The following is a 121,896-nucleotide window of genomic DNA, read 5'->3' as shown; positions in this document are numbered from 1 at the left end:
ACGATGGATGTTGTCCCGGCGCGCTACTTTCGCGAGGTAGAGAGTTTGCAGCGCCAACTATTCTGGGATGGGAGGCCGCGTATCGCCCTTGCGAAGCTGACACTCCCGTGGTATGACGGGGGGGTCGCCCTCCCAGACATCAAACGGTACTACTGGGCCTCCCAGCTGGCCGCGATAAACCACGGCCTTTACGGGCCCGCTCTAAACCCGGCCTTTGAGATGGATAAACTATTACTGCCGGGTGGGGACTACAATCGGGCGCTTTATTCTCGATCGCTCGACGCGCGTCTGACGGGCCCTACGCGGGTCATGGTACGGGTGTGGCACGCGGCAAACTTGGCGATGGGGTGGAAGGATCGATTGACCCGGGCGACGCCACTGTATGCCTCTGAGCGGCTGGGCTCCCTGTGGACCTCGAAGGGCTTTGAGAAGTGGGACATGATAGGCATCAGCAGGGTGGGCGATCTCTGGACGAGGGGGGGATTCAAAACATTCGATGTGCTGCAGACGGAATTCCAGTTGCAGGACAGGGAGTACTTTCGATATCTACAGGTCCGTCACGCGCTGGTCTCCGTATTCCCGGATGTTGCCTCCATCCCGGAGTACTCCCCTCTGGAAGATAGAGTGCTAGATGGGCATGTGCCGGATGGCACGATTTCCTTGATTTACAAAAAGCTCATCAATGATCGCTCGGGACTGTTGACTAGCCTTCGTGAGGCGTGGGTCGCCGATGGATTGGAGCTGGACGACGAGGACTGGGTGTCTGCGGTGGCCTCCCCGAAAGAGGTGGCCATACCGGCCCGCCTTCGCTTCGTCCAGCTCAAGATACTCCATAGGGTCTATGTTACGGGGCCGGGTCTGATGCGTATGGGATATTCCGTGGATGGGTTGTGTAAGCGTGGGTGTGGTTCATTGGGGACCTTCGTCCATATTTTGTGGGAATGTCCGGAGGTGGCGCGATTCTGGCGTGGTGTGCATGCGGTGTTGCGGGCGGTCACACATGTGCCGCTGCTTCCTGAGGCGAGGAGGTGTCTGCTAAATGTGTGGGAGCCGACGGATTACTCAGTGCCGCAGACGTGGTGGGTGACTCTGGGCTATATGGTGGCAAAGCGTGACATAGCGCAACTGTGGGGTTCCCAGAGGTCGCCAACGATCTCGGCATGGAAGGACAACATGGATTGGTGTATGTTTCGGGAAAAAGTGGTGTATGTCGTGAGAGGTAAGCCTGGGAAATGGGTGAAAGTGTGGGGCCCCTGGAACTCCTACCGTGGCGGAATTTGTACCCCGCCGCTGACGCCTGAACTGGCACTGGCCCCGTCTCCCTAGTCTGCTTGTCTCCTTGGTTCTGGGTACGGAGTCCACTTTGTCTCCGCTCTGGCCTGTCCCCCCCCGCTTTTCCTGTGTACCGGTAGGGTCCTCCCCGGGGGAGCGCATACTGCTGCTTCGATTTCTTGCTGCCGCTTCGATTTCTTGCTGCCTTGTGGATTTGTTTGTTATTTCTTATATAAAAATGGAACCGCCATCTGGGGGGTCCGGACGGTGTGGCCGCCAATGTTTTTTCTTTCCAACTCCTGTGATCTCTTTCACGCTGCAGCGTGTGTTTCCCACTTGTATCCTATGCTCTTATCGTTTGCTAGCGGCCGGCCCGAAGGTTGTAGGCCCATTTTTGTAACTCTTTTGACTTCTGTAATAAAGGTTTCAAAAAAAAAAAAAAAATGATAGTGTAAAACAAGTCCTATAATACTTTGTGAACCACCCTCCCTTGGCTAGTAAACTAGTATTATAAACTAATAGAAGGTCTCTAGGTTTGAATGGGGAACCTCATACCTCAAAGATCAGCGTAGATGAATCACATCACTGGATCAGCTCTGCTCTCTGTGTCTGGAAAGGTTTTCTCCAAGTGTCTGAATCATGCACGCAAAATGCAATATTAAAGGCACCCCAGTTTCAGATATTTGCAGCTGTGTGCATGTTGTGTCTAGAGTGTGGACCGATCAACCTGAATTCAACAGCATACATTGTTTTATTTGCGACATATTTTTATTGACATTTTCAGATTTAATATACCGCACAACATACAAATCTTTCCAGTAATTATGGCATAACGTACAGTATGCGGTATCTCACACCATCTGTAGGTCCTGACGTAGATTCAACAGCATACATTGTTAGTTGAGCTTGACGGCTTCTGCACACAGTGTTCAGACTAAGGTCCCGGGGCACGTCTAGGGATGTGAACAACAGACCGTTCTTATGTGAAGAAAAAGCAAGCAAGCACTTTTACTTGTAATCACAGCTACCTATACTGTCGTGTACAAAAGCAGCAAAGTGGCAAGATGGCGTTTAACTTCTAAAGCGCTTATGCTAACATAGCAATGTGTGCACATAAAACCATGTCTCCACTACAGTTTAGCATTACACTGTTTCTTTTCATGATCAGAAACACTATTGAATGGTCACTGATGACAAATTTTGTTTTAATGAAAAACACAACTATCCCCAATCTTGTGGATAGGTCGATGCACTGTTATGGAACAATTCTATACTCAGGATAATATGATTCAGAACATGTTTACATTTGAGGTATAGCCCTTGATGAGTGTGTTTGGATGAATTCTCTAATGAATGTGCACATTGATGATTTACGCATATTGAAAGAAAGGTTGGGTGCACTATAGAAATTGCCCACTTGGGCTTTATTACTACATGATTTAGCGATGAATGTTGTTGTAATAATTGCTATGAAATTGCCCACTTGGGCATAATGTTGATTCAAAGATATTTCTGTTACGCAATTTGAAATACTGTCAAACACAGTAAGGCACCACAAAGTGATAACATATACATTTGAATGCATTTTTTTTTTAAAAGATACTAAAGTATATCTTCCAAACAAAAATATATTAAAAAAATTATACAACACAGGACAAAAAATTCAAACGGCAATATAAACAATAGTACATCAAAGTAGTCCCAGTTCAGACAATCAAGAGCAACAAGCATCATGTTTCTGAACCACTAATAAAGACTCCTTTTGCAACTGTTTGGGGGGGTATAGCTGTGCCTCCTTTTTGTTTTTAGGCTTTATGCACAGGGACTCTCAAACAAAGTTAATCAAAGTTCTTCTCCGGTTCCCTAAAAGCCAATCCATATTTTGGAGAAAAGACCTCACCAGTGGGTTTTAAATTGTTGACACGTTTCAAACCCTTAAACCATTAGTCTCTTCAGGACATCAAACTGAGGAACATTATTTCCTTGAAGCCTCTCACTAGGGTCTTGAAAATGAATTTCCACTTCCTTAACAGTAATTGAACTTATATTAAAAAAGCTATAGCCATAAATCTTTTCTTTTCCTTCCCGTAGTGCCAGTTCAAATCACTTTAAAACTGTGCTGGCACAAGCCTGGTTATGGTCACACCATATTGGGCACTAAAACTTAGTGATATCTGATGTTGAGGTATACCACAGCAGTTTCACCAAATTCTGTGAAAGTTCACTAAACTACATTGGTACATTGCAATGACATGGCGTTATGCAATTGTCTAATGACTGCCTTTACAAAAGTTAAAGCCGGCCATGTTGTTTTAATCACAATGTCACTGTCTTCAAGATTAGTGGCTTTGATCTAGGTAAGTATTAGATTGGTATTGTTTCCTACCTTTTAGCACTTAACTAAAGTGGTAACAGGTAGAGATTTTTTTAATTAGTTTCTATATATTAAAAAAATGTACAGGTACAGTTAGGAAGTACAATGGTACTTAAAAAAAAATAAAAAAGACATATGTAAAGAAATTGCCTTATTTCACATATGGGGTGTACTACAGTGTAGTTACAATTTTTTACATATATAATTCTTTACAAAGGGTCTATGCAGTACTGCAGTAATATCTACAAATAACCATGCTACTTAAGAAACTAAAGAAATGATTTAAAAAAAAAAAGGCACTTCCTAGGTATTCCCTAATTGTTTCAAAAATACATAGAAACATATAAATACATTTCCCTACCTATTACCACTTTAGCAAAGTGGTAATAGGAAGAGAACATGAATAAAACCAACTTCCCCATACTTAAGGCCCTAACCCAGAACACAGCTAAAGTGTAGTTTAATTTTATAAAAACAGACATTAGCCAATCATATACCGCTTTCTCATTGTCATTTACCACGGTATACCTCGAAGTGACTGCAGTATACCATGCCACAATATATCACCAAGGGACAAATTTATCGCAATACTTAAGTCTGATTTAACAAGCAATGTAAGGCCAAAACAAAATGCATTGCCCTGCGTTGCTTGTTAATCTGGAGAAATCTGGAGAAACTCAAGTCGCAGCCTTGCGCTGGTCTGCACACTATACTTTACATTCCTGCATATTTTCATGTACAATCTATTCAGCCATTTTTACACTATGTTAAAATAAACTCTACGGGATGACACGCCACTCTACTCCATTGTACTACACAATATTTCACTGTATACCACAACACTCTATGACAAGTCAGTCTACTCTACGACAGTCCACTCCAATCCACTCTCCCTATGCCACTCCACTGTACACTATTCCACTCTATGCCACTTCACTCAACTTCACACCACACCACTCTACTCTACACAACACCACTTTACCCCCTCCACTATATTCCAATCTACTCCACGCAACTCCACTCTAAGCGACTTCACTCTATCCTTCGATACGCTATTTCAGTGTATGGCACTCAAGTCTATGCCACACCACAATACGCTATTCAGCTCTACACCTCTCCACTATACACCAATCCACTCTTCTACACTCGACCTTACGCCACTCAACTATACACCACTCAACTCTATTGTATTCTACGGAATGCCACTGAACTCTACACCACCCCACTGTAGGCTATTACATTCTATGGTAATTCACCCTACGCATCACAACTCTTCTCCACTCTACTGAACTCCAGCCTATGACACTACCCTCTGCGACACTACACTCTACAACACTCTCCTCCAGTGTACTGTGCGACACTCAACGAAACCACACTCCACTCAATAACACTGGACTGTACCATTTGAAACACATTTTTATTAAAAAAAATAAAAAACACAGAAATTCATTGGGGAAAAAACAAAGGTTAAATCTTAGTTATAGTTTGGAATGTTGTTGTTGTTGTTATACACACCATACTTAAACTACACAAATATTATAAATTCTAAAGTATGGCCATAACTTTAATTTATAATTTACACACCACCTTAACATTGCTCTACATGTATTTATTCTTTGTATACAAACCAAACGTAAACTATACAAACATTAGAAATCCTGCACTTATACCTTACATTTATAATGTCCACAACACCTTCCAATTATTATAACTTGCACACCTTCAAACATAGTGATTTGAACTCCGTAGCCACACTACATCAACTATAAATCGCACTTTCTCCATGCACTGCTTGTACTTTTTCATATTACATCACTTATACCATATTAAATTATAGCATTTATAACTACACTTATGACTTAGCAAATCACATCAATTGTCACAAAACAGTGCATGTTAAAGTGGCAAACTGTAGTTAATGTAGTGTGGCTACGGCATTTAGTACACTGAGCCTGATTCACAAAGGTAAACGTACACTTTTGTGTAAGTTTACAACTATTTGCTATTCATAAGGACCTATCAAAACTACAACGGTACATGGCAATGACATGGCATTATGTGATTGGTTAATGACTGCCTGTACAAAAATTAAAGACAGCCATTTTGTTTTAATCACAATGTCACTGTCTTCTAGATTAGGGGCTTCAATCTAGGTAAGTATTAGGTTTATATGTTTTCCTACCTATTGGCACTTAACTGAAGTGGTAATAGGTAGGGAAAAATATTTATAAGTTTCTATATATTGAAAAAAAACTGTCCAGGTACCGCTGGGAAGTACTGTGGTACTTAAAAAAAAGAAATATATATATATATATATATATATATATATATATATATATATATATATATGTAAAGGAATTGACAAAATACACTATAATAAACTTATTTCACAAATGTGGTGTACTACAGTGTAGTTACATTTTGTTTACATATATAATTCTTTTAAAATATTCTGCGTAGTACTGCAGTAATATCTACAAATAACCATGCTACTTAAAAAAACTAAAAAAAAGGATTTTAAAAAAGGCACTTGCTAGGTACTAGTGCAGTACTCCCTAACTCTTTTAAAAAATATGTAGAAAAATATATATACAGTTCCCTAGCTATTACCAATTTAGCAAAGTGGTAATAGGTAGAGAACATGAATAAAACCCACTTCCCTATAATTAAGGCCCTACCACAGTTAAAGTGTAGTAAAAAGAATATGGCTGCCTTCTAATTTTGTAAAGGCAGACATTAGCCAATCACATATCGCCTTATCATCTTCATTTACCACGGTATACCTTGAAGTTACTGCAGTGTACATTGCCACAATATATCACCAAGGGACAGTATTGCAATACTTAAGTCTGATTTACTATTCAACTCAAGGCCACAATGAATCGCCCTACGTTTCTTGGTAAACCTGGAGAAACGCAAGCCGCTGCCTTGCGTTGGTCTGTACACCATATTATACATTCCTGCGTATTTGCATTGGTTCAGTGACTAAATATCGAGGGACAAAATATCGGCTATACAAAAAATCGACACTAAAATATCGAGGGACAGAATATCGACTCCCTATCTACAAACAGGTAAGTACTAAAATATCGATTCCAAAATATAGACTGTCAAAATATAGTTAGCCAAAATATCGAATTTTTTAAATGTATTAAAAATAATGTAAAATTAATTAAATATTAAAAACAATTAAATAAAACATACATAATATAATATAAAATAGCTTAAAATGTAAACATAATATAAGTAATTTAAAAAATGAGATTTTGTTGGATACTGAGAGCGTAAAAATTACTATTCCCACTCCAGTGAGTGCAACAGTAGGGAAAGCGTTGGATAGCGTAGAGGTAAAAATTACTATTCCCACTCCAGTGAGTGCAACAGTAGAGAAAACGTTGGATAGCGTAGGGGTAAAAATTACTATTCCAACTCCAAACAGTGCAACAGTAGGGAAAGCGTTGGATAGCGTAGAGGTAAAAATTACTATTCCCACTCCAGAGAGTGCAACAGTAGTGAAAGCGTTGGATAGCGGAAGGGTAACAATTACTATTCCCACTCCAGTGAGTGCAACAGTAGGGAAAGCGTTGGATACTGAGATCGTAAAAATTACTATTCCCACTCCAGTGAGTGCAACAGTAGGGAAAGTGTTGGATAGCGTAGGGATAAAAATTACTATTCCCACTCCAGTGAGTGCAACAGTAGGGAAAACGTTGGATAGCGTAGGGGTAAAAATTACTATTCCAACTCCAAACAGTACAACAGTAGGGAAAGCGTTGGATAGCGTAGAGGTAAAAATTACTATTCCAACTCCAAACAGTGCAACACTAGGGAAAGCGTTGGATAGCGCAGGGGTAAAAATTACTATTCCCACTCCAGTGAGTGCAACAGTAGGGAAAGCGTTGGATACTGAGATCGTAAAAATTACTATTCCCACTCCAGTGAGTGCAACAGTAGGGAAAGTGTTGGATAGCATAGGGATAAAAATTACTATTCCCACTCCAGTGAGTGCAACAGTAGGGAAAACGTTGGATAGCGTAGGGGTAAAAATTACTATTCCAACTCCAAACAGTGCAACAGTAGGGAAAGCGTTGGATAGCGTAGAGGTAAAAACTTACTATTCCCACTCCAGAGACTGCAACAGTAGGGAAAGCGTTGGATAGCGGGAGGGTAACAATTACTATTCCCACTCCAGAGAGTGCAACACTAGGGAAAGCATTGGATAGCGCAGGGGTAAAAATTACTATTCCCACTCCAGTGAGTGCAACAGTAGGGAAAGCGTTGGATAGTGGGAGGGTAACAATTACTATTCCCACTCCAGAGAGTGCAACAGTAGGGAAAGTGTTGGATAGCGGGAGGGTAACAATTACTATTCCCACTGCAGAGAGTGCAACAGTAGGGAAAGCGTTGGATAGCGTAGGGGTAAAAATTACTATTCCCACTCCAGTGAGTGCAACAGTAGGGAAAACGTTGGATAGCGTAGGGGTAAAAATTACTATTCCAACTCCAAACAGTGCAACAGTAGGGAAAGCGTTGGATAGCGTAGAGGTAAAAATTACTATTCCCACTCCAGAGAGTGCAAAAGTAGGGAAAGTAATGATTTAAATTAAATATAAGATGACATTAATTATGAATACTGATAAAAAGTTAATAAAAAATAATTACCAATTAATAACAATTAATTACCATTTAAAAATATTATTTATCAATTGATAAAAATGTATTACCAATTAATAATAATTAATTACCAATTACAAATTAATTATCAATTATCAATACACATAAATAAAAAAAATAATATTTACTTTATTACAATTAATTTACTTCCCACCCAATTCCCCTACAAACCCACAACCCACTCCCATTTATAAAAAACTACAATTCACATTATTATCAATTAATCAATTAATAAAAATATGTTTGCAAATAATAAAAATTATTTAGCAATGAATACAAATTATTTACCCATTAATACAAATTTATTACCAATTATTAATTAATTATCAATTAATTATCAATACACAAATAAAAAAATAATTATTTACTTTATTACAATTAATTTACTTCCCACCCAATTCCACTACAAACCCACAACCCGCTCCTATTAATAACAAATACAATTAACATAATTATCAATTAATCAATTAATATAAATTAATTACCAATTAATAAAAATACATTACCAATTAATAATTAATTATCAATTAATTAATTATCAAAACATATAAATATAATTAACATTTAATTAACCATAATTAAATTACTTCCCACCCTATTCCCCTATAAACCCACAACCCGCTACGGAATTAAATTACGCAATAATTAAATTACATAACATTCATTTGTTTAAATAAATTAAACATACATTACAACAATAATACATCATTTTAACACATATACTACCATACATAACACAAAAAAAAAATCGATATTATGGTAATCTATATTTTAAAATTCGATATTATGGTATTCGATATTTTTAAGGTCTATATTTTGGTAATCGATATTTTGTACCCCAATTTCGATATTCTGACCTATCTATATTTTGTAGAGTCGATATTCTGTCCACTCTATATTTTAACTTCGATATTCTGGGCAGTCGATATTTTGGAATCGATATTTTGGGTGTTTACCATTTGCATGTACATCCATTCAGCCATTTTCCCACTATGTGACTTTAAAATGGATTCTACGAGATGACACGCCACTCAACTCCATTGTACTACACAATACTTCACTGGACACCACAACACTCTATGACAAGTCAGTCCACTCTACGACAAGCAACTCCACTGTCGCCACTCTACTGTACACTATTCCACTCGATGCCATTCCACTTCACGCCACTCTACAGAACATTTATTTGCTATTCATAAGGACCTATTTTTTTTTGTGTGTAGACGCCGCACTCATAAAATACTACTTGTAAATACCTTTGTCAATAGCTAATAATCGCAAACTTACAAAAGTGTAAGTGTACCTTTGTGAATTAGGTGCGCGAGTTATGATAACTTGAAGGTGTTGCATACACTATAAATGTAAAGTATTAGTATGAGTTTAGAATTTCTAATGTTTGTGTAGTTTCAGTTTGGTTTGTATATAAAAAATACAAAATATGTTATACTGTTCAGGTAGTTCGTAAATTACAAATTGAAGATCTAACTTTACGATTAGATTTTCTAATGTTTGTGTAGTTTAAGTTTGGTTTGTATAGAAAGAATAAAGACAGTTTCCTAACTATAAAAAAAGGTTTACCCTTTATAATTTTCCTTGAAAATATAGTAGGTAGTTATAGTTAGGACCTCGTTTCTATTCAAAAAGCGTTTTTTCTTTTGCCAATATCTTTGGCGTCGTTTGAGGAATCTTCATGAAATTTTCAAAACTAATGGGGCGTTCTGGTCAGCTCCTGTCTTGAAAGTTTTAGGCTGATTTATGAAGCGGGGGCCGAAAACAAAGGGGGGTCCCAAAACGCGTTTTCCCCATGTTTATTTCTATAGGAAATTTTAGACACGGCTACAGCCCGAACTGCTGAACGAAATTACTCCAAATTTGGCAAAAAGGTAGCCCTTGGTTCAGAAAGCGACCTTTTTTTAAATGGTGTAAATCCATTCAGTAATTTCTGAGAAATGAAAAAAAGAAAAATTTCAATATCTGAGCACCGAGGAGGTGCGCGACTCCTCCCGGGCACGAGCTTCACTCTGATTGGCTGCCAACACTCTAAACCAGAATGTGTTGGCAGCCATCTTGTGACTCAGTAACCGAGTCACAAGAAAACAGAAAAAAAGGTTAAAAACAAGAAAAGGGGGCAGGGTAGAAACACCCTGATGCCCTAGGCCTGCCAGGGCCAAAGTAAAACATTTTTAAAAAAAATCAAAAAATCAAAAAAAAAAATCAGCAGAATTCACGCTGGGTGCGTGAATCCTGCCAAAAATAGAAATAAATGAAGCGTGGTCTCCCGCGCTTCATTTAAATGAGCCCCCGGGTAGGCCAGATCATGGGGGCAATGCCACAATTATATAGCGGGGGCCTGCAGGGGCCCCCGCAGCCCCGGGGACCACAACCTCCCCATGGCTTTTTCTATAGTGAATGCATGGGGGTCCCAACCCCCCTATGCTGCCCCGGGGACCGCCACCTCCCCGGGGCATTCTATATTTGTATGCAGGGGGCACACGGCTCCCCAACAGCCCCGGGGACCGCCATCTCCCTGGGGCTCTGTATATTCATTTTAATAAAAGATGTGTGTGGGGGCAAGAGCTCCCCCACATGCCCCGGGGACCACCACCTCATACTCTTTGACATGCGGGGGTCCATAGCGGACCGCCGGCCCCGGGACCACCACCTCCCCGGGGGCTATGTAAATTAAAGGAGGGGGGGTCGCTTGGAGCCCTTGTTGGCCCTGGGGACGCGCCCCCAGGCTCCTGCAATGTCCCAGGGTGCCCACCCCCGGGACATTGCTGTTTGCTATGGTAGGGTGGGAGCACGGCTCCCGCCCTGTCATAGCAAACCCTGCGTTGCTTCGTTGAAGCAAGAGCAGGATAACCTGCTATCGCTTCAACAAAGTAAAGCACAATTTCTTTTGAGCAAGGGGAGCTGCATGTCAGCAGCTCCCCTTGCTCGAAAGCAATGCCGGCTCCCGCAGGAGGCGGGAAGCTGGCGGGTCTGTGGGGGCATTGGGGCTCCCCCCATGGTCCCCAATGGTAAGGCCAGGCCCTAGGGAAAGCGGTCCCCCGGGCCAGAAGTGGCATGAGAGGGGGGCCACGTGGTCCTCCTCCCCAATAATTTAAATAATTAAAAAAAAAAACACAGAAAGGCCAGCCCCGGGGGAGGGGGTCCCCGTGGACATAATTGGCCTAAGGAGGGGTGCGGCCCCCCCTCCTAAAAAATACACAGGCTGGCCAGGCCCCGGCGCCAATAGTGACCCAGGGAAGGGGGGCCACGCAGCCCCGTACCATTAAAAAAATAAAAAAATAAAATGGCAACTTGCCGGAGGCCCCGCCCCTTTCCCTCATCACTCTGCAAACGCGCCCCTGGCGCGTTCTAAGTTGGGGGATTAATTCCCCTTGAATGCTGGGGGTCCCTGGGGGCCAACTTGTCCGCCAGGTACCTCCAGTAAGCGCCACAGAGCTGGATTGCAGAGAGGTGGACACAGGCTATGCCCCCTTTCTCTACCACTCTGCAAACGTTCCCCCTGGCGCGTTCTAAGTTGGGGGATTAAGTCCCCTTGAATACTGAGGGTCCTTGGGTGCCAACTAGCCCACCAGGTACCTCCAGTAAGCGCCACACAGCTGGATTGCAGAGATTGCCCCCCTTTTAAAAAAAAAAAAAACTCTGTTTATTTAACTTAGATAAACAGTGGTCATGCAGTACAGATCTGTAGCTCGTATATTACAATTGTATCCTTTCGTCACACGTATCAGTACATAACTTTCATCATGACTGGAATATTTACGGTACATGCAGTGCATTTTACACCCTACAGTGGTCCTCTGGGAACGAGACAATTGGCGGTTCACACAATCCCCCCCGGTACACATTCCACTTAGTCCAAATTGCCAACCATTTTTGGTGACATCCCCGTGCAATGTAGACAGTTTTCTCTCGAACCATACACCAGTCCATATCCTCTTTCCATTTCTTCAGTGTGTGTGCTGCAGCGGCCCCCCATAACTGCGCTATATTGCGCTTGGCAGTCATCTTCCCAAGTGTGGCCCATATCCTCCCCTTCACATTTAAATCTGTGGGCTCCCAAATGTTCAGCAGGCATCTCTTGGCCTCAGGCAGCAAAGGCACCCCCCAAACCGTATTCATAACTTTTTCCGCCAATAGTCTTGAATTAATGGGCACTCCCAGAGAACATGTAGGAACTCGCCCTTCATTCCACATATCCTCCTACATAACCCATCCACACTTTTACCCATGTGTATTAGTTGGGTCCCTGAGAGGTAGACTCTATGTAGAACACCTTTAGCTGTACTAGTTTCAGTTTTGCAGATATAGCCACTTTTTTGGGTGAAGAGAGTGCATCCTGGATTGCCCCCTTTTTATACCACTGTGCAAACACTCCAGAAACAAATTCAACACGTGTCGGCTACCACTTAGCCATGCTCACAATATTGAGCGCCATCTTTGAATCATATTTAGAGCACCTCGTTTTAGTTTGCAATAAAAAGTGAAAAAAATACTTTTTCAGTAAACAGAATGAATCAGCTTATTTTAAAAACCTAAAAGTAACCCAGTTAGTTTTTAAAACTGATAATATAATTACCGCAATTGTAGTGGTCATTCAAAACTAGAAAAAATTGTTAATTCATTAGTATGCACCAATTTCATTATGCTTCCATGCATCAACAGGATTACACTATGCATACTATTTAATCAACATACGTTTCTAATCAATTTAATCTTTCATTGGTAATTTTTATTCAATACAGAATTAGTATATAGTTCTTTGGTCTGAATATCCATTATGGAGTATTGCACCCCAAAGAGCTATGTATTCATTGGAGCATTATTAAAAGTCCAACTTCTTCTTATATCGCTCCATGAACTGAAAAACAATAAGCATTTGAAATGCTTGAATTCAAAAGACCATCAAGGTATCACAGTTATTCATAATTTCAGCAACAATGCAATGATTTATTGTAAATGAACATACATCTCAGCATCTGTATTCAGACCATTCGATTCCTGTGTATTGAAAACTAAAGTGTATCGGCTTTGCAATCTCTTCAAGGCTTTCGCCGTTTCTCCTTCTTTCTTAATGGTGGGAATGCTGTCTATACAACTGTAGTCACTTCTTCTTTAATGTACATTCTAGAAGTATCTTGCTACAGAATATGTGTTATCCTGGTGGTCTATAGCTTTCAGGTGTTGTAGTATTCTATCTATTCTGACATTAACAATTTAGCATGTAGACCACGTAATCATCTTTACAGCTATTGTGATCTTTTAAATGCTTGTTAGTACCCAATAGTTGGTTGTCAATGGCTTTGATGTTTTTACCATTTTGCATGCTTTACACCTCATGCATCTGAATAAACCATTATCTTTATTTAACCAGCTGTCACTTCTCTTTTGATGTCACTATATACTAACCTGTCACAGTTGAGGGACTTGAGTAAAGCAAAGACTATCATTGCCCCTAGCCAAACCTGCTAAGGGACATTTGAGACTTTTTTTTAATTGAATTTTTATTGTAATACAGAAAAACAGAACTCAAACCACCCGTCGGCTGGAGAAACAACTAAGGAAACATTACCAAACAGTGAATCAATAATCCAGTACATACAATAGAGGCACATCAGGGCAAAACAGGCAGAGATCCTCTATCAAAACTAGGTCATAGACGTCCCCTCGGGAGGAAGTCCATGGCTGGGGACCACCCTGAGTGCTCAAGCCCACATCCCCATCCCCCAAATAGGCCATGGCGCATCTGGTGTGTTGTGTCCAAGCCCAGAACAGCCATGGCAGTGCAGTGCATGAGAGAAATAAGCAGGGACGCAGTTCAGTCTGCACTCAACTCCGCTTTTGGCTGCGTCCACAGAAAAGTCTCCAAAGAAAGCCAAATGTCCCTTGGGTGACAGCACACAGGCATCAGTTCCCAGTAGATGTCCAATTGTTCCTGACAGTAGTCAGCATCCTTCAGCCACAGAGTAACTCCAGGCCCCCGTCCCAATGGATGCCTACCCTACGCTTGGCCAGCAGCAACAGTATAGCAGTGACTTTCCACATCCCAGGGGAGACATCCTTTTATTTTTATTAAAAAATAAAAAAAATTATAACTTTATTTACCATTTTAGTACATCGAAGAGATATAGTCATGAGTGGTACCTGTCATTGAATTACAATTGTGATAGATGACATGGAGCATCAAACGTCATAGCAATGACCAACATGAGTAGCGACTATCGATGCAAACATACCAGCAAGGCATGAAAGAAATACAGCCCTGAGGGCCCATCCCACCACATCGAGAGCAATCTCCCCCCCTGCAGCAGGACCACATGCTAGCCCAATTCCCAGCCACCTAGAATCAAGTAACAATAAAAAAACAAGAAAACTTCAGGGTGCGTTGAAGCAAAGGAAATCAATCAGTCGGAAAGAGTGAAGCTAATTACCCAACTCTTGTAGGGACAATGCCCTGTTCCAGTTGGGAGTCAGTGGCCTGTCTAGCTTTTTCCACATAGTTCCTATATGGACCCCAGATGTCCTTGGGGCGGGAAGAGCCAGGCAGTGTACTTGAATATATTTTGCTGTTGATGTTGCAATAGGCCAGACTGTTCAACCAGCCTTGTAGAGTTGACCGACGGCTCCAGTGAATAGCTAATCCCTCTTGGCTAGCAACAGGCTGAGAGATGCAAAACTCTGGATTCTTTTAGGAAAATTAACCACATACCCCAGTAGTGCCACTTCAGGTGTGGGGACGAGGGACAGCTCAGTCATGTTGCCCAGTGTACTATGCACCCCCTCCCAGTCTGACTGTAGTTTTGGGCAGGTCCAAGTGAGGTGTGCAAAATCAGCACGAGGGCCATCACATTTACGGCAAGTGTGGGGTCTGGAAGGGTCCAGTCTGTGGGTCTTGGCGGGGGTGATGTATATCCTGCATAGGAACTTAAAGTGTAGTAGTTTATGCCTGCTGTTGAGAGACAATTCCTTCGTTACCCCACAGCATTTAGCCCACTGGTCGTCAGTGATGGGGCGGCCTAAATCTTCCTCCCAAAGTTTGCGTATCTTGTCATTGACCAGGATCATCGCAGAGCATGTCTTATATAATTTAGATATGAGATGAACCCCACTCTCGTTTTCAATGATGAGCGAGAGCGGTGAGAACTAGTCCGGTTCAATCGGGAAACCAGGTAGAGTGGTATGAAGCGCCGAACGAATCCGGCTTAGAACAAAGCGTCGTAGGAAGTGGACATCCTCTGTTGATGAGAAGATGTGGCCATTCGGGTATAAATCACCCAGTTTAGAGATGTTGAATTTAGCCAAAGTGCGCTGCACCAGCTTTTCACTGGTGATTGGCAACCAACGGGCGTTGGAGACAGGGAGAGCTGGGGAATACAGTGTGGAGGCGCCGATGATGCGTCACAGCTTATCCCAGGCCCAGCTGGTGGTGGAGACGGTCTAAATATTGTTAGGGTCTCTGGGTATGCCCTTAGATAACACAGTGTGTAATTGCTCGGGAAGGACAAAATCAGCCTCTGGGCAGAGGAAGGGAATCCTGGCATCAGGGTGGAACCATGCAAAGGCATAGCTGCATTGGGCCACCAAATAGTACAAGTGGAAATCCGGAATGCCGAACCCTCCCCTCTCGTATGGTAGGGTGAGCACCTACCAGTGCTTGTGAGCCTGGTTGCTCCCCCAGACCAATCTGATAAGCTGAGACCGAATCGTTGAAAATAAACTGTTCGGGAGGGGTATGGGAATATTGTTTTCAAGATATAAAAATTTGGGGAGCACAACCATCTTAATGATTGCCACCCTGCCGGCAATAGACAATAGAAGCGGCAGCCATCTTTACACTTGTGCCTCGAGGGTGCTTATTACCCACCCGCAATTAAGGCGGAGGTTCTGAGCGGTCTTCAGATGGATGTGTATGCCCAAATACTTGACTGAGTCAGAACACCATTCGAGGGGGATTCACAGTCCCAAGAAGTCGTATTGCATGTTAAGGGAAAAATAACCAACTTACGCCAGTTGATTCCCAGGCCGGAGTGTTGAACGAATTTTATGATCTCGCTAATGAGAGGCTTGAAGTTCACCTGGGGCTCTCTGACATAAAGGATGGTATCGTCTGCATAGAGCGAGACCAGGAAGGGGACGGTGTGAAACTGTAGGACTCTCTGAAGATGCCTTTCCTGAAAATGTCGGATTAAGTGGGCCATAGCTAGGATGAACGATAAAGGGGACAGAGGACAACCCTGCCGGGTGTCGCGTGAGAGAGAGAAGGGAAGGGAGAGCCTGCCGTTCAGGCGAAGTTTCGTCGTGGGTCGGCAATATAATGGTGCAGTGGTGGCAATGAATCCTACAGGCATTCCCATACGGCGCATAACCAAAATGAAGAAAGGCCACTCTAACTAATCAAAATCCTTCTCGGTGTCCAGTAGGATTGCGGCGGCAGGGACCTCGGGGTTAATCCTGTGGAGGACCGAGAAAAGCATCCTGAGATTCAGCAAGGTTGATCTACGGGGGACAAAGCCAGACTGGGCCGGCGAGATGATAAATTCCAATAGTTGGGACAGGCGGTTGGTGATTTTCTTAGCTAAAATTTTATAAGCCAAATTCAGAAGAGACAGGGGCCTGCCTGTACGAACCACATAACAACAGGTCTTTACCCGGCTTAGGGAGTAGTATGACGATCGCTTCACAAGCACTTCAATAAGTTGTGGCTCCAAAAGGTCTTTATACGCCTTATAAAACTCCCCTGTAAAGCTGTCCAGCCCAGGGGCAGAAGAGCATCGAAGAGTATCGATGGCACCAAGGACATCGGCCTCAGAGATTGGCTCCGCTAAGAAGTCCTGCATGTGTTTTTCCAAGTAAACCAATGCAATTTCCTATTAATAAGCTTCCTGGACTGAAGGGTCACGCCCCACCCTGGAAGTGTAAAGAGATGTAAAAAAGTTAAGAAATTTGTCACTGATTTCCAGGGTGCCGGAGAGCATTTGGTCTGTGGAAGAATGGAGCTCAGTGATGTAGGCCCTGCTGTATGGGGGCCGAAGCATCTGAGCCAATATACGGTCTGATATTTGCCTAGCTAAAGTATCTCGTGAGCCGCAGTGTCCCTGTACTCGGTAAGAAGGGCCAAACATTTACCCGCTGTGTCTGTCAGGAGTGTGTGTTAAAGCGTTGTCCAGTTCTGTCAGGTCACGCTCTAAGCGTGAAAGCGTAGTACGGAGATCCCTGAGCACCCCAGAATGTTTGGCAATGCAAACACCTCTGATGAATGCCTTGAAGCCCTCCCAGAAAACTGCCCAAGTGCCGACTGAGCCCGTATTGATAGTGAGGTATTCTTCAATAGCTTTGCGCACTTCTGCATGGAAAAGGTCGTCATTGAGGGAGCGACTTGGGAAGCGCCATTGCCGTTCGAATCCTTCAGGTCGGGCAACCCTAAGGAGAAGCTTAACTGGGGAGTGGTCCGAGTATGTCCTCGGTAGAGTCACAGGGGAATGGACCCAGCTGGAGATGCCAGGGGAAATTAGCCAATAGTCAATTCTAGTCCAGGTGTTGTGCTGGCCAGCGTAATGCGTATAGTCGTTGTGTGATGGGTTGCGCCTGCGCCCAATATCTAAGAGAGAGAAATGCTCGCAGAGTTCAAGGAGAGCGTGGCGCGCACGTGGTTTAGTGCCAGGGGAGACAGCAGTACTGTCCAATGCGGGATTCAGGAGCAAGTTGAAATCCCACCCACTAAAAAGAGAATGGGATCTATCTTTGAAAGCTGCGTGTGTAAAGAATGAAAAAATTCAGGGGAGTCGTGTTCAGGGCATATATGGACACCAGAGCTGAGCTGTGACCCATTAGAGACCCCGGGCCAATCGGGTATCTACCTTCAGTGTCCGTTCCGACTGAGCGAGGGTGGAAGGTGACTCTCTTGTGAATGAGAATAGCTGTGCCCCTGGCATAATTACTGTAGTTGGCAAAGTACCTGTGCGCACCCCAGCTGGAAGCTAAATGAACAGTGTCTGACTTAGGTAAATGCGTTTCCTGCAGGAAGTCAATGTCCACGTTGTGTGAATAAGATAATGGGCAACATGCCGTCTTTTACGATTATCGTTGAGACCCCTGACGTTGCATGACATCAAGAACAGGCTGGAGGGACCCTCAACCTGAGACATCTGCTAGTAGTTGCATAGGTGACAGATGCAAGCTCCAACAGTTGAATGAGAACCTTGACAGTGTACCAAACAGAAGAAAACCACAAATGGAAATACAATAGGAATTATCCCCCCCACCACTCCTCACCCACCCTTACTACCAGAAAAGCAAGCCAACCCCATTACAGGCAACAATGCTTTAAGTAACAATTGACTTCACAGTGGAACGAGAAAACCTTGAAACGGTACATCCGTGTAACCAAAAACAAACCCAAGGTGTACACCATGGGGGTGGCAACGCCACAGCAGACAACCAACTATTTGCAACATTTCGATATGGTGAATGACATTAGCCCAAGTTAGTCCTGCTATAAGAAGGAGACGGAGCATTTGTATCAGCCAGTCCCGGAACCAGAGAAAAGTTCCATGCTTGCATCGGAGCCACTGTGTGGAGGGGAGGGCCCTCCACCCACTGTGCCAGTCTGAGTGTTGGTCTGCTTGTATGAACGGCAAAATTCCTGCACTTTGGCGGGATTATCAAAGATGCAAGGTGTACCATTAACATCAATTCTCAGTCTGGCGGGGTATAGCATGCCATATTTCAGACCCAAGTTCCTGAGGGTGGCCTTGACCCCATTGTATTTGCGCTGGGCCTCCTGCACAATGATGGTAAAGTCCAGGTAGAGGGATACTTTGGAGCCCTGCCAAGTCGTGTCTCCGCGTTCTCTGGCAAGGCGCAGTGCAATATCGCGGTCCCAAAAGTTCATGATGCAGGCGGTAATAGGTCGTGGAGTGCAATCCGGGTTAGGTCGGGCCCCAAGGTGCGGTGAGCGCGTTCCACTACGAATCCGAGAGTAAAGGAGTCTTTCCCAAATATGTCTGTCAGCAGTGTCTTAACAAAGAGGTCGAGGCGGACCTGTGGCGGTGGACTCTGGAACTTCCAGGATACGGATGTTATTGCGCCGACTGCGTGCTTCGAGATCTTCGTTCTTGATCGCCACATCCTTGAGGATGCGCTCAACTCGCTCCAACCTCTTAAGGGACTGTGTGGTACCATCCTCTATGTCTGAGAAGCGCGCCTCAGCCACATCTAGGCGCCTGTCGTGCACCTGGATTTTAGCACCCAGGTTCGCAAGATTCTTGTCCAGGGCATCAAACCGACCATCCAGTGCCCTGAAGCCCGCTCTCATCTCCTGCAAGAGGGAAGAGGATGGGACGGAGGAATCTTCGACACGGTCCGCACCCTGCCCACCCTCTACCATGCTGGTGCTGTCTTCTGGGATCCTTTCCACAAGTTTTTCAAAAGGGAGTGTCTTCTGCTTAGGATCTTTGCGGCCCATGCCGCAACGCAACTTAGCAGAGGCAACTGCAGTGGAACGGTCCCTGCGGGTGGGTACGAAGAGAGGACTGGACAAGCCCAAGAGCCAGCGATTGAAAGAGAGGGCAAAGCAACGCGCCGGACCCTGGATATCGGTGGAGTAGAAGAAAATTACCACTGGTCAGCTCAGCGCCAGACCCTCCAGGCGAACCAGGACTCCAGCATGTGAGTTTGGATGGTCAGGTGCTCAGTATCGCCCAGGTTTGAGGCCCAGCACAGGAGGGGGATGGAATCCCTGTGAAAGCTCATGATGGACCAGTGGCATACAGGACAAGGGGCGCAATCCGGAGTTGCCAGGGAATCAGCGTGCCAGAAAGGGAACCCAGGCGTGAGACAGTGACCGGGTCCCGGTCAGGGCGTGCAGTGAAGATGGAACCCCTATGGAGAGCTGTGGGGCGCAGGCGGCGAGCGACACACGGGGAGCTTATGCTGGAGCGTGGGTCACAGAACCAGGGAGACTGCACAGCCACAGGGCCATGGGACAATGTCAGAATGTGTACAGGAGGCGTGGAACATGTGTACCGGAATGGCACTCCACAGGCCCAACAGGTGATTGGTCCTAGGGACTGGCACCACCATGAAAGGAAGCAAACAGGGCCAGAACGGAAGGAGAGTGGCACACTCGCAAAGGCAGTGGCTTCAGGAGGGGGCATGCAGTGTAAAGCTCTTGATGTCTGGGCAAGCCCCGAGGCAAGGCAGTGCACAAGTCCCGTGGCGCACAGACCCCAGACCGGGCCCACACCACAGCAGCTGGAGGCAATCCCCAAGAGGTGAGCGCTTCAAGGAAGCCGTGTGGTAGCAAGAAAGAGATGCGCTCAGGGATGGACTAGAACAGTACATAAGGGGCCCAGAAGTGACCAAGGGCCGACAATGTGCTCCTCAGGAGAGCCTGATGCCTGGTCTGGGTGCCACCTCAGCGTGGGTGCGCCCGGGCCGCACCTTCTTCGATCGCCTCTTCGCCGTGATTACTTGCAGGAGTGCAGAGTCCGACACAGGACAGAGCGGAGTCCCCGCCACAGGCCGCTGGCCCAATGTCGTCCACCGAGAGAGCCCCCAGAGCTGCAGAGCGGAGCACCAAAGGGACACAGGTCCCAGGAGGCCGAAAGTAGAATCCAGCCAGGTAATGGAGGACCCTCATCCATGGGCCCCGTGTCAGGAAAGCAGATGCAGCCATATAGAATGCAGGGACAACCAGGCACAGGGAACAACGGAGCCACAACCACCACTTCCCCACTGCCGCACCTGCAAGCGGCCGAGCGGATGCCTCCCAGGCTTGCGGGCCCTGTCCCCGTGAGGCCTTAGGGAGAATGCAGGCGCAAGTTAGGGTGCTGGGGCCCAGGCAACGCGACCGTGCCCCGGCAAGAGGAGAGGGATGGCGGAGGGTGTCTGGAGGGACCCATGCCCAGAGTACTCACTGCTGGTGATGATGTCCACCCCTGCTCCCCAGCCAGCCCGGACCTCGGTGTGTCAGCAAACAGGCTACGCAGCAGACCGAAGAGTCCGAGGCCTCTCGTTGCTCTGCCCCAATCCGCCACTCAATGGTTTGACAGCAACGGGAGCTCCATTCCCCAGGATGGCAGGCTCAACAGGTGCTCCATGTGATCCGTATTCAGCACATGTCGAGCAGGAGCCGGTTACAGCAATGTTTATGGGTATATAAGCTCTGAGCTGGGGAAGGCTGACGGAACTTCAGTGCCGCGCGGCCATCTTGGTCGGCAGCCTGGCCTCGCCAGGGGAGAAATCCTTCACAAAGCCGAGCAGGGCAACCAGTGGCCTCCTTTCAGGGGCAACAAAGAACATTTGAAAGCTCCAAATCCTTTGCTGCAATAGAAAAAGAAAACCAGAGTGCTTATGTTGAAATAGGAACAGCATTGTTAAGGCAGAATCTGGTAGTAAAGGATGGTGGGATGTCAGGGAAAATGTAAGATTGTGCTTTGAGTCAATTGTTGTTTTGTTCACCATTAGAAATGCCGGCAAGACTCATCTTGATAAGGTGTAATTTCAAGTATCCTGTAAAGATCCACAGACTTGTCATCTCCAGGAGTAAGTACCTGCCAAGACTTTTACCTGTCTCTCATGTCCCTTTCATCCCAACCTCTTTTCCAATAGAAATGAATCAGCATGTACAGTCATGTGTTGAGGGTTGGTTTCAGAGGGGGAGGATGGACTCTTCGCTTCCACAGACCCCTGGCTTTTCAAGTGAATGGAATCTTGTTAGAAAGTCAAACCCACAAAAACATGTCTGCCCGAGCGAAGATGGAGCAGGGAGACCAGTTTGATCCACTAGATTTGGCTCAAGCTTTACCTAGCACCTCACCAGGCCCAACTATGGAAGGCTTGGCTTGACCTCTAGCTGCTGTACAGCCTAAGTTACAGGTCATGAAACAAGAAAATCAGGTGTTAAGATCTGTGTTAGTAAAATACAAACCAAGAATAGATCCCTGGAAGAAGAATTCAGGAGTGATTCCTAAGACATAGATTCTGTTTTTGCAGCCGGAAAAACTCACTCTCCTTTCTAATGGAGGATCTCCTGACAAGACCATTGGTAAGCCCCCAGTAAATCTGACTGTAGTAACTCCTAGTCCATTAGCTATAGCTCCTCCATAATGTTTCAAAGGTGATAGTTCCAAGTACAGTATTTTCATGAATCAGTACCATCTGCAGTTTCTCTGTAGACCAGCTGCCTTGCCAGAGGATGCCGCTTAGGTAGCGTTTGTAATTTCATACCTTGTGGGTAACGCAGCCACTTGGGCTGTTCTGCTAATTGAAGAGGATGATCCTGTTCTTTACAACTTTCCAGCATTCAAGGAAAGAATGTGTTTTCTGTTTGCTAAACACATATTCATGCAAGCAAGTGACAATGATTTGCTTAACCTAAAACAAGAGAATAGAGATTTACTGATGTATATTACTAACTTAGTGTCTGAAACACATTGGCCAGAAGATAAAAGAACCTCTTTTTTCTATTCAGGTCGTCGCAACAACTTGTAGGACAGTCTGCTTAAATTAGTTGATTCTCTTGAAAAGTGTTCAGATTTCATAGATCTAGTTGTTAAACTGGATCATCATTTGGGAGAAAGGAGAGAAAACCAAGGGAGATATTCAAAAGTTTTTGTGGACAGAGGTGATAGAAAGGAGCAAGGTAACGGGAATGGTGTGGATGGAATTGAACTGATGCAAATAGGGCCAGTCAGTGGGCCCCTTTCCAAAGAGGAAAAAAAAAAAGACGTATGTTAAATTTATGTCTCCAGTAGCAGGGTCAGCCATTTCGGTTGAGACTGCACCGTGAAATCAAAGGTCCCAAATAAATTTGTAGCACTCACAGAACCCCATGAATCCTTGATGGAAAACTAAGATGCTTGCGGTGTGAAGAGATCAACTCCTTGAGTTAGCCATCATGTGAGATCTCCCAATATCTAGCAAATATAGTGATGAAGATTTCTAAGCACTTTACCATAGCTGTGACTTTACTAATTTCCACTCATTTGAGAAAGGTAATGCCTATCCTATTGGATTCCGGAGCCACATGTAATTGTTAAGCTATCACTCTAGCCAAAATGTTGGGTGGTTCTTTTATTCAAAAGGAACAACCTGAACTAGTACAAGCAGTAGGCTCAAATTATTCTCTCTGCTCATAACCTTCAATTCAGGGAATTTCAGGATTTGTGATATTGTGCACTCAGAAAGTATATGGTTTGATTTAATGAGTACTCCCATTTTCAGGGCCATTTTAAGAGTACCGTGGCTTCAACAATATAATCCGAGGATCGATTGGTCGTCCAGAGCTATAACCTTAGATTCTAGTTTTCGTCTACAGCCTTGTTATCTTGAAGCCTCTGAGTGGCTAACCCCATTGACTTGTGCTGTTAGTCACACCCAAGTTGAAGAAAGTATCTCTAGTCATTATTGTGAATTCACAGATGTCTTTGACAAGATCAAGGTGAAATCTTTTCTGCCACATTGCAGTTTCGCTGGTAGAATTTACTTCGTCCCAGGTGTGGAATTACCCAGCAGTCAAGTGTATGCCCTCACAAAACCTGAAACTAAATACTTAAAGGGATATCTGGATGAATTACTGTCCTATGGGCTCATTCATCATTCAACATCCCAAGTCTCAACTCCACTCTTTTTTGTACCAAAAAACAGTGTAGAACTATGTCCCTGCATTGACTACCAAGCCATGACTAAGGTTATAATTTAGAATAAATAATGGTGTAACAACCTAGGTAAGGTATTTGCCAGTCGCGAATCGCGGGAGAACATGAGGGTGCGATAGGAGACATGGGTTCAGGTGTCGCAACTGGGAAATTATTGTCTTACTTACGTGCAATTGGATGAAAATGGTGCCACAAATTACTAAGGTGGCATGCATCGGAATGAATTCTTTGTGAAGTTTTTCTGATAAGAGACTTATTCATCATAAACTCACAAATAAGTCCTGATGAAGTTCAGTGTAACTGAACAAAGCACGTTTGCTGCAATCTTGGCTGTGTTTTAAAGAAAAGAAAATATAACATTCTCAATAAAGAAAATAACCAGCATACAAAAGGAATTTTGGACTTTTTGGGTGGGTGCATCTTGTAGTTGATGTTTATGTATTTCTGCTTAGCAGTGGTGTCAAGCAACATCTGAAACCTTGGATGTAGTGCACTAATATGTAATTGAAAGGAACTGCGTGGGAGATGCATCCTTTGCCACTCGACCCATGCTCCCAAATTGGGGGAAAAGCTCAACAATTTAAACTAATTTGCATTTGTGTGAAGCCTATCATCTGATTCAAGTGCACAAAGGGGATGAATGGAAGACAGTTTTCTGGACCAAGTACGGTCTTTTCGAATAGTCTGTACTGCCATTTGGCCTATGCAATACCCCCACAGCATTCCAATTCTTCATTAATGAAGTATTGTGTGATTTCTTAGATATATTTGTCATGGTGTTTATCGAAGATATCTTGATTTATTCACAGACAGGCAGAACCTACAACCGACATCAAGGATGTCTTACAAAGGCTACGCATAAACCATCTTTTTACCAAATTGGGAAAGTGCACCTTTCACACAACCCACATGGACTTCTTGGAATTTATCATAAACCCAGATGGGATTCAGATGGATCCAAAGAAAATCAAAGCCATTTTAAGCTGGCCAAAACCCACAACAGTAAAGGAAATAAGTCATTCTTAGGGTTTGCCCACTTCTACCGGCTCTTCAGAATTAATTTATCCAATTTAGTCAGTCCAATTACCAAACTGTTGAGAAAGGGAACTCCCTTCATTTGGTCCCCGGAGGCAGACCTTGCATTTGCCCAACTAAAAGAAAAGGTTACAGCAGTACCAGTGTTAAGGCATGCAGACACAAACCAACCCTACTTCGTTCATGCATCTCAAATAGCAGTGGGTGGAGTGCTCTCTCAAAGGGATGAAAAGACAGGTATATGCATCCCATGGCCTTCATTTCCAAAACATTAATTCCTGCTGAGCAGAATTGCATGATTGCTGAGCGTGTAATCCTGGCAATGAAATGAGCCTTTCAAGAATGGAGGCATTATTTACTTGGAGCCCGTCACACCATCACCATATACTCTGACCAGAAGAATCTCCACTTCTTTAGATCAGCTAAAGCCACTCACACCACGGCAAATGCGATGGATTTTATTTCCTTGTTACCTATTGACCTGAGACAAAACAGGTGAAGCCTGAAACTCTTTGCTGCTTACTCAAAGCCTCCACTACCAGTTTATATCAAAAGTAAAGTACCTACCATACTCCCTTGTGGCAGAATCATTGGGGAATGCGCAGTGCAGAACTGCGAGTCAGTGGTCTTCTTAGATGATCTAAAGGCAGCCTTAGGAAAGGTAGATCCCCTAGGTTGGCTAAGAAGTCTACCCCCCTCAAAAAAGCACAGTACCTATATCATGGCAATCTCTTACTAATTTTAAATGATAGGGAATGCACACACTCTTTAGTCATAGTTCATCATGTTTTCCACACCATTCGATCAACGTTGCGTGCTCACAGGTTTATCGTGCCTTGCCCAGATGGAACCCGGATACTACATCACAATATTTTGAGGCGACACATGGTGTGGAAAAACATGATGAACTATGACTAAAGAGTGTGGGCATTCCCTATTATTTAAAATTGTTTTCAGAATAGTGCCCTAATTCGGGTTTGCACCCAATATCAAAGATGTACTTTATGATGAACCCTAAAAAAAGTGCTAGCTCCACACGTACAGCGGAAGACCTGGTTCAACCAACAATGTTGTAATGATGTGGCGTCTAAATGTATAGTAACATGTATTGGAAGGCATTAGTGGAACAAGTTCTAATTTTGTAACGTGCTTATAAGTGCGTTGTTGTACTCTTAGCATTTATTTTTAGTAATGGGCTGACACTGGATTTTTGCCCGGAGTGTCGCCCCAAAATATTGTGATGTAATCTCTTACTAATACCAACCCTAGAACTGCAAGCCAAAGTATTCGATTGGTGTTGTTCCACCCCACTTATTGGACATCCAGTAGAAAGTAAAACAAAAAAAACCTGTCAATGGTGTTTTTACTGAGAGTGTATGTCAAAAGACGTGCAGACCTTTGTGCAAATTTGCCCCCACCTGTACATGAGAAAAGCTTTGCGAACCTCGGCCGCTATTCTTTTGCAGCCTCTCACCATACCTCTAACCGTATGGCAATCCATCAGCTTGGATTTGGTGAATGAAAGTTAGATTTGCCAGCCAACTTCCCCATGTTCCCAGTGTTTCACACATGCCTCCTCAAACCCTTCAAATGTTCTACTCGTCCTGAGCCTCTTCCACCCGCAATAGTGATTGGGGGTCATATTGAGTTTGAGGTTAACCGTACTGTAGACTCGAAAAAACAACATGCTAAATTATTTTACCTTATCGATTGGACTGGTTACTCCCCCAATTACAGATCTTGGGAGCCCGCAAAAAAACCATTCATGTAACCTGCCTGGTACATCACTTTCATGCTGTACACCCTGACAAACCTGCCCAGTGGGGTGGCCTTTGGGGGAGAACTGTTACGCCCCACTATCCATCCCGAGTTTGTGGTGCAGTATATGGGGCATGGGTGGCAGGACACAGGGAGGAAAATGATTATATTGATTCCCTGGACCTTCCATCTGCTCCCAGCACTCCTCAGCAGGATTGTGACATATTGTTTGACCCACCCCAGGATTCCCTGCTGCTCCCAACTGAGTTTGTTCATAAAGTTTAGTTCCTTTGACAAACACAGAGTAGCCCTGTGATTCCCCAAGGCCTTATTCCTCTCCTGTTCTGGACCAATCTAGCCACAGCCTAGCAAGATTGACGGATCTTGCAGGATTTGGCAGCCATCTTGGAGGTGGTGATATAAATACTGCGCCTGAGAGGACTTGCTTCACTTCAATATTTTTCTGGGTGAAGTCTAGCAATCCTAGTGCTCCCGCTTACCTTGTTAGAAAGATCCTGAAGCTGCATCCTGCACACTCTGCTCTCTTGTCTCCAGGGACATCATCTGTCCTGCTTTCAACAGACCACACCTGCAAAGAAAGAACTAAGAAAAAAAATGAGAAAAAGGACTAAAAGATCAGCGGGAAGCAACAGGTCAGTGCACTTAACCATCAGCAATAGACTTACAACATTTGACCTATGAACTTGTATCTCCAATAGGCTGACTCTAGAAAATAAGACTGATTGTTGTTCTGCAACTTGAGTAAAGCAAAGGCTATCTTCACCCTAAAATAAAAACCCTGAAGGACACTTGGGACAAATAACATTTGAAATAACCTAATCCTATGCTGATATAGGAAAACAAAACCAAGTGACTATGTTGAAAATAGGAGCTGGTTTGTAATACAGGGTGAGCATTGTTAAGTCAGAGTCTGGTGGCAAAAGACAGTGGGTAGTTGCGGGAGAAAGCTTTCAAATTGTGTTTTAAATCAATTGTTGTTTTGTTCACCATTAGAAAAGCTGACAAGATACATCTTAAGCAGGTGTATTGTTTGAAATTACTGAATAGAACTGCAGACTGATCATCTCCAGGAGAAGGTATTGTATTGTATTGTATGGCATATTTGTATAGCGCATACTGTCACCCGAAGGGTATCCTGGCGCTTTAGACAATTATACCAACACCACACATGGCAGTCAGGTGAAATTAAGCAGACCTAGGGAAGAGAAACGTTTTTAATTCTTTCTTAAAAGAGGGAAACTCCCCAGAGCTTCTCAACAAGGTACCTGGCAAGACTCTCACCTGTTTCTCATGCTCATCCCATTGCCTTTGCCAGAGAAATCAATCACCAGTATCTGTGCAATCACATGTTGAGGGTTGGTTTCGGAGGGGGAGGGTGCACTCTCTTTGCTTCAACAGACCCCTGGCTTTTCAGGTGAGTGAAATCTTGTCAAATTGCTTATGGATATAAATTCTTTTGCTGGTATCCTGGGGCCTTTCCATATAATAAGCAGGTTGTCTATATATATCAACCGTAAAATAACATGGTCCGTCCACCATTCCATATCAATGCTATGGTACACCTGTTCCTCACACCAGCCCATATGCAAATTTGCATAGCTAGGGGTGAAACATGTGCCATAGCAGTGCCCCTTTTTCTAAACCAATCAATATTGAATATGAAAATATTCTTGTTCAGACAGACTTGCATCATTTCTCGAGTAATGTCTTTATGCTCTAAGCCCATCGTAATGTTCTATACTTGTATATAGGAAAGACACATCTAACGCTATCAGTAGGAAATATTCCTCCCAGCTGATGTCAAAGATGCGTCTAAGAAAGCCTGATGTGTCTTGTAAATATGAAGGTAGGTTCTTTACATGTGATCTCACAAAACTGTCAATGTACTTATATGTGTCTTCTGGTAGGTTTCCTAAAAGTTCCTATCGCTGAAATTATTGGTCTACCTAGGAGGTTTGTGATTTTTTAATGTACCTTAGGAATGAGGTAAAAGTCCTGAGCCTTAGAATTCATCTGTGCTCAATAATTAATTGTCTTGCCCGCCCTAACATTTCTATGATAATTTTGTATATATTTATTTATGCGTAGCGACTTTTTCATACATGCTTCATCTGATAACTCACTGTATGCTTAATATAAATATGTATCTTTGGGTCATTATCGGACTTTTTTTGTAATTTTTCTTTTCAGCCAAACTTTAATGGTTCTATGATACCACTCATTCTTGTTTCACGTTTACACTTACTATTAGACTTTTAAAACTCACTTTTTAAAGTTTATCTGTTATTCATTCCAAACACACATCTTTTGCATTAAGTACCATTTTTGGCACAAATTTAGATTGAGGTTTGAAGGAACTTTCTGAATCCTGACTGACTTCCAGATCTAATGCTTCAATTATTTGCTGTTCATCGTAAGTGTCCGTAGTCAGTTCCAGATTTGTTTCAAAGTTAAATAAGGTGCCTAATATGCTGATTTCACAGCCTGTATGAGTGGAAGAGTGATGTCTATTGATTTTCTGATACTTTCTGGTCTCAAAATATTTTTGTAATTTTAATTTGTGTATATATTTTTATACTTGTATTCTTGTCTGACAATAATTGAAACATGTTTCAGGACAATATGATAATCCTAAGGACAGCATCTGTAATTCAGCTACTGTCAATTGATCATTAGTCAAATTGATTACCATTTTTCTGCTGTTTTTTCCATTATTCATTCTTGCAATACTGTGTCTATTTTGCCACATAGTCCTCCTGTTATCTCTTTCATACCCCTTCCACCCCCTCCTGTTGTGCCTTTTCGTCCTTTGTATTTTTTGTTGGTCCTCTCCTCCGCCCCTGTTGGGCACTTCTTCCCATTCCTAAAAAAACTAAATTCCTTACCATTATTTGCTGCTGCCTTTGGTGAGGGGCTCACACTCTCGTTTTCCTTCTCTGAGCTTACATCAGAATTTATGTTAATTGTGGTATCTTGTTTCGCCCTCTTGTAGTCCGTTAGGCATTGCCTTCTTAAGGTATCAAGCTGTTTAGCAAAGGTGTAGATTTTACTACGTTTGTAGTCTCTTTTGTCTCTTTAAAATGTTTTACTTTTTTTATTTGATGGTTTCCTCCAATTTATTGAGTCTTACTTTCATTCACATTTAAAATTTTGCTGTGAAGTCATGATTGCTATGTTTTTCCATTTGTCGATTCAAATCCTTAATTTGTTTTAATAATTCCTCTCTGTCACTGTTCACATACTTTACTAATAACACCATCAGCCTAATTGATGCTTGAGCGTTACAAACTGCCCGTTCTCTTACATCTGGGGGTTTGGATTCTCATAGCTTGGCACAATGATTATTCGTACTCTCCTCAGGACCCTGTTTAATTCAATATAGTGTTTTAAAGATGAACTTTCCCACCATTTTGAGAACTCGTTCTGGGACTCTAACTTAGAGAGCAGCCTTAATGAGAACCTGAGGACTCCATTGCCTGGTGCAGTTTATCTTTTTAGGGTTGGGTCTCCTCCCTGAGCTACAGTAGGGGCCAGTGTTTTTTACAGGGGAGGGATCGACAGCTCCCCCGCGAGCATAGATTGGCCCTGGAGGTCCCTAGCTGACTGTTGTCATTTCCTGCCTACATTCTCGTGGGCAGGAAACACAACTTTTCTTCCGCCCACACAGGAACAGTGAAAAGTGCTGCTCCCATCCAGGTCGGAGCAAAGTTAAGGAGCTAAATTCTGCCAGCACCACAGTGGGTGCCGGCTGGGGAGCTGGTGGGGGCCACAAGGCTATTGGGGCTCTCACCGCAACCCCCAACAGTTTTCCCTCATGTGAGTGCCCCAGGTGGGGCTGTGGGGGCCTTGGGGCTCCCCCGGCAGCTTCCAACATTTTTTTAATGCCGGTGCCACTGCTAGGCACCGTGGCACCCACTTGTCAAAAAACAAAAGGGAAAAAAGAATAATAAATGAGCAGTCCGGCCCTGCGCCGCACCCCACGCCACTCATGGCCGAAGGCCATATATAGCGTGGAGTTGGGTGCCCATGTGTGGTTGGGACATGCCTTGCGTCCAACCCCAGACCGTGAACAGAGAAGGACAACTTATTAAACTTTTTAAAAAACATGAAAATTCACTGAAAAAAAAGGTTAAAATGGCGTTATGGTTAGGAATTGTAATAATATCTTACTTTACATGTTTAAAAAACTTAGACATTCACTGAAAAAAACAAAAGTTAAAGAGACTTTATAGTTAGGTGAAAAAGTCAGTTAAAACATACCATTTTAAACTAACAGAACCACATACGCCCAGATTGACCCTCTTACATATTACAGACGACATTGGGGGAAATGTGTACAAATGACACCTATTGCTACTGGGTCTTACACTTGCAAAGCGTGACATTGCGAATAAATGGAAAGTCTCCTCCCCGCCCTCTTTAGGGGTCTGGAAAAAGGGCTTCGATTTCTGCATGGGGCTAGAGATACCTGTTTGTGCTGCTCTGGGCTGACCTCTGAAGCATCCCAAGATATGGAAGAGATGGGCAGATTACCGGGGGATCTATTTAGAGCCCATTCCTGATTCACCAACAGAATGACTCGAGCATAGTTGATATGTGGAGATATATAGATGGTCGTGATGTAGATCTTTCGGTTTTAGATGGACCCTCTACGCTCTATATCTATTGTAGATTGATGGCACTTTTGTTATTTGTTATTATGATTAACCGTTATGCACAGGATTCTTTAATCTGTAACCTGATATCAGCATTTGTGGTATGTACTTAACGCTGTTTTTGTGCAATGCCCTGTCAGGCGTCTTTTGGCTGTTAACAATAACATTTTGTTGGGAAAAAAAAAATGATGTGATTAGGAGTGCATGGTGTGTGCCTTTGCAACCATTCTAGCAAATCCAGTTTATTAGGCAGCTTTCCTAAAACCAGTGATATGTTCAGCTATTGTAGTGGAATGATATCAATTTACAAGTAAGGAGACAGATCGAATTCAGGCAATTACAGAATGACCGCATTTACGTACTCAAATGGGAACATTTTCCCAAGACACATTCTAAAACACCTTGAAGATTGTATGGTAAAATAAACTAGTCCCTAGGAATCGTATTTGCTTTAGGAAGAATAATTCAACTATTTATAGCCATTTATTACTTCATACCATTCCAGAAAAAGTTTGCTTTCAGAGGAAGCATCAGCTGTATGTCGCCTATCCTTGTCTAATTACTTCCTTCAACCTCAAGGCCAGGAATATCCAATGGGAAAATACGCAGAGAAGTAGATTTCCTGAAGCTCTGTTACTATTAATAACTCAGTTATGCAAAGACTCTTTGAATACCTGGATAAGGGCCAAGGTAGGTATCAATGGGCCATTATCTTTCAAAATAAAGACTTAAAGTGGCCCGAATCAAGCATATATCCTATCTATGTTTCTCAATACTATCTGTGCCCTTTTGATATTGAAATAAGCAAGGGTTTTCCCTTTAAATTTTATCTAAAAGAGATTCAAAGTTTTTTTTTCTTGTAGGATACTGTCCTTGACCATTCCCCTATAGGCCTTCAGCGATTATTAGATGCGTTTAAACTATTCTGCCATCAAAACAACCTAAAAATCAACAAAACCATTACAAAAGGGATGTATTTTTTAGATAGAGACCCTGCCTAAAATTCAATTGGTGAATAGAAGGTTTCTATTTAGAGGTTGTTTCTAATTATTATAATTCTGAAGTATTTTTCTGTATAACAGTCAGTTTGTCACCAATCTAGATTTGAATATAACTTGTGCTAGAATTGTTTCAGGTGCTCTGTACAAGATTGACTCTGCAATGGGACATACATCATGGAATTGCTGAAGGAAGATTGTAATGTATAAAAGTCTCAGGCTTATTGCTCTATGGGATTGACTTACTGTTGTAGAGGGAGGAAAAAATGCATAGAACTGAAATATCTGTATTGAATCAAATGCTAAACTTGAGTCGAGGTACCTCTGGATCCACTTTTCACCTGGAATTTGAATCAATTAACATACCAAATACATACCAGGCAGGAGTTATATTATACTGGCATATACTCACATTAGCAAAGGAAGGATTGAGTCACTTCTAAAGAGTCATTTGGAATAGTAACTGCTAGGGGTGGATGTTTAAATGTAAAAGCAGTATTCACTTATATTGAATTGACAGAGCAGATTTATTCCTTTCTTTGAGCCATACGGTTTTGAAGGTGATATGAAGGCAATTCAAGGGTACTTTACTGCGAGTGTTTTTATCGACTTGTTGAACATGCACGCTAGAAGGTGGATGCTGAAACAAACGTGGCTTAGACAAAAATGTTGTTAAAAGATAGGACTTATCATAATAACCAAGGGTTGCAAACTGTGATTCCGTTTTTTTTTACTTTTAACTTTATCATAAAATATTTTGACTTAACATTTTCAGAATGCTGCAGGTCAGAATAGTAAAAATAGTTATGCATATGTGACGAGTTGTGAAAATATTGCAGTACGTTATAAATTTGGGTTCAGTAGGTTCCATGATTTTCCCTCTCCATTTGCTGTGCATGCATTGCCAGAGATCTAGGGACTTCCTAAGCCCCTGGGAGAGGGCCATTGACTCCCACCAGCTTATCGCTCCAGTCCATCCTTCCTCACTGCCTGGTATGTTGGAATAGGGCGGTGGTTAGTATCATCAAACTATTCCAACATGGCAGCAGTTTGATTGGTCGGTAGCAGGGATTCTGTCACCCAATTGTCAGAATCTCCACACCATTCTTTTTTTTTAATAGCTTCATTTTGTTTATTGTCATGTCAAACAGCAAATTAGGGCACAAACACGCAACCAAAACAGTTATAGAACATCAGAGGAGGCAGGAGTACACAGACATCTGTTTACACAGATCAAGCACCTAGCAACAAGGTGTAGCATCAAGGAGGATAGAGTACATTAATACATTAGTTGACATTAGGGTACACAACTGAATTAGAATCAAATTGAAGGATCCACCTCATCCATAGGGAAGTGTAGATCATAGTAGTTTAGCCAGCTCCCCCAAACCTTAAAAAATGTGCGTGGGCACCTCCTATTCCTATAGGTGAACTTCTCAGCTGCCATGTGTAGGCCCATCCCCTTCTTCCATACTCCTATGGTCAGTACTTCTTGTGCACCCCAAGCCCCAGGTTACATAAGAGGAGTTTCACCCAGGGGACATCCCCATTGCCTGGGACCCCTAGTAGAATGTATTTGGGCTCAGGAGGGATGTTTTCTCCCAACACGTGACTGAGTTCCCTCACCACCCATGACCAATAATCCTTAATAGCTGGCCTGACCCATATCATTTTTTTAAATACATTTCTTTATTAGTTTGTTCCTCCAAATCTGCAGACCATATACAGAAACAATCATACATCTCATCCACCTCTGCCGAGGCAGTGAACATTTCGATAATAATACATGCCAGAAAGTAGACCTAGGCTCGCATCTGTGGAGGTTTTCCAATCTAACGTAGTTCGCTTCGTTTTTATGTGTTTCATCATAACTTAACTGTAATTAAACTCCCCCCACCTCCCTTCCGACCCCCCAAGCTCCCCTCCCAATACCCCCCTCGCCCCCTGCCAGGTCTGTATAACTTGAGGTCTGTGCATCTTAGTATTCATGCTGGGTCTCCTTGTGTCTCCCCCCTTTGGCCTGGGGCCGTACCCCCTATGGAAGTCGTCTCCTCCGTGGACTCCTGTGTGGATTGTGGGGCCTGTCCCGCTATCTCTTGGATCCTCACTCCCCACGCCATTAGTACCCCAGGCAGTTTGTTATCCCTCCTGGTGTTACGCATGTGCCCCTACTCTGCCAGAGCTCGCTCCCTCAAATCTGTTCTCCATTTCGCCAGTAGTGGCCCTTGCTGGGTTAACCAATGGATCGCAATACGCCGCCTAGCTATAACAAGTCCCAGAACCAGGAACCGCCTACTTGTCTGACGTTTAGGATCTCGTGCAATCAAGCCCAGGAGACAGGAGCGCGGGTCCATGGCAATTGTCCACCCTGTTATCCTGATCAGTGTAGGAGAGTAGGGTCTGCTTTCTATGTTCACCCCCACTTTTTGCTTTTGCTTTACTGGTTTTCGACTTAAATGTGGCTGTGGGCCTGCCAATCAGACCCACAGCCCTGCTGTTCTCTCTCTAAATTAATACTATGTACTTTAGGTGCATAACCCATTTGGATAGGATCACCTTATTGGCCCCTGTACAGTGTACCCTAGGTACCCAGGGCATAGGTGTACCCTAGGCCTACCAGGGGCTGCAGCATGTATTATGCCACCCCTGGCCTGGCCTTCCATTTTGACACAACTGGCTGATCACTCAGCTGGGGCAAGGTCGTGTAATCACCCCTTGCTTAGGTGTAGTATTCCTATACCTAACTTACATATAGACACATGTGTACCTATCAGTCACTCCTATGGCAGGCCTTAACAATCCTGGAGGCAGAGTGCTTGGTAACATGTGAGATGGTGCTCTAGCATGAGCTGAGCCTGTCTGCAGCTTTCGGAACCAAGTCCTTATAGCTGTTCTATGATATAGCCTACCATATACTCTTAAAGTGCCTTATAATCCTAGACGGTTATGGTAACTATGGTTCTGCTTTATCGAAACATGTCGTGTAAGGTGTCTAACTCTGTGGAATAGTACCCCCATGCCATTTCTGGACATGAGGATATTATTCCCCCCTTCTAGAGGGAAAGACATGTTAAAGTCATACTTCACTGTTAGCCTCGGACCAAAGCCTCAGCATCACAAAATGGATGCTGCTGCCACGACACAAGTCTGACCTCCTGCAGCTGGGAGTGATCCCAGCCAGGGAGGCCTGGACAATAGGTTTCCTGCTTGGGGAGGTGCTAGCACCTCCCCAGACAGCCTTTAGTGTATTGGGGCAGGGTGGGCTGAAAGGAATGAGACATGCCTGGGGCACACAAGGTGTTCCTTGCATAGTCCAGTTCAAACCGGCGCTGGGGCACTCCAGCCCCAGCTCTGGCGCGAAACTGGACAAAGGGAAGTGGGTGTAACCACCCCCTCCCAGGTCCCACCCATAAGGCGTGACCTAGCAGGTATCCCAGCCCCCCAGATAAGTATAAGAGTGGGAGTTGGGCCTCAAGACTTTAGATTATCCTGAACCTGCAAACTTGAACAGAAACTCTGGACCTTTGACATTCGATGAAAGAAGAAGACTGAAGAATCTCCCTTGTGGCCAAGGAGTGGCTACCCTGTGCAAACAGGCACCATCAAGAGACTACCCTTTGCTTTGCCCACGTTCTACGAGGAACCGACTGTAGAGCCCGACCAGAGCCTTGACTTCCAGACTTCTCCGACCCTGATCCACATCCACAGCAGAGCTGAGATCCATGGAGGCGACGAGCGACGTGGGACCGGCTACCTGGGAAAAGTGGCTAGTAACTTCAAGCGCAGCTTCTGAGGCACCCTCGAAGTTGTGCACCAGGGATTGAGAAGCCCCAACCCCAAGCATCATCTGCACCGAAGATCAGCCCCCCACACTCCACGAGTCCTGCGTGGGGCCCTTCTGCATTTTCCTGCTTGCCGCGTCTGTCCGGTTGCTTGCCCGCTGGCTAGTGGCCTTTGTGACGACGCACCCTGAAATCTTCTGCGCTGGTTTGGCTCCTCCAGACTGGCTCCCGCTTCTCTGCAAAGAAGAAGCACCCCAGACCTTCCTGGTCTGCACCAGAAGCAAGTCCTCCGTTCTTCGTGGGTTCCGCTTGCCAAGGCTTGGTGAGTCCTAGTCCAACTTCGACGCCGCCGACAGCAAGAGCCTTCATGGGACAGCTCGCCTCCTGGTCCTGGTTGTCCTCGACGCTTCCTGGTCCTCCTGGCTGCAGCGACAAGCTTCACCTTCACCTGCAATCTTCACGACATCGCCTGGTTCCTTCCTGGTTCCACGTGGTCACTGGCTAGTGACCTTGACTCTGTCCCTTCTGCTTGCAGGTCTCCTCTCTTCTTGATCCCAGCCTTGGGATCCACCGGACACTCTTCACTGACTGCCTGTCAGCATCTTTCTTCAGGCATCCATAGGAGTCGACGACGAAAACCGACGCAACTTCACCCCTATGCACCCGCAGCCTGTGGGCTAGGTAACTTGGGTACTCCGGTGCTCATCAGGATAGTGACTATCCTAGTGTCTAATTTTCCAGTCTCGACTTCCTAGCTACTCCGGAAGTGTCCTAAATCTATCATTTTCTAAACTGTACTATTGCTAGTGACTTTTACGCATTACGCGTGAGTGTTTCCACTCTGCACACGAATCCCGTGGGCCTCCCACTTCCTAACTAACGCTAGTGTAGTGTAGCCCCAGCGATTCCCTAGGCCTAGGCCTATTCTATTTCCGTGACAGTGGTCCTTATACCACTTACTTAGTATATGGTTTGCGTGGCCCCTAGGGCCTAACTGTATTACTTACCTGTGTGACTTAATGTATGCTTAAATAAGACTGTGTTGTACTTACCTCTAATCTCATAAAGAGTGCTGAGGGTTTGACTAGAATAAATACACTTTATTTTATATATATATCTGTTGTGGTGTCCTTTCATTTGGTATTCAAGGGATTATATATGGTATCACAGCTGGCTTCACATGCCATTCAGAGTTTAGCCTAAGACTGCTCTTGTCCATGCTACCACTAGGATAGCTGGTCTATAAGGTTGACTTTACAACCAATCACCATAAGGGTATTTGGACTGATATAAGGTGTACACTAGAACTAGTGACATCATACATCAGGCCAACTTCTCTGTAACGCCCTGAACGTCTCAGGATCGTTTAACAGACACGATAATGAGAACGCAACCACTTGTGAAGGTTTAGTTATTTTAATGAAGGCAAAAATAATACAAGGAATAAACAAAGGTTATAGTCACTGGAATCCTCCAGGCTAAGTACGTTACCAGCCCACAGCACGGATGGTCCTAACCGTCCTCTGCATATACGCCGATCCGGGCGTATGCCAACAGAGGGCAGAAATGAAATGGCCGACAATGCCAATCGGTAGGCTGTGAGGGGCACGAAGAGTGTTGGGGAGAATCGAGGAGTCAGGGAAACACCCAGCCGGGGTCTCTACCTGAAGGGAGCAGCCGCTCAACCTCTTCCTCAGACTGCACCGGGACGCGGAGTCACCTCCTGGTGATGCGTCACCGATACCCCAATCACAAGCAAAGAAGACTGAACCGAGAGCAGCCGCTCGATCGATCCTGTGGACTTCCGAGTCTGTAACGCGGCAAACACCTCCTGGTGTGCGTTACAGCTGGCAGTCCCTGTATCTCTGGTCGGGCTGGGAGTTACGACTCCAACCAGCAAAAGCGCCACTGCGCTTTGACTCAGCCGAGTCAAAAAGCGAAGCTCAATGGTTATCCGGTAGAGCTTCCGGGTCCTTCACAGGTGACGATGGGGCAAGACACGGCCCAGGGAGTAACGACTCGACCTACCTCCGTTCTTGCCTTACTGGAGCACCACTCCGGAACACTGCTCTTCACTAAGCAGGTACGTCGGTGTAAACACAATATCCGACAGCGTTGTACCTCCCGGTTCCTCCCTTTATAGGGCGTGTTTTCCTTGAGTTATGTAACAGCTCTCCTGTTTACATAAGGGCGTGTTTTCCTTGAGTTATGTAACAGCTCTCCTGTTTACATAAGGGCGTGTTTTCCTTGAGTTATGTAACAGCTCTCCTGTTTACATAAGGGCGTGTTTTCCTTGAGTTATGTAACAGCTCTCCTGTTTACATAAGGGCGTGTTTTCCTCCCCTCGCATGACAGGAATTCTTGACATTCTCACAATCAGGTCCTATAGTACCATCCAGTACGTCTGGATTGATGGACAGGTCCACACCATATGCGGAAAATCCACCTGAGCGTGGCGACATCTAGGGCAGTGTGGATCTCTGGAACCATCAATGGCCTGAAGCCGCCTGGGTGAGAGGTAGGTCATATGTATTATGTTATGCTTGATTTGTTTGAAGCGATTGCATACCAACACCTTCCACACACTCTCGTGGATTTTTTCCCAGTCCCGCGGTGTGATCTCCTGCGGACCCACCCGTTGCCATTTCTCCTCTATTTCTAAGGGTCTAATCTTTTTACCTTCCCTCAGCGCCCTATACAGGTGAGTAACAAACTTCCGCCCCCCAGCCATGGTGATCATGGTGACCAGGGTATGGGTGTGCCCCGGAGCCTCAGGAAACGAGGGCCATAATTGCCGCGCCGTCGCCGCTATTTTAGCATATTGCAGAAACTGTCCGGATCCCAGCTCAAAGGTAGCCACCGCCTCCTGATAAGTAATGAATTTGTTGTCTGGATAGAGGTCAGACAGCATAAGGCAGCCCCCATCTTTCCATTTATCAGTTGACATGACCTGGTCAATTTGAGCGAAGGGCGGCATGAGCCAGAAATCCGCCTCTGGGGCAAACGGCCGTTCCCGGATTAGTCTTTGTACCACTCGGTTCCATATTGCAGCTAACAGCCGTACCAATGGAGGAATGTGTTCCCGCTGCCCCCCCGCCCGCCAGAGAAGTGCTCCTAACTGTCGGTCTCCATATGTGTCTGCCAGCAAGGACCTCTCCCAGGAGGGATCTGTGTCCAACCAGGCTATAGCATGTTGTAGTTGTGATGCAAAGTAATAAAGTTCCAAATCTGGAATCTCTAAACCCCCTTTGCCCCACCTATGCTTCATGACCTCTAGGCTAATCCGGCATCGCTTCCCATTCCATAACAGTAAGACAAGCAGTGCATCCAATTCCCTAAATACCCGATGTGGGAGTTCAAAGAAGGAACCCTGCATTGTGTAGAGACATCGAGGCAGGACCACCATCTTTATCAAGGCGATCACCCCATCAGGGAGAGTTTAAGCGTGTTCCAGAAGGCAACACTACCCCGAAGACCCCGGAGTATCCTCCCAATGTTGTGTTGGTAAAAGGTAGCCTCATTCCTACAGATCCACACCCCCAAATATCGCAGTGTGTCCTCCACCCATGGAAATTCCATCTCCGGGAGCTGGGTTCCATCCCATTCGCTCTCTGATCCAATCGCGTATAGCTTTGATTTCGCTTTGTTGATGTAAAGCCCGGAGGCGTCATCAAATTGGGTCAGTGTAGCAATCAGTGTCGACAATGACTGGGTCAGCCGATTCGGGTATACCAAAGCATCGTCGGCGTACAGCAATACGGTATGCTCCGTACCCCCCACCCATATGCCCTGTCCCTGGAGTACCCAGCGGAGATGGCAAGCCAATGGCTCCATTGCCAGGGTGAACAGCAAGGGGGAGAGCGGGCATCCCTGCCGCGCCCCCCTCGCTATGGGTATTGCGTCCGACACGTATCGTCCCGTGCGAACCCTCGCCACCAGTCGGGCATAGAGCAGTTTTACCAAATTTACAAATCCCTCCCCCAGTCCCATTTTTAGAAGTACTTGCCATAGATAGTCCCAGCGGATCGAGTCAAACGCTTGTTCGATATCTAGGAACACTAAGGTGCTCTGTTGGGCCCATCCCTCCAATGATTGCATAACGTGTGCGAGGCGGCGGATGTTCCGCAACGTGTTCCTGCCTGGTATAAAACTGGACTGGTCATCGTGTACCAGTCGCCAAAGATATGGGAGGAGCCTACTTGCTAGCACTTGGCTGATGATTTTAAGGTCCACTTTCAGCATTGAAATTGGTCGATAAGAACTGGGGAGCAGGGGATCCTTCCCCGGTTTGGGAATCATCACTGTCAATGCTTCCTGCATGGAGTCTGGGAGCATGCCGCATTCGCTGGCTTCCGACGTGATTTCTAGGAGTTTAGGGATCAGGACCCCCCCATATTCTTTGTAGAGTTCAGCTGCTATGCCATCCGTCCCGGGGGACTTTGCGGTCTTCAGGTGGGCGATTGCCGCCTGTATTTCCTCTCTGCTAAAAGGGGCACCTAAGGCCTCCTGACTCTCAGGGTCTATGAAAGGCAGTTCCACCTCGACTAGGTCGGCCTCCACAACCTCAGGGGCCGTGGGGGACTGGGGCTCGGAGTATATTCTATGTAAATGGGTCAGAAATGCTTTATTGATCTCATGTTGAGTATATACCATATGGCCGTGTTCGTTTTTAAGTGTCAGGATCGGGTGGGGCTGAGTCTCCACCCGAATCAGGTACGCTAGTAGCCGTCCCGCCTTATCCCCCTCTGTATACCAGCGGCGCCTGCTCATATTTTTGTTAAATTTGCCTAGCGAATCCCAGATGTCCTCTATCTTCCGTCGCAATTCTGCCCATTTAGCCGGTCACTCCCTGTTCGTGGGAAGCTCTTTCTCTAGTGCTGTCAAGCACTCCTCATGCTGGCGTAGGTCCCGCTCCAGCACTTTCTTAACCCCCACCTCCGTGGACATACAGACCCCCCGTATCACCACCTTCATCGCGTCCCATTCGATCGCCCTGGTGCTGGCAGTGCCCCAGTTCACCTCAAAATAGGCATCCAGCCTGTTCGTTATGGCGTCCTTGTAGGTCGGGTCCACAAAGGCTTCGATGTTGAGCCTCCATAGCAGTACCTTAGATCTCAGCCGGCCTAGAGAATATGTTATTAATAGCAGGGAGTGATCGGACAGATAGCGTGCTAGATATTGTGTCTCCGTTATCTGATGCGCCGCCGTCTTTTGAATAAAGAAATAGTCTAGTCTACTATAGGTGTTGGCAGCAAGTGTGTGGCACGAGTACACTCGACGATCAGGGTTGCGGGGTCGCCATATATCTAATAAGCAATAGTTTTAAAGCATCTGGCCCATAGCTTCTCTTACTTTAGGTTTGGCGTCCAGCTTTGGGGGGTGTCTATCTAACTCCCCATCAAGGGCACAATTAAAATCTCCTGCAACAATCAATTCCGTATCCGGATCTAGCTGCCCCAAAACTCGACTCCAAAACTCACCATCGTCACTATTCGGGGCATAAATATTTACCAAGCATATACTGCGCCCATCCAGCGTCCCCTCCACCGTCACAAACCTCCCATCAGGATCTTGTCTAGTATGTATGACCTTAAAGGGAACTCCTGGTGCCACCGAAATAAGCGCTCCCCTCGCAAACCCTGAGTAGGATGTAGCGAAAAATCGACCCCTCCATCAGCATTGGACGTATTTAAGACAGTCTCCCCATAGGCGCGTTTCCTGGAGTAGGGCTATACTTATCCCATACCGCCTAAGGTATGTTGCCACCCGAATCCGTTTGACCATATTATTGAGCCCCCGGACATTCCACGTTATGAATTTATACTTCTGCGTGTCACTTGGCATGAGTCAGCAGCTGTGGGTGCAGCGGCACCCGACTTTCGTGTGGGGGACCCCCCATAGTGGTATAGCGTGACCCTTCATGATGCGATCTTCTCCAACCTCTAATGATGCAACAAAGACCAGACCCAGCAGTAGCCCAAATAAAACAACATTGTGAAACCCCAGCTCCCCCCACCCGCAGGCGGTAGTACTTCATTCTCACAACCCAACCCTGGTCTGAGGACTCAGAACCCCACCCCAAAGCTCCACCCACCCTCAAAATCACCCTCCCCAACTTGAAATAACGACTATAAATGAACTTACTTTCCCAAGCCAGGCAACCCCCCCCCCCTGAACTCAGAGATTCAGCCGACTGACTGGCACCACGCGACCCCGTCCGACTGGTGATCTAGCCAGGCCGCCTCAGCACTCTACAGCTGGCGAGTCAAAAGAGTATATGGGCGAAGTAGTGCAACCTCCTCAAAAACTTTTCCAGCCCCCCCTTTAATGTCTCTGGGCTCGACACCCTCTCATAAGAGCCCCTCATTAGAGTCAAGTGTCCCTCGGGTCAGAGCAGAGACTCACAGTTTCTACGACCCAGAACCCCAAGGTCTCAGTGCAGAGTCCGCCGCTCATGTGTCTCTTGAGCCCCCATCAACCGGGCTGGTGGCACCCCCCAGCTCAGATTGCGTTTCCTGTACCAGACATAGTGGAGAGAACTGATTAAGCATTGAGATCGCCTCCAGTTCTGTAAGTAGAGTGCCATCCGGTCCCACCATGATGCATCCTCCGTCCACCAAATCCCATACCCAGGGTCGTTGCTCCTCATTGCGACATTGCTGGTTCCATTGCCGACTACTCCTCCTTCTCTGTTCCTGCCAGCCCTGGTTTGGCCAAGCCCAGCAAGTCCATCCAGTCTGTTGCCTTGGGTGGGTTACTAAAGAAGTGTACCTTGTCGCCATATTGTACACGGAGCTTGGCCGGGAACCTTAAGCTGTATTTAATATTGAGGTTTCGCAGCCGGCGTTTTACACCCAAGAAGTAATTCCGTAGATCCTGTACTTTTTTCGTATAGTCTGGGTAGATATGGATGTCATGGTTTTCAAATCTGGGCGGACCATTGGTGCGAATAAATTGCAGGATCGCGTCCCGGTCCCCGAAATTGAACAATCGGGCGATCATGGCTCTGGGCGGGGATCCTGGTTTTGGCGGCGGCCCAAGGGATCTATGAGCCCTCTCCACCGCAAACATTTCGGAGAGCCTGAGGTTTGGGAATGTTGTGCCAATCCAACCTTCCAGGAATAGTTCCGCCGCCGGCCCCTCCACCTCTTCTGGAAATCCCAAAAAACAGAGGTTGTTCCTCCTTGACCGCTCTTCTGTGCCGTCTGCCCTGTCCTCCAGCCGGGCTGTATGGTCCTGGAGGGCTGTTACCGTCTCCCGCAGCTGACGGACCTCAGTCTGCAATGCGTTCAGGTCTCCTTCAGTGGTGGTAACCCTGTCTGCCACCTTCCTGAGATCCAGGCGCAAATGGTTGATGTCCATGGCCATCCCATCCATTTTGGTTTCCAGCGCCACCCGGGAGTCACGTATAGCTTCCAGAATATCGGCTTTGTCACGGGCAGCCGAACCCTGGTGGGTCCCCTGCTCTGGGTCTGTTCTAAGGCGGTCAGCAGAAGTCGGGCCTGGGACCGTGTACTGCATAATTTTATTTGTTTGGGTGCCTCTAAGGGGTCTATCTTTCCCCATGTCCAGCGCAAATGTCATAAGGCGCTTACTGGTGACCCCTCTGTCAGGAAAACAATGGTGCCGGAACCGGTCCAGAGGATATCCTCCAGGCGTTCTGCTCTACTCCCAGACCGGAGCCACGGGCCTCTGTATCATTGGTATTGTGCAGGCTACCCCTTCCGGTGGCCGGGGCAGCTATTTGGCACCATCCATCAATGCCACTCGTTTCTGCCTCTGGACACCTCCCCAGGTCCGCGGCCAGCCCGGCCCTCCGCTGATTCATGGAGTGAGTGCCCCAAGCCCACTCGCACGCCGCACGGTCCCACTGCCACCAGACCAGGGAAGTCTTTGCTTTATGGGGGGTATCCACACCTCACCAATGGGAGCCCAGTCCCAAGCCACAGTTTATTTAATCCTCCGCGCGGGCCCCACGTCGGCCCCTGCATCACAACTGAGTTCTTCCAGCCAGAGGGAAAGTAGGCCGATAGCGCCAGACTCACCACACCGGGCTCGCGTAGGTCTCGCTCCCTGCCGCCGGGGTCCCGCCGGCCGGTCCGTCCGCAGCAGTCTCTCCCCCTTCACCCCCTCCTGGGGCCTTCTCGGCAGTTCAGTAAGGGTGGAGGGTCTCACCGAGTTCCAAGGGCTCATCTACAGCCCGCCAGTAAGCCCGGGGCAACTTGCGGCAATCCCCACCTCTCAGAGCAAAGCGGGGGGCGCCAACTTAGGGTGCAGGATTCTGACGGGTCTTTGGCGGCCCGTATCCAAGCTCTCCAGTCACGGGCTGAGTTCCCTCTTCACTACCGGGGGGCCTCCGCTGCTAGTCTGTGCTTCGGAGGTCACAAAAACACCAGGATTGTGCAGGATTTCAATCGTTGGGGCAGGAACAGCGCAGATATGCGTCTAGCCGGCCATGTTGTCAGGCCACATCCCCCTGGGCAGACCCATATCATATGGATGAATGTACCCCTCTCTCCCTTACAGCGCAGACATTCCGGGACGCTACCCTCCCCATATGGTGTAAGTGGTCCTGATCATAGTAAACTAGGTGCAGTATTTTTAGCTTTGTCTGGACATTTTGGCCACCTCTCTCGGGTGCATCAGGGCCGCCTCCCAGTCTACATCTTCCAGCTTCCCCACGTCTCCCTCCCACTTGGCTCTCAGCTTAAACAGCACGTTTGGCATATTGTTATTAAGTGTCTTGTAAGTGAGGGAGATAGCCTTCAATTCTAGCTCTTCTAATAACAGTCTGCCCCAGTCCCTCCGGTTCCCAAGTGTGCCACAGCTGTGCATATTTTAAGTATTGGTTCTGGTTCATTTACTATTCCCTCTGTACGGATTAGAAAGACCACCCTCTTCCAGGAGATCTATCTTGGCGATTTCTGCAGGCCCAATGCCCCAAAACCCCTGAGTTTTCCCAGTTCGCATATATGCTCCTACCCAGACTGGTGTTACCAGAGTTATCTTTCCTGCCTAACCTATGTACTTAGTGGCTTTCTTCAAGGCTTCCAATGCAATCTGTGGCAGTAACTGTAGAGTGCCCTTCCCTCTGTATTGGTAATGCAAATACAACAAGCTGGCGAACTGTGCTCTCTCCAGCATTTAAGTGTATGGTTCTGTGGTGCAAACGACCAGTCATTTAGCCACTATGTGTGCCGCCCAGTTGTAGTCTCTAACCATGATATGGGTTATGCTGAAGTGTTGTGAGAACTATCCTAGGGTGTCCCTTACTCCACAGTACAGTTCTCAGGTCGCCCTCCAGTTTGGCAAATGTTACCTCTGGGGTTGGAGTGTGATCATTTTGAAGATGGCCGCCCTCCCAAGCAGGGTAAGGGGTAGTGCAGGCCATGTCTCCACCTCTTCTTGATATTTCACTACTACCCGTCCCAAATTCCTTGACAGATATGTCTCCCTGTGGGGAGTGACATAAATGCCCAAGTATTGGAAACCGTCGGTCTCTACATGGAGCGTTCAAGATAGGATGGTTAGATCCAACGGGCCATATGGGTGACAAAGTACCAACTTGCCCCTGTTGATGTGGTGGCCAGAATGAAACCTGTACATCTCAAACATCTGGAGGGTAGCCAGGATCTTAGTTGCTGGGTTCGTAACATAAAGCAGTATATCGTCTGCATAAAGCAAGTCTTTTTCTTCTTCCTCAACAGTGTCGTAGACTTGGAGTCTCTGGATGTCAGGACAGACCCAGATCATGGCAACCAAGGCCTCAATAGTGCGGGCAAAAAGCAAAAGAGACAGGGAGCTCAACTGTTAGGTGCCCAGTCCAATTGGGAATGCTGGTGAGAAGAAAACACCATCCACCCACACTGCCGCAGTGTGGGCCTGATAGAGTAGCTTAATCCACTGTCTATATTTAATACCAAATCCAAACTTTCTCAGCATCTGATGAAGTAAGGGCCAATGAATTGCATCAAATGTCTTTTCGGCATATAACAATAGAAAGACATGCAGTTCCCCTTTGTGGCTTGCCTCCGACATCTGGTTGTGTAAGCGACAGAGGTTGAGTCTGGTGGACCTGCCTGGTATGAAGCCAGATTGTTCTCTGTGTATAAGCTGGACTATCACTGTTAAGAGCCTGGTAGCCAGAATCATGGCTAGCACCTTTGGTTCAATGTTTAGTAAGGAGATAGGGCAGTAGGAGCTACAGCTGGTCTCCTGTTTGCCCTTCTTCTGGACCATGGCCTTATTAGCACATTGTACGTCTGGAGGAAGTTCACCCTTGTCTCTGGCCTCTTTGAAAACTTCAAGCAGATATGGACCCATCACCCCTGAATATAACTTAAAGAATTCAGCCGGGAATCTTCCCTGGTTTCAGTTACATGATTAATGACTGATTTCCTCCTGTAGCGTCAGTTGGCCTTTGGTGGGCACCACTGGTATGGCTCCCATGTCCAGGTAGTCCACTATGTGCTTCTTCTCTACCAACAGGTGAGCCCTATAGAACGAGGCATAGAACTGTGCCAAGGCTTCTGCACTTGCCTTGTGTGTCAAGTGGGGAGCCCTGGTCTTGTCATTGATGCACCACATCCAGCGTGTCCCCGTCTCCCTTCTGCTCAACCAGGCAAGCCACCTTGTCTCCGTCATCATAGAGGCGATGTTGCATGGCCAACTTCTGCTTTTTAACCTCCCGCTGTGCCAGATCTCGGTATTCCTTCTTGAGCACCTCTAGTTTGCAGAGGATTTGCAGATCTGTCCTGGCCCCAGGGGTCTCCTCGAGGTATTTGAGCTGACGCTCAATCTCCTCTATTTCCACTGACGCTTTATGCTTTTTACATGCCAATATATTCTGGGCCCTATCTCTTAAAACTGTCTTATAGGCTTCCCAGAGTAGTACTGCCGATTCTGCTGTCCCCTTGTTTTCCTTAAAGTAAAGTTCTGAATCGGTCTATATCTCCCAGACAATTTCTGCGTCCCTCAGGTCCCATGAGATAAGTTTCCAGCCCACACCAGAGGAGAGCACCTCTCACCCACCGTGATCTAGAGAGGTGAGTGGGCCGATAGTCCTCTTGTCAAGTAGTTTGCCCTGTTCATCCCGGCCACCTCACCTGCAGGCGTGAATATGTAGTCAATCCTAGAGAAGACCTGCTGTGTCCCGGAGAAATAGTAATAGCCTGCGTCCCTCAGGTGATGTCACCGCTGGTCAGAAAGACATAGTGAGCCAGCAAATCATTTTTTTTTTTTTGAAAATATCTTTATTGAGCATCAGACAAAAGCAATCACATTTACATCCGGTATCCACTTGGGCGTCATACTGGACTCCTCCCTATCGATGACCAGACAAGTCAACGCCATCTCCTCAGCTTGCTTCCACAACCTCCGCATGCTACGAAAGATCTTCCGATGGATCCCAACCGAGACCAGGAAGACGGTCACCCACGCTCTCGTCACCAGCAGACTAGACTACGGAAACACCCTCTACGCCGGTACTACGGCCAAGCTTCAGAAAAGACTTCAGCGTATTCAGAACGCCTCCGCCCGACTCATCCTGGACGTCCCCCGACGCAGCCACATCTCGTGCCACCTGAGAGACCTGCACTGGCTCCCGGTCAACAAGAGGATCACGTTCAGACTCCTCACCCACGCACACAAGTCCCTCCACGACCTAGGCCCAGGGTACCTCAACAGGCGCCTCACCTTCTACACGCCCACCCGCCGGCTACGTTCCGCTAACCTCGCCCTCGCCGTCGTCCCTCGCATCCAGAGAGCCACCGCTGGAGGAAGGTCATTATCCTACCTGGCAGCTAAGACTTGGAACTCCCTACCCGTCCACCTGCGGATGACCCAGGACCACCTGGCCTTCAGGAAACAGCTCAAGACCTGGCTGTTCGAGCAGTAGCAGACCCCCTTCCCCAAGCGCCTTGAGACCCTTACGGGTGAGTAGTGCGCGATATAAGTTCCATGATTGATTGATTGATTGATATCCATGTGTCATCTGTGCATTTTACGGTAAACAAAAACCAAAAGGTCTACAATCTGATATCCAAGTGACAAAGATCCACCACCTCATCAGTGCGCCACTGCATTTCCAACATTGTCAATGAGTGTAAGCAAACGAGACAAGTAGCCCGCACCCTGAGTGGTTTGTCCTGCACCTACAGAGAGCAGAACAGTACAATACTCAATATAGCCCTACCCCACAACCACCCCCCTCCCCCCAACCTAAAACGAACTAAAAACATTAGTGCCGTTTCACGGGTGAAGCACCCCCTCCGATGTAGTAGCGGCAGGTGTCCACCCAGCTCTGTTGCCCCCAACCGGGGGGGGGGTCTGTACCGAGGGGGAGGAGGAAGGGGAAGGGAGGGGGGGAGGGGGAGGGAAGGGGGAGAGGCAGGGGCGGGGGGGGAAGAGACTGAGGGGGCGGGCAAAGGTCACATAAAGGGAAGGCAGAAGAGGGGACAGGGAGGCTAACCCCCCCGAAGGGGGGGGGGGGGGAAGGAAAGGCCAGTTCACGGAGGGAGCCAGGAGGGAACCCCACACCCAGGAGGTTGACGAGCTCTCTAATATTGGGCGTGGCGCACCGCTGCAACACCTACCCTGCTCCGCCAGCGCCATGCGACCCCCTGCGTTCACGCGTCCACCCCACTTACTCGCATAGCATTTTGTGACATTGTGGGATCTAGGGCTTCTATTGCCTTAAATTGTTCCATCAGTTGAGCCCAGTCCAGTGCTATTGGTCGTTTCCTCAGGCCCCGGTATTCCTCCTGGTATAATGCCTCCCGTTCCGCCCCTGCCCACCTGCCCACCTCCTCGCGCGTGAGCCAGCAAATCATACCAAGAGCATGTCTCGCAGGTGTCCATAGCCACCCCTGAGCGGTCCAAATCACCTCCCTTTGACATGTTAGTGGTGTTGGCCTCCAGGAGAATGGCTGTCACCTTTTCAAATACAGGTGCTTGGAGTTAGGGGGATGCATATATGCTGATTGGGGTAATTGAAGTCCTCCCCCATAGTCCCTGCACCTCCCGTTCTGGTCTACCCTTGACACCAGTAACGGGTGGTCCTTTTTTTAACATATCCACCCCTTCGATCCAAAGGTGAACCCTGCAATCCCTACCTAGGAAGTGGCATTGGACCCCCCATCAGATTCGTCTCTTGGAGAAAGACTGTGTCAGATGTTAGACGCCGTATGTGCCACATGACCAGATCCCGTTTCACCTTGCTACCCTGCCCGTTGACATTCCAAGACAATCTTGAGGTCTACCTTGTGTCATAAGGTACTAATATGGCAGTGTCCAAGTTACCACCTGCCCGTGTTGTAGATGTAGTGTGTCTATGTATCCCTCTCTCCAAAAAAACAGAATTAACCATCTAAACACCCATGTGGGAGCCATTCACTCCAGCGAGTGTAAGAGCTCATGTCAATAGGACAACTACTCATTAGCAAGGCAAGAGCAGTCTGTAGCTCTACCTCTACACCCCATAACACCCAACTGTTACTCCAATAACTCTGGAGTAAGACTTTGAAAGAAACCCCCTCTCCCCTTCCCAATAAAGAAAATTAATATGGGCGCTTGCAGTCAGGGGGTGCATATACGCTGACAAGGGTAACTGAAGTCCTCCCCCATAGCCCCTGGACTCCTACATACCTCCCGTTCTGGTCTACCCATGTACGCAACATCTGGAACCGGGTGTTCTTTTTTATCAACATAGCCACCCCCCGATCCGGAGGTGAACCATGCATGCGCTAATGTAGTATATTCCCCCCTACCTAGGAACTGGCATTGGATCCCAAACAGATGCGTCTCTTGAAGAAAGACTATGTCAGGTTTTAGACGCCGTATGTGCCAGGTGACCGGAACCTGTTTCACCTTCCTACCCAGCCCATTGACATTCCAGGACAATCTGGAGGTCTACCCTGTGGCATAAGGTACTAAAATGGCAGTGCCCAACTTACCACCCTCCCGTGTTGTAGATGTAGAGTGAACGTGTATGCCTCCCTTCTCAAAAAACAGAATGTAACCATCTAAACACCCATGTGGGAACCATTCACTCCCACCCTCCTCATCTCCCACTGCCTCCAGCGAGTGTAAGAGCTTATGTCAATAGGACAACTAGTCCTTAGCAAGGCAAGAGCGGTCTGTAGCCCTCCCCCAACATTCCAGAACACCCAGCTGTTGCTCCGTATATGGAGTAAGACTTAGAAAGAATCCCCCTCTCCCTCTCCCCAATAAAGATATTAATACAGGTGCTTGCAGTTGGGGAGTGCATACACGCTGATTAGGGTAATTGAAGTCCACCCCCATAGTCCCTGGACTCCTACATAACTCCTGTTCTGGTCTACCCATATACACAACACCTGGAAAGGTGGTTCTTTTTTATCAATATAGCCCCCACCTCGATCCGGAGGTGACCCCTGCATGCGCTATTGTAGTGTATGCCCCCTTACCTAGGAAGTGGCATTGGATCCCCAACAGATGCATATCTTGGAGAAAGACTATGTTAGGTTTTAAACGCCGTATGTGCCTCGTGACCAGACCCAATTTCATCTTCTTACCCAGCCCATTGACATTCCAGGACAATATATTTATTAATGAGTTTTAAATAGTACAAACTTGACCGGAAGGTATCAGAGCACTTAACAGAGTAAGCATCACAACAATGACATGAGGTACATGGAGAGTAGATATGAATTTAAAGGTAAAAAGAGTAAACGGTATACAGTGGCATATGTAAATAAAATAGCAGCTAATACCGGAGTTACATAAAATATAGATAAAGATACTTTGCAACATTATATAAAAGAAGAATGCGATAGACAGTAGGGCATGTAAATGCAAAAGTTAGGAGGTAGTTATGGTAGGGAGTTGCCTTGGTGAGGAGAGTAGATGTACAGTTTTGCCCCGAGGTAGTTCACGAACACAGCATCTTATCGCTTGCGTACATGACAACTTAGCACTTTACAAAATAGGCACAACAGTAAAAACATGAGGTTCATAGAGAGTACATAAAAATATATAATGATGGTAAAAAAGAGTAGCTGAAATACTGTGGGATAAGTAAAGAAAATAGCAGCAAGTACCCGAGTTACATAAAGTGTAAATAAAAATACATAGCGACAGTAAATCAAAGAGGGATCTGAAAGAGAGTGTACACAAAAGTTCTAAGGTAGTTGTAAAAGGGAGAAGCAAGAGTGGGGACAGAAGATGCACAGTTTTGACTGAGGTATTGGTGCATAGATTTATATGGGAGGTGTAGTATAACATAGGTCCAAGGCTCAGGCATGTTACGGTGCGACAAGAGGCAGCAAAGAAATGGAGGGCGGGGTCTAAACAGGGAAAAGGGGCATGGTCCAGTCTTCAGTGAGAGAGGAATTTGATGGAAAGAAAGATTTTTACTTCTTGCTGAAGAAGGATGGGGATGGGCTGCATCTGGTCTCAGTAGGAGAGAGTTCCAAATATTTGGGGCCATTCCAGAGAAGGATCGGTTATCGGTTTTCTTTTTCTTTAACTTTTGTGGCTTGAGAAGTAAGGAGCTCATACTTCTAGATGATCTGTTACCACCAGAAGGGATCAGTTTCTGGGACAGGTAGGAAGGGGTGTTTTGGTGCAGCACTTTATGAGTCATGTAAGCAATTTTAAAATGTATCCTGGCCTCGAGTGGTAGCCAATTCAAAGCTCGAAGATCAGGGGTGATATGATCACTTTTTTAAGGTCCCATATGAGCCTGGCTGCTGCATTAGATGCAGCCTTCAGAGGAGCAAGTGAGGTCTTTGGGAGGCCTACAAGGGTAGCGCTGCTGTAGTCTAGTTTCGAAAGCACAAGTGCATGAGTTGCAGTTGCAAGTTCAGCCGCGGGGAGGAAGGTTTTAGTTTCTTCAGGATATGCATCTGATGGTTAGCTCCTCTAGTGATGGCACTGATGTGTTTTTCCTTGGAGAGGTCTTTGTCTAAAGTAATACCTAGAGCTTTGGCGCAGTAGATGGTGTGTGGGGTGCAATTTAAGGCAGCGAGAAGAGGAAGCCAGTCTTTGATGTTAGAGGTGTTGATGCGTGGAACGATCAGTAAGAATTCAGTTTTGAGGGCATTGAGTTTGAGGTAATTGCAAGTCAGCCATTGCGTGTTAATGTTAGGGTGTTTTTGAGGGTGTGGATGTCCTCGAGGGAGGATATCATTATGTAGAGTTGGGTGTCATTAGGATACATATGGTAGGCGATGTGGTGGCATTTGAGGATATTGGTTAGGGGCTCCATGTTAGAGGTTGAACAGTGTCAGGGAAAGGATAGAGCGAGCCTTGGTGTATGCCCAGCATGAGTGGAACTTGCTCGGACAGAGTGTGATTAATTAGGAAGCACTGCAACCTGTTTTATAGAGAAGAGGAGAGCCATTTTAGTACAGTGCTAGAGAGGCCCATCCTGTGTTCTAGAAGGTCGAACAGGGTAGCATGGTTGATGGTATCAAAGGCTGCTGACAGACCCAGAAGGATCAAGAGGCACAATTAATTCTGTTCTAGTGAGCGTAGGGCATCGACAATGTGAACCATGGCGGTTTGGGTGCTGTGACCTGAATGGTAGCCAGATTGGCAGATGTCTAGTAGTTGGAATTGTTCAATGTGATTGAGGAGCTGTATGTGCACACATTTTTCTAGGAGTTGGGCTAGTGTAGGGATGTTGGAGATGGGGCGGTAGTTGTTAGATTGGACTGATCGGTGTTTGGGTTTTTTAAGGGTAGGGGTAACCTGACTAATTTTAAGGCAGTCAGGTAGGAATCCTTGAGTGAGAGAGGCATTGATTATCTTTGTCCACAGAGGGAGTAGGAAGTGAATTAAGGAGTTTGGAGAGTAGGGGATCAATGAAGTGGTTAGAATATTTCCGGGAGGTCAAAAGATTAAGAGTGCCAATCTTATTGAGGATTAAGAAGCTATACCAGGTGGCGTCATTTTTAGAGATGAGGGGGCTAAGGGCGAGCACCATGATCCATTGTGGAGGTGTCTAGGAGGGATTGGGGCGGAAGGAGACAGAGCGGTCTGGATGTCGTTAGTGATTAACGTTTTCTCAGCGAAAAAGGAGGCAACGTTTTCACAGTTAGGGGGTGCTTTGTTGTTTGCAGAAGCAGGATCGCTTTTACAGGTAGATTGGTTTCTGATGATTTCAAAGAGTTTCTTAGATCTATTAGTAGAAGTGTCAAGTTGATTTTGAAAGAAAGCTGCTTTTGAGTTTCTAATGTGCCTATTGTAGGCGCTGCATTTTTGACATAGGCATTTGAGATTGACCAAGGAGGGTGTGTGTCTCCATGCTCTTGCAGGAAGTCTAAGTACTCGCTGTTCTTTGTTAAGATCACTGTTGAACCAGGGTTGGATCATTTGGACGGGATCTTTTTTAGTTGTTTTGGGCCTATGGTGTTCATGATATTTGGCATGTAATTGAAATAAAGATCAATGAGGTCTTGGACATCGGTCATGGTGGAAGGCGGGAGCAAGGTTTCATAACTAACAGTAGGTATAGACAGTGAGTTAATGTTACGGTGATGCAGATCCAGTGTTAGGCTTTCTTTGGTTGGTCCTTGAAGGGGGTTGCTTTTATATTTAGGGAGAAGGTGACGCAGAGGTGATCAGACCAATCGCAAGGGAGAATAGAGTCAACTTGTAAGGTGTTCTCATTAGCAATGATTAGGTCAGGGGTGGCTTCTTTCTAAAGGGTCGGACCGTTGCAGGCTTGGATGAGGTCAGTTCAGGAGCGAGTCATTGGTATTGTTCTAATGGATGCTGAAGTAACCAAGGAAGATCTGGTTTGAATGATCGTCAATGTTAGAGGAGATAATCTTTATGACCTATTCAATGAAAGAGCGATTACCCCTGGGTGGGTGACTGAACATGTAGAGGGAGCACTTTGAGTTGCTGGTGGTGGAGATGTCGATTTTAAGGTACTCACAAGAGGGTGTAGATGATGTGTGAGATTGTTTCACAGAGATAGAGGCTCTGTAAATACATGCTAGGCCACCCGAACATCCTGGGTGGTTGAAACTGATGAGGCCATACCTGGGGGAACAAAATGTCTATGGCGGGAGCAGAGTAATAGTTTAACCAGGATTCCGTGTACACAAGGATGTCAAGGTCCTTGTTGAGGATAAGAGCAGCTATATCAGCCGCATGTTTCACAGCTGAGCGGTAGTTTAGTAATGTAAATTTCAGGGGTGTGTTTGAGGTGGCCGAATTAGAGGGCGTGTGAGAGATGGGAACTGGGGTAAGGTTCAATTAATTAATAGACCTAGTTTTGAGGGGGGATGCCCTAGAAGAGTGAGAAGATAGTCTCAATTTTTGTGGCAGGTTGTGAAAGATCTGCAGGGGAAAGGTTATAGGAGTCTGGAAGGTCTAGTATATCTTGGTCTGATAGCTGACTGACTAGCCTATTGGGTCGGGAGGAGTGAGTATGGATGGATGAGGTCTACAGGAAACGTGAGTGCTCCCAGTTTAGGCAGGGACACGCTTAGAGTATTGGTTGGAGATAGTGGTGATGTTGTCAGATAGGTGTTGTGTTCAGTGGGGGTGAGCCTCTTGTGTACGAGGTTGGAGGTAATACAAAATAGTTTGAGAATGTTTGCTCGGACCAGATGCAGTTCGGAATTTATAATGTCAAGCATTAGGTCATAGGACAGGTTACTAAGAGGTTCCAATAAGACGTAGAAAAAGCCCTCCTCTCTGCCTCCCTAATAAAGAATAAGAAAGACTCCAAGTAAGTATGTAGGTGGGTAGGAGTTTGTGGGCCTCTGCTCTGGCTCGCCTTTCCATCGCCTCCCCCAGTGCCTCATGACGCAGTCGCCAGTCCCACCACCATTTTATTAGGGTACATACAGTTGTCTTAAGAGTGGTCCCATCTAGTCCCAGCCGAGCTTCTCGTCTCACTTTGCCGGCGTACTTCAGCTTCTCAGATCGTGTAGTCCTCCGAGGGACACCTTGCCCTTGTCCAGGGAGGTCGGCCAATGAGAGCCCCTATACAGTAACTATTTACAGTTCACTAGCTTGAGGGTTGCTTGTCCTAAACATCAGGCATGTCTTCCATCACGTCTGAGCCACATTCAGCTGATGTTGCGGGGATGACCACCTCTATCAGGGCTTTGGCTTCCTCTTGTTCCAGCCTCCAACTCTCCACGTCCAGAGTGTCAGACACCAACCTTCTGCGTCTGTCCCTTTCCTGTCCTGCCCTCCTGTTTCGGCACCCTCTCTGCATCCAGGCCAGGGCCACTCTGAGGCAGGGTTACGTCTCTCTTTGCGAACTTCCACCCAGTCCCTCACATCTTCTTGCCTTGTAAAGAAATAAGACTGCCCTTCATGCATAACCTTTAGTTTTGGTGGGCATACAACATGTACTTAATTCCCATGGTTTTCAATTTCTGCTTGACTCCGCCCCACCCCCCCACAAACATTTAGTTTTGGTGGGCATTCAACATGTACTTAATTCCCATGGTTTTCAATTTCTGCTTGACTCCGCCCCACCCCCCCCACAAACATTTAGTTTTGGTGGGCATTCAACATGTACTTAATTCCCATGGTTTTCAATTTCTGCTTGACTCCCCTCCCCCACAAACATTTGTCTCTGTTGCTGTACTCGCTGTGAGTAGTCTGGAAATATTCAAATCTCCTGGTTGTCAAAAGCTGGGTCCCCTTGCCCTCTAACCATCTTGAGGATGGCGACCCTGTACCTCTAGTGAAGGATCTTTGCTATTAAGGTCTGTGGTGGTCCCCCATTGGAGGGGCAGTGGTGTAAGAGACCTATGTGCCCTGTCACCACAAAGACCGGTGACAGGGCAGGCTCTGGGATCCTTTCTCTAAGCCATCCCTCCAGGAATAATTCAGGTGTGGTACACTCCATGTTCTCGGGGGACCCCACAAAGCGTAAATTACATCTCCTGGATCTGCCTTCCGTATTTTCAGTGTGCATTTCCAGCCTCTGTGTCTGTGCCCTGAGGGTAGCCACCATGGCTTTATGGGCTGAAATTTCTTCATGCTGTTGGTTGACCTGTTGCTCCATCTCTGCGGATCGTTCTGCGACTTTAAGTAGATCAGTTCTCAGCAGGTTTACATCGAGGGAGGCTGAGTCAAACTTTGCCTGCTTTTGGGTTTCTAATGTGCCTATTGTAGGCGCTGCATTTTTGACATAGGCATTTGAGATTGACCAAGGAGGGTGTATGTCTCCATGCTCTTGCAGGAAGTCTAAGTACTCGCTGTTCTTTGTTAAGATCACTGTTGAACCAGGGTTGGATCATTTGGACGGGATCTTTTTTAGTTGTTTTGGGCCTATGGTGTTCATGATATTTGGCATGTAATTGAAATAAAGATCAATGAGGTCTTGGACATTGGACATGGTGGAAGGCGGGAGCAAGTTTTCATAACTAACAGTAGGTATAGACAGTGAGTTAATGTTACGGTGATGCAGATCCAGGGTTAGGCTTTCTTTGGTTGTTCCTTGAAGGTGGTTGCTTTTATATTTAGGGAGAAGGTGACGCAGAGTTGGTCAGACCAATCGCAAGGGAGAATAGAGTCAACTTGTAAGGTGTTCTCATTAGCAATGATTAGGTCAGGGGTGGCTTCTTTCTAAAGGGTCGGACCGTTGCAGGCTTGGATGAGGTCCTGGAGGAAGGATTTGAAAAAGTTCAGGAGCGAGTCATTGGTATTGTTCTAATGGATGCTGAAGTAACCAAGGAAGATCTGGTTTGAATGATCGTCAATGTTAGAGGAGATAGTCTCCATGACCTATTCAATGAAAGAGCGATTACCCCTGGGTGGGTGACTGAACATGTAGAGGGAGCACTTTGAGTTGCTGGTGGTGGAGATGTCGATTTTAAGGTACTCACAAGAGGGTGTAGATGATGTGTGAGGTTGTTTCACAGAGATAGAGGCTCTGTAAATACATGCTAGGCCACCCGAACATCCTGGGTGGTTGAAACTGATGAGGCCATACCTGGGGGAACAAAATGTCTATGGCGGGAGCAGAGTAATAGTTTAACCAGGATTCCGTGTACACAAGGATGTCAAGGTCCTTGTCGAGGATAAGAGCAGCTATATCAGCCGCATGTTTCGCAGCTGAGCGGTAGTTTAGTAATGTAAATTTCAGGGGTGTGTTTGAGGTGGCCGAATTAGAGGGCGTGTGAGAGATGGGAACTGGGGTAAGGTTCAATTAATTAATAGACCTAGTGTTGAGGGGGGATGACCTAGAAGAGTGAGAAGATAGTCTCAATTTTTGTGGCAGGTTGTGAAAGATCTGCAGGGGAAAGGTTATAGGAGTCCGGAAGGTCTAGTATATCTTGGTCTGATAGCTGACTGACTAGCCTATTGGGTCGGGAGGAGTGAGTATGGATGGATGAGGTCTACAGGAAGGCTGAGTGCTCCCAGTTTAGGCAGGGACACGCTTAGAGTATTGGTTGGAGATAGTGGTGATGTTGTCAGTTAGGTGTTGTGTTCAGTGGGGTGAGCCTCTTGTGTACGAGGTTGGAGGTAATACAAAATAGTTTGAGAATGTTTGCTCGGACCAGATGCAGTTCGGAATTTATAATGTCAGGCATTAGGTCATAGGACAGGTTACTAAGAGGTTCCAATAAGACTTAGAAAAGGCCCTCCTCTCTGCCTCCCTAATAAAGAATAAGAAAGACTCCAAGTAAGTATGTAGGTGGGTAGGAGTTTGTGGGCCTCTGCTCTGGCTCGCCTTTCCATCGCCTCCCCCAGTGCCTCATGACGCAGTCGCCAGTCCCACCACCATTTTATTAGGGTACATACAGTTGTCTTAAGAGTGGTCCCATCTAGTCCCAGCCGAGCTTCTCGTCTCACTTTGCCGGCGTACTTCAGCTTCTCAGATCGTGTAGTCCTCCGAGGGACACCTTGCCCTTGTCCAGGGAGGTCGGCCAATGAGAGCCCCTATACAGTAACTATTTACAGTTCACTAGCTTGAGGGTTGCTTGTCCTAAACATCAGGCATGTCTTCCATCACGTCTGAGCCACATTCAGCTGATGTTGCGGGGATGACCACCTCTATCAGGGCTCTGGCTTCCTCTTGTTCCAGCCTCCAACTCTCCACGTCCAGAGTGTCAGACACCAACCTTCTGCGTCTGTCCCTTTCCTGTCCTGCCATCCAGTTTCGGCACCCTCTCTGCATCCAGGCCAGGGCCACTCTGAGGCAGGGTTACGACTCTCTTTGCGAACTTCCACCCAGTCCCTCACATCTTCTTGCCTTGTAAAGAAATAAGACTGCCCTTCATGCACAACCTTTAGTTTTGGTGGGCATACAACATGTACTTAATTCCCATGGTTTTCAATTTCTGCTTGACTCCGCCCCACCCCCCCACAAACATTTAGTTTTGGTTGGCATACAACATGTACTTAATTCCCATGGTTTTCAATTTCTGCTTGACTCCCCTCCCCCCACAAACATTTGTCTCTGTTGCTGTACTCGCTGTGAGTAGTCTGGAAATATTCAAATCTCCTGGTTGCCAAAAGCTGGGTCCCCTTGCCCTCTAACCATCTTGAGGAAGGCGACCCTGTACCTCTAGTGAAGGATCTTTGCTATTAAGGTCTGTGGTGGTCCCCATGGGAGGGGCAGTGGTGTAAGATACCTATGTGCCCTGTCACCACAAAGACCGGTGACCGGTCAGGCTCTGGGATCCTTTCTCTAAGCCATCCCTCCAGGAATAATTCAGGTGTGGTACACTCCATGTTCTCGGGGGACCCCACAAAGCGTAAATTACATCTCCTGGATCTGCCTTCCGTATTTTCAGTGTGCATTTCCAGCCTCTGTGTCTGTGCCCAGAGGGTAGAAACCATGGCTTTAAGGGCTGAAATTTCCTCCTGCTGTTGGTTGACCTGTTGCTCCATCTCTGCGGATCGTTCTGCGACTTTAAGTAGATCAGTTCTCAGCAGGTTTACATCGAGGGAGGCTGAGTCAAACTTTGCCTGTACGTTTGCGCTGGGGGCCTCGATCGCTGCTAGGATTTGTGCCCCGGTAGGGCCTACGGCCCCTGGAGGACACCTCCAGCATCAAATCTGTGTGCTGCCTTCTTCCTCCCCCTGCCGGGTTGTCCCCACCGGCGTGTGTTCATTGGGATACCCAAGAGTCCGTGCAGCTGAGGCCGTTCCCCTCAGGGGTTTGAGTGTCTTGCTGTCAATCTGTGCAGCCCAGTTCTGTGGTGCTCTCCCCACGGGTCCTCCGCATCTCCACTCATCAGTGCCAGGTGCTGCCCCTCACCAGTATATTTTATTCAGTTTCCAGGCTGAGGGGGAGGGTAGGAAGAAAGGGCTCAGACACCCCAGGTGCAGCCAGCTCCTCTAGTCCATACAAGCATACCATCCAATGTGTGCTACCAGGGGCGGGGGAAGGATTGCAACATCACAGGTGCAGTCTACCAACTGAAGTCTCTCGAGAGTGCAGCCCAGGGCACCCTTTTCTGAGCTGTACTCGCTGTGCCTTCCCCATTTCCGTACTTGTCACTTCTTGAGAGCTGAAGACCTCCTTTCGGGCCAGTTTGGCCCTGTAGGGACACGCCTGTCCCCGTGTGATCCCCAGTGCTTAATTTGAGCCGGAGCTTTCCGGTGCTGAGCACCAGCACTTCATTGGTTTCCGGTGCCCAGCACCGGCACCTAATTGTCAACACCACACTTAGGGCAGTCTGCCACAAGGTGGAGCTGCTCATGTTATTAAGAGATGAGCAGTATAACAGTTGTTTAGGAAAACAATATACATTACAAAATTACTAATACCTGCCTCCCCAGCCATTCCTTTAGCTTTTGGGACCTGGAATAATCTGAACTGTCGCATTTACATGCGAGAGAGATGGTTAGTAGTTTTTAGGTCTTGCCTAGCGATGCAGCACGACTGTGCTGCCATCGCTTTGCGAGGCATGCAGTATACACTGTAGTGTGGAAGCTTCGTGGAAGCTCCGCCCACTCTCTGCCCATTGGCTTTTGTCTTAAATGCTGCCTTGCGATTGGTTTGAGGCTTGTTAGTCCCTCCTCAGTCATCATTTGTATCCTTCCACTGCTACTGGCCCCTTTACTCCTAACACTATTTTCTTCCCTGTCTCCACCCACCTCCTCCCCAACACCTCCCCCAGTCTGTGACTTCTCGCCCCCCGCCCTCCCACTCCCGTTCGTGTCGTTTTGTGTCTGCAATGCAATAGGACTCGTGTAAATCACGACCTGCTTTGTTTACGTTTAGCGCACCGTGCGCGCTTTCACTTTCTAAGCAGCCAGACAATCGAGCCGGTGCTGTTTGTGCCTTCAATGCAATAGGACACGTGTAAATCACGACGCACTTTGTTTTCGTTTAGCGCGCCGTGCCACTGGTCCAACTCCCTGTTTCTGTCGCAAGCCGTGGGGAGGCTGATCAGTTATCGTCGATAAAGAAGAAGTCGGGAGGGCAGCCCATTGTTTAGCACCTTTGCCACCGAGCCCCGCCATTGCATTCAAAGAACGCCCCTGCTGAGAGACCGGAGGCAAAAGAGTCAACCTCCGAACAATCAGCCAGTGCCGCCGGTCCGCTGAGGCAGCCGTGACCCAAAACGCCTACTCCGAAAATCCTCACATGTTTAGTAACTTGAGGACTGGCTGCGGGAGAGGTTAGAGCGGTGGATTCACTTGGACGCAATCTTCCCCCGCATAGTATGCCTCAGAGTAAAGTTGATTGATTGATTGAAACATAGACTAGGAATAGGATGGAATTGAGAAATATGAAAGATAAAATACCAGTAACAACATCCATTGGTGCGCAACGAATTGGCTTTTCAATAGCACATCAGCAGTATTTTTGCTTACTGTTATCTTTAATATGCTTATGATGCTATGTCTGTGCCCTCGGATCTCTCCATATCACCAATAATTTTTACTTCTGGAACCCCAATTTTGTGAATCAACAACATCTGAAATGTTTTTTCATACGCAGGGATGTCTCCCTGCCTACAGAACACGTTGGCTTCCTTGCAAGGGCAAGGTGTTTGAAAACAGCACGTGGCCAGATGATTGTAGAGGGCCCCCTTACAGTCCATGGGGGGGGAGGGGTGGAGGCTAAGATTTTGTTGCCCCACTGACGCATTGGTGTAACTTGGAACAGCATGCATGCTGTGTTCATCGCACATTATTCCTCTGCCGTGTAACCCAACACAGAATTGACGGCAGAAGATGTATGTGCATATTTGAGTTAGCACTTATAGACCTCCAAGTGCGATATTTAGCGGTATAAGCTCACAATTACCGCGTCACTCATAACAAGCTGCTTAGATTTCAGAATGCTTGGGGTGCTGTACTGTACAGAGCTACCAGTGCAAGTTTTAATTCTGAAGTTTGTAGAATGGGTTCCATGACCCCACTGTGCAAAATGTACGTTTACAAGTTAGAACATTATATGCAAACAAAAGGAGTGTATATGTCATATTTCACATTCATCAATCAATTATTGAACATTATTACAACTGAATCCATTCACGGGTCACTGATTACCAAATTCCTTCTAATGTTGGAAACTTTATTCATCAAGTTCATCAGTTTCATCACTGTATTATATTCTTTACAAATTTTCATCAATTCTTTACAGTCATCAATTCTTAACAGCCACAGCCTACGCGTTTCGTCCTAGAAAAGTACTTCATCAGGGCTGTAAAAAAGACAAAATAAATGCACTCCTGGAAATCAGTGACCCGTGGATTGATTCAGTTGTAATAATGTTCAATAATTGATTGATGAATGTGAAATATGACATATACGTTCCTTTTGTTTGCATATATTTTCAATTTACCGTGGTCTTAGAGCGGTAGACTACTAAGAGTTGAGCGTAGGAACTGGTTTGACAGGGTCAGAATTATTGAACTGGTGCACACAGAGCTTCATAACCTTTGCCGCTGTGGGTAGATGATTATTATTTAGGTTAGAACATGATTTAAACTGCGCAATTTCTCGTATGGCTTGGAGTTCAAGCCGCTCATGCATATAGATGACTTAAATCTATACAAACAGAAAACTCTGGAGGTGTTAAAGCCAGACCTAATGTCATTGCCAGTGCTTGTTCAACCTTGACATTCCAGCGAAGGTTAGCCCAATCTCAAACCATAACAAGTTTCGCAGATCATATTTGTTTCGCAGATCATATTTCAAGTTCGGCTCATGTCTTTCTCGAGTACAGAACACGCTTCTGTTTCAGTCTAGCTATTGCTCATGATCAGTTTCAGTTTCATACCACACTGTTCTTTACCTCCACATTCCTCTGCTGCTCCACGTCCCTGACAAAGCAACAGAAGCATTTGCAAAGCTAGCTGGTCCGACTTATGCTGCCAGCCTTATGACTTTGTCAATGCATTAGCTTTGTCAATGCATATTGGTTTTTGTAAAACTTTATTGTTTGGGACTAACAGTTACCTTAACCTCTTTCCATGGTGCCCCACTGAGAACAAATGCTCTTTTCATCCGGTTATAGCAGTTGTGTAAGGTTAAATGTGAAGAGTTAATATAACACCCAGGATAATGTGCTGCATGGTTAAATACTTTTAAGATCCTAAAGGCGAGACCGTTGCATTGCAAATGCTTGTATGGGCAGCGATGACTGGGGCGATGGGTGGTGCAAGCTGCAGTGTTCTCCTGGTCAGAGCCCTGGCACTTAATATTTTGCATATTTTAGGGAGGGTGGGGCTGCAGATTACTGGGACATGCTGCATGCCATCCTCGTTCCCGAAGTCTCACTGGGCCCCTAATCGCTCGCCGTACGAGCCTGCCTGGGACTTCCAGTGGTGGTGCTACTTCACTCGCTGTGTTCTATGACATCCGCTGCCGTCAGTCAGCTCGTCGTCCATGGAGCTGGCCAGAAGGAATCTGGCTATACCGCCGTCCTCCAGCAAACGGTCCGACGAGTCATGGCGCTGGCCATCCTTGCGTCCCGGGGCGGGCAGACACGTATCCAAAACACAGGCCTCTGACGGTTCACAGGCCCCGCGTGGGGACGCCCTGTTGTACACAGCCATCTCAGCATTCAATTTCACTTTAAAGAGCCTCAATGCCTTCCCTAGATTAGTGGTTTCAGAGGTCACGTCCTTCGTGGGGCAGAAGCAGCGCTTTAAATGGACCGGTACTCACCGGTACTGAGTACCGGCACTTCTTAGATTTTTCACTCAGAGTACCGGCACTTCTCTACTGCAGAGGAGAGTACTGTTACTCATGAAAAGGTAGGCCCATTGGCTCTGCTGGTGAGCAGGGATGGAATGTGTCTCTGGCAGCCATGGTGCCGCTTCTGCAGCCCCGATCTGAGCCCCAGCTGAGCTATTCAGCAGGGCTCATTTGAATAATGTTCGGGTGCTCACCATCACGCTGTGCTTGACAGAGCAGGGTCCATTCAGGCCCTGTGCTGTCAATCACATTCACACTATTCTGTGCATTTGTGCAAACACAGGAATCATGGCAGTCCCCTGGCAGTGGCAATCAGGCTACAGCCAGTCCGGCCCTGGTGGCCATTAAAAAAGCCATGGTAGGTGAAGATGGCTTTTATCATACCTTAGTCTTTTGTGTGTCTGCTATGTTTGTGTGTTTGCCTGCATTTGTATGCCTGTTTTTGTAAGAAAAAAAGTGAGAGAAAGAGAATCAAGACACTCTCATGAAGTATTTTAAAGAAAAGGGGTGGCAGTTTGTACATGTCTGCTCGGCAACAAAGATTCATAAATAACGTAAAAGGGAGGGTTGATGGGTGGGTGAGTGAGTGGATGGATGAGTGTGCAAGGGTGGATGTTTAGATGGTTGGATGGATGGATGATAGATAAGTGAAAGCATCAATGGATGGGTGAAAGAGGGTGGATGATTGGATTAAAGGGCGGATGAAAGGTGGATAAGTGAAAGATTGGATGGATGAATGAAAGGTAAGGAGGGTGGATGAAAGGGTGGATGATGGATGAGTGAAAGGAGGGGTTGAGTGAAAGGGTGGATGGAATAAAGGAGTGAAAGGGTTGATAGATGGATGAGCGAAATGATTGATGGATGAGGGAAAGGGTTGATAAAGAGATGGATGAGTGAAAGGATGAATGGATAGGTTTGGAGATGGATGGATGGATAGGTTTGGATATGAAGGGTGGATAGACGGAATGGTGAAAAACTGAATGATTGATGAAAGACTGAATAGACGATAGAATGTAAATTTTAAATTTGGGACATCAGCAGGTAAATGGTAGGATGAAAGGATGAATGGATAGATCAATGGAAAAGACAAGAGATATCGTCTGGGGTGGGTCATGATGAGTTGCTTCATTTGCTTGGTGCCATAAGAGCTTTGGTTCGATGTGGGGGTATTTTCAGTTTCTTCCTACTCACGTGCTCAAAAATATATAGAATTGTGCCAAACAGCAATTAACAGTATGACATTAAGAAGGTGCAACTATTGAAAAAAAGGAAATGTTAACATATTATCGCATTTCTCTCATTTTGTGTAATGAGTTAACCTGCTTTGCTTATATAAACACATTTCTCATGTGTTTTGGTGTGTGCTGCAACTAATATAGAAGTTGTTAAGTATCATCACGTCTTGCCCTTAGCCCTACCCCCTCACTACACCTCAAGCTCGTTTTAATGAGAACCTGCACTTATTTTTCCCCATTTAAAGCACTGGGCAGAAGAATATGAAAGGATTTTTCAGCAGGCCAGGAGCTATTCTCTAAAGCTGCTGGGCGGCCATCTTGCCAGCCACGCCCCCCTGCCACACCATTCTTGTGACTGTCAGGCAGTGGCAGATGCCGGAACCCCTTGATGAAGGGAGGTATTAGTAGAGGATCAAATTGGGACCCTCGTGTCAGAGCGTCTCCTAAGGTTTACGTCCATAGAGCCAGGATTCAAATCACATGAATGAAGTGGAAAAGAGGCAGAAAGCTGAAGGGTCAAAATGGCCACAGATGGAATGTTAAAGTGGCTTAATTGATCCACTGCAGATGCATGTGCCCTTTGGCATGATACAGAGAAAATTAGCCTGATTCAGAGTAGAAATGTGCCATCGCAATCTAAGCATTGATGCAGAATGGTACTGCCAAAGGGCAGCAGGAACAAAGTGCATTCCGTTCAAATAATGTGCACAAACTAGAGCCCTGGTATTGCTTTCCCCGCCAAGCGGCTCTGGGCGCGGTCTGCCTCACAGAACTCATTGTTCCTTTTCATCATTACAATGGCAGGATTGTTTGGGTGATTACAGAACAGTAGTAGTCATGACTGTTTATGGAGTCGGTTTAGTGGAAATCAAGCAATAAACACAGTGTAATTCGCTTCACATTTTGTACACTGACAAAGAAAAGTGTGTAGTACTTCATGTATTAATTAAGATGATATTTATGGCAAAACGTGTTTCAATATGGCAAAATCATGTTACCACTATATTACTTAAATTATAAATATGTGTAATGTAATTAAGTTATGTTAACGTTATATCAATAGTGATAAGACACAAATAGTAAAATTACGTGTTCTGTCCCCAACCCCTCCCGGCCACCCGCATCAAATCCTGGATCCTGTAATCTGCTCGTACCTTGACCCTGCATGCGCCTTACTCTTCTGTGCACAGCAGCTCATGTTTGAAGTAAAATGCGCTCCACAGCTCCTTGGAGCTAGGTTTGTGTTATAAGTAGCATCCCAAATAAAATAAGTGATTTAAATATATTTGGCTTTAATTAAAATACAAGACAACATTGATTCCCACAATAAATAAATACCAAATTAGTTTACTTAAGTTTGTATCTCGCATGCACGTCTTGCTAAATAATAAGACCTGCTGAGGCACCATTTTATTCTCTGTTGCGCGTCACTAAAAATAATAAGATCTTGACACCTGATGAAACATCGATACTCAACAAAGGTCTTGGTTTTGTGACCACCACTCATGGAGATGACTTTGAAGTACGATGTGATCTGGCGAAATTTTTCCGCAAAATAAGGCTACACTATTTCTTTAAGAATAAAGAGACGACCCAAGTTACATCGAGTGAACTCAACACCGGCCTGAAAAACAAATCCACCTTTAATCCACCTTTACATGAGGTACCACCACAGGTGTTATCCTTTGAACAAGCGGTAACCGAGGAAATCACCACCTTATGTAAGAACAAAACAAGATCAGATCACTTCTGTAATCTACCAAAGAAAGAACGCTTGGCCTTGAAAGCCCTTATGGAAGACCGAACCATCGTAATTAAGCCAGCCGACAAAGGCGGAGCAGTGGTCATCCAAGATATTGAAATATATCGCCAAGAATGCCTCAGACAACTGTCGGATCGAAGATTTTACAAACCTCTTCAACAAGATCCCACCAAGAGGATTCAGAAAATTATCACTGAAGTAGTAGATGAAGCATCATCTAATGGATGGATCACTTCACAGGAAGCATCATTTCTTAATACCCCTCATCCTGTGATGCCTTATTTTTACACTCTTCCCAAAGTCCATAAAGTCCAACGGCCCCCACCAGGGAGACCCATTATATCAGGACAAGGCTCACTACTAGAACCTCTATCGACTTTTGTTGATCACTTCTTGAGACCTCTAGTCAAAGAGATGCCTACTTACCTGCAGGACACGAAAGATATTCTACGTCTTTTGCCTACAGTTGATTTTGATCCCGATAGAGACATTCTAGTATCATTTGATGTGGAATCATTATATACCTCCATTCCTCAGGATGAGACCCTGGATACCATCTTTTCCATCCTGAACAATACACACCTGGATACCATCACTCCCGTTCATTTCATCATGACCCTTGCACATCTGGCTATGAAAGAAAAAATTTCAAATTTGAAGACACCATATACCTGCAGGTCTCCGGGACCAGCATGGGGAGTATTTTTGCTCCAAGTTTAGCCAATCTCTATGTGCATTCATCCGAACAAACACATGTGCTCAATGATGACAACCCCTTCAGTGACTCGATCCGACTATGGAAGCGCTATATTGACGACATCCTGGTAATCTGGCGCGGTGATTTGTCATCAGTGTCACCTTTCTTAGATTGGTTGAACACCAGAAACAACTTCTTGAGGTTCACAGTGGAAGCTCACAAAGAGAGATTAGCCTTTTTAGATCTCTCCATTTTCAGTACTACAACCGGCCTTGAAAGTGAACTGTACAAGAAACCAATGTCCCGTAACTCTCTCCTGAGATATGATAGTCAACATCCTAAATCATTGAGAGATAATCTTCCTTATGGACAGTTTTTGCGTGTAAGACGCAACTGTTCCACATCTGACAAATACCAGGTACATGCAAAGAATCTCACTGAACAACTTATTGTTAAACAATATCCGAGATCTCTGATCAAGAAAGCGTTCAAACGCGCTTCCAATAACAACAGAGAAGCATTGATTGAGCCACCTATTGCTAAACCACCACTTGAGCGGCTCACCTTTGTCCACACATTCAGCACTCTTACCAATGGAATTCAGAAGAGTGTGAGAAAGCATTGGCGCCTTTTGAACTCATGCAAAGAGAAAATACCACTGCCTTTGTTCTCTCTCAAACGAGGAAGCAACCTTAGAGACAAATTGGTTCATACACGACCCCGCGAAGTAAGACCACGTCCCATTGGCACTTTATGGGACCTTCCTGCAGTACAGGGACACCACCCATGTGGGACGTGTTCAATATGCCCGCAAACTAGCCATTCTACAACACTAGACATAGGCACGAACAAACCATGGGAACAAAGATCTTTTACCAACTGCAACAGTGAGAATCTAATCTATATGATTGAATGCCCCTGCAAACTCCGGTATATAGGGATGACCACTCGGAAAGTCAGACTGCGAATGCTAGAACACAAAAGCACCTTTCGCTGTAACAAGACTAATACGAGACTGACACGTCACTTCTATGAGGTGAAGCACCAAGCCAACGATTTTTGGTGGACAGTCCTAGAGAAACCCTTTATCCCATCACATGTAAGTGACACATCTCGCTTCTTGTTTTTAAAAGAACAACGCTGGGTGTTCAAAATTGGTACTTTTCAAACAGGATTGAACGATGATATTCCGTGGATCTCATTATAACTCTCCACTGATCTAGGTTCATCCAGAGATAGTGATTAAAGATTGGGACTATCTACCTCTTACAAGAAAACGTACATATACATTCACGGCTCTGCTATACTCCTGGGCGAAATCTGATCACAGTCATCTGTGTAATCCCATGGAATGGTGATTAATATTAACCTTATCTAGATCGACGACTTGAATTATTCGCTTGATCTAATCTATCTATCATATGACAGTATGTTTACGGCACACTGATCGATAAAGTTTCATCACCCGTATGTATCAAAATACGGAACTACACCTTCCTTACACGCTGACGTCTTTCAGTAGTCATTCTCAAAGTCCCGCGTAACCTTGGGCTTTCCATGACCCTATCGGAACTACACCTTCCTGACACGCTGACATCATCCTGTAGTTATTATTCTCGAAGTCCCGCGTGACCTCGGGCTTTCCATGGCCCTATCAGAGGCCATAACAAATCAAACACAGTAACCCATTGGCCCCGCGTTAACGAATCAGATCGTCGCTTAACCAAGGCGCATGTTTTTTAACACAGCTCACCTGTGCTGCCGGTTACCTCCCAAACGGCTCAGACTCCGCATCGAGGTACCGACGGAGAGGTAAGCGGTTTACAGTTCAAAACTTTGAAACTCCTAAACTTTGTAACTTTGTAACAGATGCGGCGTAATTGAGCACTGCGTGTTCCACCGGTGTTAGATCATTTGCGCGTCTGCAGAGTTTATCATCTTAGGTGTTGTCTTGTTTTCTTGAGTGAAGTCACTTCAGCGTTCAAAGCTGAGCATACAATGGACATTCAGACGAATGTCTCTAGTTGTAGATCTTGAACCATCGTACCTCATGGTTCATTGCACTCATTTTTTCCCCACATCTTATTCAATTTTGTAGGGCGGGGCCTCCTTCTAACCTGAGTCATTACCGGGTGAGGTGAGGCTCACTTCTCGTGCTGATCAGGTAAGCACTTGAGAATAAGGCACAGCGTTCTAAGCGAGAAACTGTCCGATGGTTTCACTCACTTTGTTGCTTTGTGATTCTCTTTTCGTATTTCCACAGATGTTCATATACACACTGACAGTACGAAGAAGTTATACACCATAATAAGGTTGTATTTTTAACATTATCTCACAATTTATAATTTTCTCACTCACTTTTGCTGCAGTAGCGATAATAAAATGAAGGTCCTGACGAAAGCCATTTGACCCTCCAGGCAAGCAGGCTGAAACATGTCGACCCTATTGTCAAACAGCCTATTTGTTAGAAGCTGTTTCTGCACCATTTTTAGATAAGGATTGGCAGGAATATTTCTCAATAAACTTTCCTTTTTTCCTCCTTATCCTTTTTTAACATTTCACCTTACTGCACTGCACCACTTATATATCATTTTTGGTATATATCTCATATTTTGCCCCTACTAGCGGCTTGTCTGTCCTTCTCTCCTTCCCCCTCCATGGGCCTCAAAAATGTGCTCCGGTTATTAACTAACCACGAATGAAACTCCAAGATGGAGTGAATCACAGTGGTGGGAAGGTGCGGATATCCAGATGATGATATTCACCAATCACTGGTTTTTGATGGAAATCCTAATGAATCCTATAGCACTCTGAGGCTTCCTTTTCAAACTCTTCGCTTATTCTTACCTTCTTAGCGACTGTGCCTTTGTTTTCAGACTGACAGATTCCTTGTTGTATTGGTAAATTGCATGGGGGATTGAGTCTGTCTTGGTCTTTAAATTTTCCCTCGGACCCTCCCCCTTTTGTTGTTATTATTACAGTGCAGCTGATGGCTGCGGGTCCTGTTTTAACCCATACTTGATGGTCTGTTGAACTGACAGTTCACCACCATACAAGTACTTGCACTGTTTGTTCTGCTGGTGACTTCCTCTTCTTAATAAGACATATACCTCACTCTCTGCACGATGGCAGAATTCAGTGGTTTAGCCTATGATGACTCTACTCTCCAGTCTATATTGGATAGTACACCCAGTATATTAGACACTACATTCACCTTACCCGGCACCAATATTGATGATTGGAGCAAGATAATTACATTAAAGAAATCACACACACGCACAACAATACACGGTGCGATAATGGCTGAATACTTACGAGGCAACTGTGCCCCTACAGGCCTAATAGTTACCAACGCACCTCGCTTATTTTTGCAAGATAAAAGATTTCTAAAAGATTGGTCCCTTATAGCGTGGCGCTGTACGCGTGATTGGCTCATTTTGATCATTAGCACATCTAAACGCATTGCAGACACCATCCTTCTAGAGATACAGGCCTTAGAAGCCCAAATCAAAGTTACCGTCACTGCTACAATTTTCAAAAAGAACCAGGATGAAGCCAATAAAAGCAATAAAGATTTGAAAGACGCTATACTAGTCTCCAAAATAGAAAAATTCAAAAAAGACCTTGCTAAATTCAAACACGAGGTGATATATCCCTACACCAGCGACTCCTACGTAGCACCCGAGTTCAACAACAAAGGGCGCAGATATGGGTCCAATTACTCAGGGAGCAGTTCGGATGATGACAACTATGAAAATGAGAATGGGGGTCCACAACCCAACAGACCACAACACAGGGGTCGAGGGAATAGAAGGAACTGGAGAGGACAATATACTCCTAATTTCCAACAATGGTGGCCTCCGACACCGTGGGGATATCCCCCACCACCCCAGGCCTGCCAGCCTTTCCAACCAAACCAATTTTCAGTACACCAGCAGGACCCCAATTTCCAGCCTTTTTTAGGGTCTGGCCGAGGGAGGACCAGGGCAAAAAGAAGAGGACAGCAATCACAGGTACATTGGAACCTGCCTCCATCAATGCCCCAGCAAATGAACACACGCAGCCAAACCAAGAGAGGACAACCACAACCAGGAACGAGTACCGAGACGATCTAGTACTGAACCTGAGTAATAAGATCTTGACACCTGATGAAACATCGATACTCAACAAAGGTCTTGGTTTTGTGACCACCACTCATGGAGATGACTTTGAAGTACGATGTGATCTGGCGAAATTTTTCCGCAAAATAAGGCTACACTATTTCTTTAAGAATAAAGAGACGACCCAAGTTACATCGAGTGAACTCAACACCGGCCTGAAAAACAAATCCACCTTTAATCCACCTTTACATGAGGTACCACCACAGGTGTTATCCTTTGAACAAGCGGTAACCGAGGAAATCACCACCTTATGTAAGAACAAAACAAGATCAGATCACTTCTGTAATCTACCAAAGAAAGAACGCTTGGCCTTGAAAGCCCTTATGGAAGACCGAACCATCGTAATTAAGCCAGCCGACAAAGGCGGAGCAGTGGTCATCCAAGATATTGAAATTATATCGCCAAGAATGCCTCAGACAACTGTCGGATCGAAGATTTTACAAACCTCTTCAACAAGATCCCACCAAGAGGATTCAGAAAATTATCACTGAAGTAGTAGATGAAGCATCATCTAATGGATGGATCACTTCACAGGAAGCATCATTTCTTAATACCCCTCATCCTGTGATGCCTTATTTTTACACTCTTCCCAAAGTCCATAAAGTCCAACGGCCCCCACCAGGGAGACCCATTATATCAGGACAAGGCTCACTACTAGAACCTCTATCGACTTTTGTTGATCACTTCTTGAGACCTCTAGTCAAAGAGATGCCTACTTACCTGCAGGACACGAAAGATATTCTACGTCTTTTGCCTACAGTTGATTTTGATCCCGATATAGACATTCTAGTATCATTTGATGTGGAATCATTATATACCTCCATTCCTCAGGATGAGACCCTGGATACCATCTTTTCCATCCTGAACAATACACACCTGGATACCATCACTCCCGTTCATTTCATCATGACCCTTGCACATCTGGCTATGAAAGAAAAAAATTTCAAATTTGAAGACACCATATACCTGCAGGTCTCCGGGACCAGCATGGGGAGTATTTTTGCTCCAAGTTTAGCCAATCTCTATGTGCATTCATTCGAACAAACACATGTGCTCAATGATGACAACCCCTTCAGTGACTCGATCCGACTATGGAAGCGCTATATTGACGACATCCTGGTAATCTGGCGCGGTGATTTGTCATCAGTGTCACCTTTCTTAGATTGGTTGAACACCAGAAACAACTTCTTGAGGTTCACAGTGGAAGCTCACAAAGAGAGATTAGCCTTTTTAGATCTCTCCATTTTCAGTACTACAACCGGCCTTGAAAGTGAACTGTACAAGAAACCAATGTCCCGTAACTCTCTCCTGAGATATGATAGTCAACATCCTAAATCATTGAGAGATAATCTTCCTTATGGACAGTTTTTGCGTGTAAGACGCAACTGTTCCACATCTGACAAATACCAGGTACATGCAAAGAATCTCACTGAACAACTTATTGTTAAACAATATCCGAGATCTCTGATCAAGAAAGCGTTCAAACGCGCTTCCAATAACAACAGAGAAGCATTGATTGAGCCACCTATTGCTAAACCACCACTTGAGCGGCTCACCTTTGTCCACACATTCAGCACTCTTACCAATGGAATTCAGAAGAGTGAGAAAGCATTGGCGCCTTTTGAACTCATGCAAAGAGAAAATACCACTGCCTTTGTTCTCTCTCAAACGAGGAAGCAACCTTAGAGACAAATTGGTTCATACACGACCCCGCGAAGTAAGACCACGTCCCATTGGCACTTTATGGGACCTTCCTGCAGTACAGGGACACCACCCATGTGGGACGTGTTCAATATGCCCGCAAACTAGCCATTCTACAACACTAGACATAGGCACGAACAAACCATGGGAACAAAGATCTTTTACCAACTGCAACAGTGAGAATCTAATCTATATGATTGAATGCCCCTGCAAACTCCGGTATATAGGGATGACCACTCGGAAAGTCAGACTGCGAATGCTAGAACACAAAAGCACCTTTCGCTGTAACAAGACTAATACGAGACTGACACGTCACTTCTATGAGGTGAAGCACCAAGCCAACGATTTTTGGTGGACAGTCCCAGAGAAACCCTTTATCCCATCACATGTAAGTGACACATCTCGCTTCTTGTTTTTAAAAGAACAACGCTGGGTGTTCAAAATTGGTACTTTTCAAACAGGATTGAACGATGATATTCCGTGGATCTCATTATAACTCTCCACTGATCTAGGTTCATCCAGAGATAGTGATTAAAGATTGGGACTATCTACCTCTTACAAGAAAACGTACATATACATTCACGGCTCTGCTATACTCATGGGCGAAATCTGATCACAGTCATCTGTGTAATCCCATGGAATGGTGATTAATATTAACCTTATCTAGATCGACGACTTGAATTATTCGCTTGATCTAATCTATCTATCATATGACAGTATGTTTACGGCACACTGATCGATAAAGTTTCATCACCCGTATGTATCAAAATACGGAACTACACCTTCCTTACACGCTGACGTCTTTCAGTAGTCATTCTCAAAGTCCCGCGTAACCTTGGGCTTTCCATGACCCTATCGGAACTACACCTTCCTGACACGCTGACATCATCCTGTAGTTATTATTCTCGAAGTCCCGCGTGACCTCGGGCTTTCCATGGCCCTATCAGAGGCCATAACAAATCAAACACAGTAACCCATTGGCCCCGCGTTAACGAATCAGATCGTCGCTTAACCAAGGCGCATGTTTTTTAACACAGCTCACCTGTGCTGCCGGTTACCTCCCAAACGGCTCAGACTCCGCATCGAGGTACCGACGGAGAGGTAAGCGGTTTACAGTTCAAAACTTTGAAACTCCTAAACTTTGTAACTTTGTAACAGATGCGGCGTAATTGAGCACTGCGTGTTCCACCGGTGTTAGATCATTTGCGCGTCTGCAGAGTTTATCATCTTAGGTGTTGTCTTGTTTTCTTGAGTGAAGTCACTTCAGCGTTCAAAGCTGAGCATACAATGGACATTCAGACGAATGTCTCTAGTTGTAGATCTTGAACCATCGTACCTCATGGTTCATTGCACTCATTTTTTCCCCACATCTTATTCAATTTTGTAGGGCGGGGCCTCCTTCTAACCTGAGTCATTACCGGGTGAGGTGAGGCTCACTTCTCGTGCTGATCAGGTAAGCACTTGAGAATAAGGCACAGCGTTCTAAGCGAGAAACTGTCCGATGGTTTCACTCACTTTGTTGCTTTGTGATTCTCTTTTCGTATTTCCACAGATGTTCATATACACACTGACAGTACGAAGAAGTTATACACCATAATAAGGTTGTATTTTTAACATTATCTCACAATTTATAATTTTCTCACTCACTTTTGCTGCAGTAGCGATAATAAAATGAAGGTCCTGACGAAAGCCATTTGACCCTCCAGGCAAGCAGGCTGAAACATGTCGACCCTATTGTCAAACAGCCTATTTGTTAGAAGCTGTTTCTGCACCATTTTTAGATAAGGATTGGCAGGAATATTTCTCAATAAACTTTCCTTTTTTCCTCCTTATCCTTTTTTAACATTTCACCTTACTGCACTGCACCACTTATATATCATTTTTGGTATATATCTCATATTTTGCCCCTACTAGCGGCTTGTCTGTCCTTCTCTCCTTCCCCCTCCATGGGCCTCAAAAATGTGCTCCGGTTATTAACTAACCACGAATGAAACTCCAAGATGGAGTGAATCACAGTGGTGGGAAGGTGCGGATATCCAGATGATGATATTCACCAATCACTGGTTTTTGATGGAAATCCTAATGAATCCTATAGCACTCTGAGGCTTCCTTTTCAAACTCTTCGCTTATTCTTACCTTCTTAGCGACTGTGCCTTTGTTTTCAGACTGACAGATTCCTTGTTGTATTGGTAAATTGCATGGGGGATTGAGTCTGTCTTGGTCTTTAAATTTTCCCTCGGACCCTCCCCCTTTTGTTGTTATTATTACAGTGCAGCTGATGGCTGCGGGTCCTGTTTTAACCCATACTTGATGGTCTGTTGAACTGACAGTTCACCACCATACAAGTACTTGCACTGTTTGTTCTGCTGGTGACTTCCTCTTCTTAATAAGACATATACCTCACTCTCTGCACGATGGCAGAATTCAGTGGTTTAGCCTATGATGACTCTACTCTCCAGTCTATATTGGATAGTACACCCAGTATATTAGACACTACATTCACCTTACCCGGCACCAATATTGATGATTGGAGCAAGATAATTACATTAAAGAAATCACACACACGCACAACAATACACGGTGCGATAATGGCTGAATACTTACGAGGCAACTGTGCCCCTACAGGCCTAATAGTTACCAACGCACCTCGCTTATTTTTGCAAGATAAAAGATTTCTAAAAGATTGGTCCCTTATAGCGTGGCGCTGTACGCGTGATTGGCTCATTTTGATCATTAGCACATCTAAACGCATTGCAGACACCATCCTTCTAGAGATACAGGCCTTAGAAGCCCAAATCAAAGTTACCGTCACTGCTACAATTTTCAAAAAGAACCAGGATGAAGCCAATAAAAGCAATAAAGATTTGAAAGACGCTATACTAGTCTCCAAAATAGAAAAATTCAAAAAAGACCTTGCTAAATTCAAACACGAGGTGATATATCCCTACACCAGCGACTCCTACGTAGCACCCGAGTTCAACAACAAAGGGCGCAGATATGGGTCCAATTACTCAGGGAGCAGTTCGGATGATGACAACTATGAAAATGAGAATGGGGGTCCACAACCCAACAGACCACAACACAGGGGTCGAGGGAATAGAAGGAACTGGAGAGGACAATATACTCCTAATTTCCAACAATGGTGGCCTCCGACACCGTGGGGATATCCCCCACCACCCCAGGCCTGCCAGCCTTTCCAACCAAACCAATTTTCAGTACACCAGCAGGACCCCAATTTCCAGCCTTTTTTAGGGTCTGGCCGAGGGAGGACCAGGGCAAAAAGAAGAGGACAGCAATCACAGGTACATTGGAACCTGCCTCCATCAATGCCCCAGCAAATGAACACACGCAGCCAAACCAAGAGAGGACAACCACAACCAGGAACGAGTACCGAGACGATCTAGTACTGAACCTGAGTAATAAGATCTTGACACCTGATGAAACATCGATACTCAACAAAGGTCTTGGTTTTGTGACCACCACTCATGGAGATGACTTTGAAGTACGATGTGATCTGGCGAAATTTTTCCGCAAAATAAGGCTACACTATTTCTTTAAGAATAAAGAGACGACCCAAGTTACATCGAGTGAACTCAACACCGGCCTGAAAAACAAATCCACCTTTAATCCACCTTTACATGAGGTACCACCACAGGTGTTATCCTTTGAACAAGCGGTAACCGAGGAAATCACCACCTTATGTAAGAACAAAACAAGATCAGATCACTTCTGTAATCTACCAAAGAAAGAACGCTTGGCCTTGAAAGCCCTTATGGAAGACCGAACCATCGTAATTAAGCCAGCCGACAAAGGCGGAGCAGTGGTCATCCAAGATATTGAAATTATATCGCCAAGAATGCCTCAGACAACTGTCGGATCGAAGATTTTACAAACCTCTTCAACAAGATCCCACCAAGAGGATTCAGAAAATTATCACTGAAGTAGTAGATGAAGCATCATCTAATGGATGGATCACTTCACAGGAAGCATCATTTCTTAATACCCCTCATCCTGTGATGCCTTATTTTTACACTCTTCCCAAAGTCCATAAAGTCCAACGGCCCCCACCAGGGAGACCCATTATATCAGGACAAGGCTCACTACTAGAACCTCTATCGACTTTTGTTGATCACTTCTTGAGACCTCTAGTCAAAGAGATGCCTACTTACCTGCAGGACACGAAAGATATTCTACGTCTTTTGCCTACAGTTGATTTTGATCCCGATATAGACATTCTAGTATCATTTGATGTGGAATCATTATATACCTCCATTCCTCAGGATGAGACCCTGGATACCATCTTTTCCATCCTGAACAATACACACCTGGATACCATCACTCCCGTTCATTTCATCATGACCCTTGCACATCTGGCTATGAAAGAAAAAAATTTCAAATTTGAAGACACCATATACCTGCAGGTCTCCGGGACCAGCATGGGGAGTATTTTTGCTCCAAGTTTAGCCAATCTCTATGTGCATTCATTCGAACAAACACATGTGCTCAATGATGACAACCCCTTCAGTGACTCGATCCGACTATGGAAGCGCTATATTGACGACATCCTGGTAATCTGGCGCGGTGATTTGTCATCAGTGTCACCTTTCTTAGATTGGTTGAACACCAGAAACAACTTCTTGAGGTTCACAGTGGAAGCTCACAAAGAGAGATTAGCCTTTTTAGATCTCTCCATTTTCAGTACTACAACCGGCCTTGAAAGTGAACTGTACAAGAAACCAATGTCCCGTAACTCTCTCCTGAGATATGATAGTCAACATCCTAAATCATTGAGAGATAATCTTCCTTATGGACAGTTTTTGCGTGTAAGACGCAACTGTTCCACATCTGACAAATACCAGGTACATGCAAAGAATCTCACTGAACAACTTATTGTTAAACAATATCCGAGATCTCTGATCAAGAAAGCGTTCAAACGCGCTTCCAATAACAACAGAGAAGCATTGATTGAGCCACCTATTGCTAAACCACCACTTGAGCGGCTCACCTTTGTCCACACATTCAGCACTCTTACCAATGGAATTCAGAAGAGTGTGAGAAAGCATTGGCGCCTTTTGAACTCATGCAAAGAGAAAATACCACTGCCTTTGTTCTCTCTCAAACGAGGAAGCAACCTTAGAGACAAATTGGTTCATACACGACCCCGCGAAGTAAGACCACGTCCCATTGGCACTTTATGGGACCTTCCTGCAGTACAGGGACACCACCCATGTGGGACGTGTTCAATATGCCCGCAAACTAGCCATTCTACAACACTAGACATAGGCACGAACAAACCATGGGAACAAAGATCTTTTACCAACTGCAACAGTGAGAATCTAATCTATATGATTGAATGCCCCTGCAAACTCCGGTATATAGGGATGACCACTCGGAAAGTCAGACTGCGAATGCTAGAACACAAAAGCACCTTTCGCTGTAACAAGACTAATACGAGACTGACACGTCACTTCTATGAGGTGAAGCACCAAGCCAACGATTTTTGGTGGACAGTCCCAGAGAAACCCTTTATCCCATCACATGTAAGTGACACATCTCGCTTCTTGTTTTTAAAAGAACAACGCTGGGTGTTCAAAATTGGTACTTTTCAAACAGGATTGAACGATGATATTCCGTGGATCTCATTATAACTCTCCACTGATCTAGGTTCATCCAGAGATAGTGATTAAAGATTGGGACTATCTACCTCTTACAAGAAAACGTACATATACATTCACGGCTCTGCTATACTCATGGGCGAAATCTGATCACAGTCATCTGTGTAATCCCATGGAATGGTGATTAATATTAACCTTATCTAGATCGACGACTTGAATTATTCGCTTGATCTAATCTATCTATCATATGACAGTATGTTTACGGCACACTGATCGATAAAGTTTCATCACCCGTATGTATCAAAATACGGAACTACACCTTCCTTACACGCTGACGTCTTTCAGTAGTCATTCTCAAAGTCCCGCGTAACCTTGGGCTTTCCATGACCCTATCGGAACTACACCTTCCTGACACGCTGACATCATCCTGTAGTTATTATTCTCGAAGTCCCGCGTGACCTCGGGCTTTCCATGGCCCTATCAGAGGCCATAACAAATCAAACACAGTAACCCATTGGCCCCGCGTTAACGAATCAGATCGTCGCTTAACCAAGGCGCATGTTTTTTAACACAGCTCACCTGTGCTGCCGGTTACCTCCCAAACGGCTCAGACTCCGCATCGAGGTACCGACGGAGAGGTAAGCGGTTTACAGTTCAAAACTTTGAAACTCCTAAACTTTGTAACTTTGTAACAGATGCGGCGTAATTGAGCACTGCGTGTTCCACCGGTGTTAGATCATTTGCGCGTCTGCAGAGTTTATCATCTTAGGTGTTGTCTTGTTTTCTTGAGTGAAGTCACTTCAGCGTTCAAAGCTGAGCATACAATGGACATTCAGACGAATGTCTCTAGTTGTAGATCTTGAACCATCGTACCTCATGGTTCATTGCACTCATTTTTTTCCCACATCTTATTCAATTTTGTAGGGCGGGGCCTCCTTCTAACCTGAGTCATTACCGGGTGAGGTGAGGCTCACTTCTCGTGCTGATCAGGTAAGCACTTGAGAATAAGGCACAGCGTTCTAAGCGAGAAACTGTCCGATGGTTTCACTCACTTTGTTGCTTTGTGATTCTCTTTTCGTATTTCCACAGATGTTCATATACACACTGACAGTACGAAGAAGTTATACACCATAATAAGGTTGTATTTTTAACATTATCTCACAATTTATAATTTTCTCACTCACTTTTGCTGCAGTAGCGATAATAAAATGAAGGTCCTGACGAAAGCCATTTGACCCTCCAGGCAAGCAGGCTGAAACATGTCGACCCTATTGTCAAACAGCCTATTTGTTAGAAGCTGTTTCTGCACCATTTTTAGATAAGGATTGGCAGGAATATTTCTCAATAAACTTTCCTTTTTTCCTCCTTATCCTTTTTTAACATTTCACCTTACTGCACTGCACCACTTATATATCATTTTTGGTATATATCTCATATTTTGCCCCTACTAGCGGCTTGTCTGTCCTTCTCTCCTTCCCCCTCCATGGGCCTCAAAAATGTGCTCCGGTTATTAACTAACCACGAATGAAACTCCAAGATGGAGTGAATCACAGTGGTGGGAAGGTGCGGATATCCAGATGATGATATTCACCAATCACTGGTTTTTGATGGAAATCCTAATGAATCCTATAGCACTCTGAGGCTTCCTTTTCAAACTCTTCGCTTATTCTTACCTTCTTAGCGACTGTGCCTTTGTTTTCAGACTGACAGATTCCTTGTTGTATTGGTAAATTGCATGGGGGATTGAGTCTGTCTTGGTCTTTAAATTTTCCCTCGGACCCTCCCCCTTTTGTTGTTATTATGACATAATTTATCACCATGTTTATACAATGTATTGTGCATAGCCTTGGCCGTATGCAGTGGGGGTTGGCTGCTAGGCGCAAGCGGGCAGGCCCTGAACCCACATCCATGTGACCAACCCCACTGTGGGGACTAATCTGTGCCCATGCCCTTCAGTCACTTCCCATGCCCCACATCATATGCCTGCACATATTTTTAATTTGAGCCTGCAGAATTACAGCGCACCTGCGCTTACTACCAGTTTCCTGCTGCACAGGCCTGGGAGTACAACTACCCTCAACCCGCTTGGCAGTTATTCTGGAAAATTCAATGTGCGGATGCTCACAGAAGCTATGAAGTTGTGAGGGTGAGATTGTATGTTCCCAAGCACTTCACTTTATCTTTTACATTTAACATTGTTCATTGCTACCAGTTGAACTACTGTTTCTCTGCTTCACTGGATTAATCTTCTGTGTTATGCACACCGTTTTAGTGCAGGTTTTTGCTAGATTTATAACGATTTATTAATGATATCTATTTACCCCTTTTCCTCCAAGAGTATTTTGGGTTGATGGAATTATGTTTTTGAGAATCGCTTGTTGCAGCACTGGGCCAGCTTTAATTTTCCCTACCTTGGATTTGCAACAATAGCTCCAGGCATCTGTTAATGACATACAATCCACCCAAATTTCTTCAAAGCGAAGGAGAGTCTCCCATAACATGAAGAAGACAGAAAGAGCAATTCACAATTGTAGGAGGTAAAAGCCTTTTGAAAAACGGTTAAAAAAAACTCTGTTACGCTTGGCTTGAAGCCATAGTAAGAATGGAAAAAACATTTAAACCTAGTGCGAGTATGGCATTCGAAAAATGCAATTTCTAAATTCGTTCTGAAAGAGCGAGTGAGTTGGATGAATTTTTTACCGCTCCTAAGCCATTGCGCATGGCATGTACATTTGGGACAATGGCAGTTGAAATAATAATGAATCAGCCAACAGTGAATGTTCAGAGAAAAAACACAAACACAGGAACAGTAGTGGCTGTCGAAGGAAAATCTAGTCTCATGCCTACTTGATGCCTGAACAAGTTAATAAAAACAAAAAACAATAGTCTGTGAGTCACAGAGGTTCGTGACAAGAGGTCCCTCTACACCAGGAGAGTATAAATGTTAACAAACTCATAGGTTTTTCATACACAGGCACCTGTGGAGCTCACAAGGCCAACACTCATATTGCAGAACCGTGCAGGTGCTGTTGAGATCTGTGGACAGAGCACGCTCTACCTTCAAAATGATGCAAAAATGTAAAACTTTTAGGCACTGAGAAAGCTATTCTTGCTGACTATTTCTAAGCATAAAAGTGAGACATAGTACCTTAGAATTGGTACAACTTGCTACTACAGTTGGGAAAGGCAAATCAAATGATGTTGGTGACCCGAGTGGTGCAAAGGCGCATTTGGAAATGTACGATCCCTCCCTTGAGCACAATCTTATGCAAACCTTAAAACAAACCAGTGGACATACGCCTACCTACTTAATGGGTCATTTCATCATCATCATCAAGACATTTTAATGATTCTTATTCAGAAGCTCTATCAACACCATCATAGCTTGTGGGCAAGATAAGGGCAATTGAAGAATAAGCTTTATTGTTGGTGAGGCGGTGAATGATACACCTACAGACTTTTATTATTGTTTATAATAAAATATATATGATGAAAAAATATAATACTATCCCATTACCTTCATGCCCAAACCACCAAATCTATTCTTCAACCAGGACCAAATGCTCCACCCCTCCAGATTAATTCCATGATTAATTTTGCGAAGTTCCTTAACACTATTACAAATATAGTTGTTCTGGTCATGTGTACTCAATGAGATGTTTGGTATGTAAGAACTGTGGCACACCATCGTCATCACAGAAACTCTATTCGATTTGGCAGACAAATCATAAAAGCACACACTTAACAATTAATTCAGTAAGAACATAAAGCACAATAAAAAAACACGTGATTTCATTAAAACATCACTAAATCAATAAGAACAATACTTCCTGCAAACAGGTCAATTAAAAGCAGCGTTGATGGCCCAGAATAAGTCTGTTCCAACGTTCATTTCTCATCATTTCTCTCATAAATACAAGTGCATCAATTAACACCCTGCAGAATAGGTAAAGTGCATGTGCAAATTAAAAATTCTCCTTTCTACCTTTTTCGTTTTAAAACAGAGAATAATAACTACATATGCTATGTTTTGATGAGCTCATTTATCCAGATAGCTTTTGTATTTTAAGCGCCCCTCTTATAAAATTTAAAACAGGAGCAAAGATATCAATGGAGTCGAGCGAAGGTAAATATCTACAACTCTTCCTATAAGTACAGGGATGGCGAGGCCTCAATGTCAGAAGCAAACATTTGCATCTCAAAGTTTTATAAAGTGCACAAAACAGAACAAAATGCAGAGTAGATTGTTTTGCCACATTGTCACAAGGACAAGGCAAGAGATTATCAGACCACCCACCTTCGTTAGGAAAAGCTACCAGGGAATGCACCGAACCCATGCGAAACCTTGTTAGATAAAAATGTATAGTGCAATTCCCCCCCCCCCCCCCCCCAAAAAAGGATATTTAAAGTTGCAGCTGATGGTGTAGGAACTAGCATTGCCCATATTTAGAAAACGTTGCTGACTCAGTAGCTGCTGATGGTATGCACTCGCCCTTGAAAAATATGTGGACCTGATTAGAGGTTTTACTTGAGAAGGCATTTTAAGAGAATCATCCAAAAACTCTGTTAAACTCAATTCACTGAAAACACGTTTCCGGTAGCCAAACCATGGAATCCTCAGCATTGGACGTGGAAAGACAGCCCAGAATAATAGATCTTGAAAAGTCTAACTCCGGTGAAAGCCAGATTTTGGACCATAGCAACAAAGAGGCAAGATCGATGCGATCCTCAATGTACCCCAAGCCCAGTTCCGAGTGACAAAAAGACGTTGAAGCACTCTTGGGAACCATCAAGAGCTTTGTAATAAATGTGTTGTCCACTGTTTGAAGCTTTCTGCAGTTGCTGTAGCCCCACACTCCAGCCCCATAGGTAGTGATTGAGAGGCATTTTGCTTTTGTAAAGTGTGGTCATTTCTTTAGCAAGCATCTAGCCCAATTTAGCTGCAAAACGGAAGAGTGCCTCCCTTGCTCTGATCGTCTGCTGTGCTCTTAAAGTCAACAGAGGATCCCAACATAGCTGTGCTATGAAAAGGATCCCTAGATAAGAGAAATGTTGTACACTGGCGACCAGATTGCCCTGCATAAGAAAATATTTTGACTTTGTTAGCTTGGGGCCACACACCACGACATAAGAGTTTTTGTGTTTCACTTTTAAATCAAGGGATAACATAAAATCTACAAAGGCATATAAAGCTCTCTGGAGGCTCATAGCTGTCCTTGCACGAAGGACAGCATTGTCTGTGTAAAGTAAAGTTGTCACAAAAGTTTTACAGACCTTCGAGCAATCCAGTTCCTTTTTCAGTAAATATGCCTCTATGCTATTTGTGTAAACAAGAAATAACAAGCATTGACATAGCCAATAGGTCTCGCTTTTGGGACCTTGTAAGTATTTAGTTATGCAGCACAATATCCTTAGTGCAACCACATCAACTGTTGCGTGGCTAAACACTTATAAGGTCCCAAAGGCGAGACCTATTGGCTATGCCAATGCTTGGTGTGGTTGTGTGTGTGTGTGGTTGTGGTTGTGTGTGTGTGGTTGTGTGTGTGTGTGGTTGTGTGTGTGGTTGTGTGTGTGTGTGGTTGTGTGTGTGTGTGGTTGTGTGTGTGTGTGGTTGTGTGTGTGTGTGGTTGTGTGTGGTTGTGTGTGTGCTTATGTGTGTGGTTGTGTGTGTGGTTGTGTGTGCGCGCATGTGGTTGTGTGTGCAGGTGTGGTTGTGTGTGTGTGTGGGGGGGGGGTGGTTGTGTGGTTGTGTGTGTGGTTGTGTGTGTGTGGTTGTGTGTGGTTGTGTGTGTGGGGGGGTTGTGTGTGTGTGGGGGGTTGTGTGTGTGTGGGGGGTTGTGTGGTTGTGTGTGTGTGTGTGGTTGTGTGTGGCTGTGTGTGTGGTTGTGTGTGGCTGTGTGTGTGTGGTTGTGTGTGTGTGGCTGTGTGTGTGTGGTTGTGTGTGTGTGGTTGTGTGTGTGTGGTTGTGTGTGTGGTTGTGTGTGGCTGTGTGTGTGTGGTTGTGTGTGTGTGTGGTGGTGTGTGGTTGTGTGTGGTTGTGTGTGTGTGGTTGTGGTTGGGTGTGGTTGTGGTTGTGTGTGTGTTGTTGTGTGTGTGTGCGGTTGTGGTTGTGTGTGTGTGGTTGTGTGTGTGTGGTTGTGTGTGTGGTTGTGCGTGCATGTGTGGTTGTGTGTGGGGTAGTGTGTGGGGCTGTGTGTGTGGTTGTGTGTGTGTGATTGGTTGTGTGTGTGACAGTAATACTAAAAGCATCTCAAAATAAAGAACACAAACATCGAGTTTGTGGAAAGCGAAAGCACGTTGTAAGTCAAACGGGCGCAGCAAAGCATTAACACAACAACAAAACAAACAAGAACACTTAGCGAAGACTGAGTGCTGATAATGGATACACACAGCCCATCATCTTAAGAGTTTGATTGCAGCCAATGTGCACTCAAACCTGTCCCCTCCTGGTGAGTTGCACCCCATATTTCATGAGTTGTAACTGCTGCACCCACCATAGCGCTTTGAGATCTAAAGCGCTACATAGGTCTAATCGATTAACCAGTCGCCAACATGCTGTGCTTTTAAAGAGAATGTGCCAAAAGTTTCCAGCTTCCTCCTCATGTCCTCATGAAAGCGCCAACGAAAGGGCTCCCTGAATGGTGCAACGGACATGAAGCAGCCGCTGCGATCAGAAATAAACACTGTGAACATTGTCCAGTTTCACGGTAACATTTCCTTAATGTTCCTTAAGTCACAAAACAATAATACTAAAAGCATCTCAAAATAAAGGAACACAAACATCGAGTTTGTGGAAAGAGAAAGCACATTGTAAGTCAAACGGGCGCAGCAAAGCATGAACACAACAACATGTTCTTTGATGTTTGATGTTCTCTGAACAAGAACATCAAAGGGGCGCCGCGAAAGTGATCGCGGGCGAAAGTGAAAGTGATTGCGGGCGCTTAATGAGCATGACGAGGTTTGCCATATGGTGCCTCTGCTCCTAAGCGTGCGCCCGCGCACTGTAGCTCTAGGCTGCCATGGTAGCATTTTTTGAGCCCTCACAAAAAGTCTCGCCAGACCAGCGCATGCGCTGGGTCAGGCGAGACCTAAAAAAGGGGCCAATATGCAGCCCTGGCGGACTCCCTCCGTCAAAACTATTTAATGTGTTCCCTCACCATCAGTGCCATAGCGTATTTTCACTGTGGTGTTAGAGTGTAACCTTTGCAGCAGGACAACTAGGGGTTCCTCCACCCCCATATCTCCCATCATTCTCCACAATCTGTCAGATTGACTGTATCAAACGCGCTGGATATGTCCATGAAGGCCAGATGTAAAGAGCTCTTCATGGACTTAGTGTATTTACTGACAATCAGTGATAGGTTCAAGCATTGTTCAGTCGTTCCCATTCCCCACCTGAAACCATATAGTGTTTTTGAGAGCACATTGTTTGCAGAGGCCCACTCTTGTAACTGAGCTAAGAGGACTCTACCCGCTACGATTTGATGTGGCATCATTTAGAGATATTTGCCTATAACAGGCCGGATACTTCCTGTCCCCTTTCTTAAAAATGGGAAACACCGTAGCATCTTTCCATAATGCGGACAAAGGGCCTATAATAGAGGCCCTGAAAATATATGTAAACAAAGGCGCCCAAAAACTGGGGCTATCTTTAAATAGATTGAGGGGAACCCCATCCTTCTGGGTGCTTTAAAGCGGATACCCTAAGTTAACGCTACCTCCACATCCTTTACAGAGATTGAAAGACTAAGCTGCAAAGCTTGGTCCATATCTTTGATCTTATCAACATCCCTATCCTCAGGGTTTAAAACTCTATTTGAGGGATTAAAAATGCGTGAATAACGTGACACCAAGCGTCCGCTGACATCAGGCAATCAATTTTTTGTGTGGGGACTTCTGAAACAATTGGGTGGTTAATTACCTTCCAAACTTTTTTCATATCTTTCCTAGTCCCAGCGGCCAGTAGATCTGACGAGGCCTCTCTCCTGAGCTCATCTTTCCTCTGGGCTAACGCAACTTTATAAATTTTTCCGGATACCCTAACTAGTTCCTTATTACCAGGAATGATGTTCATGGCTCTTTTCAACTCTTAATGAGCTTTTGTACAGTCACCATTGAACCATCGTTCAGGTGGCATGATTTTGGTGGAACATCTGGCTAGTAAAGCTCAGTGGCGGCTGCCTCAGAACTGGGGCGGTGAGGCGAGGGGGAAGGGATGAAAATAAGAAAAAATAAACGTACCTTCTTCTTCGCCACCGCTGCACGTCTCTACTCCGTCTTCTTCTGTTCTGCACCAGAAGCACCGAGGCACCCGGTCTTTCCCAGCCAATCACAACACTTCATGAGCAGCCTGGTGATTGGTCGGAGCAGCCAGTTTAACTGCTCAAGCAGTACATGGGAAGCTGGGCATGTTCTCCACTGGGCTGTGCAACACAGCCCAGTGGGGAACATGCCATGTGCGCATGACTATTTGACCCACCCCAGAGCCATCATGCTCACTTAGGGAGAGAGTGCAAACCACTCCTTCTCCCTCTGACGGTGGGGAGCCCAGCCCCGCCCAACCTGGCTGAGGTTGCAAAATAAAAATAAAATGATAATCACATCTTGTTATTATCATTTTATTTTCATTTTCTACTGCTCAATGAGCAGTGGGGCGATGCTCCTCCGCCTTAGCGGAGGAGCCGTCATTGGTAAAACTGATGAAATGGCGGTGCAAAGTGACTCAAAATCCCGAACTATGGCAGCAGGCACGCCCCCAGGGGCCAAGCAACTATCAATGAGGGCAATGTCCTCACTCAGTATTTTAGACTCAAAGTCCTGTGGGTTTATCTGATCCCATTTTAACCTAAGACCTTTATTCGGGTTATACTGAATAGGGGGATCAGTTGGCTTCATGGTCCCTAACCGCAAGTTTAGGTTGAGTTGTGTTACTAAGAGATTGTGGCCACTGGCACATTTAGGCAAAAATGCCAAGTCCTGAACAAAGCTACTATAGTTACTAGAAAGAAGCATAACATCAATTGTGCTTTCACTTCCTCCACCCACAAAGGACGGGCAGTGTGTGTTGCAACCATTGACACAATCAATTAAAGGAATCAAATCATTAGAAATCAGAATGCCATTCAACGCGTCCCCATAAGCTGAGTGGGAAAAACGGATATTTGGCTGCTCATCCTTGTTTTTGAATAACTAAGATCTCAAATTCTACAGTTAAAATCACCAACCCACAGGATACATAAAGGCTGTCTGGAGGCTGTCTAGAAAGTGTTACGTTGCCAATTTCCTCATTTAACTTGTCAGCAACTATGGAGTTGAATTGGTTAAAGATATTTTTATAAAATTTAAAAACTAAAACATCCGCAGTGCCTAGACCAAAAAGTAAAAACAATTGTTACCAGGTTGAGCAACACAGAGATTTGATCTTCAGAGCACCACATTTAACAGAGATGAGCACTGCCAGGTAATCCTTCGCCCTTCCTGAAATAGAAGAAACTGCGGGTGTACAATAGGAACACAAACCATTTAGGTGAAAGCCATTCACAGCCGAGGTCTCTTGTAAGAAAATTATATCATAGCCGTAAACGAAACCCACCCAGTCCTCATTTCCCAACTTCGTACGAATTCCTGCAGTATTCCAGGACAAAACTGCAAGAGAGCAATCAAGGGACTGGGGCATCAAAGCACCTTCCACCGCCAACTCAGTGGTAGTTGGATGCACTATGGGAGCCAAGAATAACATTTCCTCTTGGCCAGCATTGATATTCAATCCTGGATCGCATGGGCGGGGGGAAGGGTGACTAGGAATTATTGAAAGTTAATCGCTTTCTTCCAAAGGGGTCAAGACATCGAAACGATGACTCACTGTGAACCCTGGAGGGAATGGGTAGGCCAATGGTGCCACCGGATTCCTTGCATGGGCCGGCATTGCATCCTGCCTCATTAGAGATGGAGGGTAAAAGAAAACGAGATGTAATGCTCTGATTTGATGTGATAGGTTGTCTAGATGTTGAAGAGCCATCAAAAGATGTCTTACCCTCCTTGGAGATCTGAAACTGACCACCACTTTGTCGCTACAGGGTGAGCTTTTGCAGAAACTTCTGGCTGTTATGATATTACGAGGGAGGTCTGCAGTAAATCCGGCGTTTATTCCAAACCAGTAAAACACCAAATGCCTCAAATCGACCTCTGTTTCTTTGCGTCCTTTTTCAAAATCTTACACGGTTCAAGATGATGACACAGGGAGTGACTTGGGGAGGAAGATGTAGGTGTGAACTGTTGGATATAATGCCCTGAATTTTCGCCCATAGATAATAGGGCGAAGACAGAGGGTTTCTCATACTAACAGGAGTAGGGTGCGTTGCGCCCACCTCCCTCCACAGTGTGGAACAGGAAGGCTAAAATGAGTAGATGAAGCCCCGGGCGCTTCAGTTGAAGGGGAGATTTGAGGCGAGAGATCAATTCCTGGCCGTGAGTCCCCCACAGGATTGGCGGGTGAGTTCTTGTATAAAGCTCCAAGCCTATCCAACCCCTCTTCCAATTTGGCCAGCAGTTCTTTTTTAGGTTAGATACAAGGGTCTCTACTCTATGAAGCAGTTCCTTGTTAAACTTTTTAAATAGGACGTCTAAATGTTCACCTATATCTTTTGAAAGCTGTGAGTCACTGGCCTCAGCGTGGTCCGCCTGTGTTTTTTTCTTCTTCATTTGTGGTTTACTCACAGGCTCTTTTTTATGCTTTCTCCTTTTTGAGGGGGGCTAGCCAATGTGTATAACAGGACCAATAGAAATAGTGGAGAGGGGTAAGTCAACTAAGACCACCAGAATAGACGGTGCCCCGGTGTCTGAAACCACATCATTCCTTACCACAAGGATGCTGTTACTGTCCTCCACGTTCGGGGCTGCAAATTCACCCATTGCTGCCGATGCAGCTTCTGCGGCCTCATCCCCCGTTAAAGATGCGTCATTACGCAAGATCACGTTTTCCAGAGGAGGTGGCTGGGCCTTTGGAGCTTGTATTTTTGAAAAAGACAATGAACTTCTGTCTTACGGCATTTATTTTTTCCTCTACCTGACCTGCCTTGCTGGCATCAGCAGCACCCATCACTGTTGTCAGGTACTTGGGGAAGTTTTAGGGGAGCCCCTTGACAAGGGCTTGTCAGGCACAGATAATTGAGTTTTGCATTTGCCCATATTCGTAACAAACCCAAGTAGATGGCAGAGTAAAGTGTAAAGCATGAGAAAAAGAAAGGAAGAATATCCTCTCACCAGTCTGGATGAGGTGAATGAAAAGTGCTCACTGCTACCTCCAAGAGTCCTCCCCAGCTCAAGATGAAAGAGGGTGGGCCCAGCCGGCCTCGACTGGAGGCGGACGGGCCGTCCTTTCCCGGCCCGGCCTGCGCGTCTGCGCTGCGGGAGTCTCTCGCCGGTTTTACGGCATTCTGACCGCTCGTCCTCACAGGTGCATGCTGGGGGACTGAGTCCCACCCTAGCAGAAACAGCAGAAACAACGGTACAAGCCTCCGACAGCCCGGAGTAACAATCCTGTGCTGCAAGAGTCCCTTGCCGGTTTTACGGCATTCTGGCCCGTCCTCCTCGCTGGTGCATGCTGGGGGACCGAGTCCCAAGCCAGCGGAAACAGCGGTGCGGGCTTCGGATGGCCCGGAGAAACAATCCCACACAGGATAGCCAAAGGCAGTCCTCGAACCTAGGTATTAAAACAGCATTCTCGCTACTGTGATACTGTCTACCCATGTGCCGAGGTATATATGCGACAGCAGACCCCATATGCAAAACGCACCTATTACTGTATATCCCCAAGTTTTCAAAGAAGAAATTTACCTGGAATGTGCACACAATATTAAACACCTGCTGTTGAGGTGTGGTCCAAAAAACAAGCATAAACACACAGAAAGGTGTACCAAATAGCATCTGTAAACAAAATCAAGGTCCAAAAGGAGTAGGTTTCCGATTTGTGTACCAATCTTCTTTTTTTTTAAATTTGTTTTTATTGTGTTTTGTTTAACAATCAGCAGTACAGAACAGCAGTTAAATACGCAGTTGTCCACAGAATGGCGCAGTACAGTAGCAACCATCAAAGACAATCCCTCAGAAAGCATTTCCCCAACATTATGCATCGTTAATACCCTCCTCCCTGCGCCCCCACCCCCAGGCCTCCCCACATCAGTCTGAGTCCGAGGCATCATCATCTGAATCTGAGGGCGGGTCACAGATGTCACTCCTGAATTTGTTCCACGCCCCCCATACTTTACTCCACTTACGAGGGCAACCCCGCCTGATGAAGGCTGCCCTTTCTGCAAACATGGCCCCGTGCATGTCGACTCCCCATGCTGCCAGCCTGGGCGACTCTCCTGCTCCCCATTTTTGGGCTATGTTGCGCTTGGCTATCATGATCCCTAGCGTGGTCCATTCCTGCGCCTGGCGCGTGAGGTCGTTAGGTTCTCATATATTCAGCAGGCAGCGCCTAGGCTCTGGCACCAGTGAGACTCCCCCTGACTGCGACAGTGTCCGCATCACCTGCGTCCAGTACACCTGGAGTACGGGACATTCCCATATGGTGTGAAAGAAATTTCCTACCACCCCGCAGCCGCGCAAGCAGAACGGGTGCGGCGCACTACCTATGTTGTGTAGAGTGTGCCTGGTGTAATAGGAGCGGTGCAGAATACGGAGCTGTACAAGCCGGAGCCTCGATGGGATACCCGCCTCTCGCGGCGAGGCAAGCGCTTCCTGCCATTCCGGGTCATCAAAGTCACCCACATCACGGGACCATTTCTCTCGGAGAGGACCCATTGGGTCCGGTAGGTTATTGATCAGCTTACGATAGGTAAGCAATGTGGCCTTGTTAGGCATGTAATCCGTTAACAATCTGTCCTCCAGGGGTGACGTCTCCGGTACTGTTGCGCCGGGCACCAGCCTCGATAGTAAGGCGTGCTTGATTTGCGTATAGCGGAACCACTCGGAGGGCGCCAGCTCGTATTGCTGCTGAAGACGCGCGAATGTAATTATTTCACCCTTGTGCAACATGTCGCCGATCGTAGAGATTCCAATGTTGTCCCAGTTATCAAAACCCCTGCTGCTTCTAAGCCTACCGAGCTGCTTTGTGTCCCACAGAGGCGTGAGTTGGGTTAAGACCCCACGCCACCCCAACTTGGCCTGTGCCGCAAGCCAAATGGCTACGGTCTGCCGGAGCGGACCAATGAGCGCTGTCTCCAGCTTACCGTCGTACAGGGGCGACAGCACACCCCGCTCTCCCAGTATGTCCCTATCTGCCTTAAATGCAGGGTCCGTCCGCGGAACATGTAGCCACTGATTAACTACTTTGGGCTGCGCCGCCCAGTAATAGAGCTGAATGTCTAGAAGCGCTATTCCCCCATCGTACCAGCCGCGAGTTAATTTGGACTGTGCAATACGCGGCGGTCTGTCACCCCACATAAGGCTAGTCACCTGCGCTGCAATGGCACGGAAGTATTTCGGCGGTATGCGATACGGCGTGTTTTCCAGTACATAGACGAAGCGGGGAAGGGCCATCATTTTGAATAGGGCAGCTTTCCCCAGCATCGTGAGCGGCAGTGCCCCCCAGTGACGCGCGTCGCGCTTGAGACGATCTAGCGGGGGTTGCAGATTCAGTTGTAGAAAGTCCGCAGGGTTTGCAGTGATGTGAATACCCAGATACTTGAATGATCCCGTCGCCACTTGAAGTGGGCAGGTGGCAGGGAGGCGAGGAGGAGGGCCGCGCAGCACATACATTACCGATTTCGACCAGTTAATAGTGTAGCCGGACGCTTTCCCGAAGATTTCGCAAATGTTAAGTAGAGTTAGGATTGAACGCCTCGGGGAAGATAGATAGAGCAACACATCATCCGCATAAAGAGAGATGCGGTCCTCCCAATCATTTGTCCACCGAAGCCCCCGTATCAGGGGCTCCCACCGTATCAATGCCGCCAAGGGTTCTAGCGCTAGGGCGAACAGCAGGGGCAACAGGGGGCACCCCTGGCGAGTGCCACGTGTCAGGGGAAAGTCTTCGGACATATGCCCGTTAGCGGCGACATGGGCCATTGGTTTAGTATAGAGAAGTCGGACCCAGGCACAAAATTTGGGCCCAAAGCCCAAGTGCAGTAGCGTTGCAAACAAGAAGGGCCATTCGACCATATCAAAGGCCATTCGCGCATCCAACGAGAGCAGCACCGCTGGCTCCTGTAATCGCTCCACTCTGGCCAACACACCGTGCAAGCGCCGCAAATTTAGGGCCGTACTTCTGCCGGGCATAAAACCAGACTGATCTGGGTGTATAATGTCCGGCAAATACGGTGTTAGTCTGGACGCCAAGAGTTTTGCAAGGACCTTCGCCTCTGCATTCAGCAGCGAGATAGGGCGATAGGAGGTACACTCAGAAGCAGGTTTGCCGGGCTTCAGTATAGCTACTATGGTGGCTGTGCGCTGGTCTTGCGGGAGTTTGCCCACACGGAGACTGTCTGTGAACATGTTAAGTAAGTGGGGGGCAACCGTCCCGGCTGTTCGCTTATAAAGCTCGACCGGTATACCATTCGGTCCCACCGCTTTACCCGACTGCAGCGCTCCGATTGCCTCTTGTACCTCTTCCATTGTGATGTCAGCTTCCAGGGCACTCGCCGCCTCAGAGGTGAGCCGAGGCATTGCTAGATCTTTCACGTATGTCCCCGCCTCCTCTACTGTCATGGAGGAGGTGGAGGAGTAAACTGTTTGGAAATGGCGTGCCAGAGCGTGCACTATCACGCCCGGGTCAGTTAGTGTCTGGCCCTATTCAGTCTCAAGTCGTGCTATCCACTTGGCCCCTCCCTCCCGCCTATCGAGCCACGCCAGGAGCTTCCCCGTCTTGTCACCCAGGTCATATATCTTGTGTCGCGTGGCTGTCAACTGTTATTGTGTGTACTCCGTGAGATACGCCCTGTATTTGGTCTGTGTGGCCTTCAGGTCAGAGGTCGACGGCGGAGAGGGGTCTCGAGCATGGTGTGTCTCTGCCGCGTGCAACTCTTGTTCGAGCGACTGCAGCTCTGCCTGATTTGCTCGCTTATGCGCTGCTATGGTAGCAAGAGCCTGTCCCCTGAGGACCGCTTTATATGCCTCCCACAAAATCGTCGGTGAGGCAGCAGAGGGGGCATTTTCCGTAAAGTAGAGGCCTGTTGCCTTCGTTAGCGCCTTGTGGATCGCGGGGATCTGGAGATAGCTGGGGCGTATTGAAGGGATACGACGACGCGCGAGGTGGAAACATGTGTACTGCAGGAGCAGCGGAGAGTGGTCAGATATACCCCTGGGCCTGATCTCTACAGTGTCTATGTTTCTAAGACTACCAGTGGAGCCCAGGAAGTAGTCGATCCTAGTGAGACTGTTATGCACCCCTGAGTGGTATGTGTACTGTTGTGTTGTGGGGTGATGCAGCCGCCATAAGTCTGAGAGCCCTAGTGCTTCGACAAAGCTTCCTGTTAGACCTGGCACCATTGGCGTGAGTCTCCCTTCCTTTTGTCGCTGTGTCTCCTCTGTTTTTGCTGGTGATAGATGCTCTGGGCGCTGTGCCGCTGCCATTCAGTGCCACAGCGCGAATGCTCCCTTTGGAAAGATGACATATGAATTGGTACATCCATGATTGGCTTATTCAGTTTACCTGTTAGTCCCTAGTAGCATGGCCGGTGTGTGCCCAGGGCTGGTAAACCGAATGCTGCTGGTGGGCCTGCAGCACTGGTTTGTGCCACCCACAGAAGCAGCTTGTAATGTGTGTCTCAGACCTGCCACTGCAGTGTCTACGTGCAGTCCAGAACTGCCATCTTGGCTGTGAAGTGCACCCGCTTCCCAGCCCCTAAAACCTTCCCTTGGCATCATGTAAGCCCACCTTATGATAGGGCGCATTGTATGTGTAAGGTAGGACATGCCCTGTTGTATGTAGCATGTCCTAGTAGTGAATGACACCCAATTTCGTTTTTCACTACTGTAAGGCTACCTGTTCTCCATAGGCCAGAATGGGAGGTCTGGGCTATTACATCCTATAGTCCTAACTGACCCGCAGAACATGGTAGAAAAACGAATCTAGTATGCCTGAGCTCAGAATATTAAAATACATCTTTTAGTGAAGGTTATTTTTATATTCTGGGTTTGAAACTACCACTTTTAGAGTATAGGTACTTTCTTGCCTAAGCCTTCCAGTTGCTCTGCTATTATGTGTATTGGCTGTCTGGTTTTGGAGGGAAAGTGCAGGCTGAGTCAGACCTGGGTTGAATAGAGCGACCTGCCTAGGTGTGAGGGGAGGGGTAGCTCCTGCACTTGAATAGGGCTGTGCCTGGCAAGGTGAAAGCTGGCTCCACCTCCCACTGTGCGTCTGAGGCAGACCCCCTCTTTCTGAAAGGAAGGATGCAGCCTGATCAACAAAGTGCTCCAGGGCTGGGCAAAACTGGTTCTGGCTGGGTTCAGAGGCTTGGGACCCCTAAGAACAAAGACTTTGGGGGTATAAATATTTGTGCACAAACCCCTACAATTTGTATTGCTCCTGGATAACAAGAAGAACCTCTGTCCGTGTGGCTACAGGAATCTGCAAGAGAAGGACTGTCCTTGTGCCCTGTGTGCTATTTCTGGGACTGGCCTGCAGCTGCTACCACTGGACTTCAAGAAGAGGAAAAGAACTTTGATTGGACTTTTATTTTTGCTACAGCAATCACCCAAGGGCTAGAAGAGAGCTAGCCTCCTGCTGGAGTCTCAGGCACATCAGACTCCACCATCAGCCTCCTGTTTCCTCCCAGCGAGGATTACTATCTGCAGGTGAGGCCCCTGTGTGTTCCAGGGCCTCTATTTCTACTGCTGAGAAGAGAGCGCTGGAAATCGTCGCTAACCCCCGTTAGCGAGCCGCTGCAGCTTATTGGTCTTGTGATTAAGTCTATATAAAAATACCTATTTTTCATAACTACTTGAGTGGTGTCCATTTGTAGTGTTCCTCATTATATTACTGTGTATGGTCATAAATGCTTCACACACTGCCTCTGAGATAAGCCTAGCTGCTCGTGCTACGTTACCACAGGGTTGAGCAGGGGTTGTCAAAGGGTGTAGGCTGCTTACTCTGACTTAGGAAGAAGGGTCCCTACTTGGACAGTGGCCAGCCATTGCCAACTAGAGACCCCCATTTCTAACATTGGTGGTCAGCGGTGAGGATCTGGACTTGCATTTATGATTGCATACAGTAATTCCTAAACGGGACATTCCCGCACCGCCCGCTCGTCTAGGGTACCTATCAAGTGATTCGTTTACAACTGCGTTGAAATCGCCGCCAAGGATCAGGTCCCCTTCTGGTAGGTCTAGGAGAAACTCACTAAGCACCGGGAGCGCCGTGGCATGCATGGCAGGCGGAATATAAACAGAGACTATGTTGAGGGGGCGTCCCTCCCATTGGGTGGCTATCGCCACAAATCTACCCGACCCGTCAGTTTTGTGTTTGTGTATAATTAGTGGGTATTCCTTCCGCACCAGTATGCCCACTCCCCTAGACCTTGAGGTAAATTCCGAATGCGCCACCATTTTGTATCCCCATCGGTCCATCGCTTTGCTAGTGGCGTTGGTGAGATGGATTTCCTGGAGCAAGACAACCGCCGGAGCGCATCTCTTAAGACTATGCAGGACCAGACCGCGTTTAATTTTGTCTCCCAAACCACGTACATTCCACGTGAGCAGGGAGAGAGGCGGTACCGGTGTGGAGGAACTCGTCGCAGGCGCCCCCTCACTAGCAGCAGACATCAACATGCTTGTTCTCAAGGGCATTAACCAGCGTGAAGGGAGCAACGCGCATCATGTGTTCTCTAGTGGTTGTGTGCACTGCGCTGTGGACATTACTTTTAGTAGGAACAGTGACTGCTGAATAAAACGTAGAAACTACCCCCTCCCACCCAACCCCCTCCCTGCCTCCCTGCCATACGGACTCCAAACTGCCCGCCACCCCAACTCAGCAGAGTGCTTAGAACCCATCCCCCGATACATAACTTGTGTGTAAGGAGCGGGAGGTCCGAGGAAGACCAGAGACATCCCCAGTTCGAGCGTCCAAACGTTCCGAGCTGCATTATAACTGCGCAGGCACCGCACAACCCAGGAAGCACCTCCCCCGACCATGCACCTTTTAATAAGTGTATAGCGCCTCTCGACTAAGCCTCTAGTTGCAGTCGGTTCTCATCTTCCACGGCACCGTCCCGGCCAGCGGGGTCCTCCACCCCTCCATGAGGCCGCCGTCGCTTGTCCGACCGTCCTGAGTTTTTCACCTGCTGCCACCCCTCAAGCCAGTCGTGAGCTTCCTCAGGCGATTCGAAAAACCAGGTCTTCCCATCCGCCACCACTCGAAGCCTGGCTGGGAATATCATAGAATAGGGCAACACACGGGCTCTCAGTCTCTTTTTTACTTCCAGGAAGCTTCTCCGGCGCGCCGCTACAGCCGCTGTGTAGTCCGGAAAGAAGGACACTACTGAGTTCTGTATATGCAATGGCGGTGCCACTCGGGCCGTCTGGAGAATGGCATCCCTGTCACGAAAGTTAAAGACACGGGCCAAGACCGGCCGGGGGGGAGCTCCGACTTTCGGCCTGCCTCCGGGCACCCTGTGTGCTCGCTCCACGGAGAAAAAGGCCGACAGTCCCCTGGGTTGCAGTTCCGTTTTGATGAGGTTCTCCACATAGAAATCCATGGCCGGGCTCCCCTCACTCTCCGGAATGCCCGTGATACGCACGTTGTTGCGGCGTGATCGCCCTTCCTGATCATCAAGCCTCTCAGCCATGCGCTTGTTGTCGGCTTCCAGTTGTGACACTTTTTGGAGCAGGAAGCTCGAGTCTTTCGCCAAAGTAGTTGTCACCTTCTCAACCTCCGAGACTCTGGCGGACATTTTCTGGAAGTCAGCTCTGAGGAGCGTCACATCCGTGGAAATAGACCCCACCGTCGTCTGCACATTAGTAAGGGCAGCCACGATGTCTTCCAATGTTACTTTAGGCGAGCCAGCATCAGCAGAGGCCCTCTCCGTGCGACCGGCGTGGTCTGTCAGCGGGGGAACGTCCTTAATGTACGCATACTTGTCCAGTTTCCCTTGCTGGTGCGCCCTACTCCCTTTGCCGCTCATGATAGGGCCGGACTCCGGATTGTGCTAATGACTGCTGGCCCCGCAGCGCCGGGGGCAGAACGCAGGGCCCCAGAACTAGCTGGCTTTTCTCCCACCACTCAGGTCGTGACGCCGCTGTCTCCCCTCAGGCGCTGGCACTGTGTAGGAGCAGGATGCACGTTGGCAGGCACACCTGCAAGGCACTCACCTGCGCCTTGAGGCCCCTACAGCCGCCCGCGTCCGTGCACCGCTCTCATTCATGCCCCCCGGCACAACGGGCGCGTTGTGTCGCTGCTCCTCAGGTCACCGCCGCCGCACCCGGCACCCCGAGGCAGCACAGGCAGCCAGCACCACACCCGATCGGAGCGTCGCAGGTGACAATCCGGGGCCTCCGCGCTGTCCACCGCTCACTGCAGGCAAGCCGCTCCGCCACACTCCGCTGCACTTACGCCGTGTGCCCGCCACTATTCACGCCGCTGTGCACTCACTACAGAGATGCGGCTCGACCAGTCTGCCTGAAGGCTGGGCCCCCGCCGAGGCATGCAGGCTCCGGGTAGCACCCCCGGGTCGTCTCCAGTGCAGTCCGGGCTGCAGGCACTTCTCCTCAGCGACCCCGGGTCTCGCGCCCAGAACCCGGATCGCGGCTCCAAAATCGAGGCCCCGGCCGCGGCCGAGAATACAGGCCCCAGCAAGCGGCGCGGCTTCGGCCGCCTCACAGGCCACGGGAAAATCTCCAAATTGCACCTCTCGGTGCCGCTTCGTTCCGGCGTCGCAGGCTTGGACTTTGCGCTCGCATTGAAGCGCGGATTAGTGATCGGATGGTGGGGAAGATGATCTCACCCCCGGAGCTCCTTCAGGCTGCGGCCATCGTGCCCGGTAGCTAGCCACGCCCCCTTCTTTTTATTTTGAACGTGGTTTCAAAAAGTTCTTATATCTACGACACTCAAACAGCCAACGCATTTCGTCCAAGACTGGACTTCTTCAGGGCAAAGTGCGACGTTAACAATGTCACAGGTAGTGGTATCGGTCTATATGTCAGTCCACGGTTCACAATAGATTGTGCATCTCAAGCCTCACTTCAAATGTGTCCTGATGACAATTTATTCGCAAGGCAATACAGTGTATATAATTTATCGTGCTCGTATGTTAGTCAATCATCTAATGCAGTGAATTCTTGTCTTGGACGAAATGTGTTGTCTGTTTGAGTGTCATATATATAAGAACTTTTTGAAACCACATTCTAAATAAAAAGAAGATTGATACACGAATCGGAAACCTACTCCTTTTGGAGTTTTGATTTTGTTTACAGATGCTAATTGGTGCACCATACTGTGTGTTTATCCATGTGCTGGGGTATGCCTCAATCCAGCCAGAAAACATACCAACAGAGCTAAGTGTGGGAATAAGTACAGTATGTAGGTAGTTGGATGAAGACCATCTGTAGATGTACAGATCCGTGTGGAAAGGTTAAGAAGGATAGAATCAGTTGAGTAGTATCTCTGACACACACCAATCGGCAGAGTAGTCAGAGAGCAAGATGGGTGGGGAATCTACCACTCATCCAATAGAGAGTCAGACTGAGGTAAAGAGCAACAATAAGGACCCTGTAGCAGCATCAGCTACCATCGGCATACAAAATTAACAAAATGGATTTAAGCCCTTCTGAATCATTTATGCGTGGCTCCTAATTTCAAAGGATTTTAAAATCTGTACCTCCTATCCCGTTGTTCTCAGGAGTCTATCAAATCTAACGCACCAACGCCAATACAATTACTTCAAGTGTACCCATCAGAAACAAATGGAAATTCAAGGAATCCTGAAATAGACCTGATATATATTCAGAGGAACTTTCCAGATTTAAATTGGCGAGAGTGATGAAAGCCTGTTGCGAACGGCCTCCCGTCAGATGTCTTCCCAGCAGACGTCTCGTTCTAGTCCGAGGTGTTGTTCCCAATGTTTGAACATTGTCTGGCATCAAATAGGATCCCAGAATCCTGGCAAGAGTCGATCATCTAACCGATTTTTATGGGTGGATTAAAATGGGAGCCCAGCCATCACCGCCTTATAGCGCTCATAGCCAACAACGCCTATATGTATGCAAGCTTTCTGCTTGACGATCTAAAAGCATGGGCAAACGAAGGACAGAGCGTCCCCAGAAACCAGAGTGACTTGAAAGAAAACCACAGCACCTCTACAAATGTAATGCCACTGGCCCTGATACCTGATAAGGTCATCAGGAGTGGCTCTGTGCTTTATTTGAATTTTATTGATTTTAATGCCACTTTTGATCGCATTCCTAGAGATTCCTTGTGGCACACATTGCAGGGCTGGGGCCTCCAATCAAGCCTATGGAGAGGTATTGTAGTACAATATAGAATGATCCCAGTAAACTAGAATTGACCGGACATCATATAAAGCATTGTAATCACATCAAATTAGCAACACTACACAACGAAAATACATAGCAAGTGTTATTTAATCACACTGCTGCATAGAAAAAAATGCATTGCACATAAATCAGAATTCAAGTTAATATACAAATAGGTGCCCAAAAAGGACAGGGAAAAGAAGGGGGGGGGGGGTAAGTGATTCTCATGAGGATAAGAGATTGTGAAGAAAGTATGGAAATCATGAATGCATAAAAATGCCCAATTCAAATTGATTCAGGCCAAAATGTTTTAGCCAAAAGTATATGAAATATTCATTGAGTCAAATAGCTAGACCACATTTGTGAAACACAATTGATTATTCTTTGTTGTTTCTGAGGGCTGGCGCAAAAAGAAAGAGTGTCGACGTTTTGACCTCAAAGTATATCGTAGGCCAATTAACACCTTACACGGGGTCTTCCTCAGGACTGTGATGAGGAAAGGGCACCAGTCCTGAGGAAGACCCCCATGTAAGGTGTTATTTGGGCATTTTTATGCATTCATGATTTCCATACTTTCTTCACAATCTCTTATCCTCACGAGAATCACTTACCCCCTTCTTTTCCCTGTCCTTTTTGGGCACCTATTTGTATATTAACTTGAATTTTGATTTATGTACAATGCATTTTTTCTATGCAGCAGTGTGATTAAATAACACTTGCTATGTATTTTCGTTGTGTAGTGTTGCTAATTTAATGTGATTACAATGCTTTATATGATGTCCGGTCAGCTCTAGTTTACTGGGATCATTCTATATTGTACTACTTATTACCCAGGTCCCAGTACCATTGGGTCTACCCTTTTATGTACAAATATGGAGAGGTATTGAGCATCTGTACTCAAATACATGGATGTGGGTAAAGTTGGAGGCTGGCGCACGCATCTCACAGAAGATCCTCACAAACATCTGGTTGAAGTAGAAATGCTTGCTAGTGCCTCTACTTTTCAATTTGTACATTGCTGGCCTGTCGGAGGCCTTAGATGACATCAACTGCCGCCACCCAAAATTGAGAGGCCAGCGGATGACACCTCTGCTCCATGTGGACGACCTTGTGCTGTGAAACCACACCAAACTCCGCCTTCTCGGACAACAATCAACGCTACACTTCTAGGTCAGAAGGAACAGTCTTGAAATAAAGAACACCAAATCCAAGATTGTCATCTTCAGAAAAAAGATTACAGAACGGGGAAAGTGGCACTCATAAGGGGAGTGACTTTCGCAAAGTGCAGAGTACAAATACCTGAGTATCCATCTTGATATCAAAGACACTTTCAATACCCACAAGAGCATTCTGAAAACCAAAGACAACAGCCTTTTGTTTGACTTCATGACTCTATCTCAGAAACTGTGGGGTCCCAGCCTTGAGGCTTGACTTCAGTCGATGAAGGCCAAGGCAATACCAATGAGCGAAACCACCCTGGGAAAAGAGGCGGTCCTGCTAGACAAGATGGACACTAGAAATTATAAAGCAGCATCCCACTTGCCAAAGACAGCGTTGACTGTTCAAATAAGGCTTGAATGCGATCTCACCAAGCAGACCAGACCCAGGAGCAGTTTCTAGCTAAATTTCTGCCATCGACTCAGACTCGCCCTGCAAGACAGTCTGAATGGCCTAATCTGGCAGATCTAAACCGCTCGGGACCCGCTTCCACCCATAATTGCCATTTTCAAGACATGCTAAGCCAGCTTTCGCTCAAAGAAACATGGGGAAAAAAATCTTCCCCAGTTGGCATTAAAAAATTGTCAACAATTACTGCAAAAAACCTGTCAAGAATAGATATGCCTTTTCTAAGCAGGCCTGGGCAGTGATCAATTCCTACGAACCATGAAAACAGCAGAACCTATATCACTTGTACTCACCTGAGGTGGCTAAAGTCTAGGTTTCTAGCGCTCAGACTGGGGGAGTGGAATTTGCGGGGTCACTCCCTGGTATGGTGGAGTTCCCCACATAAAAGAAGAAATGCGCCCACTCTGTAATCAGAGTAAGGGAACAATCATCCACGTTTTGTGCATTTTCCCTTCTTGTTACAGTTCAAAAAAGACCTACTTCAAAAAGGCTTTCACCATCTGGGGTCCGAACCTGCCGCAGGCTGTACTTGCAGGCCTGAGCTCAGAGACCACCATACTGAATGCTAAAATCCTCAAGTTTTTTCAAGCTGTTGTAGCGATGCCCGGCAGGGCCAATAACAGCGCTGATTTGGAAACTGGATCTAAAAATGGATTTACCTCCCAACCCCGCGGCTCTGTGAGGTTGCTCCCATAGTATCCTGCCTCCTTTAGCTGCACCGTATTATTCTGGCTTGCTGCCACCTTGCTATCTCTTGCACATTGGCACAAGGCCTTTTTTCATTAAGCCTGTCCAGTTTTGCGGAGTTGCTCTTTTTACCATGTTTTTTTACACTTTTGCACTCTCTCCGCTACATTTTAACATCCCGGCTGGCTGTTAATCTCCTGCAGCTACCCTGCATGTTGCAACTTGTATTAAGCACTGTATTTACTGCTCAGAGGCGGATGATCTTGAAGTGTATTGACAGGTTACGATGGTAACTGCGGCCCTCAGTCTGGTCTGAGGTCATCTCACCAGCATTGTGTCTTGCTGTGATTCTGCTGCTATTTTACATGCGCACCTTTTAGCAAGCACTTTATTTACTGCGTACAGCTGGATTATCTTAAAGTGCAGGGAGACATGATGATAAGTGCGTCATCTAACCTGGTCCGAGGTAATGACACTTGGACCAGGTGCCAAATTAAGCCATTGTGCTACGCTGCACTTTGCACATTCCGCGTAGTATTTTATTAATATCCTTATTCAGTGGAGCTTGATGTTTTTTTAATGTTTGTAAATTGTGGGCCATGTTCCTGCAAACATTGTCTTTTAACTATTTTATCTTCTATGCTAAGGACTGGATTCGTTTTTGTTAAGGTTTCCATTAACTGAACAATAAACGATTCATTGGTACCTTTAATTATTGGTTTTCATAACATTTTACCAGATTGTTATATTGTGTATCTCTGTTGTTTTGAGGCATCTAAGGCACATGCTGAATATGCGTCATAAATACTAAGAGGCCGAGGCCGATACGAACCGCAGTGATTCTGTGCCTGGTTACATATATTTTAACATTCAGACTGATATCGCCTCAACAGATAGAGCTACATCTGTGTCTGACTGACTCTCCTCCAGGCCTATCGGCCTTTCAGGTGCACCAACCAGCCGTGGTGAAATCTCCCCAATTGTCTTTAGGGTTGTCACCTCCAACTTCTTGAACAAAATACGATAACCTTCAGTCTCACGAGCGTGACGCGAATATTTAGAATAAAATCTGTCTTCTGTGTGGCCCACCACCCTGCCATGTGGGTGCGGGTTCTGTGCGTGTTTCCCTCCCGGGCCCAGTACGGTGGTGGCTCTGCGGGTCTCCGTGGCAGTTTCCTTCCCTGTGGCTGTCAGTCTGTGATGCTGGGGCAGGTCCCAGCTCACACGGGTTTCAGAGGCCGTCCCCTCTCCATGCCTCTCCGGCACTGATGAAGAGGAAGGTGCAGCGCTGACTTGCTGCCAATTTGAATTCCATCACAGGAGAAAAAACCCTGCACAAAGAGCTTTGAATGGGCCCTGGGCCTGCACAATGAAGCGGGGGCTTCCTATTGAACACGGCCCCCCTCCTCTGAGTCCCGTCTATGGGGTGTCCCTTGTGGCGCCCCCTCATACGTCACATTGGGTTCTGTCTCGACCCGCTCTCGCTCACTCCCGCCTCTTCCAAAGCCTAAACCATAATTTAGGCCTGACAGCCGGGCAGGGCCAACTTCGCCGTCTGTACCATGCGCCCCCCTGGAGCCCGGGAGGAGAAGAGGGGACCAGGAGCCCGGAGCCTCCCGGCCCGGACCACGGTGAGTCGCCTGTCTGTGCCTGCTGACTGCAGACCTCTGCGCGGGAACACGACCCTTAAACATGATCCAGATTTCTCAGCTGCTTCCATCCTACCCGTCTCTCTCTCCTTTTCTGGGTACTCCCCCTTAAATCCAACTCCTCTTACTCTGTCTGTCTGTCTCTGGCTGCGGCACCAGCCCACTCACTCATGCTTCGCTCGTCCTGTAATTTGCTCAAACCACGCGGCCTTTTAGACACCTGCCAATAGTGCATCGGTGAATTGTATTGTATTGTAATTGCATTATAGCGCTTACTATCTCTGATTAGACGTTGAGGCACTTTGGGTGAGTAGCACAATAGTCGCTACTCCGAACCCAAGGTTAATGAATGGTTCACATGGCCGTCACTGGTTACTGTTGGTTGTTGGGGTTAGTCTTGTGCTCTCGAGGAAATCATCCCACGCCTTGTCTCCAGTTCCTTTGTGATAGCAGTGAGGCGTGTCCACAGTCTGGAAATGTGATCGAATTAATGCAGATGGTTGTTGGGATGAATGGTAGGCTAGAAGGGATGACACACTGCCAGGCTGCAGCGGCTTGGCTTCACAGGAGATATGATGATCTTTGAAATAGGGGTTGGGGGATTTGCAGCATTAGAGAGTAAACTGTCCAAACAATTTTCTTTTGGGTTTTGTATTTCCTTCCCTTGAATCACCCCGCTTATATTTCACTCTGGGATTCATAGACCTCTGTATCCTATAATAAAAGCAAGACTACTCGTCCCAGAATGCACAGTTAAAGCCTCGTCTGGATGAGCTACTCTTGACCTGCAAGCTTGAGAGCCGAGAGCTCCACCCCTAGTCTATTATGTAAACACCAAGGACACGCCCTGGTCTACACAGTCTGGGAATATACATGTTGCTTCTGTGCATCCCTGCAGTCTCATTGGTACACATTGCTTCCATCCCTGACCAGCGCCACTGTTGGGCTGGTGATTTTTGGCAAAGTAGCATTTCTGAGAGTGGTCCTTCTCGAGGGAGCTTGATAAGGGTTGACGGTTCTTTCCATTGTTTTCATGTTTCAAGTGCTTTCCACCACCTCAAGCCGCTTTAACAGTGGCTTAACAAAACTTGAGGGGCTCCTCTGCAAAGTACATAGAGGGGCCCCCCTCCGGACTCTCAGGCCAGGGTACTGTACTGAGGTGGCCCCTAGAGCTTGGGTCCACCGCACTGCAGGGGCCTTTGTTACGCCACTGCGCTTGACTTTCTTTTGCGAAGGTGATTGCTAGAGAATACCTTGTGAAACCCAGCTTGCAACCAACAACCACTCTTGGGGATGCTTGAAGGCATTTTTCTGCTATTCACAATTACCCGAAGGGCTTCTTGAAATTACATGATGCTCTCTCTCCATTTGACTTTTTACTCTGCTCTTGATGGGTAGCTTTGGGACCGCTGGATGGTGTCAACCGTATTCACGTGGGTGGTGACAGCTGTGGTTCTTGAACAATTCCTCAGCAAACCAATGCTGGTAAGCTCTTTTTCATCGCCCTGTTGCACTTGCAGGAAGACCCTTTCAGAATTTAGGACTAGGAAAGTTGACCAAGATAAAGGAAAATACTTGTATGGTATCAATGGAAGTGATGCAGTTAAAAGATCAACCGCAGGAGTCATGACCCTCTACAACTTCCTTTTGATTTCTTGCTAGTAGGGTAAAGTTGCTTTGATCACTCGTTCCAAATGTGAGCGTAACATCTGGAGAGAGCCTTCTCCTAGGATGCTCTGACTTCAAGTACCCACATGGGGAATTCAAGGTGATTGGGTTCAAAATACATATATTCTCTTTCAAGTAGTATGTGAATGATTGTGAAATTGTTCTTTGGTCCCTTGTTAAGGAACGCATTTTTGAGGGTTTGGGACGTATCCTCGTGGATCTTCTTCTTGACTCTGGTGTGGGACCTGTCCCGTGACCAGGACGAGTGCACTAAGATTACTGTTGTAGTAGGCAAGGGGCTGCTGTCCTTGCCCTGGGTGCATCACACAAATCGTTGGTGGAAGAGTACAGAGTAGTGTAAATTTGTAGCATGATTAGACCTTTTTCTCTGTGTCAGTGAGAGCGCGCACTACTGACCGCTGACCTGTAAAATGTCACTGTTATGTGAACTCAAGAACATTGCACTGACATTCCGTGTGCATGTCAAATGGGTGTGTATGTGCAGCATATGTGTTATAAATGTATGGTCGTGGGACTTTGTGTGGTGTATGTGTCTGAGTACAGCACAGGCACCAGTGGGGTCATTTTGGATGCCACTGGTTTAACTTGGCACAAGAGGGAGGGTAAGGGTAGCTTCCCCCGTCAGTGGAAGTGTGCTGCCGTCATTCCTGTGGCTGAAGGCCCAGACACTCAAGTAAGGAGGGTGGTGACAATGCAACCTGTGGAAATTCCAAGAGGCCCTTGTCAGCAAAGGGATGCCCATTAGTTTCTCCTGAGCACTACCATTTGGTAGACAATAGATAGGGGTGATGGGTGGGACTGCAGTGTCTGCTGTTCAAGGTAAGAAGTTTCTAGGCAGGGCCTGACATTTTGTCGGTCTCTGACAACTGCTTCAGGCCAGTGATGGCAGACATGTGCAGAGAACTCATACTTCATTGTTCCCATTTTGTGAATACTTGCTCGGAGACAGCCTCATTATTACCTGCTGTGAGAGCATCACTGTAAACAAAGGCTGTGTTTGAAAGACAGCCAATCCAAGCCGGTTTTGAAACCTACGACCATGGATCTACATCTCTTGTCTGGAAGATGTGTGTAAAAAATGGGATCCAAACCACCCCACTTAGTTCCAATTCCAAATTCTTCATGACTAAGGAAGGGGGACTCTGCAGAGTCCTGGGAGGACTGCTTTGTGATCAGGGCTGGTGTCTGCATGCCAGCCAGTCTCCTAGAGGTGAGTGGACATCACCTGGCATCTGCACTTTCTGCTACAGGAGCTGAGGGTCTCCCTAGAGCCTAGATCCTGCCAGTTGAGAGTGGGAAGAAGTGTGTCTGACCCTGCTGGAGAAGAAACTGCCCAGAAGAAGCCCAGCATATTCCAAGTATGGGGAATAGCCAGAGATACTGACAGGGGGCAAAGCCAGGAATGACCTGCACATGAACGATGGTCCCTTGGTTTCCATTAACAGTTTTGAGTGTGAAACATGAAACATATCAAGCCTTGCACAGGAAGCAAGCGTGAAGCAAGATCAAAATCCTGCTACCTCTGAAAGGCTGATGCTGCTAATGTCACCAAACACCAAACTGTGCTCCATGACAGGCTCACGATGCCACAACTGTCGAAGTAATCACGGAGGTCGAGATTGGACTGGAAGATGCACCCATTCTTCTGCATCTGGCTTGAGGAAAGGACTGCAACTACTGAAGATGGGAAGCTGCCAAAGGAGTCCTTCACATCGAGATCCCTCAAAGTTCCCAGTGACACCACTGCGGTGATCCTGACTGGTCCAAAGCGCCCGCTCAGGAGAGGGGCCGCTACATGTGTCTGCCCCACAACTGCCAGGACTGACTCGAACTGCCAAAAGAAGGTAACTTTTGGTCATAAGAATTGAATGCAAATGAGAGACTGGGAAGCGGACTAAATCCTACCGCCTGATCTAAGACTTTTTCTGTAGGATTATGACATGGAGAGAAAAGTGTCCTGTAGTCTTTGTGAGATATGCACCATAGAGGTGATTGAGAGACTGCAGCTGAGTCTAGCCAGTGCGGTGTTCCCCAATTAGACACCAAGGATCACAGGTACTGGAGAACTCCGTTAACGGGGACTGGGCACAAAGTGTGTAACACCTAGAATCCCAAGAAATTTTGAGACAGATGTGTGACTAACAGGTTGCAAAATACTGGATGCAAGATTCGAATCGGAGTGCTTGCAACTGTAAACAAGCATTGGCATAGCCAATAGGTCTCGCCTTTGGGGCATTATAATTGTTTAGCCATGCAACAGTTGATGTTGCACCAAGGATATTGTGCTGCAGAATAAAATGCTTATAAGTTCCCAAAGGCGAGACCTATTGGCTATGCCAATGCTTGTTTACAATACAGCGATGTATCTCCGCAGGGTCATTATAAATATATTAAATAGTGTACTTATTATTTGCAGCTTTAATAGGCCCATAGGTTTGGGCGGTGATAGGCTCCTTTGTCAGGACCGGCAGACACAGGGGCAGAGAAAGACATTTTGAATTGGGGACAGGGAGGGAGGTGGAAGAGGCAAGATAGAGAGAAGACAGAGGGAAAGAGGAGCAGGGAAGCATAAAGAAAGGATGAGATAGAGAAATGGTAAAAGAAAGGTGGAGATGGGTAGAAAAGGCAAAACAGGCAGAGAGAGAATACAGGAAAGAAGAGGGAGAAACCAGGGGGGAAGTAAAAAAAGGAGAAGAGAGAAGAAAGAAGCTGAGGTAATGAGATGGTGCGGGAGCCATCATTAGCACATACACACAGGAAGCAGTCACTCTATGGTAGTGTGCAGCATGATCGCTATGCAGATAAACATGTAGTGTGAGCCACCACAACTGACTCTTGACAATTACAAAAAAAGTCTCGTGATAATCTGTGCAAGGAACGTGTTTTTGCGCATGTGCAGTGCAGAGCAGCGCTACAATACAGCGATGTATCTCCGCAGGGTTATTATAAATATATTAAATAGTGTACTTTTATTTACAGCTTTAAGAGGCGCATAGGTCTGGACGATGATAGGCTCTTTGTCAGGCACGGCAGACACGGGGGCAGAGAAAGTCAATTGGGGACAGGGAGGGAGGTGGAAGAGGCAAGATAGAGAGAAGACAGAGGGAAAGAGGAGCAGGAAGCATAAAGAAAGGATGAGATAGAGAAATTGTAAAAGAAATGTGGAGATGGGTAGAAAAGGCACGACAGGCAGAGAGAAAATACTGGAAAGAAGAGCGAGCAACCAGGTGGAAGTAAAAAAGTGAGAAGGAGAGAAGGAAGAGGCTGAGGCTTAGAGAGAGGTGAGGGCAACAGGCCGAGGCAAAGTGGGAGACAGAAAGTTGAGAACAGAGGCAGTAGAATGGGAGGGGGAAGAAATGGAGAGAGAGCGCGAGACAAAGAGAGAGAGAGCGAATGAGAAGGGAAGATTTGTTATGGAGGAAAAAGAGAGAGAGTGAACGAGAGAGGGATGTGGTTACCAGGGCGCTAATGGCGCGTGTGTCCCGGAAGCAGTTAGAACGCTGGGGTTCAGGTCTTCAAACCTCCAATGAGAGGGTACAGGAGCCATTATCAGCACATACACACAGGAAGCAGTCACTCTATGGTAGTGTGCAGCGTGATCGCTATGCAGATAAACATGTAGTGTGAGCCACCACAACTGACTCTGGACAATTACAAAAAAAGTCTTGTGATGATCTGTGCAAGGAACGTGTTTTGCGCATGTGCCGTGCAGAGCAGCGCTATGCACAAGCCTAACATGTGAGTTTATAAAACTTCAAAAAGTTGTTTAATTCATTTTCCGTCTCTATATTGTTTTAGTTATATCACTTGCCTCTGCAAAATGCCACATTGAAGCGTGATGAAAAGAAGGGCCCGTGTTTGAAGTAGATAAGATACATTAAATCGAGTGTTCATTCAGGCTCCATTTTGTTGCAGCAGAGCAAACATCTCCAGTGAACAAGCATTGGCCGCGCGGCCGTGAAAGTAACGTGGCCGCGCAGCCGTGAAAGCAAAAGTGATGGCAGGGACGTGCTCTGTGGTGGGGGAGGGGCAGAGCGAGGCGCTTGGGTGAGCAAGGCTTAATGAGCCATGAAAGCCACATGGCGGATGCGCGCGTGCATGCGCTTGTGAACGCAAGCTTGAGGCCAGGAAAAGATTGTAGTAGCACTTTGAAAAGCCACTAACTAAATGTCTCGCAGAGCAGCGCATGCTCTGGCTCAGCGAGACCTAAAAATGGTTAGGACATTTGGCCATTAAGCCCTGTATTGCATTCTCCTAATTGTGTTTTGTAGTATTAGGTAATGTTCGAGCGTAGCTTAATCAGATAGATTGAGGATTGAGATGGGCAACGTTCAGAATGGACTGTTCAAATGATCAGTAGTGTTATGAATTAGCTGCACCTCTGTCTAAGTTGACATTGTGGGTGAAAAACAACGAATTAGAATTAGGTTGTGTGCAATTCGCGTAATTACTGCCAAATTATGTGAACTGCACATCCGTCATTTTGCTCTATATTTTATGAATCCTCACATTAATTTGTGGCGCAAGGATGTATTTAAACAAGAGCATTGTAAACAATAACCACTTACTTTCTGTTTTTACTGAGCTTTCTCTGTAAATTATTATTGTGAATTGCACCATTCATTGAAATTTGTTTACCACAAGTGGCACATAATTATGCAAAGTGGCATAGTAAAGTCATTTTTGGAATTATGTGTAACAAAAGTTACACAAAAGTCCGGTAATTATGCCAGTCTATTAACATTTCACCCAGGCCTGGTTAGAATACTACCACAAGCAATGGGCTGTCGTTAGACTATTTCCAAGCATTTATCCCATCCCCTTTTGGGTGTCTGATTGTCAGTAGTCTGCCTTGAAATCTGAGAATAGTGCAGTTTTCCAAGCTTAGTCCAGCAAAGGTTTGTGAAGTCCGAAACATTTGCACCCATTGAATAAAACATTTATATGGGGCAGATTTACTACTTTTCCGTAAACCAGCCACTATATTTCTGTTTAAGTTCCCAATCCAAAAAATGAATAAGTCAAAACCTCTCAGTGAAATGAGAATGACAAAAAAACCTACAGAAATAAAGCACACCCGACTCAGGACCCCCAGACTCAACTACTAAGCCAAGAATGCATTTATTTAGGTGGGGGGGGGGGAGGTGACACCCCAAACACCCCCCCATCCTCCACCATCCGGAACCTACACCACTGGTAATGTTGTGAGATTAAAGTACTTTCTTTTATCCAACCAGCTAGCACTGGGCTGGGGAATACTTCATTGTTTCTGTTGGTTGATTTGTGAACTTGGGTTTTGAGTTCTTGCACTTGACTCTACCTACCTGAGATGCCTGTGATTGCTTGCCCTCACTACCCTGAGAGTCAAGTACAAAAAGAGTTGTACCTGACTCAGTTTGCAGACGGAGTAAGACGGACCTCAGGATACAAATGGAAAATTACCTCAACCATCACGGAAACTGACAGGGGTACTAATGTCAATCATTATCAAAGCAAGGTACTGTTGCTAACACAAAAGCATGGATGTATGCTACTTTTCTTCTATCCGATAACATAAATTAGCATTTGTTCAAATGTTGACCCTGTTTAGTTAATGAATGCTAATTAAGATCAGGCAACACTTTGGATCATCTAATCATGCAAAATTCAGCATGGTTTTTAACCTAAATACCCAGTAAATTACAATCATTATTAGATTGTCTCTTTATTATCTACTCTTATTTTTCCAGTCTGAGTTTCCTGGGGATCTAATATATACGGTATATAATATCCCTGCTATACAAAATAAGGATATTGAAAGTCACTGAAGAGTTCCGTGACAAGGCCGAAGGCCGAGCTCCTTTATAAGGTCATCAGACTCCAAGGTGACTTGCAAGATCCTTTTAATGTACAGCAGAGGGTATTTTATTCCTTATAATACATGGTCACACCATTTTACTTCTCACAAACCGCTTAAATCCTTGGCTTCATGCTCTTTCGTATGAAAGTGATAGCATGCTTACAGACATGCTAGTAAGAAATTGAATACACAAAAAAAAAATTACTATCTTGTAGCAACAAGATTTTAGAACCAGTTTCAAATAAGTCAGATTAAAAATACAGTAGCCCACAATATGTAGAAAAGCATAGGGAGAATTAACCGGAGAAAAGCTTACCTCACCGGATAACGCCGCCACTGTCAGGAGTCATTGGACGCTGTAAGCAGCGCCGCCGCCACGGGACTTCAATTCCCGGTTGCCTCAGCGGCGGCGCGCTCTATCCACGCCGCGCCAGCGCCAGGAAGCGCATTTAAGCAACGCAGAGCCCCGCTTCGCGGGATGCGCGTGGGACGTTTTAGCCCGTTCTAGTCCGGTACAGGCCGGGACGGGCCACCCCTCCTTCATCAATTTCTCACATCCAAGGTTAGTGAGTGGCTGCTTATACTCCTTTGTGATTATCATTACCATTATCAGTCTGTTGCTTTTACCCGGACATTATGTTTGCCTCTCCATTGACTGGAAGGGACACTAGAAAATTAACGGGAGGAGAGATAATAGGCACTCTGGATAATTTTTTAGTTAGAGTGTCCTCAGCTTTAGCAAAGGACATTGAGTTAACAGAAAAAAAGACTGTCCTTGGACATTGCCTTGGATAAAAGATCTTCTATGGGTGGGCTAGCCGAAGCCCGGACTCCAGACTTACAACGGATTAATACCTATGCCTCAATGATGTCTCCGGAGGGGGGAGGGAGGAGTCGGTCACCAGAAATAGCTGGATTATTGATTAATCAGCCACCCTGTGCCGTCATTACATCAGACAAGAGTTTGGATAAAAATACTTTCACTCTGACAGGGGTCACACGCTCACCTAATATTAAAACCCGGTCAGCTAGTAGTGCCAAGGTGGGGTTGGCCCAATGTGTACAGGGTTTGTCAGTAAAACGGAACCATAATGGCGCTAAAGTACAGACTCCCAGGAAGAAGTCAAAACCTGGAAAAGCTTCGTTGCCTAACAAGCCCTTAACCCAAGGTCCCCCTCAAATCTCTGAAGGTTCACAGCCTGTAAGTGATGGAAGGATCCCTCATCCTCGGGATGAAGATAAAGGCCTGAATGAGATGGGACCATCATTTTGGACAAAGCTGGAATGCCTTCTCAAGAAGGCTTGTGTGCCATTAAGAGAGAGGTTGGACTTAATTGAAACCAGATTAGTGTGCCTTGAACTGTCGCTTGCTTCATCTTGGGTTAGGGAGGGAAAGCAAGTCATTGGGCCAATCAGTAATCAAGTAGGCGACGTGGGGTCAAATGTAACCAATGTATCTGTAGTAGATATTCCCCCTAAAGTACAGAGTAAAGAGAGTGAAAGTGGTAACCTGGCAGACCCCCGGGTACATTGCCCTGCACCGGCCCTCAATCACCCGTTAATCGCCGAGCGACCTAGAGAAAGGGATAGGTCGCAGCAAAGAGAGACCAGCAGGTCTGCAATCTACCAGCAAGCTATGCATAAAAAGACTACTGTCCATAGCGAAGCTACCCTACCGAATATTCAGCTCCCCCCAGAGTCTTCTCCTTACGTGGTGGTTCTGGTGGGGGTTCCTTCACTAAGTCAGGGTAAGAAGGAATCATACTTGGAGTTAAAGAACAAATGTATTTTCTGGCTTAACAAGAACCGCCCATTTCCTTCCCATGTATCTGCAGATATTCTTTTCGCTAGAAGAGTGGGATGGGTGGGGAATAAACCAAAGTCTGTGGAGGGGGACTGCATAGTTATTAATTTCAGGAATAGGAGGGCGGTGGAATACATTTGCGAATGGTACCAAAGAGACTCAGTATCAGCAATTCATTCTTTTCCCTTGTCCTATTTCTACGCAATTGAGTATCCATGGCAGGGGGAAAAACATGTAATTGGGGGGCAAAAGGATTGGAGTGTTCCGGGGAATATAACACTCTCTAACAGGTTTGACGGGCTATCTGGTTTAGAAGATTGCGATTGACTGCAAGATGATATTTGCGTTCGGAGGGCTAGTAATGTAGACCATAACGAGGGTGATGACGTCAAGAGCATAAATATAACAGAAAGTTCTGACGCAAACATTGATCCCCAAGTGCCTACATGTAAAATTCTGAGCTGGAACATAGCTGGGTTGAGAAGCAAGTGCAGGGATAGGATTTGGCTGGGCGAGATAAAGTCATATGATATAATAGCATTCCAAGAAACTTGGGACATAAACAATAACTTCACTATAGATGGGTATTCGCATTTTTTCATTCCTGCTAAACAGGCCCAGTCTGGAAGAGCGAAGGGAGGTTTAGCAATATTTTTCTCCCTGAAATTAAATGGCTCATTAAAACAGCTTGTTGCGGGCTGCCATAATTGTTTGATAGTGGAGCTATCACTGCCACAATCCGAGAAACTGTTACTGGTTAACTTTTATAATTCTCCTGAGAGTGAGTGTCTAAATCAATTTTTAACCTGCTTAGAGGATTTCTTAGTAACATATAAAGTTTAATATCCGAGCTCTGAGGATATCCTCATGGGTGATTTTAATATTCATCCATGTGCTCAAGTGTGTGTTTTTGATAATCTTGAAGGTCCCCCACACTCAGTTCACACGCATTTTGAACACACTAAGCAAGGGGAGGCACTTGAGAACCTCTTGGCCACAACGAACCTTTACGAATCTGGGTGTGCCGTGGGAGGTCCAAGGGCACCTACTTATAAAGGTACGGATCTGGGCACAGTTATAGATTACATATTTGTGACAGTGCTAGTTTTGACTAGAGTGATAATATACAAGGTGGGGACCTCTGCTTTTAGTGATCATAATCCCGTGACTTTAGAAGTGGCCTCGGGGGCCCATTTAAGTTTTATTGAAACAGAGATCACGGGTACTAGGCGTGAGATGATACCAACTGACCAGGGCAGGAGATTAAAATGGACAAAAGTAATCCCAGATACCTTTATGGGGGAAGTCCTGTCCAAAGTAGCGAGAGAGGTCACCATTTGCCTGGACACTGCTGCATCAAGTACAATGATTGTGGGGGCTTTTGACGCTATCTGTAACCAAATTAACAGCAATTTGACTATGAAAATTCATCCTACAATTAATAAAGGAAAAAGATGGTTTGATAACTCCTGTTCTAGGGCACACTCAGCTCTTCTTAAAGCATTGAAAGAGTGCCCTAGAAACAGGGAGCTAGTCAAGGAGTTAAGGAAGTCCTATAAACAGGCCACCGGGGATAGGAAAAACCAGATCAAAGAAGAGGCATGGGATAAACTTTTGTCCCCGGAGATTCTGAGGGATAGTGGGAAATTCTGGTTAACCATTAATGAGCCCTTTTTTTCTGGAGAAGATAATTCCCCACTTGATTGCAATATTCCTGATGACCAGTGGATAGCCCACTTCGAGAACATTTATGGGAGTCAGATGGCAGAGAGTTCGCAAGATGCGATCTTTAATTCAGAATTAGCCCCAGCAGTGGTTTTTCAGGAGACTGAAGTGGCAAGAGCAATTGAGGATACTAGGAAAAACAAGGCGCCAGGACCGGACGGGGTCCCAGCGGACCTATTTAAAAGTTTTCCTCGATTCTGGGCCAGGATATTGACAAATGTCTTCAATGCTTCGGGTTCGAATTCATCTCCCGCTTCCTGGTCCAATTCTATTATTATTCCGGTTTTTAAAAAGGGCCAAAGAGATGATCCATCATGCTATAGGCCTATCTCCTTGATAGACTCCACGGTGAAAATATTAGGCAGAGTTATTCTGGCGAGGTTGTCAGACTGCCTTGAGGGGAGAGGTATCTTGTCTAATGCTCAGTACGGTTTCAGAACCAAAAGGAGCACATTAAACCAATGTCTCAACCTACAGCTCCTTATCAGTAAATATACCATAGCTAAAAAGGGTTCCCTTTATATGGGGTTCATGGACCTCTCAACGGCATTCGACCTAGTAAATAGGTCGAAGCTGTGGCAAATTTTACTGAATATTGGTATTGACCATGCTTTAGTTAATCACCACCCCCTTTTGTACCGCTTTGTTCGCCATAAGTTGGCAGGGTATGCTCAGACGTGAGTCCCTTGCTCACTTTGCCACTGGATTCAAGCAAGCCTGGCTGAGGACGGCTGAAATGCCAGAAACCGGTCCTAGGAAGCTTCTTTCCGGTCCAGGGAAGGCATGGCTTGGCAGTTCGGGCTGGACTGTTCCCATGAGGCACAGGGTCAGACTGATTTGCATATGGCCATGTCTGAACTGGGGTGGCAGAGTGGGCTAAAGAACGGTGATGGATCAAACCCAGATCTGTTGACTGGGTGTGAGTGTTTGATTGGTTCTGATGCTCCGTCCATCACCACCCCCTTTTGTACCGCTTTGTTCGCCATAAGTTGGCAGGGTATGCTCAGACGTGAGTCCCTTGCTCACTTTGCCACTGGATTCAAGCAAGCCTGGCTGAGGACGGCTGAAATGCCAGAAACCGGTCCTAGGAAGCTTCTTTCCGGTCCAGGGAAGGCATGGCTTGGCAGTTCGGGCTGGACTGTTCCCATGAGGCACAGGGTCAGACTGATTTGCATATGGCCATGTCTGAACTGGGGTGGCAGAGTGGGCTAAAGAACGGTGATGGATCAAACCCAGATCTGTTGACTGGGTGTGAGTGTTTGATTGGTTCTGATGCTCCGTCCATCACCACCCCCTTTTGTACCGCTTAGTTAAATTCCTGGCTGACCTTCATTGTGGCTTATTAGCCACTATGCGAGTCACCCAGGAAGGGAGATGTACAAGGTATTTTAACTCAGAAAGAGGGGTCAGGCAGGGGTGCACATTGACACCCCTACTTTTCACGCTTTATATAAATGCATTAGAACCTGCCTTGAAGGGAGCAACATTAGACGTCCCGCGAGTAGGAGAAACAATTATACCAGTTCTCCTCTACGCGGATGACGCGGTTTTACTGGCACGCACTGGTGTTGGACTAAATAAATTGCTGGATAAGTTTGGCAAATTCATGGAGTCATTAGATCTGAAAATAAATGCTAAAAAATCTCATGTAATGATAGTGGGGGAACAAAGTAGAAAGAAAAGAATGATGTCTTTTTTCTGTGGGGGAGATGAGGTTAAAAGGGTCCCTGTTTTTACCTATTTAGGGCTCCTATTTGATGAAATAGGGTCCTGGGGTCCCCAAATGAAACATAAAAGAAATGTATTTGCTAGATCTACTTCAGCCCTTATGGGCTTTTCAAAACGCCTTGGGGCTAGACCCATGGAAGCTATTTTGAAGGTGTACAAGGCCAAGTGCCTTGCAATAGCTACATATGGCTCAGAGATTTGGGGGTATAGCTCACAAGATCATCAAATCCAAGTGGTAGAAAATATATTTCTAAGAACCCTATTATCTGTACCACAGACAACCCCTACTTTTTCGATCCATGCAGAGATGGGGCTGGGTTATGTTTCTGATATACTGAAAATAGCCCCGCTAATATGCTGGCTTAAGACCTGGCTTAACCAGGAGATCACATTGAATCATATGATTCTAAAAGACTGTCTAGCTCTAGACAAGGCTGGTAAAATTCCATGGATAGCATATATCGAATCCACCTTTAAAAAACTTGGACGTCCTGGGCTCTTCTCGGCCCCGGAAACTATTAAGAAAGTAGATGTGGATTTGATTAAAACCGCCATGGCAAACCTTCCATCAATTGAAAGGGAGGAAACAGAGCTGAAAAAACCTATGGTAAGACTGAACTTTGGGCTAGTGAGCTCACCAGGATTGGAGCATTACCTGAAGTTAGTTACACGCCCTTTCCATCGGTACCTGCTAACCAGATTTCGATTTAACATAATTCACCTCACTTTGGGAGATTTCCCTAAATGGGGAATACCGGACAATGCTGAGCCTTTTAAGTGCGACAATTTTTCATTACAAGATACTCTGCATTTTGTCATGTTCTGCGAGTATTACGCAGACATTAGGAAGAAGTATTTGATACCAGTATTAAGGGGAGCAGGGTTTGTTCAGGTTAGGCCGGCACTTATTTATTTGCAACTGTTGAGTAGTGCCCGGATTATTTTCCATGTTGCAAACTTCCTAGTGGCAGCCGTGCGGATCAATAATACGAAGAAAAGAGTAGGCCCTATGGGTGCTGTAGTTTGTCCATGAATGTTGATGTGGTTTATTTTTAGTCTATTGTATATGGAACTGTTTGCTATTTTTATGCGCAGTATTTAGAATGGATTTTTAAGGAAATTTTAATGTACAATTTTAATTTTGGATTTGCACAAATGTGATAAATATTGTATCTGTATCTTTTTATGATCTTAAATTATCGAATAAAAGTATGTGACTGACTGACTGGCATAGGGAGATTCACTTTCCTGTAATACCTATAGTGTGCAAAAAATAAACATGTGGCCATAAATACCTCGTTTCTGCCGTTTACTTTACGTTTTAGAAGAACAGATCAAAAGAAGGAAAATCCACTTCTCCATTTCCTTGTTTGAAGTGCAGCTGTAAATATGTCCGGTGACCTGTATTTAACCTCGGCTGCTAGCTCTGGCAGCAGGCAAATATGGTGTCAGAACTCAGCTATAATGAAACTGTAATAACGTATTATCCATTATAAGTTCCAGTCATCTTTTGTATCCAGAGGGCTTCATTTCAGCCCTCCTCTAGATGATTCGTTTAACCAACCCTATTTTCCGCCCACTGTGTAACAACAAGAAGTAACACTTAGCAGAACAAGCCCATCTTGGATCGATAGTGACTGTGCAAGCTCACCTTCCACCCTCTGTGGTGAGTCTGAATCTTTGTACAAATCCCTTCTGGTTGTAGTCATGGAGAGCTGACATTTATAGACATCTTTGGTGCGCTTGCCTCCTTGTGCTGATGTCTTGATTCATTGTATGTGGTAGCTAAGGTTACTATCACAGAGAGAGTGACCTCTTCTTATTGGCTCTCTTGATCACCTTCATCCATTGTATTCTTCTTTGTATGAATCTTTGGGTAGCGGTTGATCATTCTGGCATCTGCAATGCTATGGGATGTGCAGGTATGTATGTTGAAGCATATTTGAGTTTTTTTGCTTGATTGTCAATGGGTGTGATTTTACCAGTTGACTTATTTGGGGTGGTGCAGTCCCTTGGTTTGCATGGTCCCATTACTGGTGTGCAGTACTCTTTTACCTTCTTCTGCATGTTGTGTGCACTTTGCTCATAGTCACTGTTTTTTTTTGCCCTTGCGTATGTGTCTGTACTTTTTAGCTCTGAATCGTATTGTGTATTGGGAGGGTTTGGAAATCGTACTTTTTCTTGCGATTTATATTTTTCTGTTATGAGGTTCAGCGAAGTTACACAAAACAAGTATTTTGGGCCAGATGTACGACTGTTTTTAGCAGTCGCAAATGGGAAATCAGCCTGTTTGCGACCGCAAAATAGGTCTGCCCTATTTACAAACCCTATTTTGTAAGTCGGTGACCCATTACCGACTCGCAAAATAGGGTTTGGGACTCGCTATTAGGAAGAGACGTACCAAGGGCGTCCCTTCCTAATAGCCACTTGCACTTCAATATAATATTGTTTTGCCACCGCAATTGCTGCTGCAAAACAGTCGCAGTTTACCACCCATTTCAAATGGGTGGTAGGCCACTCGCAAACTGGAAGGGGTCCCCAGGGGCATTGAAAATATTTTATAAGAGCAGGCAGTGATCTCCTGGACCACTGCCTACTATTAAAATATGAAACAGTAACATATCATTTTTCTTTTTTAAATGCAGGCCGTTTTCCTTTAAGGAAAACGGGCTGCATTTAAAAAAAAACTGCTTTATGGAGAAAGCAGTCACAGAGTGGTTTGCTGACCCCAGCAGGCCTCCATCCCTGGGAGTGCTAGCCATTCTCAATGGGGTAGCAAAGTGCACCTGCCTCATGAATAATAACGAGGCAGGCAATTTGCGACCCCATTAGGAATCGCAAACAGTGTCTGAGACACTGTTGTAAATTCCAATTTGCGAGTCGCAAAATGAAGCAATTTGCGACTTGCAAATTGGAAGGGTTGTACATCTGGCCCTGTGTTCCTATTTTGTTTTTTGCTTGCAGTCTTGGCTTTTCTTCATGTTCAAGGCCATGTAAATGTGTTTTCTGCGTGGAACTTGGTCGACGTGTTTATTTACACATGGTTTTATTTACTATTTTCTTTTTTGTTCGAATATTTTATTGATTTATTGTGTATTAAAATGACATGCTTCAAAGTACATTCACAATCTGGAGAAAACATGTGTTGAACTGTAATGTTATAAAACCAGTATCTGAAAGGGAAATTGGGTAAAGCATGGAGGACAAGATGTTTAAATAAACTTAAGTACAAACATGTTCACAATATGTTTTGACAAAATCACCTAAGGGCGACCACCATGTTAGAGAAGTTACATTGTTAAAATGCAGAGAAGAAATAATGTTCTCCCACTTTTTGTAACATTAACCCATTCCCACCAATATTGGTAAGAAATTCCAACAGAAAATTTCAAATTTGATGAGTTGAAATTGACTCCCAATGACATGAGTATTTAATAGTTTGAATTTATCAAGTAGTGTCCCAATCCTTATTCCGAAAATGTGTGACAGTTTTACAATATTTTAACATACAAATCAATATACTTTCTTTTGATTACATTTTTAGCATTTTGGAGACTGTATTCATTTAGATTTAAACATTTTATTAGGAGTCTATAATATATGATGCATTGAGAAAAAATGAGTCTATAAAACAGAAGCAAGGAAGAAACATCTGACATTTGATTTCCAGATAGAACACCAATCTTCATCTCTAATTATCATATCTGTAACATCTTCCCACTTTCTTCTTATAATGAATTTTAGTTGGTCACCATGCAAGAGGAACATTATATTTGTGAGAGAATTGTGGATTCTTTAAAGTGCTTTTTAAATTCTAAATCATGTGGAAATTCAACAGGAGATAACTGAAGCAACTCTAAAATTTGGGCAAATAATCTAATAGCCTTACTAATAATTAAATCATTTGCATACGTAATTCTTCTCAAATGGCAAACAGATTTGCCCGAACATTCAATTAAAGGACAAGTCCATACTGAGACTTAATTGGATTCCTTAATACCGCTTGAAAAACAGTTATCAAGCTTCAGTAATCCTTTAACAGTTGATAACATTATTGAATGTTTTGGCAAGGATCTGAATATTTTCAAAATCAACAGAGTTGGTAATGAGAATGGACACACTGTATACATTTAAATCATTAACCATTTAGATATAGGTTTACAACAACTGTCTTTAAACCATTAATAGCATTCCATTCTGGTACAGGTGAAAAGTAGATAAAGTAAGACCACCAAATGACTTAGGAACTTGTCGTTTATTAACTGCAAAACATTTTTATTCTGCAAACAGAATGTGTCATAAAATTGAGATGGGAAAGAATTAGGTAACATAGTAAACAAATATATAATTTGAGAAGAAATCATCACTTTATAAGCATCAACTCTATTCCATCCGGACAAGTAAAGAGAGACTGTTTTGACATACTATTTCCAAAAGTCCTTGATATGCTATCACCCTTTATATTAGAGGTACTTGTGATATGTTTGGTTAATGATATACCAAGACATTTAACAGAATAGCTTACCAACAAAAAACAGAATTGCATTTTCTATAAATGACATACATTATTCATAGGAAAAAATCTGATACTTTACAATAATCAGAAGTTATATTTAAAATACAAAGAATAGAAGTTAAAGGATTTGAAACAAATAATAATATATCATCACCATAAGCCGGCAAGCTACTATTCATATTATTACATTGAAACTCATTATTGATACAGAAATTATATAACAAAGGTTCTAGTGCTAACAAAAATAGTAGTGGGGAAAGGGGACAGCCTTATCTAGTATCGTGAAATAGCCTAAATGGAGAATATGCCATCCCATTGTTTTCAATAGAGCCAGTAGGAACAACATAGAAGCATTTGACCATACTATGAAAGGTTTCACCAAATGTAAATTATACTTGACATATAAAAATCACAAGAAACTCAATCAAATACTTTTTCAGCATATAAATTTAAAAGACGTTATGGTCTATCAAATTGAAATTAATTCATAACATAAGTCTTGTGTTATCTGAAAAGAAATACCCTTTTAAAAAATGGTTCAATCAACATGGATTAGTGACCAGTTAAATGAGCTGCAAGAATTTTAGAAAAGATTTTTTAATCCAGATTGATCAATTATAATGAATGACAGTTTA

General features: G+C 45.7%; 1 long non-coding RNA gene across 1 annotated transcript; it reads right to left on the bottom strand.

Moving 5' to 3' along the window:
- Window positions 1-2,027: 2,027 nt before the first annotated feature.
- LOC146810073 (uncharacterized) lies at window positions 2,028-89,927 on the bottom strand. Its single transcript, XR_014965628.1, has 3 exons — window positions 89,793-89,927; window positions 27,282-27,384; window positions 2,028-2,225 (listed from the first exon to the last, which is right to left on the bottom strand). It is a non-coding gene; the product is annotated as an uncharacterized LOC146810073 (long non-coding RNA).
- Between the last annotated feature and the right edge of the window lie 31,969 nt (window positions 89,928-121,896).

The sequence above is a fragment of the Triturus cristatus genome, chromosome 7 (assembly GCF_964204655.1).
Source record: "Triturus cristatus chromosome 7, aTriCri1.1, whole genome shotgun sequence".
Taxonomy (NCBI): Eukaryota; Metazoa; Chordata; class Amphibia; order Caudata; family Salamandridae; genus Triturus; species Triturus cristatus.
Note: the sequence above shows the minus strand (reverse complement) of the source record. Positions and strands in the feature narration are given on the sequence as shown.